A 144,179-nucleotide genomic window follows, 5' to 3' on the forward strand; every position below is an offset into this window, starting at 1 on the left:
AATGGTATGTTCCGAGCTGTCAGAGGAGAGATGGCGTGGGAGGACATCAGTAGACGAATAAGTTTGAGTGGTGTCTTTAAAAGTAGGAAAGATCACAATATGAAGATAAAGTTGGAATTCAAGAGGACAAATTGCGGCAAATATTCGTTTATGGGAAGGGGAGTTAGGGATTGGAATAACTTACCAAGGGAAATGTTCAATAATTTTCCAATTTCTTTGAAATCATTTAAGAAAAGGCTTGGAAAACAACAGATAGGGAATCTGCCACCTGGGCAACTGCCCTAAATGCAGATCAGTAATGATTGATTGATTGATTGATTGATTGATTGATTGATTGATTGATTGATTGATTGATTGATTGATTGATTGATTGATTGATTGATTGATTGATTGATTGATTGATTGATTGATTGATTGATTGATTGATTGATTGATTGATTGATTGATTGATTGATTGATTGATTGATTGATTGATTGATTGATTGATTGATTGATTGATTGATTGATTGATTGATTGATTGATTGATTGATTGATTGATTGATTGATTGATTTATCAAAACCGGTGACAGTATGATATACATGAACGCTGCGTTCCATTGCTTGCACGGTTTCAGAGAGTGCATTCGTTTAAGAGAGCTTAAGAAGTCACCTCGCGTAGAGATAGAAGCAGATAGATCACTCTGCGAAGCTGGCGTCAGTCCCCAGGCCCCTGATCGTTGTTTAGCAGATTCCACGAGTATCTCGAGAGAATACGTAGCTTCGGCTGGTACGAACTGCACAATCTGGAACTCTCTCCAGACCTACAGTGTTATGCAGTACAGGTCGTATTGAAACAGAAAATGCTATTTATTTCCAAGACAGCACGTATATAATAGATCATTTGAAAACAGACATGGGAATGCTCTATTCATTGCTCACGTTCCTCCCTCGTGATATGTGATGAACAGATTTACACAAGGAACATACCCTGGTCTCGCTTCGGCCTATCCTCATGAAAAGATAATCATTGGAGAAATAAAGGACGGTGCAGGTTTATTTTTATGATAATTAAGTATTCACATTTGTTTGAGTTCATTGAAAGTTTTTCAAAGAATGTAGAATAAAACAATGGCAGAATTGCAAATAGTCATTTCAGTCATAGAAAGATTCAAATAATAATAATAATAATAATAATAATAATAATAATAATAATAATAATAATAATAATAATAATAATAATAATTGTTACCGTGTTTTAGCGGTAGTTATGCGTAAAAGAAGGTGCGGGTGTGAATGGGTTTCAAGCTACGAAATTATAGTGCATGTAAAATTAATTTAAAATTTAACAAAGTTATATTTTCTTTTCCAAAAACAAAGCAATAACAGACATGGCAGGTACAATGTAGCAAAACAAGGGGAGTTACAATATTTACAGGTTTTGGGCTTCACGCCCTGACTTCAGCGATCAGCTCAGTTTTACCACAAACACAAGTTTTAACAGAGGGGCAGAAAACCCCATTCATCCCTAGGAGCCCCTGGCTCCGAATTACACAGAAAAGCCTCCACGAGGCATATGACACTCCATTTTCAAAAGAGCGATCCGCTCTCAAAATTTAAGCCTCCCAAAGGCCACACCAAACTCTACCTTCAAGCTGTCCTCTAAGGACGTATTCACAGGGGTAAAATACCCAACCTACTGAGGTCTATTACATGAAAAGAAGGTTGATTACATGACCTCTAAAATAACAATTTGAGAGGAGGCTAACCGCACTCCTGATACACTTTGTTTAAGACCTACTTGGCACTAGGCCGTTAATACAAGGGCTAATCCCATACTACTGAGGTGACTTAAGAAAATAACAATTTACATTACATCACGGAAGAATGGGTTTGAGAAAATAAGTTCACCTCAAAACAATATGAGTGGGAACTCGAGAGGGTTAGCACTCTCTATCCCAGTATGTAGTTTAGAAGATAGGATAGGTACCAGTAGTCTTTACATTTTAAAGGAAGGTTACATGGTGGAAGGCCTAGAACCCGCCCCGAAGGTTAAACTGCTGAGCAAGCAAAGAAAGAAGTTATTACTTGGCCATTACCTTGTTGTAGACGCCGCCGAAGAAAGAGGCGCTTCCCGCCTCCTGCTATGTACTTAATACACTGAAAGATGGAACAGAAGTGGCCCGGAGACCCTAAAATCAGCAGTTTATATCCTCTCGCGGAAGATTCTAGGCGTTAGGGGAAAGAAAACACCCTCCCACAAAATTTTTATTGGCTAGGGAAAAGAAACCCCTACATAGAGGAAGAAGAAACACATTATTGGTGGAAAAATTAATTAAAGAAATTCGGGATTGGCTAGATCCAAAATAAGGGGAAAAAGAGGGGTATACAGCCAACTTAAACAATAACAGAAAGAAATTTAACAAAGAACGAACTCCTGAAATAAAAATTTCTCCAACAAAATAGTTCTTTGACTCCGCACTAGGTCGCACTATTGTTGATCTTCAGTAGTGTCCTCTAGAAGAGAAAGTTCACACTTCTTACTTCAAGCGAAACAAAAACACATCAAAAGTGACACAGTTCAAAAACTCAAAAATTTCCAGGTGGTGACATCTTCTGAGAAAGTAGAGAATTAATAGAATAGATAAAGTTCAACCTTCCTCCAGAAGAGGAGTTTCAACTGGCGCAACTTTTAAATAAACGGTGTAGAGGTGTACCGCCCGGTACAGACCTCCCCCCCCCCCCAAAAAGTTCCTCCAGGGGTGACACATGAAATCAGTTTGAAACAAGTTCCAAGTTATCAGGTGAATATGAAAATAGATTACAAGATTCTCAGAATGTTGTGTGATTCAGTTTCACAATTTGTTGTTGCAGGTGAAGCAAAGTCTTTCAGTTTGTAGAAGTTGAATTTTTGAAGATAAACTTTTAATACTTGAAAGTGATGAAAAATTTGGCAATGTCCACCAAATATTGTTGTTGAATTCCCAAGTGTAATCATTACTTATAGTAACTGTTCATGTAGTTGATGTCGATGAAGTGAGGTGGCCAGACCGGCCGTTGCAGCTTGCGTCCAAAGGAGGCCGCTCGGACCCCTCAAGTACCCTGAGATACCGCTCGCCCGCACTATGAGGGGAGCAGAGGAGTTGAAACACACCGCGCCCGCGGTGAACATATACAGGCTGCGGGCAAGTAGCAGGTCGTGCGCCGCACATCAGCCTTGGCCGGGAGGAGAGCTCCGGCTCGCCGGGCACATGTCGTCTTCGCTGGAGAGGAGGGGGCCCATCCCCCTCCCCAGTTGCTGCACGGCGCTGCGTGGCTGCGGGGGCACTGAAACATTAAAGCTAGGCGGCAGAATTGTGTTGGACCATCATGTTTCTTTGAGGGCACAGGCTTGTAGAGAGATTGAGGGGCCAGCGGCGTGCAGATATTCATGGTATTCATTAAGCCACTGTGTAGAGTGGAGCAGGAGACGGGAGCGTGGTAATGGCCGTGGCAAAGACAGGATATCAGTTTAATGGGTCGGGGCAGGTTTCACAAACATGCTTACATAAGAAACAAAATCCTATAGAAGGGGCAGAATGCCTAGAATTTGGAAACTCAAAAAAAAAAAAATATAACCTTCATATTCCTTTCAAAATAATATGAAGCAAGTTAACACGTAAATTACACCGGTTTCACCTGTGACAGGTGAACCCTAAATATCCTCTCGGTGGCTGGATTGCTAACTAACAACGTAACTGGCGTAAGAAAATCGAGAATGATACAAGGCCCATGAAATCTGGGGGCAAGCTTGCCCGCGGGAACAAAATTCTTGACCATTACTTGGTCGCCTACCTTCAAAGGGGTGGGTCTCCGTCCACGATCATACCTTTCCCTAACCTTTTCATGAGACACTTTAAGATTGGCTTTAGCCTTCTTCCAAAGATTTTTAATGCTGTCCGGATCTATTGTCTCGGGTAGAATGTCATTCAGAGACCAGAGGTTAGAGAGCGGCGAGTTGGGAACAAACTTGAACATCAAGGAAGCTGGAGTAAACTTGTGAGATTCATGAACCGCCGAATTCAAAGCAAAAGCTATCCAATGCAGGGACGTGTCCCACCTGGAAGGATCTTCATGATGATAGGCAATGAGTGCGGACCTGAGATTACGGTTAACCCGTTCAGCCAGAGATGGTTGAGGATAATAAGCAGATGTAGTTACATGAGAGATGGACATGTCAAAACAGAATTTACGAAATAAATTAGATGTAAAAGCCTTAGCATTATCAGATACAATATATTGACACGGACCAAAAGAAGCAAAAATAGAATTTAAGCAAGTAATTGTAGACTGAGCGGTAGCCAGCTTAGTCGGGAATAACCACGAAAATCTTGTAAAACCATCTACACATACAAAGATGAATTTGTTGGCATTCCCCTTTGACTGGGGGAAGGGTCCTACATAATCAATATACAGGCGTTCCATGGGGCGCGATGCTTGATGCGAAGACAAGAGGCCTACCTTGGTGGACATGGTTGGTTTACTGAGCAAACAAGATTTACAAGCTTTTACAAGTTCACGGATTTCACCGTCCATACCTTTCCAGATGAACATTTCACGAATCTTTTCACGAGTTTTAAAGATACCCAGATGCCCTCCTAATGGGGTCTCATGATAATACTTGAAGATCATAGGTACAAGAACCGCTGGAACAACAACTTTCATCAACTTATCATGCCTCGAAGGGCAACATAGAACACCATTCCTCAGAACATAAGGGACAGCATGTTCCCCAGAAGAAAGGGTTTCCATTATAGGAGCCAGCGTCGGATCTTCACGTTGGTATTTCTCAATATCCCTAAAAAGCATGGGAGCATCTGTTAGGATGGCATTAACCTCGGATAGTATGGACTCGGAAGGTGATGAACTGTCGGCCGGTTCCTGGGTCTCGACGTCGTTAGAAAACATACGGCTGAGTCCATCAGCCACAACATTTTCAGTACCTCTGATATGCCGTACATCGAATTGGAAAGCAGAAATACGGATGGCCCAACGGGCTATACGACCTGTACGACGCGGCCTACCTAAGACCCAGCTTAAGGCTTGATTATCTGTCTCCAGATCGAATTTGACGTGTTCCAGATAGAGACGGAACTTTTCTAAGGCGAATAAGACTGCCAAACCTTCAAGCTCATATATGGAGTACTTTGCTTCTTGAGCTGACAATGTCCTAGACGCATAGGCGATGGGTCGCCTCCCTCGTTCAGTCTCTTGAAGAAGGACTGCAGCTACCGCCGACGACGACGCGTCGGTTTGGACGATGAATTTCTTCGAGAAATCGGGCATAGCAAGTACAGGGGCATTACAGAGAGCTAATTTAAGGTCTTCAAAAGCGGCTTGTTGAGAAGGTCCCCACTCAAATTTGATGCCTTTCCTACGTAGAAGGTTTAAGGGCGCCGCTCTATTAGCAAAATTAGGAATGAACTTCCTGAAGAAATTCACCATACCGATGAACCTGGCGATACCTTTAATGTCCTTGGGAGGTTTAAAATCACGGATGGCCTGTGTTCTAGAATGATCGACTGCTACTCCATCGGGTGACACAATATGCCCTAGGAATGACATAGAGGGCTTAGCAAAGGCAACCTTGGACAACTTAACAGTTAACCCAGCCTTACGAAGGCGATCGAGAACTTCTCGCAGATGATCTAGATGTTCTTCAAAAGTCTCTGAAAATACGACGACATCATCTAAGTAGTGATATAAGTACTCGAATTTGATGTCGGAGAAGACCCTATCTAGCAGCCTAGTGAGTACAGCTGCTCCCGTAGGGAGCCCGAAAGGCACGCGGTTGTATTCATATAAATTCCAGTCCGTGGCAAACGCTGTAAGATGTTTAGACTCCTCGGCAAGGGGAATTTGATTATAGGCCTGATTCAAGTCCAAGATGGTGAAGAACTTGGCCTTACGAAACCATGAAAAGCAAGAATGAAGGTCGGGAAGGGGCACAGATTGCAACACCACCTTCCGATTGAGAGCCCTGTAATCAATGACAGGCCTGAAGCCTCCTTGGGGTTTCGGGACTAGAAAAATAGGCGAAGAATACGCTGACTTAGAGGGCCTAATAATACCATCCTTCAACATCTGATCGATGATTTCTTTCAGAGCCTTCATTTTAGGTGGAGATAGCCTATACGGTGGAAAACGGACAGGAATCGAGTCCGTGACCTCAATTTTGTATTCAATAAGGTCAGTAACACCAAGAGTATCAGAGAACACCTCGGGAAACGACTGACACAGTTTGCGAATACTATCAGCCTGCTCCTCAGGTAGATGTCTAAGGTCTAACAACATCTCATCCTGGGTAGGCGAAATAGATGAACATGATACAGAATTACACTTTAACAAGGGAATTCTACAATTGGACGCAAATTTGAATGTGCACGACCTACTCTGGAGATCGAGCACAAGACCAGTGTGAGAAATAAAGTCAGCTCCCAATATAATGGGGCAAGACAATTGCTTGGCCACAAACAATTTAACTTTCCATGTAAACTTAAAAACACGAATTTTGACCAGTAAGGAACCTAGAATTTCTAATGGAGATGAATTAGCCGAAACGTATTGAACAGGAGAAGAGACATAGTCAGGGAGTTTACAAACAGATTTCAATTTAGAATACCAATCAGCCGAAATAATGGAACAAACACTGCCTGAATCTAAGAGAGCTGTTATAGGCTCGTTATTTAACTCAATCTTAAGAAAAGGAACAGGTGCGGGGGTATCCGCCGCAATCCTAAGACACTCTTTAGGGCATTCAAAAGATGAATTTGAAGGCTGGTCGTTCTCTGCATTTACAACCTGTTTACTAGGGGCTGAGTCTCGGGAAGATGGATTAGTCGGCTCAGCCGACGCCACTAGTCACTTTTTATTATTGGCATAGCTGGAATTTGCACCAGAAGTTGAGCAGGAGGGGGTGCTATTTGAGTTTGGGCAATTCTTGGCGATATGTGAGAAGGCCCCACACTTAAAACAGCCTTGTGATGACCCTGCTCCATTCCTTGTCCCACTTGACTTGATCAGAGGACACTTATTCCGCAGATGGTCAGGCGACCCGCAAGCATAACATTTACGGGGATTGACTGGTCGGCGAGGTGGAGGCCGAGTGTTACTAAAGGAAGGCGGGGGTTCTTTCGCGACACGCAAAGAATCGGCGTATCTAACTCCTTCCGCTGAGACTGCCAATGCTTCAAGTTCCGAGAACGTTTGCGGGCACGCCGCGAAACACAAATATGACCTATAGGATGGTGAAATACCTTCCACAATAGCTTGTACAATTTGATCCTCAGGGAAGTGAAGAGCAAACACCCTAGTATAAAACTTAATATCTTGGATGAAGTCTGCCAGGTTTTCATCCAAGCGCTGTACCCGATAATAGTATTTCTGAATAAGGGAGGACCTGGCCCTAGCCGGGATGAAGTTAGCTAGCAAATGGGCATGGAAATCCTCAATAGAAGATTGCTCAGCGATGGCTCTAACTATTTTGTCAGATAGAACACCAATAGCATAAGGATAGATAATTTGCAAAATTTGACATGGGGAAAGAGAAAACACAAGGGCATGATCCTGAAATTCCACTAGAAATCTTAAAAATGAAATTACGTCACTGGTGGTGTTGACGGAAAACTTAGAGATACCTCTAAGCAACATTGCCAATGGATGAGGCAAGCTGCTGAACCCAGGTGACATAGTCGTTAAAGGTTTCAATGGCAAAGAAGTTAATTCAGAGCGGATGTTACTCAATGACGCACGGCGTTCAGATTCGTTGTTCGATGGGGCAGAGATAGTTTGAGCAGCAACGGTTATCCTATTGATTTCTCCCTGAGGAGGCTCTTCCTCGTTACCTACATTCACCGTGGCGGGTTGATCAGTTTTGGGAGGAGCTTCGCCGGTTAGCAATTGAGTGACCTTATTAGACAATTCAGAAATAGTTTCAAGGAGCGTATTAGCTTGCTTCCTCTGAACGTCATTCACCTTTAGAGACAATAGATCATTAACTCTATTTGCAAAGTGATACAGCCTGCCTTGCACACGCTTAATTTGATTAGGAGATGGATCGTTTTCATCAAAAAAGCTGACTACCGATGCTAGCCCAGTAATATTCTCGACAATCGTGGAAAGAGAGTCATCAATTTCTTTCTCTCCCAAATTGGGGATGGAAATGGGCAAATCAAGGGACTCTCTAAGCTTGTTAGTGTCTATTGCAACCGTGCCTCCAGATTGAACGTTTCTGATAGTTAACTCATATATCAACTCCTCTTTGCGCAAGTAGTTAAGGAGGAGAACATCGCGAGGGCCGGGCATGATGACAGAACAATTTTGAAAAACTCAAAAAATTCCAGCAACTGAGAAAATTGTTAGAGTTCGAATCAAAGCAATGTTTAGCCGTCAAAAGGGGCTAAATTGAGACCCATTCAACCACGCTCTGCTACCACTTGTTACGGATATATCCGTGGTAGGTAGAGGTGAAAGAAGGTGCGGGTGTGAATGGGTTTCAAGCTACGAAATTATAGTGCATGTAAAATTAATTTAAAATTTAACAAAGTTATATTTTCTTTTCCAAAAACAAAGCAATAACAGACATGGCAGGTACAATGTAGCAAAACAAGGGGAGTTACAATATTTACAGGTTTTGGGCTTCACGCCCTGACTTCAGCGATCAGCTCAGTTTTACCACAAACACAAGTTTTAACAGAGGGGCAGAAAACCCCATTCATCCCTAGGAGCCCCTGGCTCCGAATTACACAGAAAAGCCTCCACGAGGCATATGACACTCCATTTTCAAAAGAGCGATCCGCTCTCAAAATTTAAGCCTCCCAAAGGCCACACCAAACTCTACCTTCAAGCTGTCCTCTAAGGACGTATTCACAGGGGTAAAATACCCAACCTACTGAGGTCTATTACATGAAAAGAAGGTTGATTACATGACCTCTAAAATAACAATTTGAGAGGAGGCTAACCGCACTCCTGATACACTTTGTTTAAGACCTACTTGGCACTAGGCCGTTAATACAAGGGCTAATCCCATACTACTGAGGTGACTTAAGAAAATAACAATTTACATTACATCACGGAAGAATGGGTTTGAGAAAATAAGTTCACCTCAAAACAATATGAGTGGGAACTCGAGAGGGTTAGCACTCTCTATCCCAGTATGTAGTTTAGAAGATAGGATAGGTACCAGTAGTCTTTACATTTTAAAGGAAGGTTACATGGTGGAAGGCCTAGAACCCGCCCCGAAGGTTAAACTGCTGAGCAAGCAAAGAAAGAAGTTATTACTTGGCCATTACCTTGTTGTAGACGCCGCCGAAGAAAGAGGCGCTTCCCGCCTCCTGCTATGTACTTAATACACTGAAAGATGGAACAGAAGTGGCCCGGAGACCCTAAAATCAGCAGTTTATATCCTCTCGCGGAAGATTCTAGGCGTTAGGGGAAAGAAAACACCCTCCCACAAAATTTTTATTGGCTAGGGAAAAGAAACCCCTACATAGAGGAAGAAGAAACACATTATTGGTGGAAAAATTAATTAAAGAAATTCGGGATTGGCTAGATCCAAAATAAGGGGAAAAGAGGGGTATACAGCCAACTTAAACAATAACAGAAAGAAATTTAACAAAGAACGAACTCCTGAAATAAAAATTTCTCCAACAAAATAGTTCTTTGACTCCGCACTAGGTCGCACTATTGTTGATCTTCAGTAGTGTCCTCTAGAAGAGAAAGTTCACACTTCTTACTTCAAGCGAAACAAAAACACATCAAAAGTGACACAGTTCAAAAACTCAAAAATTTCCAGGTGGTGACATCTTCTGAGAAAGTAGAGAATTAATAGAATAGATAAAGTTCAACCTTCCTCCAGAAGAGGAGTTTCAACTGGCGCAACTTTTAAATAAACGGTGTAGAGGTGTACCGCCCGGTACAATAATAATAATAATAATAATAATAATAATAAGATTCATTGCAATAATTAATTAAGGTACAGCCCCAGGATTTGCCTGGTGTGAAAATGGGAAATCTCGGAAAACCATCTTCAGACTGCGGACACTATCTCCCGAATGCAAGGTCACAGCTGCGTGACCCTAAGCACAGGGTCAACCCGCTCCGTATCAACAAAGTTGTAGCCAAAATTATTATTATTATTATTATTATTATTATTATTATTATTTGCTATGGGCTTTACGTCGCACCGACACAGAAAGGTCTTATGGCGACGATGGGATAGGAAAGGCCTAGGAGTTGGAAGGAAGCGGCCGTGGCCTTAATTAAGGTACAGCCCCAGCATTTGCCTGGTGTGAAAATGGGAAACCACGGAAAACCATTTTCAGGGCTGCCGATAGTGGGATTCGAACCTACTATCTCCCGGATGCAAGCTCACAGCCGCGCGCCTCTACGCGCACGGCCAACTCGCCCGGTATTTTTATTATTAGGTCTATTATTTACGGTATTTACGAATAAGCTCATTAGGACTACGCAAAGTATTTAGGGGCGTGCATGTACCTTCGCTTGTCCCTACAGTTCTTTCATTCTTTTTCTGTGGGCTTCCTTTCTGACTTAGACCAAGTTGTTCCATTCTTCCTCGTTTCCTTCTTTGGTCTTTCCTCTTGGTCAGCTTGCCATTTGCAAATTTTGGACCTGAAAATTAACCGATTTTGGATAACTGCTGGCATAATTCCTGCCTGTTTCACATTGGATTTTATTTCACCAATCCATTTCATTTTTGTCCGTTATGGGTTTACTCTTCATTTTGTAGAATTCGACTATTTGTTCTGTAAGTCTGTCTAGGGACATTCTTTGGGGCATTCTTGTCATTTGTCCATATAATCTTAACCTGCTTTTCCTAATGTCACTGAGAATATTTGTGTAGTGTTTAATTTCCTGTTTGCCTCTGAGTCATTATTGTCTGTCTGCGAGGTTTGGGCGTATAGTGTATTTTATTTAATTCTAATATGAATTTGAGTTCCTTTTACTCAATGTTTTCAATTTCTGCTTTTCTGTTTCTGTTTAAAATTCGTGTTTCTGATCCATAAAGACATACTGTAACGTCTTAGATTTGTGTGCTTGGCGATCCCTTCTTGTTGTAGAGTCGTTACGCAGTTTCCATCTTTTGGCATCTACTTCCGTTGGTTTTTGTTTTGAATCCATTCTCCTGAAATATTTCACTGAAATATTTAAATTGTGATACTTGTTTAATTTTGCCATATTTTGTCTCCATGAACTTTGTTGCAGGTCATGCGTTCTGTTCTGTCTTTTCAAAAGATATCTGGAGGCCGACATTTTTGGCATTATCTTTCAAAAGATCAATCTGATTCCGATCTGTTGAAATGTCTCGAGTTAAGATTACTAGGTCGTCTGTAAATGCCAGGCAATCTATCGCTAATTTTCCTCTGCCTAAAGTGATTGGTAGGTAAATTTTGAGGACTAATTTCTGTTTTCACCAAGCCAATGCCTACCACAATAGTGCAGATATATATGCCTACTAGTTCATCAGATGATGAAGAAATCCAAAGAATATATGAAGAGATAGAAAATGCAATACAATATGTAAAAGGAGAGGAGAATCTAATTGTGATTGCAGACTAAAATACATTAGTAGGTCAAGTAAGAGGAGGTAATACAGTAGGAGAATTTGAACTGGGACAAAGTGATGAAAGAGGAAGTCGGCTGGAGGAATTCTGCACCGATTATAACTATTTAGTCCTTAATAATAGTTGCTTCAAACACTACACATGACGACTGTACATGTGGACGAGACCTAGAGACAATGGAAGGTATCAATTAGACTGCATTATGGTTAGGAAGAGATACAGAAACGAGGTATTTGATTACAAGACCTTTTCAGGAGTAGGCGTGGACCCTGATCACAACTTGGTGGTCAGGAAATGTCTTCCAAAGTTGAAGAAATTGAATAAAGGGAGGAATGCAAGGTCATGGGAAGGAACGAGTGTAACGGATTGTTTCAAGGAATATGTTGCACAAGGACTAAATGCTGAAGGAAACACAATAAATGAAGATTGGACAGTCATGAAGAATGAGATCAATAAGGCTGCTGAAATTGTTAGGAAGAAAGATAAGATCAAGTAAGAATCAGTTAATAACACGAGAAATGTTAGACCTGATTGACGAACGACGAAAATACAACTATACAAAAAGAATACAGGCAATTAAAGAATGAAGCCGGTAGAAAATTGAATATAGCTCAGAAAGAATGGCTGAAAGAGAAGTGCAAGGATGCTGAAGGTTGTATGGTGTAGGAAAGGTAGTTGCTACATACAGGAAAATCAAGGAAACCTTCGGAAAAAGGAAACTAGGTGTATGAATATTAATATTTTCACACCAAGCATATGCTGAGGCAGTACCATAATTGAGGCCACGACCGCTTCCTTACCACTCCTAGCCCTTCCCTATCTCATCGTCGTCGTAAGACCTATCTGTGTCGGTGCGACGTAAAGCAAATTGCAAAAAAAAAAAAAAAGTCATTGATGGCTTCTAGAAGAATTTTCTAGGCGATGCATGGCGAAAGGTTGTGTCCGCTGTGCGTCGTATCTTCAATTGAAAAGGATCGGATGAGGTTGACGGGTTTAGGAACTTTCCGCTGAGTGGTACACTTTCCTGCTGTATAGATTTAGCACATTTAATGATTTTTTCCGTACAGAAATAGTAATAAGAGCTCGATATAAGAATAAGTACCTCATTCAATAGTTTTCTTGCTCTCCTGAAAAATGTGTTGGTTATTTTTGACATAATAGCACCATACGATGCTATTTGAGAGATTTATAAAAACGCAAGAACTATATATCTGATCTTCGGCAGTAGATGTCGAAGTCAAGATGTTGGCAGGGTGTCTCACAAGGTACGCAGAAGAGTTTGTTTCACCGTCCTCGAAGTGCTGGTCTGACCACTTTCCACTAGCGCATTCCTTCCTAGAGGTGGGCACGGAGCGAGTAATACCGATGAGTAATCCGGTTGTAGCGGTAGAGCGCACCACACCGATCCCCTCCGCTTACAACTGCGAGTACTCGCGGAGGACCTGAGCACAGTGTAGCGCACAACACACGTACGAAAGTACCTGTATTCAATCTGTTTGTTTCGAATGTACGTATATATTTCCTACACTTGTTATGTTTTGTAGATAATGTAAAGTCTGTTAGATTATATTTGTGGTGTTAGTGTGATATTTAAGCATATTCGTAGATAGTAGTTATATTTTTAGAACATTTAAAGGAATTTAAAGAAATTTTGACAGAAGGTTGTTCCACAAATGCCACGAAAACCGTCGGATGCCTGGCAGTTTTTTGACATCACTGATAATAGGAAAGACGCAAAATGCAAATTTTGTGGCTGCACATACGCGACGGGTGGTGGCACATCAAATATAATATAATATAATATAATATAATATAATATAATATAATATAATATAATATAATATAATATAATATAATATAATATAATATAATAACTGTATTTATAGAAGCATTCTACTGATAGCTGTTTGGCATTGGGACGTGTAGTAGTATGTTGTCAGATATGTTTTGTAATCACATTTGCAAAGAAGGACATTCCAGTCAACGTTCATTTACGTAATTACTTTTGTCATCCTGTAGATGAAATTATGTCAGTGTTTTTCATTATATTCTGATAAGATTCTTTATATTCAGGTTATTCTTCTCATTAACAGTGTACCGTATCACATGAACTTACGAAATAATTGTTAATACATTACTTTTCTGTTAACTTCCAATCCCCTTGTATACAAACCCTTTCGGTAGGTATGCGCCATACTTTGTTTCACTATTCGAATGAGTTAACTATACGAGTTACTAACATTATTCCACATACTACCTCCTACTCCCTAGCAGTTACGTATATAACAATTATAGTTAATATATATGCAGTTATTTACAGTTGTTACGTTGTGAGAGAAGGGTATTAATAGGGGGATGCAATACCTTCGCAGTGCCATACCTATAACGTGTTTAAACGTCCCGCGTCAGGACATCCACTCGGTAGTTCACTCGGTACTACCGGGTGATGACGTCACAACAACTGCTCCGCTCCGTCCCCGGCACTATTCCTTCCCCCTATTCAAAGATTCATTCTCTTCATATGGAGGTGAACGTAGGTCATACTTTACCTTGACGCCGTCTGGACAAGTTATCAGAGTGATTTCTACTATTGCGTTTTTCAATCAGTGTTAAAAATCGAGATGTGTAAGTGCTATAGCATTTAGTTTAGATAAAATTTGTCGATAGTGGTACTGTAGTTTTGTCCAAGTGACGAGAAGACGACCATGGAATTTGTGAAAACGTTGAAGGGAAACCCTTGCATGATATATGATGGCTACACTTACAGGAGAATAGTGACATCGTATTGTAGTGAAGAAAAAAATAAGAATTGTTATAGAAAATTAAAAACTAAGAACAATGAACTTGTCTAATGTACTCGTATATGTGACGTGCGTTCCTGACGAGGTGGCGTTGGATGTGGAGAAATCTGTCACGAGTGCGAGGATACAGTTTCAATATCAAAGATACGAAGGAGTTCTTTGTAATGTTTTAAATAAGGAAGAACAATTCTATGTTTTGCCATAACATAAGACAAATGCTTATGGAGTACAGAAACATAAAACATCCGTTAAATTACTGAAACAAATGTCATTATTTTTTTATTTTTATTTTTTTTTTTTTGGCTAGTTGCTTTTACGTCGCACCGACACAGATAGGTCTCATGGCGACGATGGGACAAGGAAGGGCTAGGAGTGGGAAGGAAGCGGCCGTGGCCTTGATTAAGGTACAGCCCCAGCATTTGCCTGGTGTGAAAATGGGAACCACGGAAAACTATTTTCAGGGCTGCCGACAGTGGGGTTCGAACCTACTATCTCCCGAATACTGGATACTGGCCGCACTTAAGCGACTGCAGCTATCGAGCTCGGTATGTATGTTGGGTATTCAGCCCGAAGGCTGGTTTGATCCTCTGCAGCTCTGCCAATAGCTGTCATAAATAGCCTAGGCGTCACTGAAGAGGCGTACTAGGGAAATGAGGAGTGAGGTAGTTTCCCATTGCTTTCCTCACCGAGCCAGCCGTTGCTATTACATATCAGTCTGCCAAGCCCACTGAAATGCATGCACCAACCAACCCTATGAGCGATATTTTCACACCATTCATAATAGGGACTGGCTGCATAAGCAATGGTATTACTAGCATCACTCATACCTCAGTCACTTTCATATTATCAAAGCCAAGGATGAGACTGAGACAAGTCAATGAAAGTAACAAATTTGTTATAGCCCATACCAGAAGACATAGTGCATTGTAAACACTACATCTCGCTAGCAAAGGCATCGAGCTCGGTAAAATAATTAATTAAAAAATATTTGTTTATACTATAATATATAATGTTTTATGATAGTTCATTTGACATTGTTTAAAGAGTTAATACATTTACAATCTGCACTACAAAATTCTTCCTCAAATTTTATCAAAATTGCTTGTGATTTTTATTTTGAAAGCCTTGTAATAATCAAAGATAACGTGTCTTCCATTTAATTGTAAATTATCTAATACGGGGTTTGTGCGATATTTCTGCAACTTACGGCTATTGAAATGTCTCCAAAAGAAACTTATAACGTTTATCATGTCCATTACGGTAATTACAATAAAGCGGTACGTGCATTACAGCGGTCTAGGCCAGATGGGAAGAAGGGTTTTTATTTCTTTTTACATGAACAGATAACACATGTTTTTATTTTATTTGCGGATTTACAATGAGGAATTCGAATAAATTACGAATAGAAGTTATGAAATAATAACCAGATTACTTTCGTTCAATCAAGTAAAATCCTGCTTATGCGTGTATCGCAAAAAAATCGCAGGGGAAACAGCGAGAACGAAAGAAATCACAAACCTTTGATGATAAAACACTGTGCATGAGTAATGGGAAATGTTCCCTTGTGGCAGGTGTAAGGTTTGAGAAAGAAAATGCTAGTGTTTGCTAGTTCTGAAGGAAATGAGATATTGAGACAGGAATCGTTTTACACGGATGGAACTTTGAAAAGTTTGCTCATCTATATACCATTCATGTTTATTTAGGTAGCACTCATGAAGAGACAAACGTTGCACCTATTGTATTTGCTTTGCTGCCAAATAAATAAAGAAGAGAGACTTGCGTCAAAATTTTCCAAGTGATTTTAAATTAAGTTTCCGGCTTGGAAACCAGAAAAAGTAAATGTTGATTTCGAAAAAGCTGTGATTTCTGCCTTGACGGAAGTTTCCCAAACATTAAGATTCAAGGTTTGTTTGTTTTGGGGTTTTACATTATTTTTTTCATTTTTTACAAATATTATGGAGAAAAGTTCAGGAAGTTGGTCTGACTACCTTCTACAAACAAGAAAAAGAAATCAAAGTAGTAATTAGTATGTGCGCCTCATTGGCATTTCTGAAGCAAAAAGACGCGGAGGAAGGTTGGTTGTCCATACATAGCACCAGATGACATAAAACGCATCGAGTTTCTTGATTACTTTATAAATGAATGACTGGAAACTCATCAGTTCCATGGAATTGCTATAGATGCAAGCATAGAACGACTAATAGTTTTGAGGGTATTTGGAGGTTGCAGTAAGGATGTAAAGGAGAGCGTATGTAAGTTTCTGGTAAGACCCCGTCTAGAATATGGTTCCAGTATGTATGTGACCCTCACTAGGATTACTTAATTCGATAACTGGAAAAATCCACAGAAAAACAGCTCGATTTGTTCTGGGTGATTTCCTACAAAAGAATAGTGTTACGAAAATGTTACAAAGTTTGGGCTAGGAAGACTTGGAAGAAAGGAGACGAGCTGCTCGACTAAGTGGTATGTTCCGAGCTGTCAGTGGAGAGATTGCGTGGAATGCCATTAGTGGACGAATAAGTTTGAGTGGTTTATTTAAAAATAGGAAAGATCACAGTATGAAGATAAAGTTGGAATTCAAGAGGAAAAATTGGGACAAATATTCGTTTATAAAAGGAGGAGTTAGCGATTGGAATAATTTACCAAGGGTGATGTTCAATAAATTTCCAAATTCTTTATACAATTATTGAAGAAATGAAAAGGTAAACAAAAGATAGGGTATCGGCCACCTGGTCGACTTCCCTAAATGCATATCAGTGGTGACTGATTGTTCGTAAAATCGGTATTTACGGGTTTTAAGTACAGTACTGTTTGTGGTTAAATGCAAGAACAGTTGACAGTGAGATATGGATGATTAGTCGCTTGTAGCCTACATTAGCGCCATGCAGTGGTGGCGAACTTAAATTCAAAGAGATTATAGTTCTTCCAGGCGTTCTGCTACGTTCTTCATTCTTGGTCATGTAGGACTCAAATCTGATACAGTTCCCGAAACATGGTTCGAATAAATATTTAAAACGTATTTTAACATATGAAACGTCAGTGATCAGAATGGGAAGCAAAATCTACAACTTAGATTTTAAATTGCGTATGCAATAGTTCTTGTGAATATCTTTCCGACAGTTTATAGGTGTACTGTAATGCATGCATTGTTCCAGAGCTTATCTCGTACTATGAAGCATGGTTTGTTTTGTCTCCTCTTCTCTTTTTAAAGCCGTCACTACACCTGATGTATTACCCAGCCGTCGCATAAGGAAGACGGATCACTGTTCAAGTTTTGTGATGTCGCAAAGAAGAGGTTTCTAAGTTACCGCTGTATATATTCATTTCCAGACACTTTGTCGCGTTAAGCAGATAACTTTATACCCGACCACAAATCTTTCTACAGTATTCACACTTCTATCTTCAGAACTTTATTCAACAGATTTAAGATTTAACACTCTACTGTAAAAGAGAATGTGGTGATTTAGTTTGCCCTATTTAATGAAGACGGGCCATATCCTTCCTTATTTCAGAAATTAATGTTAACACACACGATTCGAGTTGATTTTGGGAATCATTTTCCGACATATATCTAATAATTTCTTATTCTATACCTCTCTTTAACGAGGAGTGATTCTAGATGCTCGCTGGTTATACAAAAATTCACTGAATTTATTGAAACTTGTAATTAGTTAAATCTACTTTAAGGACATGCGTTTTGTAAGTTAATAATGGATGATTTACTGATCTTAGTAGTGGTTGTGGTTATTTCTGAATAACCAATAAGACAGTATGCTCAGAGTACTCACAGACTACGCACTTGCAACAGACACACACTTGTTAACACACCGTGGAGCAGTTTTCGTCCTGGCAGCCAAAGATTAGTGACCAAAATTCAGACAAAAGCCACATCTAAAAGCAGATCAGTCATTTTCAAATTCTAATCCCTTATATTTCGCATCGTTAGTCATTGTAAATGCCAATAAATGCCGCATTCCTGTAAGCAATAGGGCGATATAACGATATAAAATGATCAGCAAAAAAGGCTAATTATTATTTATAATCCCATAACCCCGTACAAACTCCACACCGCCGTCAGTTTAACGAAATGTATGCCAAGCTTACGTCATGGTACACCGACAGTAAAGGTAATATCGTTAAACAAAAAAATGCCAGCGGTAGTGTGTAAAAAATGCACGACAAAACTCGCTGCACATACAGAGAATTCGAACGCTGGCAACATTTACGTTCTCCAGATCAAACACGGTGGTCGTCGTTGTGCCAGCCTGGATATTATATTTGCGAAAATGCTGTAAAAGGGGTGAGTGCGTTGCTTTCCAATATTAAAACATGACATATTTCCTTACCTGACTATCCTAGCATTCTAATGAGGTAAGATTTTCTAATTTTGATAGTATTATTTACCCTAGAGAGTTTAGATATGCCAAATGGAAGATTTACCGATTGTTGCTTTATGAGAACGATAGTGCTCGTCTTCACGACCAACGTGGTCTTACTCCTGTCTGTATCTGGCAGTACCTTGAGCAGCCTTTAGTCTACTGTACATCCTGCAAGCGAAGATAACTATTGACGTCCGAAACGGGGGAGGAGCTTACCGTCAGCTGTTTCCAATATGGCGGCGAGATAGTGACGGGATGTAAACACGACAGTGATCGGGTGTGCGTCTGTAGGATTTATTAAGTGTTCAAAATGTCTTTGGTGTCGTATGCGCAACTGTTGAGAGTTGTCGGAGATTTCATGCGTCCATTAGTGGAAGGGGAAGAAATATTCAAGCGTAATTACTTGATATGTGTAGGTAAAAATTTGAAACAGAAGATGAAACTGGTTGTGTTTACAATCATCCCACATCGATTCAAAACCGCACAAAGTTAATGTTGTCTTGAACAAGGGGGTGAAATTGTGAAGTGCAACTGTATATGTAAAGCGGGTTTGTCAGAGAAATGTTACCGGTGACGCGCTAATTCACCTTAACAGTTACGCTACTGTAATTTTCCACTATTAGAGGTTATGGAGTAATTTCTTAGCCAGGTGACGGGGGAGTTACCTGTTTTGTTAACTGTAATCTTGGGGAAGAAAGAAAATAATAATTCTACTAAGTAAATGTTGTAAAGCAAATAAATCCTAGGCTTTATACAGGCTTGTGTTGGAACAGCCCACATAAACTTAAATGTTCTTCCATTTTTACCATCAGCACAAAAGTTAGAACTTAGAACCGACAATAATAAGTATAAAAAAATTATAACTACCTACAGAATATGCAGAGCAAAGTTGGAAAATTATAATTTAAGAGTACTATAACCTTTACAGTCACAGCTGTTTGGGGTTGAAGAATACTTGGTTTGTCCAATTGTACCAAATAATTAGGTTATGGCTTCTAATTTATGATGACCGGGAGAGTTGGCCATGCGGTTAGGAGCGTGCAGCTGTGAGCTCGCATCCGGGAGATAGTGGGTTCGAACCCCACTGTCGGCAGCCCTGAGATGGTTTTCCGTGGTATCCCATTTTCTCACCAGGCAAATGCTGGGGCTGTACCTTAATTAAGGCCACGGCCGCTTCCTTCCCATTCCTAGACCTTTTCCGTCACATCGTCGCCATAAGACCTCTCTGTGTCGGTGTAACGTAAAACAAATAGCAAAAAAAGCTCATTTATGACGGCAAAATATTACATATTTTCTTTCATTGATAGAAGTATTATATAGGCAATTTAAATTCAGTGCTTAATTATTATCAGTTAAAGATATTACTCACATGTAGATAGTTAATTTACTGTCTGCTGTTACACATATGAAGAAGTTTACAAAGAGCGGATTACATTCTATGTGCGCCACAGAAGTATTAGGCTACAAGTTTATCAGTATTTTTGATGTAGCTAAATCTTTGTGAATACAAATTAGAGATAATAACTATCAATGAGTACAATAAACAGTACCGGTACCTACGCTGTGGAAAGAAGCCGTCTTCACGAGAATGCAGACTGCGCACTGTCATGTATCGCGCAACGCGTTTTCCAATTGACAGCGCGGAAACCCATCTTTCTCTCTGAACTTTTTGTGCAGGAAAGTAGTGGCCAGGTTTCGCATCCGTTTTATACGATTTCCAACCTTATACAGAGCAGTACCTCCTCAAATTTGACAATTTTCTTTCTGTTTCCATCACGACGTCAATGCTTCGCCATGTAAATATACCTCACCAGTCACTATGTTGCAGCTTCAACATTCTACCGCGTGGCTGCGCTATCCAACTTTTCTGACGTCAATAACTCTTAGCAATCTTGGCGCTATGTACAGCGCCCAAGGAAACTTCAGCCACAGCAGCGGGCTAATGCAGCAAGGAGAGTTCAGCATTAGCTGGGCCGTCTCATTGCGCATCCACACCTGTGCAATACTTTGAAGCATGGAATGTTGACAAATGGAATTTGACGAAAAACAATGCACCATTGATGAAATGTGTTAATGCGTAATAGAAATGTCCTGCTGGTAGTCGCAATATCTACAGTAGAAAGAGTGTTGTTAGTGGAGCACATGTTTTTCACGCAGGATATTACTTTATAATAATGTAGAACCTAAATGTCAAAAGCGTTTTCCAACCCCATAGGCTTAGTGAACTTCGGACCCGTATGTCTGCAGAAGTGGAGGTCTTCTTACCGAGCTCGATGGCTGCAGTCGCTTAAGTGCGGCCAGTATCCGGTATTCTGGAGGTAGTAGGTTCAAACTCCACTGTCGGCAGCCCTGAATATGTTTTTCCGTGGTTTCCCATTTTCACACCAGACAAATGCTGGGGCTGTACCTTAAGTAAGGCTATGTCCGCTTCCTTCCTATTTCTAGCCTTTTCCTATCCCATCGTCGTCATAAGACCTATCTGTGTCGGTGCGTAGTAAAGCAACTTGCAAAAAAATAGAGATCTTCTTTCTAAATTTTTCGGTTTTGTGACGTATTGAAACTACTTTCTTCCGAGTGAACCGAACAAACTTTAACTGCTTCGACTAGGCAGCTCTTTTAACGTACTTTTTAAATTCTTATTGTCATCATCATGCCATTATTAATAAGTACAATTCCTAGTCCGTAAATTGAAAACATGAAAACACTGTACCTTAAATAGGTTATATATTGTAGTGTGTTCGCTGTTTTATGGGACGGGGCTGGAAAGGGCGATTAATTGTGGCTCCGCCCCGTGTGACGAAAACCAACCTGATCGGAGAGGGCTGGCGTCCATTGGTCGAACACCGCCACAAGCGCCGTCATTGAATGCTATGTCACTGAGGCCTCGAGGAGTACGGAAACGACTAGGCCCCCAAGCCGAGAGCTTTCTATATCTGGAGGCTTCCACGAGCTTCGAGAGGCTGATGTATCTCGAAGAGACGGCCCCATTATATAAGGGGACGGACAAGTGCGGGGTTGGCTAGTCAGTGACTGGATGCAGCGAGTTAGCGAAGAGTTCAGTTTGAGCTCAGTCTGATAGCGATATACTGTTCAGTCCTGCGAGTGGCAGCCAGCGCTGTGGAGTACTGAACGCTGATGTAAGTGATACTGACGGCGGACGCGAGTAGTTCAGCTTAGCGGTGAGGGACAACGCAGCAGTGGAGCGACGTGGGACCATGAAGAACAAAGACTATTCTGTGTGTGAATGTAAGACTGTGTTTATGAGCGCGCGAACTGTGTAGTGTGCGGTCGCTTTTGGAATAGAGTGTACAGTGAACTGCCCTAGGGTACAAGTGCGGGTGTACGTAAGAGGACGGGGTAGGACGGGCCTACCCCAAATATGTTTTTAAAAAGGGAGACATGAGAGAGGCGGGGTAGGGGAGGAGAGCGGCTTCAGCCTGACGTGGCCGGCCGCAATGGAATAGTGAGAGAACCGCATTATCATATGGTAAGGTTGTTGGGGTCTTCTTTTGGGTTCCACGGATAGAGCTGGTTGTGTCATTATTGGGAGGGAGGCTTTCTTCTCACCAGGGGTGATGACACGGCCGGACAGTAGTAGTAGATTGTTAACTTATCCTTCTTTGATTGTTATCAATATTATTTCTTGCTTTTATATAAGTACCTCTTTTTATTTCTTAATATCAAGTGGAGACGATGAACGTGGCATGGAGGGACTGAATATGACTGCTGTGGTGACCCTCTCTTGGGAGTGTCACGTTTTCGGGGTATCTGATGGACCTCATGGGATGCCCAAGGAGTCTCGTGTTTTTTCTTTTGTTGTTAGTTGTTCGTACATGGAAAGGGGTCTTGTGAACATGTATAGGGACTAAATCGCCTGTTATGTTCAATGAATAAATACTAAATATAAGTTCGGGTGTACGTGAACTGTGCAACGTAGCTGTTCAGCCTGTAAGAATAGTCTGTAGAACTAGTGCGAGTGAACAGAGAGAATAAGAGAGACCGATAACCACTTCCACAAGTGCACAGTATATACTTGTGGAAGTGGTTATTATTAGAATTAATAAATCTAATAAAGCTATCAGTCGAATATCTATTTATCTACTTGTTACAATATATACTACGTTGATCTTTCATTGTATGTAGACCTACTACCAATGGTACAATGCTGCAGGCAAGTGAGCCTGTCGTTATCATCACAAATCCGTAACAAGCACTTTACATTGGAAACAACGTTTGGGGACCTCTCCATGCTGTTTCTCGGATAACGCTAAGAGATATGCTATTTTAAAACAATCTTATTTACTGCATGTACAGTATTTACTTCAGTATTCGTATACAATGCAGAATACCGTAGCGAAGCACGGGTACATTTGCTAGTAATAACTACGAGACTTCCCCCTCTCAAATTACGCGTACCGCCTGTTCTCGGGGTATCAGAGGCAAAATAGTACAACAATCAGGTGACCAGTAATCTTCTAATCTAAATGAAACATCTCCGTGCGAAATCCGATGGTGGGATCTTCAGTAATCGATAAATATATTTCTTAAATATCCTCACCCTTCATGGAAATCCCCTTGTCAAATGAGTGTGAAGAGATAAGCCTCATGGCCCCAGTAATTTTCTGTTGTTACATAACCAACTATTCCTTCTTGTAGCAGTAGATTATTACTAAAAAGGACATCACACACCCTAAATAAATTCTCCAATTACGACTAGAACTTTTGGATCAATTTGCAATGCAGTAATATCAGTTTCATTAATACTTTTATCATAGAGGATCACTTTGGTCATGCTGATTTAAAGATGGCTCCCATATTTCGGTGCGATAAAGTTTACCTCTCCCACTCGGCAAAAACATGAGATGGGGGTAACTTCTCCTAATATTCAGCTTGGTGATTCCCTGGCTTGACCACGCCCAAGGCGTCCCAAGCTTCGAGTTCCCGCGAGCTCGCTGCCAGACAAAGAAATGCTTGCCCAACTTGATCATTATAAAGAGAGATTTGGGATAAATTATATAGGATTGTGTTATCTCTTGCCAGGATGTTGAGAATTATGTATTTAAGTTTGTGTTCCTAAATAGCGGTGCTTCTGTGACTTAGACGATTAAACTTGACCATTATTCCTCGGTTCATGCCGCTGGTGGGTACAGTATGTATGTATGTATGTATGTATGTATGTATGTATGTATGTATGTATGTATGTATGTATGTATGTATGTATGTATGTATGTATGTATGTATGTATGTATGTATTGCGCCCTGGTGGGGGTGTGATAGGCGTCATGAAATTATTATTCATTATTGAGGAATATACATTTCATTTCCAGAAGAAAGAATATCTTACTTTACATATAGTAAGTGCAGGCCAGGCCGAGATGCAGACTGTTGTCTCCACTAAGATTAAGGAATACAATGGACAACAGAATTAAAATTCTCAGAAATTGTGACGAGGGGGAAGAAACAGGCAAGAATTATTTCCGAGTCAATGGAAGGTTTCAGGCCCACGGGCGACATTATAGTGCGACACACTGGATGGAGCCGTGTGAAAAATTCCTAGAAAAGATGTCAAGGGAGCTCCAAGTTACTAGAAGGAGCTGAGCGCAAGGTTGGCACTTGAAGAAAAAAATATGAAACTTCTCTGTCCCGCGCTAGCTTGGACCAATCGTAAAATTCATAGACCAGTAGTAGGTACGACAACTTCGTATTGTAAGAAGTACTATCAACCTTGAATCCATGGATTAAATTTATAGAAGGAAGTGATTAATAAATTCGGAATAAGGAGGAATTTAGAAGCCTAACCATATGATAAAAGTTATTAAAAGTTATTAACTGAGGGAGATTGGTTGGCGTAATTCTTAGAAATCGTAGATGCTATCCGTTGATTGGCTGCAGGCAGGAGACGCTACAATATGGCGCGAAATCCCAGGCCGAGATACAAGAGCTAAATTCGCAATTATATCAATTACCAGCGAACGATATTAATTGAGAATTAGCATGGAGCCTTTGAGAACATAATTACATCATTGGACCCCATATTTAAGCCACTGGCAGAGCCGCAAATAGTCGTATGAGGATATCGGAGCTGCGCGTCGTAAGATGACCTTTCGTGAACTCGGAGGAGAGGGGAGACGAATATAAATATAGGGTCGTGGAGACGGACTTACTTACTTCTGATAAGATGTTCGAGCTGTTACCACGCCAGGGGTGCGTAACTTACTTCTGATAATGTGTTCGAGCTGTTACCACGCCAGGGGTGCGTAACTTACTTGTGAATATTCCGTGCCGTTACTACGCCAGGGAGCATGTGTGTATTTACTCGTGGAGTAGTGTTCGAAGTGTTAGAATGTTACGTAGCACAGTGATTCGTGACGTTAAGTAGTTCATATTACAGTCTTGAACAGTATACTAGCAGTAAGAGTTCCAATATTTACAGAACACATTAAATTAAAACCTACGGATAGGAGTGTGAAATTCTACAATAAGAATTTAGGAAGTACGTGGCGTGAGAACGATCACGGGTGTTCGACGTATTTCACCCAGTAAACAGTCAATCATCAACTGATACCTGGTCAGCTGCGTGAATACGCGACGGGAATTCGAGTGCACGCCCGGGCCGTTGTAAAAGATGATCCCAAGGTTCATAGCGTCCGGGAAAGGAACGAAGAATGTATATTTACATTAAGTGGGCTAGATAAAGGGCCAGACATGTAAAGTTTCAGTTCAATATTAGTGTGTGTAAATTTGTTCATATGTTAAAATTTTAAAACTTGAAAATTAATATGTGTAAATCTGAAAAGTGCATTGGATTACCTCTTCAAGCTGGCATGAAAACCAGTAGGATGCAGGGCTAGACTGGACGGGGCCTGTGCTCCGCGTCCAGTTTAGCAAACTACAAGGCTGAGATGAGTACCCATTAATATACATTTGTAGAATGCTATCGTTAGCGGGAGGAAATCATATTCTTTCATTATGGTAACTTAATTGTGAAACGAACCGTTTCCGGATCGTATAAATTCAAAGATAGATAGACAAAGGGACAAATTAATATGTACATAATTAGATCAAGCACTCATCATAATTTTGATTATTTAATAGAGTAGAGTAGGGTTGATTTGTTTATTCAAGTGCTTGAATTGTTTGAAATTATATGGAACACGTTTCACGTAAAGATAAGATTAATATTCATTTTATAAGTGCCCAAATGTGTTTTCCGTTATCGGAAACTTTATAGATATTAAGGCATGTTGTAAGAGTATCCAGAGGTAGAGGGTTGCCGAGTGATTTTTGTTCTTGTGGGACGGAATGAAGTCCATTGAATTGTCTGTAAATACCTATGATTATTCGTGCAGCGAAGTTCGCCAGTGGACAAAAACATAATAATCAGTAGAAGTATCGAAGTGATAAATGAACATGGGTAATGTGTAAATGCGTGCTTATTGCAATGCTTTGTGAATTATGGCAAGGGCCTAAGTTAATGGAATGATTGCAAGCTAAAGTAATTTCAATGTGGAGATAACATGTGACGTGAATATTTTGATTCGGGCAGTAAATTTGATTTTTACCTTAATTGTTGATTTAATGTTTTGGACTCCATGATAATCATAAATATTTGTTTAAAAGCTATAGAGGCACTTGTATATAATGGTCACGCTATGTTGAAAACCAGAGTGGTTTGAGCCAAATTTTGATGTCGGAAGTCGTGTGGGACAAAAATCCGGCATGAGATGAAAATGAACCGTACTGATGTTGATAAAGAAATAGATGGATCTTGGAGCCTACGTCGATATAATATGCCGATTCGGTGTCATGAGTGGCAGGAGTCCACGCACCGAAGATTAATTGTTCCAGTGGAATAAATGAAATTCAAAATTAAATGAAAGGAATAATTTAGCACTTGCAGAGATTGGATGTATTTGCCCAACTGCGAGGTGCCATGGGATTTGAGATTTGTCTTGGGAGGACATGGTGTTCCCATAATTTAACGACAGTACGAAAATAAGGTTGCGGGTTCGAATACGGTTATTATATCCCAACCGATATGAAATCGGATCTTGGTGGCTCATATTGGGAGTTAACATATGTGACTAAATTCTAAAGATTGAAATAAAAATATAAATTTTCGAAATAGTAATAATATTTTTATTATTATTTCGGATGATGATGATGAATGACTAGGGAAGTCAGCTGGCGAAATAACGTAATAATGTCAAGTTGTTGTAAATAATTTAAGTAAAAATTTGTAATATGAAGGCAAATCCCTACATCTGGACCATTAAGTTAGAGTCCCGTTGTCGTTTCCTTCAGTTAACGATTAGCATATCTTGGTTAGGAACCCAGGGAGAGTTTGTAGTTTCCCGGGTCGGTCTCATCTCAATAAAAGTGGAGGCGATGACATGGGTCATGTGATCGCGCCCACTTGGCCAACAGGTAATTGGTCCATGATCATAAATGGTCATTGTGTTAACTAGGGTAAATCTGATACCTTCAGATATCAACGGTTCCGCCACCCAAATGGATGGGTGGTCAAAAGTGTCAAATATTGTGTAAAAATTTTAGGAATAATTTGCCAATCCTGGCAAATTAAGGATCAGCAGATTTTGGTTGTGTGTAAAAAAAACTTTATTTTGTTTACTTTAATAAAATGCTCCTTTAGCATTTGCAAGGAAACAGTTCCAGGTTCTTGTTCTCGTAGAATAGTAAACCCTTGGTGACCGTTTAAATATCCGTCCCCATTCCTAGGACGGAGCCTTCATATTTTTCCTTGTGATCTGATTTAATATATTTTTGTGTTTTATGATGGGCCTTAAAGTTAATGATTATAGAGTGTCCCGTTCAACCCTGTAGTACTGATTGGATGGCGCCCATACATTTAGCTTGAGATCGTATATCTCTATATTAAATATTATTTATTAGTTGCGACAGATTCGGACCGTAACACTTCCTGAGATAAATGCTGGTTGGGACTCAGGCTTTGAGCGGGTACAGTATGTATGTATGTATGTATGTATGTATGTATATATGTATGTATGTATGTATGTATGTATGTATGTATGTATGTATGTATGTATGTATGTATGTATGTATGTATGTATGTATGTATGTATGTATGTATGTATTACCAGGTGCTTAAGATACATACTCTGCAGTAAGCTAGGTTGGCGGACAGATCACTATATCTATTAATATTGTTACGTTTCATCACAACAATGATGATAAAAATAACCCGCTCCCTGTTAAACACACATACAGGAAAAGAAAAACATAGTCTTACCAGCATTGTGAAGCAGATGATAACAAATATTATGTAAAACCAAGGAGTTACTCGTTATCAATTTAACACACAAAGTTATGCTAATCATGTTTCAGGCACAAATTATGCGATAAAACATTTTGTGAAAAATCACTGTCTAATCAGTTTATTAGTTGACGTGTATTATTCAAGCACAAATTTCACAGTAAAACATGTGATATTTTTTATGCTTGCTTGTTGTTTGATATTTTTATCGAAGAAATCCAGCATAGCCGTTAATGTCAGGAAAGCCATCCATACGGCCATAAAACTGGCCCAATCCACATGTGCGACACAGATCACGCCCCCTCCCCCCGACTTCTCTGGAATACGGTAAAAGTGGTCGGAGAAGAAGAAGAGGAATAAGAATAATAAGAAGAATACCATGAAATAAAAACAAAAAAGAATCAGTAGTGAAATAACATTTTTCAGTAAGAGATAAGAAAACAAAGTTAGTGTTTAGGCTACTGAGGATCCATTCAAAACTTCCTGACCGAGCTCGATAGCTGCAGTCGCTTAAGTGCGGCCGGTATCCAGTATTCGGGACATAGTAGGTTCGAACCCCCACTGTCGGCAGCCCTGAAAATGGTTTTCCGTGGTTTCGCATTTTCACACCAGGCAAATGTTGGGGCTGTACCTTAATTAAGGCCACGGCCACTTCCCTCCCACTCCTAGCCCTTCCCTGTCCCATCGTCGTCGCCATAAGACCTATCTGTGTCGGTGCGACGTAAAGCAACTAGCAAGAAACAAAATGTCCTGGCAGGCTAATGTTTGGTTTCCGAGGCTAGAGTTGGTCACCGCTGACTTACAATGAGTGCTTAGAGGTACTATTAATGTATCTATTTTCCCCTTAACCCTCAAACACACGCGTATGGGGTGGGATCCACCCCAGGTCATTTTATTTCCTAGTGAAATGTACAAATAACTTTCCTGTGCTCTCCCCGCTCTTATATCTTTCTGGCCGGATCCCCGCAGAAAGAGTCATTCTTACATAATCTATCTTAAAATCTCAAATTAATACAGTAATTCGTATTTTACAATGCAATGATATGTGGGGTGGAAAGCACCCCAACGCGTGTGTCTGCGTTCTAAGATTTGGCGCGTGTGCTTGAGGGTTAAAATAACCACCACCCCTGCAACTATACATATGGTACACAGAGACCAGGTTTTTCAGACACATACTCAGTAGTGAATCGGGTAGTCTACCTGGTGGGCTGTAGGAGGTTTCAAGGTATTGTTTAACCGACTACCCTTAATAACAAGAGATTGGCAAATGGCGCAGGGGCTACTTGGGAAGTCAATTCGTTGAAATATCGCATGAGGACCCTGTGCATTATTCAGGTTACAAGGAGAAGAGTAATTGAGGCGCTGACGTGGGAAAAGTACAAAGTGAATAATAATAATAATAATAATAATAATAATAATAATAATAATAATAATAATAACAATAATAATATAATACAAATTTCGTTTCTGCATGGAGAAAATCTGAGGGCCATTCAAAAAGAAATGAGCCGGTGGATATAACAAGAAAACCGCTGAAAGGATCTTAATGCAATTGCCTTCGGAAGAAGGTGTGTTCCTTATAAGAGGTAGTGGTGGTGGTGGTGGTGGTGGTGGTGGTGGTGGTGGTGGTGGTGGTGGTGATTATTGTTTTAAAAGAAAGTACAAGTAGGCAACCATCCTCTATATAACACTAATGAGAGAGAAAAAACGGAAGGGGTCCGACACTTGGAAAAATGAAGGTATCGGCCAAAGGAAGACAAGGGCCACGAATGGCATGTAAATGAAAGACTCCCTAGGCCTCCATACGTAATACCGTTGGGTTCTGAAAAGAATAAGAGTTGATTAAGGGAGGTCTCCATTGGAAGCATTCAGGGTCACTACGACCCAAAAAGGTGAGCTAAAGAAGGCTTTGAAAGGCAAACTATTTGCCTCGGTCGAGGACGTCAAGCAGTACGTTCGGAAATGGTTCACAACGCAGCCCCGGGAATTTTACAAGACGACCATTCACCGCCTTGTGTCGCAGTGGTACAAGTGCCTTAAGAGTGCTGGGCAATAGTTTTGAAATAACAGTTCAGTTGCCAGAATGCCTCCGAAATCTGTTCCATTCAAAATATTAAGTCGTTATTGCCAGCATCTTCACATGACGTTCGTACTAGTTCGTTGTTTGTATAAATAAGTATTAAGTGTGTCCAACAATGGTCCCAGCAGAAGAAGTTGCGGAAATGATCAGAGAAGCAAAACATTTTCAACCATTTCATGTAATCATGATGTCGCCTGGGAATTTTTGTGGCTTCGCCATGGAGAGCAAGAGATATTTAAATACTCAACACCTTAAGATTAGCACTGTGAGCTGGATAAAGACTTCCAGAGCTGAAATCCCATCAATCAAGACATTCAAAAACAATCGAGGAAGGAACACAACATCCTCAAAAGAGGGCGGCCCTATTAAGCGATCAACAACGTACAGTTCTTGTAACCACTTGGAAGGAGACCAACCATCAGCGAACCTAAAGAAAAGTGCTTGCTGGGCATGCTGGATTTCTTCGATGAAAAATATCATGTGTTTTACCGTGAAATTTGTGCTTGAATCATACACGCCAAATGACAAACTGATTAGACAGTGATTTTTCACAGCGTTCTTTATTGCACATTTTGTGTCTGAAACATAATTAGCATAAGTTTATGTATTAAACTGATAAATGGATAACTCCTTGATTTTACATTATATTTGTTCAATATCATCAGCTTCACAATGCTGGCAAGACTATGTGTTTCTTATTATTCTTGATCTGTTTACCCTCCTGGGTCGGTTTTTCCCTCGGACTCAGCGAGGGATCCCACCTCTACCGCCTCAAGGGCAGTGTCCTGGAGCTTCAGACTCTGGGTCGGGGTAGAACTGGGGAGGATGGCAGTACCTCGCCCAGGCAGCCTCACCTGCTGTGCTGAACAGGGGCCTTGCGGGGGCATGGGAAGATTGGAAGGGATAGACAAGGAACAGGGAAGAAACCGGCCGTGGCCTTAAGTTAGGTACCATCCCGGAATTTGCTTAGAGAAGTGGGAAACCACGGAAAACCACTTCCAGGATGGCTGAGGTGGGAATCGAACCCACCTCTACTCAGTTGACCTCTCGAGGCTGAGTGGACCCTGTTCGAGATCTCACACCACTTTTCAAATTTCGTGGCAGAGCCGGGAATCGAACCCGGGCCTCCGGGGGTGGCAGCTTATCACACTAACCACTACACCACAGAGGCGGACCTATGTTTTTCTTCTCCTGTAAAATTCACTTTTCATGACTTACTACCATTTCCATGTCAATGTCTCAAATGTGTGTGTGTGTGTGTGTGTGTGTGTGTGTGTGTGTGTGTGTGTGTGTGTGTGTGTGTGTGTGTGTGTGTGTGTGTGTGTGTGTGTGTGTGTGTGTGTGTGTGTGTGTGTGTGTGTGTGTGACAGAGAGGGGGTTATTTTGATCATCATTGTTGTGATGAAACATGTAACAATATTAATACATATTGTGATCTGTCTGCCAACCCAACTTACTGCAGTAATATATACATCAGGGCATGGTATCTGAATGACATCATTAACCCTTTATAAGGCAGTACTCAATAAAACACTTTCTTTTCTAACTAATTTTATTTGCAGGCTCTATAAATGCTAAATAATACAACTTGACAGAAAAAAACAATCTGGTGCTCAGGAGGTCAGTAATAAGATGGGAATATACTTTCCATCGCCTGCTGTGTGCTGCCATTCAGAAGTGGGAACATATTTCCCATGGTCCACCTACGGACACAATTTCAGTTCAGTTACTTCACTTTTTATTCAGCAAAAATATTTCGGACACCTATGTGGGCTACGAGAAGCATATTCCCAAACACAATGTGAAAGAAATGTATATCTCAGAACTCTTCAATTGGTAAAAAGAAGTAAATAATCTCAGAATGAGAAAAATGCACAATAAACAAAGAAAATTCATGTAAATAGTATATCGACTTATAAAATGTTCATTTCTTACCCTATTTTCATTTCATAAACCTTGTTCACAACAGGCGTTGCACTGGCACATTATCGCTCTTCAGATGTTTTCCAAAGAAGCTAAAGATTCCAAGGAGATCAGAATAGTTCCACAGATATTCCCAAGAGTGCAGCACACATCAATACATGGGAAATAAACACCCAGTGCCCAGAAATTAAAAAAACCGAGGTGGGAAAATAATTCCCACCGCCTTATAAAGGGTTAATCGTTATTCATCAAGGCGGCCCAGGCTCGAAACTCAAAATATAAATGAAATAAAATGCCGCGTCCGTGCAGTTAGGATTCATTCGAAAAAGCTAGAGGTCTTCTTTGAATGACCACAAAATTCACTATAATTTTAATAATAATCGTATATCCTCAGCTACCGTGTGCAGACATTTCAATCTGACACCATCTGGCTGTCTGTTCGTCAATTTAGACGTTCCGTTTTACTCTAGGCCCACTAGATGGCAGACGGAGTAACCCGAATTTCTCCTGGCTTTTAATGAATTTTGTCGGGTAAACGTCAAATGTGTCACCAGAGACATATCCACATCGTACGACATGGAGTGTTGTATGGACATTTTCCACCCTTCAAAAATCTGACTACCTCTGCCGGGCTTGAACCCACTATCTTAGGCCCCGGAGGCCGACAGTCTACCACGGATCCACACAGGCAGCTTACAAAATGTACAGTCATTCATGATTTATAGTTTTACATTTCAGGACAGAGCCTGTGCAAGCCTGAAGTGACAGTGAAAACGTTGAAGAAAAGCTCCTCAAAAAGGGCCATTGAAATTAATTGTATTGCTGTTTAGAATCATCCAACTTTGACTTCTGAGACGCCGAAGACTGTCGAAGTAGTTTGTTTAAGACGTGCACTGAATTAGAAATCCGTCGTGATTCTACGAACATTCGCGTGGCAAGGCTGACGTATTATTTATGAAACTTCACTCCTCACTTTGACAGAGACTGAAGTGAACTAGATTCAGCTTCATAAAATAGTGCCAGGAGCATAGTATTTCCCCTTTAAAAAACTAGAGTGGAGACTTGCTTAGAATCTAGAACTTGCTTCCATGTAGTTTTATTTCGTTTCGCTTGAGCGAGGGACGAGATTAGCTCATGCACACTCCTGGCCTGATGTAACTGGTGCACTCGCTACAACTGGGAAATCAGAACTGCACCGCTGCCAGAGATCAAATGAGTATTATCTGTGATCTGGAAAACTGGTCCCCACACAGCGGAATGACTTACGTGTGAGACTTTCAGGGACTACGCAGACACGCAAACTTCTTTAAAAGGAAAATTTGAAGAAGAAAAATTAAAAGAAATACAAAGAAAGTAAAAATATTTACATACAAATATTCTCCCGTCCTGGCGTTGAACTCTATAATATGTTAAATACAGTTGGGGACCTTTGACTTTTCTGTTCTCAATTCAGTCACAGCTTACAAATACTCTTTCACTCGGTTTGACAGAGACCGAATGAGTTTCCTCATATCGCTGACCGTGACGTTAAATTTATTGTACTTTTTTCCAACAGCATATCTGTGCGGGTGTTCCTAAGAAATAAGTACTGAAATAAGCTAAATTTGGAGCCGAGCCTCCTATTGACATTTTCTCCTGAACAAATGGTGCAAGTTTAGGTTTACGCAAAGAAGAGGTGGGTGTATGGAGACGTAATTTAGAATCACCAATTTGTTTACTCTCTCTCTCCGTACCTTGTTCCATTTATTAATCCTTACCTAGCCATTTCCGCGACTAGTCTTGCCTAAAGCTGGTGATGACGATAACTGTTGTTTTAGAGCCCTAACATCTAGGTCATCCACTCCAGTCATAAACCGAACTTCATTTCGAAGTTTTGGTGGGGCAATAAATAAATAGGTCCGTTCCTTCATATAAGCTTGTTCTATGGCATTGCCGTCGTCATTAAAAATAACAAGAAAAAAGGAAAAAAGGAAAGCAAAGCGGTACATCTGAGGATGTCGTCATGCTCACCACTTGGAATTCAAGAACTGTATTTGCAGGCCACCTGGTTGAGCAACAATCGAAGGCAATTAGCAAAAAAAAGTTTCGCGATGCGAACGTACGACATAATTTACGTAATTACGTGGCGCGTCGCGACCGATCCGTAATTCATACAGCACTATAGCTCAATTACAGTTTTCTACTGACAATTCTTATGAGAAATTACACAATTTTTTCACTCCCGTTTATATCCACATTTTCTACACAAAGACAAAGGGAATTCCGGCCACAGAACGGCCGTGCGGTTGCCTCATAGACTCTGTCGACTAACTAGCCACCCTCAGAAGTGCAAGCATATATGATCTCACATGGGGTGGGGGGTGATAAGAAATGCTGTCCCCACTCCAAATTTGAGATCTCAAGATCCATTAAGTCTATGGAAATCAGCGATGCGTCAGATTGTGTGGCCCGCTAATCACTAATACTTGATGTAGTGCGAAACGCAAAACGATCAGTAGTATAATAATATTTCGGCCGTCTAAATCAAGGGTCCAACGGGGAATCCCTATTGGCTGTCTGCTTCGTAGCTCGCGTTATGACGCTCCGGCAGCTTACGTAATTCTTTTGAAGCGTAATTTCATAAATATTATATTGTTTTGTTTTATAATTTTGTCAATGACCAAATATTCTTACTGTTACCTCGACGTGTGCTTCATGTTTAATTTAAGCGTTATTTTGCCAAAAGTACTTCCAAAATCACCTTCTCACGTTGGCTCTACTGTGAGTCGGCATTTGTGTTAGGGGCGGAGTCAGCTAAATATATTCTTCCTCCTTGTCTTCCCTCATCATGCGCTCTCACTTTGGGGGTTTTATCAGCTACAATCCGCGTTAGTTTGGCGTCCTGCTGGCGAGGATGTAGTGAAATATGAGGAAACTGAGCTCCCGTCCTGACAAAGAAGCTCCAAGCATATACACTCCCCACATTTTAATTTCGTAATAAATAATCATAGTGACGATACGGTCACAATACACCCATCCGTATAGAACTGGCGCAGGAAGGGCATCCATCCGTAAAACTGTACCAAATCTGTATCCATTGACGACCTCAATAAATACCGTGCCCACGTATGATACGCAGATCGCACCCGCGACCGCACTTCGGTGTAAGAAAAGCCGCAGAGAAAGAACGAAAGAAAGATAGAAGAAAGAAAAGGAAATAATATTGTAATTATTATTTATAATAGAGTATTTGATGATGATCATCATCATGATCATCATCATTATTATTATTATTATCAACTCAACTGCGAATAAACTTCATATTAACGGCCTGGGCCTGCCAAGATGACTACTGCCCAGATAGATGTCTTGCAGTTACTGGAATGCCACATGAACATTCTGACGACATACTCAGCGGTATCGACTTTCCTGACCGGCCCCACTGCGACTCGTATTGTTCCACGAGGGTGAGTTAACCAAGTATCAGCCCTCAGTCCAGAATTTAAATCACAGGACTGCTCGGGAATAGAAACCAGGGCCCATGGGTAAGAGAAGTTCACGCTATTATTATTTATTTATTTATTTATTTATTTATTTATTTATTTATTTATTTATTTATTTATTTATTTATTTATTTATTTATTTATTTATTTATTTATTTATTTATTATTTTTCTCCTTTCTTCGTTATGCCCAATTAGGGTGCGCGATTGAACTTATTTAGCCTATGTCGTTGCCTTTTTCTTCTCCGAAAATATCTTCATCTTCTCGCTGTGGCTTTTCTTGTGATCCTCTGACCAAGTTTTGTTGGTGGTAGTTCTTGGATGTTGTTTAAAGCGGTGATTGTCGACTAATTTTCTGAACTTAGATCTGTCTAACGCAGTGTCATCTGTGATGCCTATTTCCTGAAGATCTTTTCCAACTTCGAGCAGCCAATTAATTGCTTTTTACTTTCATTGATAGGAAAAGGTTCGGAATTATTTTGGTCAATCTCTCATTACTCATTCTGAGAAAATGCCCATAAAATTTCAAACGTATTTTCCTAAATGTGTCTGAGATTTTCTCTGAGTGTTGGCACAGGTCTTGAGATTTCCTTATCATCCAAATTCTCCCTGTACAGACGGGTCCAAAAATTGTCCTTAAGATTTTTCTTGCTTTTCTACATCATTAATCAATGATCTACCCCCAATGATCAGTGTTTCAGAGTGTTATAATGTCTTAATTTTGCATTTCGGCATATAGATTTGTTATTATATCTGCTCCAAGTGAGTCTGTATGCTCTTTGTGGTTTAGAGACCCTTTCTATGTTTGCTTCACGATTGAGTCCTGAAGGTTGGATGATTTCTCCCAGGTATTTGAATTTAGGCACTTGGGATATTTTACCATGTTGGCTTTTCATTGGCTGTCCATCTAGGTACCGAAGAGATCCTTCCATGTAGCGAGTTTTCTGATATGAGATCTGGAGTCCTGTTCTGGATGCAATTTCGTGGAGTTTTTCATTGGATTCAATCGCTTCCTGCCTGTTATTGGAAAACACTGCTAAGTCATCCACGAAGAGCAAATTAATTTTCTTTTCACGTAATATGCCAAGGGTTATTCCTTTAACTGCTTTTTCTCAAGACGTAATCACTTTTCCCAAAACAGGATTAAACAATAAAGGAGACAACCTATATCCTTGTCGGACTCCTGTTTTAACATCAAATGGTTCAGACAATTACCCTAAGCATTTAAACTTGGAAGTAGTGCCTGTTAGTGTGTTCGCATGATTAATTCTCTTGTTTTCTTGTCTACTTTGAATTCTTCCAGTACACGAAAAAGTGTCGGTCTATCTACAGAGTCATATGCCTTCGTGAAGGCCACAAATGTAATCACCGTTTGCCCGCTTTTACGAATTTGTAGGATGGTCTTGAGGTTCAGGATCTGTTCTGCACACGACCTGACTTTCCTGAACCCTGCCTGATATTATCCAATCAAATTATCTGTATGTATTTAAAGTGTCTTGAGTAGGAGTTTTGAAAGAATTGTGTAGGTGACTAAATAGTAGGAAAATACTTCTCTAGTTATTTATGTCAGTTTTATCCCCTTTCCTATGTAATGGGTGAATTATTGTACACTCCCAGTGTTTAGGAATTGTTTCACTGGTCCAGACATCTTTAAGAATTTTATGGATTTTCTGAGCGACATTTCTGCCACCTAGTTTCCATACTTCGGCAATTATACCATTTCTTCTGGAGCTGTTTTGTTTTTTAACTCGTGTATTATCTGTTCAACTTCTTCTATTGCTGGAGGCTCTGAGTATGGATTTGGTTCTGATGTTTCAAAAGTGTGTTGATCAATATGAGGTTCGCAATTTAGAAGGTCGTTGAAATGATCTGCCAAACGTTTACAGAGAGTGCGTGCCCTATAACTCGTCAGTTCTTCTTTAAAGGTTCTGTAAAAGTCCTAGTATTGTTTTTCTTGAACTCTAGCTCGATTTCTGCCAGTCTAATCTGACCATGGTGTCGTTTTCGGAATCTTATAATCTTTGATGTCTCCATCTGGATTTTAATAAAGGCATGCCACTTTTCTGTGTTTTTCTGTGAATTCCAGTCTTGCCATGCTTTCATGCGTTCTAATGCTTTAACGCAGCTATCGTTCCACCACTTATGTTTACGTTTCCCCGGTAGAATTTTAGTGAAATTGGCTGCTTTTACAAGTTGCTATTTAAGTTCTGACTAACTAGTAGCATTTTGCTAGGAGATATTATTATTATTATTATTATTATTATTATTATTATTATTATTATTATTATTATTATTATTATTATTATTATTATTATTATTATTATTATTATTATTATTATTATTATTATTGTACCTAGAGGTACGCCTCAACGCCGCGCATTCAAAATTAGTGCCTAATGAACTCCTCTATCAATCAAAACTGAAACTACACCAACTTGGAACTTTAATCAGAAGATGTCACCACCGAAATATTGAGTAATTTTGTTATTGTGAAGTTTCCTAAACTGACTGAATTTCTACTAGTTTTGTTTGCTATACATCAAGAAGTTTGGACATTCTTCCACAGATAACACTACTAAAAACTATGATAATGCACCCTGGTGCAAGGTGTAAGAAGTCAAAATTTAAAGAAGTTTTGTATTTTCAGGTTTTTGTAACTGATTGATGTCCGTCTCTGTGGTGTAGTGGTTAGCGTGATTAGCTGCCACCCCCAGAGGCCCGGGTTCGATTCCCGGCTCTGCCACGAAATTTGAAAAGTGGTACGAGGGCTGGAACGGGGTCCACTCAGCCTCGGGAGGTCAACTGAGTAGAGGTGGGTTCGATTCCCACCTCAGCCATCCTCGAAGTGGTTTTCCGTGGTTTCCCACTTCTCCTCCAGGCAAATGCCGGGATGGTACCTAACTTAAGGCCACGGCCGCTTCCTTCCCTCTTCCTTGCCTATCCCTTCCATTCTTCCCATCCCTCCACAAGGCCCCTGTTCAGCATAGCAGGTGAGGCCGCCTGGGCGAGGTACTGGTCATACTCCCCAGTTGTATCCCCCGACCAAGAGTCTGAAGCTCCAGGACACTGCCCTTGAGGCGGTAGAGGTGGGATCCCTCGCTAAGTCCGAGGGAAAAACCGAACCTGGAGGGTAAACAGATGATGATGATGATGATGTAACTGATTGATGTTCGTTTATTTTTGGGTTGGCAATATTTCCTTTTCCTTTCCACCAGTTTTGAATCTGGCCAATGAAAAATTTATGTAATTAATTTTCAACCTATCACAGGCTTCTTGTTCGATTCTGAGTGTTACTTTTGAACTCAACCAATAAAATTGAGAAGGTGTGGCTAGTTTAGTCTTGAATGATCTCGAACCTTCCCTGAGGGTTTATAAACTGCGGCTTTTCACGTTTCTTGGCCAATTGATCGTCGTCTATCTGAGTGTGTGTGTGTGTGCGTGTGTGTGCTTAAGCAGGAGGCGGGCGGCCTCTTTCGTCGGCAGCTAGAACATCTGCGAGGTAATGGTCACATAACTTTATTCTTTCTTGCTACCTCCGCAGTTTAATCCGAGGGAAAGGTCCGAATCTTTAACTATGTAACCTACTTTTCTAAAATGTAAATCATATTTCGGCTAATGTAAACATTTCGTAAAATCTTTAACTGTAAATAGGAGATAGAGAGTGAATTACCCTCCCGAGCTCCCCTTCATCTTGGTTTGATGTGACTACGTTTTGTAACTTTTTTTTTCTTCTGTAAGATGTTAAATTAATTTCTATACGAGTCACCTCAGTAGTTGTCCACCTCCGTAGCGTAACGGTTAGTGTTATTAGCTGCCGTCCTCGGGGGCTCGGGTTCGATTCCCGGTACTGCCAGAAATTCAAGAATGGCAGGAGGGCTGGTATGTGGTTGAAATGGTACATGCAGCTCACCTCCAATGGGGGTGTTCCTAAAAAGAGCTGCACCACCTCAGGATGAGGACACGAGTTTACTTTACCTCATTAGTTTGGGAATAGCCCCTGTTCCATCGGCCTAGAGCCCTTTAGGTTTTTTAGTATTCATATCTAGGAGTGGAAGTATCATTTTGTGTCCACGCCATTAGTTTAACCTGTTATTCTCATTCCACGAAGGCCCAGTAGGTTGAGTATTTAATACCCCTGTAAAAATAAATTCCATTTGTAAATGGTGGTCTGATAGACCAGAGATTGATGTAATGTTGCCTTGAGTAGGCAGTAAGATACTGAGAGCCTGTTCGCTCTTTTTCAAAGTTTTTGTAAGATTAATGAATGCCTCTGGTAGGCTTGAGATTGTGATTTATGGATCAAGTGCTCTTGAATTAGGGGATTTCTGCCCTTAACTAAGTAATACCTCTTCCATTTTAAAAATTGTAAAACTACGGGCTTGAACCCCAAAATTGTTAAGGTTCTAAATTTTGGATTTTCCTTGTCTTGTTTCAAGATTGCCATTGTACCTGATGTTTCAAAGATATGAAAAATTGTTAAGTTTGAAGTCCTAAAAGAAATATAACATTTGTTAAAGTTTTAAATCAATTCTTGATATCGTAGTTAGACCCACTCAAGCCCGCACCTTCCTTAACCTCTTTCTGCTCTACGGGTATCCCCGTAACAATAATACTAATTATTATTATTATTATTATTATTATTATTATTATTATTATTATTATTATTACTAGCAAGATACCCGTGCTTCGCTACGGTATTATACTGAAATTTATAATTGAATGCTTATTGTTTTAGATATATAATCCGCTGAAATTCGCGATCTGACTCGTTTTCTGCGAGAATCTTCTTGTTCTTCTTGCTAGGGGCTTTACGTCGCACCGACACAGATAGGTCTTATGGCGACGATGGGATAGGAAAGGCCTAGGAGTTGGAAGGAAGCGGCCGTGGCCTTAATTAAGTTACAGCCCCAGCATTTGCCTGGTGTGAAAATGGGAAACCACGGAAAACCATCTTCAGGGCTGCCGATAGTGGGATGCGAGAATCTACCAAAATTCCCGATCTGACTCGTTTTCTATTAGATTACGGCACGTTTCCTCCCATTTTTCAATCTTCCTTTCCAGCAATCGATTTCGTCATCGAAACCGACTTTCAACCTATTAGGTCGTGTTACGTACATTTAGTACGTCTTGAAGAGATGTTAAGTACAGAACAAAAATGGCCAACCAGACACCAGTGGGATCCGAACCCAAAACCTCCCGATTTCGCGTCGGTTGCTCTACCAATTGAGCTATGGTGGCCCGGCCATCTTTGTTCTGTTGGAAAGGATCTGAACTACAGGTCTGGTACTACTACCATAACACTGTAGAGTGCGTTTAAGTTGCCCGTTGAGGGCAAAGTCAATGAATATTGAATTTTCACGACCGCAGATCCTTTCCAACAGAACAAAGATGGCCGGGCCACCATAGCTCAATTGATAGAGAAACCGACGCGAAATCGGGAGGTTGTGGGTTCGGATCCCACTGGTGTCTGGTTGGCCTTTTTTGTTCTGTACTTAACATCTCTTCAAGACGTACTAAATGTACGTAACACGACCTAATAGGTTGAAAGTCGGTTTCGATTACAATGCGGTCGTGAAAATTCAATATTAATCGATTTCGTACTTCCCGGGTTAGGCTCAGGTATTCCTCCCGGTCAGTTGGGTCCGTAAATCTTTGCCATATTTTCCTATAATCATTTTTATCATCATCATCATCTGTTTACCCTCCAGGTTCGGTTTTTCCCTCGGACTCAGCGAGGGATCCCACCTCTACCGCCTCAAGGGCAGTGTCCTGGAGCTTCAGACTCTTGGTCGGGGGATACAACTGGGGAGAATGACCAGTAACTCGCCCAGGCGGCCTCACCTGCTATGCTGAACAGGGGCCTTGTGGGGGATGGGGAAGATTGGAAGGGATAGACAAGGAAGAGGGAAGGAAGCGGCCGTGGCCTTAAGGTAGGTACCATCCCGGCATTTGCCTGGAGGAGAAGTGGGAAACCACGGAAAACCACTTCCAGGATGGCTGAGGAGGGAATCGAACCCACCTCTACTCAGTTGACCTCCCGAGGCTGAGTGGACCCCGTTCCAGCCCTCGTACCACTTTTCAAATTTCGTGGCAGAGCCGGGAATCGAACCCGGACCTCCGGGGGTGGCAGCTAATCACGCTAACCACTACACCACAGAGGCGGACATAATCATTTTTAATATGGATAAAATCCTTCAGAAGATACGGCGTGGTGTCATATTGGGTGCCTTGGCGGCACTGAACCCGCGTCCGGACTGCATTCTTAGTCATTACCTGTCCAGGAGCCGTTTCCAGCGCGGTCAGCACATTTGACGACGGTCCGGAACATTATTATTAGTATTATTATTATTATTACTATTATGTGTTTCTGGAATTAATGATGACAGGGAAAACCGGAGTATCCGGAGGAAAACCTGTCCCGCCTCCGTTTTGTCCAGCACGAATGTCACATGGAGTGACCGGGATTTGAACCACGGAACCCTGCTGTGAGAGGCCAGCGCGCTGCCGCCTGAGCAACGGAGGATCCTTATAAGTACATTAAGAACAGTAAAATCAATTGGTCTCACCTCCTTTTACAACCCACCGCCCTTAAGTTTATTTACCGCCAACATCCCCCCCCCCCCGAAAAAAATTAAAAGAAGGCGTGTTTCTTTAAGTTTAAAGGAGATTACAAACACCAATGTTCACGTCTATTACCTTCAGTTTTGAAATATATGTATCCCCATAAAAATAATTCATTTTTTCACTTCATTTCCAACTCCTCCCCCCCCCCCCCCATAAGTGAACTCTCCCGCAAAAATACTTGTTTCTTTAATACTAAAGGATCTTCTAAATTCAATTATCACGACTCTAACTTCTTCAGTTTTTGATTTATGTGTCCACACGAAAGGAATTCAGCTCCTTTACACTCCCGCCCCCCAAGATAGTTTCCCCCAAAACGCGTTTTTCTTTGTTTTTAAAGGAGATCCAAATACGAATTTTCACGTCTGTAACAACTTTAGTTTTTATTAGATGTATGTATTCTCATACAATTAAGTCGATTAATTTTTCAATTCTTTCACCCCCCCCCCCCCCCCCTTCATTGGATTTTCCGAGAATACGTGTTTCTTTACTTTTAAAGCAGATTGCAAATATCAAATTTCACGTCTGTAACATCTTCATTTTTGAGATATCAGTAGCCTAATTAAAAGAATTCACCATTTTCAGTCACTTTTACCCCTCCCCCCCTTCCACCCAAGTGGTATTTCCGACAACTAAAAATACACGTTTCTTTATGTTTAATAGAGATAAAAAATACCAGTTTTCACTTCTGTAACATGTTAAGTTTTTTTAGATATACCGTAAAAATTCTCATTTTAAAATTTCACACCTTTTGAGTTCTCCTTAAGTGGAGTTTCCAAAAACAAATCACCTGTGTTTCTTTACATTTACAGGAGATTCCAAACATCCATTTTTTACGTCTGTTACATTTTACGTTTCCAAGATATTCTGTAGATATAGTCTTTCAAAAAATTCACCCCAATTTATCACTCCTGTTTAACCGCCATTAATTGGATTTTCCAAAAACTAAAAAATACGTGTTTCTTTATTTTTAAAGGATACCCCTTATACAAATTTTCAGTTCTTTAATATCTACCGTTTCTGAGATATATGTATCCTCATTAAAGGCATTCAACCCATTTTTCACCCTTTTACACCCCTCCTATTGGGATTTACAGGAAACAAAAAAATACGCGTTCCTTTATTTTTAGAGGAGATTCTAACTACCAATTTTTACATCTGTAAATTTTAAGGTTTTAAGATGTAGACACACTCATTTTAAAAATCTCACCCCCCCTTTTCACCCCCCAATATTTGGATTTTCCAAAAACGAAAAATGTGTGTTGCTTTACTTTTAAAGTAGATCCCAAATACCAATTTTCAGGTCTATAATATCTTCAGGTTCTGAAATATAAGTAGCCTCATTAAAGGCATTCAACCCATTATTCACCCTTTTACACCCTTCCTATTGGGATTTTCCGAAAACAAAAGAATACGTGTTTCTTTATTTTTAAAGGAGACTCTAAATACCAATTTTTACATCTATAAACATTAAAAGTTTTGAGTTATAGATACAATCATTTTAAAAAATCACCCCCTTTTCACCCCCCCCCCCATTAATTGGATTTTCCAAAAACAAAAAATACGTGTTTCTTTATTTTTAAAGAAGATTCTAAATACCAATTTTCATATCTATAACATTTAAAAGTTTTGAGATATAGATACACTCATTTTAAAATATTACCCCCTCCCCCTTAATTGGATTTTCCGGAAACAAAAAAATACGTGTTTCTTTATTTTTAAGGGAGATCCTAAACACCAGTTTTCAGGTCTGTAATATCTTCAGTTTCTGAGATATAAGTAGCCTCATTAAAGGCATTCAACCCCTTTATCACCCCTATTCACCCCTCCTATTGCGATTTTCCGAAAACAAAAAAATACGTGTTTCTTTATTTTTAAAGAAGATTCTAAATACCAATTTTTACATCTACAAACTTTAAAAGTTTGGAGATAAAGATTCACTCATTTTAAAAATTCACCCCCTTTTCACCCTCCCATTAATTGGATTTTCCAAAAACAAAAAAATACGTGTTTCTTTATTTTTAAATGAGATCAAAAGTACCAATTTTCAGGTCTGTAATATCTTCAGTTTCTGAGATATAAGTATCCTGATTAAAGGCATTCAACCCAATTTTCACCCCTTTCCCCCGCCCCTCCTATTGGGATTTTCCGAAAACAAAAAATACGTGGTTCTTCACTTTTAATGAAGATTCTAAATACCAATTTTTACATCTGTAAACTTTAAAAGTTTTGAGATATAGATGCACTCATTTTAAAAATTCACACCCCCTTTTCACCCCCCATTAGTTGGATTTTCCAAAAACAAAAAAATACGTGTTTCTTTATTTTTAAAAGAGATCAAAAGTACCAATTTTCAGGTCTGTAATATCTTCAGTTTCTGTATATAAGAACCGGTATCCTGATTAAAGGCATTCAACCCCTTTTTCACTGTTTTTTACCCCTCCTATTTGGACTTTCTGAAAATAAAAGAATACGTGTTCCCTTATTTTTAAAGAAAATTCTAAATACCAATTTTTACATCTGTAAACTTTTAAAGTTCTGAGATATTGATACACTCATTTTAAAATTTCAACCCCGTTTTCAGCCCCTTAGAGAAGGAATATCCAAAAATCCTCTCTTAGCGAGCACCTACATCTTAATATGAATCTATGTCCAAAATTTCATTTGTTTATGTCCAGTAGTTTTGGCTCGGCGATGATGAATCTGTCAGTCAGTCAGTCAGGATAAGTTATTTTATATATATATAGATTATATAATTCGCTGGGGCCATCAAGGACCACGTTAAGTCTTGTTACATTTGACACTGAACTTGGCCTTCTTTAGAGCCCAAATTTCCCTCATTCTTTGTGAGTGGGCCTGCTTACGCTCCTCTGTCCAAGGGGCACCGTGTCTTCTCTTCGGTTGCTCGTCTCGGTTTAGCCCGTTCTTCAATATTTTCTTGCGGAAGAGATCTCTGTTAAGGGCGTCTTCAGCTGAGATATGTAGCATTTGCAGGTCTTCTTTGGTATTTCTAAACTAGGGAATTGTAGTTTTGGGGTTTGAATCAAAAAAGTGAAAGATTTCTTTAGTTAAATTTCTTCCGTCCATTCTTTTCAGATGACCGTAAAATCGTGCCCGTCTTTTTCTAATTGTGTCGGTAATTTCCTCTATTTTGCTGTAGACTTCCTGTTGGATCTCTTTTGATGGATTCCATTTCTGTACTTTGATCCCAAGATTCCTCTCACAATTTTGCGTTCTTTTTTCTTCAAGGAGTCCTTTGTTGGCATTTAGAGACAGGGTTTCGGCTGCATATAGAACTACTGGTTTCAGAACTGTTTCATAGCGACGTATCTTGGTGTTTTGGGAAAGGCATTTTTTGTTGTAGATTGTGCGGGATGTTTGGTAGGCTATTTCCAGTTTGCGTACTCGCTCCTGAAGTGCTTCTTTGTCCAGTCCATTTTTCATGATGATCTCACCAAGGTATTTTAATTTGTCTACTCGGGTGATGTCCCGTATTTTGTACGGAGTTTTGGTGGAGCCTCTTTGATGTTAGTCATTACTTCTGTTTTCTCAAACGATATCTGCAAACCAGTTTGTTCGGCAATTTCCTTTAAAATTTCAACTTGAGCTTTAGCGGTTTCTATGTCGTTTGAGAGAACAGCAATATCATCAGCAAATGCTAAGCAGTCTGTTGCGATCCCCTTGGATTTGGTTCCTATTCTCAATGGACTCTAGTTAGTTTCCTGTAATCTCACCCGCCAGGTTCTGATGATCTTTTCAAGAACACAGTTGAAGAGTATCGGGGATAACCCATCACCTTGTCGGACTCCTGTTTTGATGTCAAAGGAATGCGAGAGACATCCGTGGAACTTCACCTTGGATTTTGTATCGGTCAGGGTGGCTCTAATTAATACCAGCAGTTTCAAATCGATTCCAAATTCATTTAAGATGTTTAGCAGGACTTCCCGGTCAATGGAGTCGTACGCTTTCTTGAAGTCCACAAAGACAGACACATACTGCTTGGACCTTAGTGTACAATATCTGATGATCGTTTTGAGATTTTGGATCTGTTCAGCTGTTGAGCGACCTTTTCTGAACCCTCCTTGGTATTCACCTATTTGATGTTCGACTTGTGCTTCCAAACGCTCCAGAATGGCAAGTGATAGAATTTTGTAAGTCACGGGTAGCAGAGATATTCCTCTGTAGTTGTTGATGTTCTTCATGCTGCTTTTTTTGTGTAATGGATGGATCAAAGCTATTTTCCAATCTTCGGGTAGGGTCTCCTTGTTCCAAATTTCTTCTATTTGCTTTTGCAAGATATCAAGTGATTCCTCTGGGGCATATTTCCATAGTTCTGCTACGACTGAGTCTTCCCCCGGCTCTTTGTTATTTTTGAGACAGGCAATGTGGCGCTTGATTTCATCTCTGTCGGGTGGTCTAGAATCTGGGTACCTGAGTAAGGGTTCCTTGGTCTCAATGGCGCTTTGCGGTTTAGAGCAATTAAGTAAATTCTTGAAGTAATCTGCCATAATGTTCCAATTTTCTTCATTTGACGTCGCCAGTGTGCCGTCCTTTCGCTCAAAGCATAGAGATGGTGGTTTGTAGCCAGTGAGTTTGCGTTTGAAGACTCTGTAGTACTCTCTGCTTTCATTCTTCCTAAAGTTTTGTTATATCTTTTCAATGAGAGATTTTTCGTATTTACGTTTCTCAGTTCTGAACACCCTAGCTGCTTGGGCACGTTGGGTTTTGTAGGTTTCCCAATCATTTTCTGATTTCGTAGAGTAGTACTGTTTCCACGCATTGAGTCTTTCTTGGAGGACTGATTCGCAGGTACTATTCCACCAGACATGCTTTTTGCTTCTCTTGATTTCTGCAACATCTTTGGCGGCTACAACAAGGAGACTTTTGGCGTTGTTAAAGTCACAGTCATTTGGTCTAGCCTTCTCCTGGAACTCCTCGACCCTTTGCCGAAGTTTATCATTGTCGAAGCGTGTGATCTGTTTGGTTGTCTTCCTTGTGTTTGCGGGAATTGGTTTGAATTTCGTAAGAGACTTACAATGATCTGAGGCCACATTGATGCCTTTCTTTACCTTGACATTCATAATCTCAGGGCTGTTTCTCCTGGAGATTGCAACATGATCAATTTGGAACTCTCCGAGAGCTTGGACGGGAGAACGCCAAGTCATTTGCTTTCTCAGTAGATGGCGAAAGTGGGTCGACATGACCTGCAGGTTGTGATTTTCGTAAATGGACACCAGTCTTTTGCCGTTGGGATTGGTTCTATTGTGAGCAGGGTAATTTCCTATAACTTTCTTGTACTTCTGTTCACGACCTAGTTGGGCATTGAAGTCACCCAAAAGAAGCTTGACATGGTGTTTGGGGATTTTGTTTAATTTTTCATCCATTAGGTCCCAGAAATTATCAACTTCGTCTGGATCAGACTTGGTCTTATCGTTTGTAGGAGCATGTACGTTAACTAGGGCGTATGTTTTGTTCGCGCATTTAATTGTGAGTATAGACAATCTGTCATTCACAGGTTCGAAACTTGCAACCGATTTAAGGATCTTGGTTCTAACAGCAAACGCGGTTCCAAGCATCACAGCTCCATTGAGGATTCCTCTTTGCGCGTTGCTCTTGAAAAATCGGTAGCCTTCGGATTCAAAAATCTCTTCATCTGGGTACCTTGTTTCCTGTAGGGCCATTATGGATATCTGATTTACGTGAAGAGCTTTGGTGAGGGTTTTCAGCTTGCCAGTTTGCGTAAGTGAATTTATGTTGAAAGTTGCTAGCAATGTTTTAGATTTTGGCCTGAGTTTTTGACTCTTCGGGGTACACCGAGACGCTCCGACTCGTCTCTTGCATGATGTCGAGTCTCCCCCAGAATTCGAACGAGACTCGTGCGCCGTGGCGTTCCCGACGAGGGATTTATCCGAAGATTTACCCCCTGGGGTATGTTTCTTGAAATGTTGTGCCATCATTATTTTTGACTTGACTTTGCTTTGGACGGGTACCCATACTTTTACAACTAGGGTTGTTAGCCCTAGAGGTTGCCTCAAGATGTTTTCTGGCTTCTAGTAATTTACCAGTCTTCGCCGTAACCCTGGCAAGGGACCTTTTTTTTTTTTTTCACGTTGGAATTTTATTCCCCTACTACCCTCTGACTCTGCTGGCGGCAGAAACAGCGAGCTTCCCCAATTCCAATGGGACGCGCCCGATGGAGGTAACCGGTAAATCCCCACACGGGTTGTTATTATTATTATTATTATTATTATTATTATTATTATTATTATTATTATTATTATTATTATTTGCCGAGCGGAGTGAGATCCATACTTTAAAACTGAGAGCTACGTGTATGTGTCTATACGTATGCGAATATTACAATAGAGTTGCCGTAAATATAGTAGGATAGTTTACAAATTTGCTACACATAACGTGTGTGAACAAAATTAACTGCATCGTATTAAGCGATTGCTGGTGTACCAGTTTTTGGATACAATTTTCATTCCACCTTGTAATTCTTCAATTTGTCGTGGTAAATTGATGGAGTCCGCCTCTGTGGTGTAGTGTTTAGTGTGATTAGCTGCCACCCCTGGAGACCCGGGTTCGATTCCCGGCTCTGCCAAGAAATTTGAAAAAGTGGTACGAGGGCTGGAACGGGCTCCAGTCAGCCTCGGGAGGTCAAATAAGTAGAGGTGGGTTCGATTCCCACCTCAGCCAACCTGGAAGTGGTTTTCCGTGGTTTCCTACTTCTCCTCCAGGCAAATGCCGGGACGGTACCTATCTTAGAGCCACGGCCTCTTCCTTCCATCTTCGTTGTCTATCCCTTCCAATCTCCCCATCCCTCAGCAGGGTCCTGTTCAGCATAGCAGGTGAAGCCGCCTGGGCGAGGTACTGGTCATCCTCCCCAGTTGTATCCCCGGCCCAATGTCTCACGCTCCACGACACTGCCGTTGAGGCGGTAGAGGTGGGATCCCTCGCTGAGTCCGAAGGAAAAACCATCCCAAGAGGGTAAGCATATTAAGAAAGAATATTATTATTATTATTATTATTATTATTATTATTATTATTATTATTATTATTATTATTATTATTATTATTATTATTATTATTATTCGTTATCTGTTTACTCTCCAGAGTCAATTTTCCCCTCGGACTCAGCGAGGATCCCACCTCTACCGCCTCAAGGGCTGTGTCCTGGAGATTCAGACTCTGGGTCGGGGATACAACTGAGGAAGATGACCAGTACTCGCCCAGGCGGCCTCACCTGCTATGCTGAACAGGGGCTATGCGGGGGATGGGAATATTGAAAGGGATAGACAAGAAAGATAGAATTGAGGTGCCGTGGCCTTAAGTTAGGTACCATCCCGGCATTTGCCTGGAGGAGAAGTGGGAAACCACGGAAAACCACTTCCAGGATGGTTGAGGTGGGAATCGAACCCACCTCTACTCAGTTGACCTCCCAAGGCTGAGTGGACCCCGTTCCAACCCGAGTACCACTTTCCGAATTTCGTGGCAGAGCCAGGAATGGACCGGGTAGCAGCTAATTACACTAACCACTATACCACAGAGGCGGACATTATTATTATTATTATTATTATTATTATTATTATTATTATTATTATTATTATTATTATGAAGATGCCGATATACCGCGTGCTACAGCTGCCCCTATTTTTTCCCGAATTATATGTCTCTTAGTCCTATCTTACGCAACATATTACAGCAATTTTAAGTACAATTAGCCTGATATAGACTTCCGCGCACAGTGCAAAAACGGAGCAAGGGGCAGTAAGTGAGGACCATCTCAAAAGCACTGTACCACCTTTTTGTAGAGCGGAGTCCAATACTGTAGTCATTTTTTACGAAATGTTAGTGTACTGTACAAATCATAGCCACTCCTACTGTTTTCGTAGAGAATTGAGCATCTGATTGGTTCAAGAGGCCATTTTCTTTTGATATAAAAGGGTGGTCACGGTATCATAGAAAACTTGATAGGTTAGTACCAATTACAGACATGTCAATCCACCGCCATTTTGTATAGTCTCATCACATCGAAATTGATAAAAACGTGTTTTTTCACAGTATTTCAACACCTGTGGCACGCCAATTCTGTACAGCAGATGTGATAGCTTACGCCATGTTATTACTATCGTTACAGCGTTCAATAAAGTCATAAAAATGGACTATAAAGCTGTAACACATCAGTAAATTCACGAAACGAGAACTTTCGCTGTCCGCATGAATACAGAGTTGTAGGAGCTGCATGTTCACGCAGGAAGTAGTTGCGCAATATTAGGCATGTTAGATGTACGTGGATAAGCTGCATGGAGCAGTAAGGGTTCGAAACCTCATTGAGCCATACTTTTTGTAATTTTCTAGGCATGCTTTGCGAAGACTTGACTTTTCTGAAGACTCAGATATTCTTCTAATGAAGTTATAATAAACAGATATAATAATTATCGCCACGTAAGCACCGACTACGGACAACTTCATTGTGAATACCGCCTGAAACATTATGCTGGACTCATTTCTTTTTCTTCTCCTTTTATCGGTCCACCCTCCAGGGTCGGTTTTCCCATCGGACTCAGCGAGGGATCCCACCTCTACCGCCTCAAGGTCAGTGTCCTGGAGCGTGAGAAATTGGGTCTGGGGATACAACTTGGCGGCCTCACCTGCTGTGCGGAACAGGAGCCTTCTGGGTGGTTGGAAAGATTGGAAGGGATATGCAAGGAAGAGGGAAGGAAGCGATCGTGGCCTTAAGTTAGGTATCATCCCGGCATTTGCCTGGAGGAGAAGTGGGAAACCACGGAAAACCACTTTCAGTTGACCTCGCGAGGCTGAGTGGACCCCGTTCGTGTTGGACGAAGTGCGTCGGCAGTGCAACGGGTGTGTACAGTATGGTTCACGGAAGGCCGTAGAACACGACGAGATGGGTCTGGTAGCATCACCATCCCTCCACAAGGCCCCTGTTCAGCATAGCAGGTGAGGCCGCCTGGGCGAGGTACTGGTCATACTCCCCAGTTGTATCCCCGACCAAGAGTCTGAAGCTCCAGGACACTGCCCTTGAGGCGGTAGAGGTGGAATCCCTCGCTAAGTCCGAGGGAAAAACCGAACTGGAGGGTAAACAGATGATGATGATGATGATGATGATGATGACAATTTAAACACATGCGACCTTCTTAATCCACCTTTCACTGCGTTGTGCGAGTTACATGAGAGCTGTCTATCAAGCCCACGGTGAAACGGCGTTTGCCGGGAAAATATTAATTTATAAGAAGAGGAATTAGGGAATGGAATAATTAATTAAGGGAAATGTTCGATAAATTACCATGTTCCTTGAAATCATTTATAGAGTATCTGCTACCTGAGTGACAGTCCTAAATGCAGATTGATTGATTGATTGATTGATTGATTGATTGATTGATTGATTGATTGATTGATTGATTGATTGATTGATTGATTGATTGATTGATTGATTGATTGATTGATAGCTGAGTTTTTCGTACCCGGCGGAAAGTATGTAACGTAAGCCAAAAAGTATACAATAAACGACATCGTATTTAATGTGAATGTCTGTGAAACAGAATTGTGGTGCAAAATACTGGGAACTAAAGGATTAGCTCATAGTTTGTCTTCTTCTTCTTCTTCTTCTTCTTCTTCTTAATATGTTTATTGTCCAGGGTTGGCTTTTCCCTCGGACTTAGCGAGGGATCCCACCTCTACCGCCTCAAGGGCAGTGTCCTGGAGCTTCAGACATCGGATCGGGGTATACAACTGGGGAGAATGACCAGCACCTCGCCCGGGCGGCCTCACCTGCTATACTGAACAGAGGCCTTGGTGGGGGATGGGAAGATTGGAAGGGATAGACAAGGAAGAGGGAAGGAAGCGACCGTGGCCTTAAGTTAGGTACCATCCCGGCATTTGCCTGGAGGAGAAGTGGGAAACCACGATAAACCACTTCCAGGATGGCTGAGGTGGGAATCGAACCCACCTCTACTCAGTTGACCTCCCGAGGCTGAGTGGACCCCGTTCCAGCCCTCGCACCACTTTTCAAATTTCGTGGCAGAGCCGGGAATCGAACCCGGGCCTTCGGGGGTGGCAGCTAATCACACTAACCACAACACCACAGAGGCTGACTCATAGTTTGTCTCGCAATAAAATCCGCATGACATGGCTAAAATTTCACGTTGAAATGTGAAATATTTTCATATTTCTTGAGGCCCATGTTCTTGTTTATCTAAACCTCCATATATCTTCATACGGAATAGCACGTAACGAATTATTAGCTAAAACTGGACTCATGATATAAGAAACTACGGCGACTTTCTTTAAAAGACACTGTATTTTAATCAAAGCAGGTGTGCACATGTATTTAGAAATATCTGTGGTCAGTTTATTTGTTGATTGTTTTGTGAGTTAAGTAATTCGATTATGCTGTGAGGATTAATGTTTATCATGTCAAAGGGCGCGAGCATGCCTGGCCACGTTAGTAATTCAATTTTGGCGGAGGTATTTAGCATTACAAAGCTTCATTTTACTGACCGCTCTGTTAGCGAAAAGCACGTGCTTGGCATCGCAAGACAAGAAACAAGACGTGATCACTGGTATTAGCGACACAGTGCCCTGGACCCCCTCTGGGAGACTTTCTACAACACTGAATATACTGAAAGTCAAAACGTGCTTCATTCAGAGTAAGCACGTTCTGCACCACACCTGCTATTGAGTGAATTAGTATTTAGTTGTAAACAAGTAGTGAAAGAATGGACATCGATGTTTGTGAAAGCAACCAGAGGCCAACGTGGCATACAAGTGAATGAACGGCTACATGTCCGCCCTCAGGTTCAAGATCCACATCGATATTTCAGCGCACCAGCGTGCCTGTGGCTGTCGTTGTCGCTATAAACCGAAGACAATGGATCAGTGTGACTTGAGCAGACGTGCAAGATGCCTCGCAGACGTATGCGAGAACCGTACCGTCAAGTGAGTGTGTTTGAAAGAGGTCGCATTCTTGGCATGAGAGAACGTGATGCACACATCCGGGAAATTGCTGCTCGTGTTGGACGAAGTGCGTCGGCAGTGCAACGGGTGTGTACAGTATGGTTCACGGAAGGCCGTAGAACACGACGAGATGGGTCTGGTAGCATCTCAAGACACCCAAGAAGATCGACACCTCATCCGAATGACATTGCAGGACAGATCTGCGTCCTCCTCGGTTCTGGCGCAACAGTGGACCAGTCTACACATCGTACACTATCAGAAGTGACAGTCCATACAGCTGGGAGCGGAGCGAGTAACACCCATGAGTAATCCGGTTGTAGCGGTAGAGCCACCACCGATCGCCTCCGCTTACAACTGCAAGTACTCGCGGAGGACCAGAGCAGAGTGTAGCGCACGCCACGTGTTTAACAAGGGGGACCACGACGTTCGGGCCACGGATTATCTTCAAACTTTGTACACTTTTGGTAGTCCATTAGGACAGGATAATGTTCAAATAGCAAGGCGTACTACTTAGGCGTTTTTGAGAAAATCGCAAGAGAATTTTCGCGTCGAATATGTACGTATACCGGTCCGTTGCGATCACCAGCGTGAGATGTCGACGGTCGAGTGATTAGCGTTCAAGCACCGTAATCGCTGGATAAGTGGATCGAGTCCCGGTCATTGGTTTTTTTTTAACACCGGCCATATTCTTTCTTGTATATTGCAGGTCAGGGCGTCCAGGTGCAAAGCAGTTCCGGGTACCTTACCCGATTTCACTGTCAGGTATGAGGGATTTTGCAAATCACGACAGGCATACATTTTCAGGAACTCTTTATGAATTTGTTTTAACTTGTTGATAATTATAAATAATATATATTTTTTGTAGTCCGCCTCAGTGGTGGAGTGGTTAGTGTGATTAGCTGCCACCCCCTGAGGTCCGGGGTCGATTCCCGGCTGGGCTGGAACGGGGGCCACTCAGCCTTGGAAGGTCAACTGAATAGGAAGGGGGGGGTTCGATTCCCTCCTCAGCCATCCTGGAAGTGGTTTTCCGTGGTTTTCCACTTCTCCTCCAGGCAAATGCCGGGATGGTACCTAACTTAAGGCCACGGCCGCTTCCTTCCCTCTTCCTTCTCTATCCCTTCCAATCTTCCCATCCCCCCGCAAGACCCCTGTTCAGCATAGCAGGTGAGGCCGCCTGGACGAGGTACTGGTCATCCTCCCTAGTTGTATCTCCCGACCCAGAGTCTGAAGTTCCAGGACACTGCCCTTGAGGCGGTAGAGGTGGGATCCCTCGCTGAATCCGAGGGATAAACCAACCCTGGAGGATAAACAGATTAAGAAGAAGAAGACGAAGATATAGCCAAATGACGTATGAAATCCAATAAGAGTTCATGCAAATAAACCTTTCTTTCCATTATATTACCTTCTTCTTCTTCTTTATCTGTTAAATATCCAGGGTCGGTTTTTCCCTCGGACTCAAGGAGGGAACTCACCTCTACCGCCTCAAGGGCAGTGTCCTGGAGCTTCGGACTCTGGATTGGGTGGATACAACTGGAGAGGATGACCAGTACCTCGCCCAGACGGCCTCATCCAATATCCTGAATAGGGGACTTGCGAGTGGGATGGGAAGACTGGAAAGGATGGACAAGGAAGAGGGAAAGAAGCGGCCGTGGCCTTAAGTTAGGTACCATCCCGGCATATTACCTTTGAATTGTAACATATATGACAGAAAGAAGAAAAAAGAAGAAACGACAAGCGGGACTCGATCCAACGAACCACAGAGTACGATAACCAATTGACCACCGCCGATTCGTGCTCGTGATCGCAGCGCACTGGTACATATTCGACGCGAAAACTTCTCTGCGATTTTCCTGTGAACGCCTTAGTAGTACAACTTACTATTTGCACATTATCTTGTCCTAATGGACTACTAAATGTGTACAATGTTTGAAGATGCTCCGTGATCCGAACGTCGTGGCCTCCCCGTGTAAGGCATTGCACCTGTATTCAGTCTGTGCTTCTTAATTTGCGTCTATATTTACTCCGCTTGTTGTGTTTTGTATATAATGCAAAGTATATTAGATAATAATTGTGGCATTCGTTTGATATTTAATCCCATTTTACATGGTATTCATGTTTTAGAATATTGAAGGGACTGAATAAGTTTTTACAGACATTTGTACCACAAGTGCCACGAAAACCGTCTGGTGCACGGCAGTTCTTTGAAATTACTGATGATAAAAATCAGAAAAATGCAAATTTTGTGGCCGCATTTACACGACGTGTGGTGGCGTATCAAATTCGTGGAATCATATCAAGGGGCATCACAAGGATGAAGTGAGTAGGTCGGCTTCTCCAGCAGAAAACAACATTGCTGTATTCAGCAAAACAGTTATGTTGTGAGAAAAGGGTAATGAACTTACGTTGCCATACCAATAACGTATTTAAACGTGCCGCCACATTACATTCCCTCGGTACAATCGGGTGATGACGTCACAACAACTCCTCCTCTCCGTCCCCAATATTATCAGTCCGTCGCCGTTTATTACGGTCAGGGTTACCGGCGCGTCGTTCACTTCTCCGCCTACCTTTGACTAATGTGCATAAACATGCTAGACTGCAATGGTGTATGGGAAGATGTCACTGGGGACAGGATTGTCAGCAGATAGTGCTTTAGGACGAATCTACGTTCTGTTCGTTTGAAAATGATGGTCTCATTTTGGTTCGCCGCCGACAGGGGAAGAGGCATCACATTGACTGCATTCGCACAAGACATACAGCGCCAACTCAAGGCCTTTATGGTATGGGATACTATTGGGTATAACCACAAATCACAGTTGGTGCGTGTCCAGGGCACTGTGATCAGTTTGACCTACGTGAATTACATCCTCCAACCCGTAGCCACACCCTTTCTGCACGACATTCCAGACGCCATATTTCAGCAGGACAATGTGCGACCACATGTTGCTGCACGAACACGTGCCTTCTTGTTGGCACAGGATGTCAGGCTGTTGCCCTGGCCCAACCGATCACCGGACTTGTCGCCAATTGAAAATGTGTGGGATATGTTAAAACGATGGTGTAGTGGTTAGCGTGATTAGCTGCCACCCCCGGAGGCCCGGGTTCGATTCCCGGCTCTGCCACGAAATTTGAAAAGTGGTACGAGGGCTGGAACGGGGTCCACTCAGCCTCGGGAGGTCAACTGAGTAGAGGTGGGTTCGATTCCCACCTCAACCATCCTGGAAGTGGTTTTCCGTGGTTTCCCACTTCTCCTCCAGGCGAATGCCGGGATGGTACCTAACTTAAGGCCACGGCCGCTTCCTTCCCTCTTCCTTGCCTATCCCTTCCAATCTCCCCATCCCTCCACAAGGCCCCTGTTCAGCATAGCAGGTGAGGCCGCCTGGGCGAGGTACTGGTCATACTCCCCAGTTGTATCCCCCGACCAAGAGTCTGAAGCTCCAGGACACTGCCCTTGAGGCGGTAGAGGTGGGATCCCTCGCTAAGTCCGAGGGAAAAACCGAACCTGGAGGGTAAACAGATGATGATGATGATGATGATGATGTTAAAACGATGGGTGCGACGTTGTGACCAAAAGCCAACCACCAAAGATGAACTGTGGAACCAGATGAACACAGCATAGATGGCTATACCCCAGGACGCCAATTGCGCCTTATACCCGTCGATGCCATCACGCATGGAACAAGTTATGTAGGACTTTTTCCCGCACAAATCGCAAATGCACTCGTCCGTTGCCCCGTGGAACAACTTCAGACTGCAAATTCGGTGGTGGAAACTATGCGTTGCCAAACGTGTCACTAAGTGCCTCAGCTGGTATTCTGCTTCCTTCCAGTCTTTGGTTTGTATAGCCGTGGTGGTGTAAAATTATTCGTCTATGTTATTCCTTTAAGTTTACAACTTTTGTAGGAGTTCCGTGTATTCATCTGTAGCTGGCAAGAGCAATTGTAGTCTCAGGTTCTCTACTAGAAATGTTTCCCTCACCATTACATACGTGTAGCGAGACCACGTGCATTTTGAGAGACCTAGCATCTTTTTCAAGTATCTCGCTTTTATATTTTCAACCTCCCTTAATTGTTTCTTCGGTAGGTGTTCCCACATTAATTCAAGTCCATAAGTAAGCACGGGAATAACTTTCACTTCAAATAATTTCATTACCGTGGTTACCGACATTCTCGATATATGTCTGATGTCGCTTATGCTTTCTATAGCAGCAGCTAATCTTTCCCTTATATGAATTGTAAAGGCTGATTCGATTACTTGGCTAGTGATGCCCAGGTACTTAAAGTGATTTCTTGGAGTCAGCACTTGTCCTCTGCATGTTATAGCTTCTCTTCTGTGTAGTCTACCTCCTTTTCTAAAAGCTTCATTTGTCACCTAGTTATCCTCTTATGTCCACTCTGTAACAAGGTAGCTCCTTGCATAAATGTAGATGCATGTGTTCGGTGCGCCTTCCTTGACTCTGGTGAGTACTTCGCTCGTGTAGATATTAAACAATACTGGACTGAGCGGGTCACCCTGTAGCACACCAACCGTTTGACTTATCCAATTTGATTTTGTTAGACCATCCCTCAGCTGTATTTGATTTTCCGCCGGTACATTTGGAATTAGTCGTGTCAGCTCTACTAGGTTCACCAGTTTTTCCATAAGCGCACTCCTGTTCACTGTGTTAATGCTCTGCTAAGATCTATGAAGATGGCAAACATCCTCATAGGGTCCTTACATTTCTCTTGAATCTCTTTGAATAGATTTCCAACGGCCATCAAGGTGGATCGACCATGTCTAAAGACATTTTTTTCTTCTGGTAAAAGTGGGTCCACTATAGTACTCAGCCTTTGAATCAGCAGTCTTGTTACCAGTTTAAAGGGCTCTGATTCTAGTGCTATTCCTCTATAGGAGCGCGGTTCGCTTGTCACTTCTCCCCTTGTACAGTAACTTGATGATCGATTTGCGCCAGTCAAGTGGAATACGACCGCTTTTAACACAATCATTAAAGAGTTCTGTTCAGGTATTTTCCAGATAGGACAATGATAGCTTTAAGTGTTCCCGTTTAGACCTGGTGCCCTGTGCGGTTTATATTGCCTTCCTTACTTCCACCCAAGAAGATCGACACGTATGGGACGACAAATCAAGCGTCATCCAATACCAGCATTACTCGTAGTTGATTTGACTGACCAAGTGCAACAGGCGTGGAACTCCATCCCACAACATGACATACGGCACCTGCACGACATAGTGCATGCTTGCATTCAAAATCGTGGCGAATACTGTTTTCATTAATGTACCACCATGTTGCATGTCCTCTAGCACATACTTGAACCTGTGACCTAGGCAATTGCTTAGCCTAAATTGCATTTCCCTAAACTAACGTCTTCTTGGTGTTGGGATTTCATTTTCCGCCAGTGTAATAGAATTCCATTAAACATTTTACCTTGCCTAGAATAACTCACGTGTCCTGTACTGTAATTGCTCACGGCTTGCTGAAATGTGAACTTTGCACTGATATCTACAAACTCAATAAATGCTGACTGCCACGTATAAGCCACCGTTCGCGCACTGTACAGGTGATGATTGCCAGTGAGTTGAAACAGAAAGACAACAAGCACCACTGAATATACATGTAAGAAGATAACCTATTTGGATATATCTGTACGAGGTTATGTTTACGTATGCCCCCTTTTTTAGAAAAATAAGTATTTTGTCGCTTTCCCCTTTTATCTGTATGATTAACCATTTTTCTGTGACCTTGCATTCGGGAGATTGTGGGTTCGAACCCCACTATCGGCAGCCCTGAAGATGGTTTCCCGTGGTTTCCCATTTTCACACCAGGCAAATGCTGCGGCTTTACCTTAATTAAGGCCACGGTTACTTCCTTCCGACCCCTAGCCCACTCCTATCCCATCGTCGGCATAAGACCTATCTGTGTCATGCAATGTAAAGCATTTGTAAAAAAATCTCTATTCTCTCTGTTCCTCTGTATTCTCTATTATGTGTGGGTGTAATTTCATCAGACAAGTGTGTTATGACTAGATTTCTTTTGCTAATGGCTTTACGTCGCACCGACACAGATAGGTCTTATGGCGACGATAGGATAGGAAAGGGCTAGGAGTTGGAAGGAAGCGGCCGTGGCCTTAATTATGGTACTACCCCAGCATTTGCCTGGTGTGAAATTGGGAAACCACGGAAAACCATCTTCAGGGCTGCCGACAGTGTGATTCGAACCCACTATCTCCCGGATGCGAGCTCACAGCAGCGCGCCCCCAACCGCACGGCCAACTCGCCTGGTGTTATGTCTAGAAATTAATCAGATTTGTATGCAAATGCATATTTTGTTTGCCGATATGTAGACCTCCAAAACTGACAAGGAAGTGCGTTTGAAGATGAAATTGGACGAATGATTAAGTTTAATAGTGCATATGAATGCATATTTGCATATTTTTTAGATTAATGCATACATTTCAAATTGCTGATTTATTGTGTTTGTTTTCGACATTTATTATGCATGTTTCAACGTGTTTTACAAGAATTCTACAACAAAATCTAAAGTAATTAATGCCGAAAACCCTGTCGCCAATGAATCAGTTCAGAGGAAACTGCCAATATCAAGACACACTTGCAAATCCTACCAGAATCAATCGAGCAGCTAGAAACACGTGGATTGCATCTTGGTAATTCGTTGGACATCGCGGAGAACGCGAAATGGTACCTCGGACTCCGTCTGCAAACAAAATATTCGTGATGTACTTAAACGAAATCCGGGCTACGACATCGTGGTAGCTATGAACAAATATTTGACTGGTACTGATAATGTGGATCTGTCAGAATGTTTGACACCTACACTCGTTCCCGAATTCAAGTACTGTCCTGTAACATCCCTAGTTGTAGGGAAATCATTCTCAGCATTGAAACAGTTTTAACAGACAAACGTCACAGATTTAAACCAAAAAACTTGGAGAAGAATGTTGACGTGTACTGCAAAGTAAATTGTGGACAGGAAAAGTATGCCGGGCTGAGTGGCTCAGACGGTTGAGGCGCTGGCCTTCTGAGCCCAACTTGGCAGGTTCGATCCTGGCTCAGTCCGGTGGTATTTGAAGGTGCTCAAATACGTCAGCCTCGTGTCGGTAGATTTACTGGCACGTAAAGGAACTCCTGCGGAACAAAATTCCGGCACCTCGGCGTCTCCGAAAACCGTAAAAGTAGTTAGTGAGACGTAAAGCAAATAGTATTATTATTATTATTAGGAAAAGTAGGGTATACAGTGCAAACTGAAAGACGGATGTGTATTCAAGTTTGTTTCTTTAGGTTTGTGGTTTTTTACATGGTTTTCTCAAAACCTTACTAATTCAGTTCGGTGACAGTTATAGTAAAGGGACGAATAAGCAATAGAGTGCTAAACTGCCAAGTGCCCTGTTCTGGAACTGTCTCCGTGTTCTATAATCAAATAAAGTAATGTGCTGAGTGGAAAAGTGCCTCATATTTTCTTTTTCTTTTTTATCCAAGGCTGCATATTAAGCAAATTTAAGACTATCCTGAGACAAAGTCATAGCCATCCTGTCATGAAAGTGTCATTTAAAAGAGAGGATGACTTCTTAACTCGCAAGTACGAATTAGAGCAAAATCGAATTGAAAGAAATGAAGGGCATATTAGCTGACTCGGCTGTCTAGACTGTGCACCCTCCCACTCGCTCGCTGTAACGTAATTTTATAGCGACACTGTCTCGGTGCTTAGTCTGTCGGATTTATTCTCTCAGAGATATGAATATCTGTGGAACTGCTCGCAGCCGTGTAATACATCATAACACGCCGAAGTGCAACGCTGTATTCTGATCATATTGATTCCGAGCCTAGGGAGCTGTCAATGAATACAAAATACCTATTCGCCCTTTCGACTGTGGAACACGACAGGTAGAGCAAGATCCATATATAATTCTCATAGGGAGAACTTTCTGAACAATTTCTAGACTAATCTGAGCATGTATGCTCCGACCCTTACCCTTTTCTCTACGTGGTCGAGTATAAAGTGTGATTAATATTCGTAGCGAGGTTTTTACGACTGGATGCCCTTCCTGACATTAATCTCTACATAGAATGAGATGAAATAATAATAATAATAATAATAATAATAATAATAATAATAATAATAATAATACTGAGCTCGATAGCTGCAGTCGCTTAAGTGCGGCCAGTATCCAGTATTCGGGAGATAGTAAGTTCGAACCCCACTGTCGGCAGCCCTGAAAATGGTTTTCCGTGGTTTCCCATTTTCACACCAGGCAAATGCTGGGGCTGTACCTTAATTAAGGCCACGGCCGTTTCCTTCCCACTCCCAGCCCTCTCCTCTCCCATCATCGCCATAAGACCTCTCTGTGTCGGTGCGACGTAAAGCAAATAGCAAATAATAATAATAATAATAATAATAATAATAATATTGTTTTGATGACCCACTAACTACTTTTGACGTTTTTCTGGGAGAGGAGGTGCCGCCGCAGGAGTTCTTTTACGTGCCAGTAAATTTACTGACACGAGGCTGACGTATTTAAGCACCTTCAAATTCCACTGGCCTAAGCTAGGATCGAACCTGCCAAGTTGGGGTCAGAAGGCCAGCCCCTCAACCACTCAGCCCGGCAATGAGATGAAATAAATAACGTGATATATGGTACTTGGAAGGGAGAGGGTGAAACCCGATGCCGGCACATAGCTTAAGTTACTCCTGTCGAATAAAACCAAGGAGTCTGCTCAAGGCTTAACGTCTCCATACGACAGATGAATTATAATCAACAGCGTCATATGCCCTCACTCCATATGAACACTGCGGAGAGGTCTGGAATTGAATTGAATTTGACACGCAATCCAGTGAAATTCTATACCACCACCTCCCCTACATTCCCGGCCAACATTCTGATGGTGAACATTTTTTCGATCAACGGGACTCGAACCGTCTAACCACGGTGTTAGACCATATAGATTTCACGCCTTAACGATAATAGCCACAAGGATAAGTATTTAATATAAAAGGACGGAACGTGGGATACAGATCTCTGCACATGGTTATGAGGGTATTTAGGGGTTGTAGTAAGGATGTAGAGGAGAGGGCATATAAGTCTCTGGTAAGACCCCAACTAGAGTATAGTTCCAGTGTATGGGAACCTCGCCAGGATTACTTGATTTAAGAACTGGAAAAAATCCAAAGAAAAGCAGCTCGATTTGTTCTGGGTGATTTCCGACCAAAGAGTAGCGTTACAAAAATGTTGCAAAATTTGGGTTGGGAAGACTTGCGAGAAAGGAGAAGAGCTACTCGACTAAGTGGTACGTTCCGAGCTGTCAGTGGAGAGATGGCGTGGAATGATATCAGTAGACGAATAAGTTTCAGTGGTGTCTTTAAAAGTAGGAAAAATCACAATATGAAAATAAAGTTGGAATTCAAGGGGACAAATTGGGGCAAATATTCGTTTATGGGAAGGGGAGTTAGGGATTGGAATAACTTACCAAGGGAAATGTTCAATAAATTTCCGATCTCTTTGCAATCATTTAAGAAAACAACAGATAGGCAATCTGCCACCTGGGCGACTGCCCTAAATGCAGATCAGTAGTGACTAATTGATCGAGTAAGGATCAATTGCTCAAGGCCTGAGGCAGTGATAAATTTGCATGTCGACTGACTTAGTGGAAGGGTATGAATTTGTGTCCAAAGAGCTGTCACTTTTTCGGGTCTTTCACCTTAACTGTTAACCACCTTAAAGGAAGCTAAAAACCTATGTATACAATTCGACGTTTAATTTACCTTAACTTCCCAGACTGTTTAGGTTGCCGACTACGACAAAGTTTACTAATACACCTTTTAATTTAAACACTGAAACTAGTTAGGTAAGATGAGAAAACTGGAAGCAGCAGTTTAATGGGAATGGGACAATTATATGAGACAGACTACGTATTAATTCTTGAGGTTGTACAGTTGATTCCTCAGTATATGGACGGACCCCTTCAAACCGTAGAGTGGGACTTCACGACAAATTTGCGGCTGGATCCCAAGGGATTTCATAAATTCCACATCAGATCTTGGGATTATCCCACAGCTTCCAATCATCAGTCCCGCTGCACGCAATTATTTCATGTTATATGCTTCCCGAAAGTAGTGTATTGTTGGCTCACATATTTCCTTTTGCTACCGGTCAATAGCTGCCGGCTGTTTTTTCTTTATTGCTACTTGCTTTACGTCGCACGGACACAGATAGGACTTATGGCGATGATAGGATAGGGAAGGGCTAGGATGGGAAGGAAGCGGCCGTGGCCTTAATTAAGGTACAGCCCCAGCATTTGCCTGGTGTGAAAAATGGAAACCACAGAAAACCATCTTCAGGGCTGCCGACAGTGGGGTTCGAACCCACTATCTCCCGGATGAAAGCTCACAGCTGCGCGCCTCTAACCGCACGGCCAACTTTTCTGGTACCGGCCGATTTAGACTCTTTTCTAAGCGTACTGTGGGGACGATTGCAATACCTCCTCCCCCTGCCCTGTCCATTGCAATGATGTCTATTCGGGGTGTCCTTCCACATTCAGCCACGAAGCGAACCTCCTCGTGAACATCATAGCTATTGTTACCAATCACCTTCCGTATGAGATGGTGTCGATTGCTCTTCGTGATGGAAAAAAGCCAAGGAAATGGACAAGGGTTTCAGTCTCGAGTATCACTTTGGCTTCGCCTATGAAGAACCCTTACAGGAGCAACGTTGCACTGCAGTTTGAGGGTGTCTCCACAATTAGAGCTTGCAAGTCCCATTTAAGTCGCAAGCCACCCGTTGGCTGGATAATATTCTTTAAACAAAGCTGCATCAAGCTCATGGCTTTTTACTTCATTTTTGTTTCGAACTAATTGGTGACCGTAGTAGACGGATCAGGTTTTGTACAATTATAGTAATAATGCCATTTATCAGAGATGAGTGACAGTAGAAGAGACAAAGCACAAGCCAATTAACAATAGTCAGTCAGTACAGCGCTGTTGTTGAATGAAAATCATTTATTATTTCACGCAATGTAAACAATGTTGTACATATATGCGTATGATTTAAAGTGATTTGATAGGATCTGAGGATGTTCTTGTAGAACGAAACATGTCATTGTATAATAGTGTGTATTTTTTACAGGTATGTTACAGTGTTACATATTATGTTTTGAACTAAGGTGTTCGACAGATTACAAAGGTTTTAAGTTACATGTCAGGTAACATTCAAAAATAAATATGATGAGGTCAGTGCACTAAGGCAACACTTAAATGGAACTAAAGATCTGATCAGATAGACAGGTCTCTTCATACTAACATAAATTTCATGTATTCTTAAATTTAGGAGTTGGCATTTCTAACAGCACACGTATCTGTAACTGTAGGAATGGTTAATCAAAGTTAATACTAAACCCCGGCTGACAGTTAGCAATATGTTTCTAAATAGTTGATTTTCTAAACATAATGAAGTCCGAAAGTGGGACAAGAATTATGCAGTGTTATCTCGGCTCCCACTGTTAACACTGTTACAGTTCTATTTTCTCCTTTAGTATGAAGAACGCTAGGAAACTGGTTCACGTGTTTTATTTATTTATTTATTTATTTATTTATTTATTTATTTATTTATTTATTTATTTATTTATTTATTTATTTATTTATTTATTTATTTATTTCATATGTATATTTATTTATGTATTTACATAGTTACCGAGCGAGTTGGCCGTACGGTTAGGGGCGCGCAGCTTTGAGCTTACATCCAGGAGATAGTGGGTTCGAACGCCACTGTCGGCAGTCTTGAAGATGACTTTCCCGTGGTTTCCCATTTTCACACCAGGTTGTACCTTAATTAAGGCCACGGCTGCTTCCTTACCAGTCCTATCCCTTTCCTATCTTATCGGTACGACGTAAAGCAAATAGCAAGAAAAGAGTTAGTTAGTTAGTTAGTTAGTTAGTTAGTTAGTTAGTTAGTTAGTTAGTTAGTTAGTTAGTTAGTTAGTTAGTTAGTTAGTTAGTTAGTTAGTTAGTTAGTTAGTTAGTACTCTTCTGTCCCTGTCACGAATGACCACCAACTGAGAAGAGAGTATTCGTCTATTGTAATCCAAATGATTACATGGAGTTAATTTTGATAGTATTTCAAAGTACCAAAGATATTCCAATTAGTGCATTGCTACAAGAATGTTTGAAATATACGTTACATACCCAATAAATATAATACAAACTTAGAGGCATTTCATAGAAAAAATAACCATGTTATAAAGTCCAGGATACATCCTCTTGTACATTCATACTACATATGGATGGATGAATACAATGAACACAATCCCCCTCCCCACAGTTACGGATGACCGCCAGCCGGGGAAGAGAACATCCACCCATCGCAATCGTTGCAGTCACATGCAGTTAGCATTGTTAGTTTTAGAGAACATCCGCCCGTTGCAATCGTTGCAGTCACATGCAGTTAGCATTGTTAGTTTTAGAGAACATCCGCCCATTGCAATCATTGCAATCACATGCAGTTAGCATTGTTAGTTTTAGGGAACATCCGCCCATCGCAGTATTGTAATCACATGCAGTTAGTATTATTAGTTTTAGAGAACATCCGCCCATCGCAATCATTGCAGTCACATGCATTTAGCATTGTCAGTTTTAGGGAACATCCGCCCATCGCAGTATTGTAATCACATGCAGTTAGTATTATTAGTTTTAGGGAACATCCGCCCATCGCAGTATTGTAATCACATGCAGTTAGTATTATTAGTTTTAGAGAACATCCGCCCATCGCAATCATTGCAGTCACATGCAGTTAGCATTGTTAGTTTTAGGGAACATCCGCCCATCGCAGTATTGTAATCACATGCAGTTAGTATTATTAGTTTTAGGGAACATCCGCCCATCGCAGTATTGTAATCACATGCAGTTAGTATTATTAGTTTTAGAGAACATCCGCCCATCGCAATCATTGCAGTCACATGCAGTTAGTATTATTAGTTTTAGAGAACATCCGCCCATCGCAATCATTGCAGTCACATGCAGTTAGCATTGTTAGTTTTAGGGAACATCCGCCCATCGCAGTATTGTAATCACATGCAGTTAGTATTATTCGTTTTAGAGAACATCCGCCCATCGCAATCATTGCAGTCACATGCAGTTAGCATTGTTAGTTTTAGAGAACATCCGCCCATCGCAATCATTACAGTCACATGCAGTTAGTATTATTAGTTTTAGCGGACATCCGCCCATCGCAATCATTGCAATCACATGCAATTAATATTGTTAATTTTAGAGAACATCTACCCATCGCAATCATTGCAATCAATTGCAGTTAGCATTGTTAGTTTTAGCGAACATCCGCCCATCGCAATCAATGCATTCACATGCAATTAATGTTGTTAGTTTTGGAGATTATCCGCCCATCGCAATCATTGTAATCACATGCAGTTAGTATTGTTAGTTTTAGAGAACATCTGCCTATCGCAATCAATGCATTCACATGCAATTAATGTTGTTAGTTTTGGAGATTATCCGCCCATCGCAATCATTGTAATCACATGCAGTTAGCATTGTTAGTTTTAGAGAACATCCGCCCATCGCAATCATTACAATCACATGCAGTTAGCATTGTTAGTTTTAGAGAACGTACGCCCATCGCAATCACTGCAATCTGTTGCAGTTAGCACCATTAGTCTTAGAGAATATCCGCCCATCGCAATATTGTAATCACATGCAGTTAGTACTGTTAGTTTTAAAGAACATCCGCCCATCACAATCATTGCAATCAATTGCAGTTAGCATTGTTAGTTTTAGAGAACATCCGCCCATCACAATCATTGCAATCTCATGCAGTAAATATTGTTCGTTTTAGAGAACATCCGCCCATCGCAATAATTGCAATCACACTCAGTTAGCATTGTTAGTTTTAGAGAACATCCGCCCATCACAATCATTGTAATCACATGCAGTTAGCATTGTTAGTTTTAGAGAACATCCGCCTATCGCAATCATTGCAATCACATGTAGTTAGCATTGTTAATTTTTTAGAACATCCTCCCATCGCAAGCATTGCAATCATTGCAATCACATGCAATAACTATTGTTAGTTTAAGAGAACATACGCCCATCGCAATCATTGCAATCACATGCAGTTAGCATTATTAGTTTTAGAGAACATCCGCCCATCGGAATCATGGCAATCCCATACCACTAGTGTTGTTAGTGTTAAAAAGTACCACACTTATTCCAGCTAACAAACTTTTACAACGCATATTTCAAGTATAATTTACTGCTACAGTACAATTCTATAAACGTTATTTAGACGTATCTTTGGAACTTAGACAACAGTAGCCTTCTAAGGTAATTCCTGCATTTCAACTGAGTTATCTATTCCAGGTTACATTTTTCTTGTCCATGTCATTTTCTCTGTTTTGCCTTCTTTACTTTTCTTCTCCCATATTCCTCTGATAACATAGCATAATGTTGTTGTTCTTCTAGGTTTCCTCCATTCTCTGTTTAATAGCTAAGCATGTGTGCAAATTCAAGTTCATTTTCAATTTTACTTCTCTCTTTCATCGACATATTTCTCTCTGATACGGTATTTCCTGTTTCTTTACAGTCCTTGAGCAGATGTGTCATTTCCAAATGTGTATTACAAAAAACACACTTATTTGTGTTACTCTTTCTTTTAAAGCTTTATTTTTGTAAACTCCAATCAACTACAAACTTATTCCCCTCATTTTTTTGTTGAAATTCCTGTCCTCTTTTGCTATATTTTCACTTATTTTGCAATATTTTATTAGTGTACTCTAGCTGTTACATTCTATCATTATTATTTTTCTTTCTGTATCTTTCACTCTATTACTACCTTCTTACACAATCTGCTGTCATCCCTTGATGAACATTGTTATGAGGGAATTTAGGGGTTGTATTAAGGATGTAAAGGAGTAGGCATGTAAGTCTCTGGTAAGACCCCAACTAGAGTATGGTTCCAGTGTATGGGACATTCACCAGGATTACTTGATTCAAGAACTGGAAAAAATCCAAAAGAAAAGCGGCTCTTGGTGATTTTCCAAAATGCTGCAAAATTTGGGCTGGAAAGACTTGGGAGAAAGGAGACGATCTGCTCAACTAAGTGGTATGTTCCGAGCTGTCAGTGGAGAGATGGCGTGGAATGACATTAGTAGACTAATAGGTTTGAGTGGTTTCTTTAAAAGTAGGAAAGATCACAAATATGAAGATAAAGTTTGAATTCAAGAGGCCGAATTGGGGCAAATATTCGTTTACAGGAAAGGGAGTTAGGGGTTGGAATAACTTACCAAGGGAGATGGTCAATACATTTCCAATATCTTTGCAGTCATTTAGGAAAAGTCTAGGAAAACAACAGATAGGGAATGCACCACCTGGGCGATTGCCCTAAATGCAGACCAGTTGCGACTGATGAATTTCTTTCCCAGTAACACCCCATTCCTCTGTCTTCTAGCAGCTTCTTCACACCATCCACCCAGTAGCCGTAATTTTGATGTTTCATTTGGATCTGACATGCTATGCCTAGAATATCACCTCCTTCCCCCGTTTTTAATCTCAACCAATACTTGACCATTCGTTTCACAATATCCGCCCTTATACTCACCCCTTCACCCATCATTCTCACTCCACGATTTGCAGTACAGCGTGGCAGTCCTATAATTATTTTGGCAAATTTATTAGCGACTACATCTAAGGCTACAATTACATGATCTACTCCCCAAATTTCAGCTCCAAACAATATCTTTGCTTTAACTACTGAATTAAATGCGTTTTTCTGCACTTTTTATCCAATATTTGTACACTAGCCAAGGCACTTACTCCCTTCATGTTCGCTCTTTTTACCTGTAATAACCATCTACCAGTGCTGCTTATAATTGACCCTAAGTATTCATTCAAGCTTTGTTCACCCTTAGAAAGCTTGTCACCCCTTCTAAAAACCATTGCTCTGATTTTCTGTGGATTAACCTTTAGATTCCACTCTTTACAATAGTTTTCTACCTCATTAATAACATTTTTCATCTTAACAGGCGAGTAGAAGGATATCGTCAGAGAAGATAAGGGTTGGAATATCTTGATTCTCGAGACATGGAGAAACTCTTTCCTCAAAGCATTTCGATTGGAAGATATCATTAATAAACAATAAAAATAATATCGGTAACAGTTTACAACCTTGTTTAAGACCCAATATTGAAATTATCTCCCCCTTTACTACACCATCGTTTACTTTGATAGAACATTTTCATCCCGAATATGTATTTTCAATTGTTCTTATCATTTTCTCTGATACTCCGATTTGTCTCAACTTATGAAGAATTTATTACACCTATCTATTACACCTATTAGACCTACATCTATCTTCTCGTTAGCCGTATGCAAGCACTACACTTGCCCGTGGCATCGATCTATGACCGGGCGATACTGTTGCACAGTCATACCCATTCTTCTCACTCAGCACTCGCAATACAATACTGCCCGAATCAAAAGCTTTGTCTAAATCAATTGCAGCAATGTATATCTTGCTTCTTTTTTCTTAATATATTTATTCATTATTGTTTTTACTACCATTATATTATCACTTGTCCTCATTCCCTTTGTGAATCCTGATTGGAGTCTTGACAGGACCAAGCACACCTCTGCTCAACTTATTAATCTTTTTACCAATACCCCTGTATATATCTTGCTTAATGAATCTAACAATGTCATTTCTCTCAAGTCATTCCTCCTACTGATCCAGGGTTCACTTTTACACGAAGAATTGCAACTGCTGCTGCTACCATCAGAGTTGCCTGCAGCCCAATTTCTAGCGTGTCTATCTTCTCGTTAACCGTATGCACGCACTACACTTGACCGTGGCATCAATCTAGTGTTGCACAGCCATACCCATTCTTCTCACTCAGCACTCACAACACAATACCATCCCTCGCTTCGCTAGTTCTGTTACAACTGAGTTAGTTAGTGTGTGACTTAGTTCGGTTCACCAGTTCTGTAGATGATTTTTCCGGTACACATCATGTACCGCTGTGCGAGGATGTTGTCCGTGGATGTAGGTGTGATTATGTGAACTAGGAATAAGAAGGAAGTGGTCGGGACCTCAAGAAAGTTACCATATCTGCATTTTTTCCTGTAGTTGAAAAGGACGAAAAACCATTTCGAGGATTGCCGACAGAGAATTCGAGCCCATCTTTCTCCCGAGGACAGAGGATGCAGTGTCCTTAGCGACGAATTTCCATTAGAGATGGGCGGCTAATTTTGACAGTTGAGTCACAGTACCATTAGCGTATAAAGGAGTGCCGCTGCCTACTTAAGTAGCATACGATTTGAAGCTTTAATGAAGGAGAGGCTACGCGATTACAATACCTGTGCAGCACTGTGGTTGTAAAATTCGATGCAAGTGACACAAGAGATCTAAGAATAAAATGTTTATGATTCTATAAAACATAAGAAGCAAAACAATAAAAAAAATTCAATTGTTAACGCTAACCAGAACTGCGTTACCCTTTTTTCGTTAGCTACTCAATTATTTGAGGTGGACCTGTCTTAAGGATACGCACAAGGTTTGCTAGACCGTACCCCTCACGACAGGGAGTTAGAAGACCTGCAAACGCCACTACATTTGTTTCCTCTTCCTTTCGTTGACGCACAACCACATCCCTACCCCGTCTTTGTTTTGCCTTAGTCGGCTACCCCTCACATATGAGGTAAGGGTTACCTCTCTTACTTGAAATAAACTTCATAATGAACCGGACTAAACCAGAATCAAACAATATGTGCACTCCATTCTCGAGCAGGGGTTTTCCAAGGAGCTGTCACAATTAGTCAACATTCCGTCGCTAACAGGAAACTCAGGACTATGAGTGTTTATACGTAGTTCGTCGCTAATAGGACACTTAATGGTCACTTCATGATCCGTCGCTAATGGAAATCGTCGCTAATGGGAGGGCACCGTACAGAACTAGCAACCATAACCGGTCGTACTGCAACGCACTGAGTTAACCTGTCCGTATCTGTTTATTTATGTTATTAAACGGTATAACACGATCCATTCTATTGTCAATGTGATTTTATTGTAGAACTGTTTTCTTAAAACTCATTGTGATTTGTACGTGCAGCGAAGTGCACGGGTAGGCTACCATTAGTAAATGATAAAATACACTGACTGACAGAGCAAATGCAACACCAAGAAGGAGTGGTTCGAAAGGGATGAAAGTTGGGAAAAAAACAGAGACGGCACGGACGAATAATTGATGTTTATTTCAAACCGATATGCAGGTTACACAATGCGCACGGCATCGACTCAGTAGGATGTAGGACCACCGCGAGCGGCGATGCACGCAGAAACACGTCGAGGTACAGAGTCAATAAGAGTGCGGATGGTGTCCTGAGGGATGGTTCTCCATTCTCTGTCAACCTTTTGCCACAGTTGGTCGTCCGTACGACGCTGGGGCAGAGTTTGCAAACGGCGTCCAATGAGATACCACACGTGTTCGATTGGTGAGAGATCCGGAGAGTACGCTGGCCACGGAAGCATCTGTACACCTCGTAGAGCCTGTTGGGAGATGCGAGCAGTGTGTGGGCGGGCATTATCCTGCTGAAACAGAGCATTTGGCAGCCCCTGAAGGTACGGGAGTGCCACCGGCCGCAGCACATGCTGCACGTAGCGGTGGGCATTTAACGTGCCTTGAATACGCACTAGAGGTGACGTGGAATCATACGCAATAGCGCCCCAAACCATGATGCCGCGTTGTCTAGCGGTAGGGCGCTCCACAGTTACTGCCGGATTTGACCTTTCTCCACGCCGACGCCACACTCGTCTGCGGTGACTGTCACTGACAGAACAGAAGCGTGACTCATCGGAGAACACGACGTTCCGCCATTCCCTCATCCAAGTCGCTCTAGCCCGGCACCATGCCAGGCGTGCACGTCTATGCTGTGGAGTCAATGGTAGTCTTCTGAGCGGACGCCGGGAGTGCAGGCCTCCTTCAACCAATCGACGGGAAATTGTTCTGGTCGATATTGGAACAGCCAGGGTGTCTTGCACAAGCTGAAGAATGGCGGTTGACGTGGCGTGCGGGGCTGCCACCGCTTGGCGGCGGATGCGCCGATCCTCGCGTGCTGACGTCACTCGGGCTGCGCCTGGACCCCTCGCACGTGCCACATGTCCCTGCTCCAACCATCTTCGCCACATGCGCTGCACCGTGGACACATCCCTATGGGTATCGGCTGCGATTTGACGAAGCGACCAACCTGCCCTTCTCAGCCCGATCACCATACCCGTCGTAAAGTCGTCTGTCTGCTGGAAATGCCTCCGTTGACGGCGGCCTGGCATTCTTAGCTATACACGTGTCCTGTGGCACACGACAACACGTTCTACAATGACTGTCGGCTGAGAAATCACGGTACGAAGTGGGCCATTCGCCAACGCCGTGTCCCATTTATCGTTCGCTACGTGCGCAGCACAGCGGCGCATTTCACATCATGAGCATACCTCAGTGACGTCAGTCTACCCTGCAATTGGCATAAAGTTCTGACCACTCCTTCTTGGTGTTGAATTTGCTCTGTCAGTCAGTGTACTTAATCCTTTTAGTTTACCTTTATAAGTGTTTACATTTTTCTATCTTTACCTGAACACAACCGAGCTCGATAGCTGCAGTCGCTAAAGTGCGGCCAGTATCCAGTAATCGGGAGATAGTGGGTTCGAGCCCCACTGTCGACAGCCCTGAAGATGGTTTTCCGTGGTTTCCCATTTTCAAACCAGGCAAATGCCGGGGCTGTACCTTAATTAAGGCTACGGCCGCTTCCTTCCAATTCATAGGCCTTTCTTCTGTCCGCCTCTGTGGTGCAGTGGTTAGCGTGATTAGCTGCCACCCCCGGAGGCCTGGGTTCGATTCCCGGCTCTGCCACGAAATTTGAAAAGTGATACGAGGGCTGGAACGGGGTCCACTCAGCCTCGGAAGGTCAACTGCGTAGAGGTGGGTTCGATTCCCACCTCAGCCATCCTGGAAGTGGTTTTCCGTGGTTTCCCACTTCTCCTCCAGGCAAATGCCGGGATGGTACCTAACATAAGGCCACGGCCGCTTCCTTCCGTCTTCCTTGCCTATCCCTTCCAATCTTCCCATCCCTCCACAAGGCCCCTGTTCAGCATAGCAGGTGAGGCCGCCTGCGCGAGGTCCTGGTCATACTCCCCAGTTGTATCCCCCGACCAAGAGTCTGAAGCTCCAGGACACTGCCCTTGAGGCGGTAGAGGTGAGATCCCTCGCTAAGTCCGAGGGAAAAACCGAACCTGGAGGATAAACAGATGATGATGATGATGATGATGATGATGATGATGATCTAAACACAGCTTACCTGGAATAGACCAATGTAATTAATCCAAACATGATTCTAGAGCCATGCTGAATTTGAATACATTATATTACTGAATTATTACTGTGGAACTCGCAGGCTGTTGCACTATTTTCAAAGAAACTGCTGCATCATTTCAGCAGCTTGCCTTCCACACCTCTATCTCACCATTCATACATCAGAATTTATCAATTGTGTTCAAATATGAATGTTTACACAATGTGATATGACTAATGGGCCTGTTTGAGTATAATGAATACATCAACAATTTTCACCATCACTCATTAGCAGCTCGCCATCAATATTCTACTGTGTCCTCTCTACTCAAATTATTCTGTTGAAATGATGATAACAGTTTAGAATTCTAACCAATATTCTTGGATATAGATAATAATAATAATAATTCAATTTTTAACGTCCATTTAACTGCTAACGGTCTTATCAGACGCCGATGTAGAGGAAATTTGCACCGCAACAGTCCTTCCATGCGGTGGGAGTGAACGACACAGATAAATGGCGCGTAAATAACATTAAATGCTATGACAACTGGAACTAAATCCGCTATCTACGAAATAGAAGGCCGACAACTAACTGACTTCGTCACCGAGACCGGCGGTATAAATAATTAGCATAGCCAATTGCTTGAGTCAACATTTACTCTTCTGAAAGAAACGGATCACATCAGTGTTGTATGTGAGCCTATTTATGTTAGAACCTTGCGTAGAGATTCCTTATAATAGAAGATCTGTCATCAGTCCATTCGAAAAGAAGGTGGACCGGATGTGTTGTACAAAGAGCTGTTTCGAGAGCAGTATTTCTCAGTCATACCCAATGTCAGTGCATTACCATCATACTTGGTCAGGAAGAGAAATTTGAAAATTTTTTTGCGTTTAGCATTTCAAGAGTATCCAGTCTCATCATTCTTTTCCTTCCTAGACCTCGTGAGAAAAACGGCAAGTATTTGAAGCTAAATGTTGGTATTTAAGGTGTCTCGTGTACTGTTATCAAAAGGCATAACTTCACCTATTTTAACACAAGTATGAGTTATGAATGCTAGTAGCTTTACGTCGCACCGACAGAGATAGGTCTTATGGGGACGATGGGATAGGAAAGGCCAAGAAGTTGGAATGAAGCGGCCATGGCCTAAATTAAGATACAGCCCCAGCATTTGCCTGGTGTGAAAATGGGGAAACCGCGGAAAAACATCTTCAGGGCTGCCGACAGTGGGATTCGAACCCGCTATCTCCTGGATGCAAGCCCGGTAAGTATGAGTTAAGTGACAACGTGTGTTGAATATAGCGTTCATCATCTTCAAGGCAATTAGTATTATTATTTCGGCCACTTAGGGCCACAGTTAACACTTTTTAGCCGCTTTGGATTCCAAGTATTTCATCATGGTAGAGAATGCGGTTCTTCGCTCTTTAGACTACTTAACGCCAGTTCATCAACTCACTCTGTAGAAGATTCTTTATCCCGTGTACCCAGGTTCTGAACGTAATTCTTTCCTGAACCAATGCCTCAAAGGTAACGGTCAGATCCTCCTTCACTGTAGGTGCCCACATGGAGAAACATATTATTATTATTATTATTATTATTATTATTATTATTATTATTATTATTATTATTATTGTCCGGCTGAAGAGCTAAATGGTTAGCGTGCTGGCCTTTGGTCACAGGGGTCCCGGGTTCGATTCCCGGCAGGTTTGGGAATTTTAACCATCATTGGTTAATGTCGCTGGCACGGGACTGGGTTTATGTGTCGTCTTCATCAACATTTCATCCTCATCATGACGCGCAGGTCGCCTACGGGTGTCAAATCAAAAGACCTGTACCTGGCGAACCGAACATGTCCTCGGACACTCCCGGCACTAAAAGCCATACGCCATTTCATTTCATTATTGTTATTATTATTAATCATGAGAAGATCAAGAATTTTGCGTGATATTCTGGTATTGGGCATTCAAGAGAGACGACTGTAAAGAGAAAGGCTTTTGAAATTTACAATAGAGTGCACCTCTGCGTTTGACCTCATGTTATATTCTCCCTCGAAGTTTGACGAGGTCCGAGGATCCTTCGTAAGAATGTCTTCTCATTTAGATCCTTTCTATCTCACCCTAGTGAGAGAGGGCCAAGGGCATATAGGGAGTAGAGGCGGAATTTGACTACGATGAAATTATTACTATTGTTATAATTAATATTGTACCGGTAGGTACACCCGCCCCGTTAATTCAAATGAAGCGCCTTGAAGAATGTCATCTTGAATCTAAAACTTGCAACAACTAATTCAAGCAGTTTGGACATTTCTCTACAGATGCCTCTACTGTAACGTATGTTATGCCCTCTGGTGTGAAGATTGACTAGTAAAATTTTTGAAGTAATTTTGTATTCTAAGGTTTCCTAAACTGAAGTGATTATTCTTTGTTTTTGGTGTGTTATTTACAATACTTCTACCTCTTCCCGCCAACTTAAGATCTTGGCCAATAGAAAATTTTGTATATTTATTTTTCAGCCAATAAACATTGTCTTGTATCTATTTAATTATCCAATGAAAATTTGGGGTGTGTCGGCCTTAGCCCAGAGTTTTCTGGAACCTTCCTCTCGGGTGTAAAAGCTGGCACAGGTTCGGACAAGGTTGTCTTATTGATCTTTCCAGTCGACAGAGTGTGTGTAAATAAAGGAGGTGGGGGTGCCTCGTCCATCGTCGAGAAATCCATCAGCTAAAGGTAATGGCAGTCCTGGGTTAGCTAAGTGATAGTCTTTGAAAGCTAGCTCGAGGTGAAGGTTTCTAATCTTTAACAATGTAACTTGAATTTTCTAAAATGTAACTTTCAAACCTTAAATGTACATTTCTAACAAGCCAAAAGAACGCAGCCGAAATCAGGGAATAGAAAGTGAGATACCATCTCGTGCTCCCTATCAACTTGATTTTGAGGTGACTATGATTTTGTAACCGTTTTCCGTTTGTAATCACAGTAACTTAAATATTTTCTCCATCTAGTCACCTCAGTAGTACAGGCTTAGCGAGCGTAATTTCGGGCCAGAAGCCAAAGTAGGGTTTTAAGCTTTTCATTTCTAATTTCGAGGAGTGCAAGTATCCGCCTCCTCAACATTTTGATTTTGGGCTAGTAACTTGAAACTGTCGTTTTACACAAAGGCCTGGTAGGATGGGTACTCGATACCCCTGTTAAACGTTGTCATTCTTTTTATGTTATGATGTTAGACTGTTGAGCATCTAATTAAGACAGCGAAAACTGTTTGAATTGTAAAATGTAGGTTGTGCCTTTGATAGGCCTGGACATTTCTGAAAATATAGATTTTATAGAGCATGTAAAAGTTGAATGGTGCATTGGAAGGCTGTAATGTTATAAGTTTTGGAGAGTAGTCTCCTAGACAAACTTGTACAGCCAGGAGGCTCTTACTATGGGAGATCCTTCTCCTTGGTTATGGATGGAATGGAGCAGTAATGCTCAAGTCACATTTGTAATTTGGGAGCTCTAAGCTCGGATTGTTAATTGGAAATTTCTTGATCATTCTGATTTTTCCAACTTTGTACCTAAGCTAACGAGCTAGTTCTGTACCCTGAAATCTTGTGTTTGTTTTTTTTTTGTTTTTTTTTTAGCTTATCGAATTGTTTTTGTTAAAATTTAACATCTGAAAAGAAACCAAAAGATAGCAAAGAAAAGAAATATGACTAATTTTAAAGTTTTAATTAATCTTTGACTGTCTTAAATCGACCCATTACCGAGCTCGATAGCTGCAGTCGCTTAAGTGCGGCCAGTATCCAGTATTCGGGAGATAGTAGGTTCGAACCCCACTATCGGCAGCCCTGAAAATGGTTTTCCGTGGTCTCCCATTTTTACACCAGGCAAATGCTGGGGCTGTACCTTAATTAAGGCCACGGCCGCTTCCAACCCACTCCTAGCCCTTCCTTGTCCCATCGTCGCCATAAGACCTACGGTATCTGTGTCGTTGCGACGTAAAGCAACTAGAAAAAAAAAATCGACCCATTCATGTCCGCACCTTCTTTCACCTCTGTGATCCACACAAACTCGGTAACAATTATTATCATTATTATTATTATTATTATTATTATTATTATTATTATTATTATTATTATCGGGATGAGTGGCTCAGACGGTTGAGGCGCTGCGCGCTGGCCTTCTAACCCCCAACTTGGCAAGTTCAATCCTGACTCAGTCTGGGGTATTTAAAGGTGCTCAAATACGTCCGCCTCGTGTCGGTAGATTTACTGGCACGTAATAGAACTCCTGCGGCACCTCAGCGTCTCCATAAACCGTCAAAAGTAGTTAGTGGGATGAATTCTTTTTTTTTTTTTTTTTTTTTTGCTAGTTGATTTACGTCACACCGACACAGATAGGTCTTATGGCGACGATGGGATAGGAAAGGCCTACGATTTGGAAGGAAGTGGCCGTGGCCTTAGTTAAGGCACAGCCCCTAACCGCACGGCCAACTCGCCCGGTGTGGGATGAAAAGCAAATATTATTATTATTATTATTACTATTATTATTATTATTCATTCGTGGTAATTCTAGGGAGACCGAGCGAGCGCGCAGCTGTGAGCTTGCATTCGGGAGATAGTGGGGTTCGAACCCCACTGTCGGCAGCACTGAAGATGGTTTACCTTGGTTTCCCATTTTCCCACCAGGCAAATACTATAGTTGTACCCTAATTAAGGCCACAGCCTCTTTCTTCGCAGCCGGGCTGAGTAACTCAGAAGGTTGAGGGAATGGCCTTCTGACCCCAACTTGGCAGGTTCGATCCTCGCTCCGACTTAATAAGGAATGGCATTGTTCATACGTCAGCCGCTGCTGTTGTCTAAACCAATGTTGAACATCGGGGCTAAAAGTCAGGTTGTGAGTTTCACAAATAGGAAAAGTCCTCTCACTTTTAATTACTGCGTTGATGGGGTGAAAGTTCCTTTTGGGGATCATTGTAAGTATCTAGGTGTTAATATAAGGAAAGATCTTCACTGGGGTAATCACATAAATGGGATTGTAAATAAAGGGTACCGATCTCTACACATGGTTATGAGGGTGTTTAGGGTTTGTAGTAAGGATGTAAAGGAGAGTGCATATAAGTCTCTGTTAAGACCCCAACTAGAGTATGGTTCCAGTGTATGGGACCCTCACCAGGATTACCTGATTCAAGAACTGGAAAAAATCCAAAGAAAAGCAGCTCGATTTGTTCTGGGTGATTTCCGACAAAAGAGTAGCGTTACAAAAATGTTGCAATGTTTGGGTTGGGAAGAATTGAGAGAAAGAAGAAGAGCTGCTAGACTAAGTGGTATGTTCCGAGCTGTCAGTGGAGAGATGGCGTGGAATGACATTAGTAGACGAATAGGTTTGAACGGCGTTTATAAAAGTAGGAAAGATCACGATATGAAGATAAAGTTGGAATTCAAGAGGACAAACTGGGGCAAATATTCATTTATAGGAAGGGGAGTTAGGGATTGGAATAACTTACCAAGGGAGATGTTCAATAAATTTCCAATTTCTTTGAAATCATTTCGGAAAAGGCTAGGAAAGCAACAGATAGGGAATCTGCCACCTGGGCGACTGCCCTAAATGCAGATCAGTATTGATTGGTTGATACTACTAACATCTAAAACAATTTTCTATTCCTGTGCCTTTGCTGGCAGGACCTAGTGTTTACAGTACACTATGTCTTCTGGTATAGGCTAGAGCAATTTTGTTACTTTCATAGACCTGTCTCTGTCTTATCCTTGGCTTTGACAATATGAAAGTGACTGAGGTATGAGCGATGCTAGTAATGCCAATCCTTATGCAGCCAGTCCCTGCTATGAATGGTGTGAAAATGTTGCTCGTAGGGTCGGTTGATGTATGCATTTCAGTGGGCTTGGCAGACTGATATGTAATAGCGACTTCTGGCTCGGCGAGGAAAGCAACGGGAAACTACCTCACTCCTCATTTCCCTAGTACGCCTCTTCAGTGATACCTAGGCCATCTATGACAGCTGATGGCGGAACTGTTGAGGTCCAACCAGCCTTCGGGCTGAGGACTAAACATACATAGTATTATTTACTGCACAAAATCTGTATGATACACTGACAACACTGAGTCCGTGAACTTTATTTTGAGAGTTAATAATTCTTAATCCCAGGCATTGTTAATGAATTTCTATTGTCAGTGTTACAGAGTACGTGTGAGTCGAATTCTAATAAAAACATTGTTTTCAATATATGATATTCTAAATTAAGTATAACTTTTAAATAGGAATATGTTCAGGTGTCTGTTTTAAAAGGTATCTTCTTAATTAGCTCTCTTGTTTAGGGAGAGTAAACGAATTAAAGGGAATATCCCGTTTTCCTTCCAAGGATCCTCTTTAGAAAACTTCCCTGGAGTCCGTCAACAATCCCTGCTGATGGTTCTCAAAGGAAAATCTAATTTCACGTAGCCTTTGACTGATTTGACTCATTTTCAACGCTCTTTAGAAGGTAAATAAAATATTCAAAAACACCATCAGGCAGTGTAAATGGTTTCTTTGGTCCTGTAATGTGATGAAGCTCGCTTGGAGCTAGTAAGAGGAAGGAGGAAATACGGTGTTCTGTCATGAAAGGAAATGTTTTAATTGCATTATGTTACGTCAGTCAAGATTATCAAAGGAAAGAGCGCGCCATGTTGTATGGAACACAGTCGTCTCATTTAAAATGCCAGACAACACGAGTAGCAACATTACATTATCATAAAGCATTATACCGTCTAAAGAATCGGAGTTCATACGGTACGCCAAGTAGGTGCCCTTTGATCATTCAAAGACAGACTGAGAGTCGTCACAAAGGCGAACTCGACATCTAAATCAGCTGGCGAGTTCATTAGTGGATATAATAGTACGTGATCAAGTTCAACGAATGATAATGTTCCAGTATAGGAGTTTAACATGTAACTAAAGAACGAATAGTTCGAACCTCGAAGAATTTCAGGAGACGTTCTTCTAAACTACCACACCATAATGCCCTAATCGAATAAAATATAGCTTAATTTAGGGTTCTCTGCCTTGGCCACAATCCCAGTTAACTGAGATGGGCACGTGATATTGATTTGGCCCAGTTTACGGCCGGATGCCCTTCCTGACGCCAACCCTGTGTGGAGGTGTGTTCCTGTGATGGTCAGTAGTATAGTGTGTTGTGTACGTACGAAGAGAACTGTATGGAGACGAACACGAGCACCCATCCCCCGAATCAGAAGAATTAACTACATGGAGTTAAAATCGTCGGCCCGGCCAGTGATCGAACCCGGGACCCTCTGAACTGCAGATTAGCATGCTGACCATTCGGCCAATGTACAATTCCTCTTCTCTTTAATTTAAATACTGAGTTCAGTATATATGACAACCAATCGTTTTTCACGCGAAGTGTATGTTTGTATGTTTTTGTACAAGATGAAGACGAAGCATGCAGTAAAAATGTAAAAGTCACAGGCAAATACAGAAAATGTATGAATGGGTGGAATAATGTTACTGTCATTTACAACCAATACAGAAAGCTTATCGTTTTATTTTCTAAGCAAGGCTGTTTCGCCGAATGATAATCTGCATTTTGACAAATTGAAATAAAGAGCATTTGTTGGAATTGATTGTAGGGGGCAATTTCTTTCTCTCAATATCACTGTTCTGTTTCTTGTAATACTTCACCCTGCCGGCTGAGTGGCTCAGACGGTTGAGGAGCTGGCTTTCTGACCCCAGCTTGGCAGGTTCGGTCCTGGCTCAGTCCGGTGGTATTTGAAGATGAAATACGTCAGCCTCGTGTCGGCAGATTTACTGGCACGTGAAAGAACTCCTGTGGGACAAAATTCCGGCACCTCAGCGTTTCCAAAAACCGTCAAAGTAGTTAGTGGGACGTAAAAGACAATAGTATTATTATTATTATTATTATTATTATTATTATTATTATTATTAGTCTATTATTATTATTATTATTATTATTATTATTATTATTATTATTATTATTATTATTATTATTATTATTATTATTATTATTATTACTTCACCCTACAATTTTCGGCGTACCTCCTTTCCATCTTTGATGGGTTTCTTAAATGTATGTTTCCGGTAAATAAGATTTGTTTTAATTAGTGTAACATTCAAAGATTGTATTGTACTTTAAAGTTTGACGAAGTATATTACATGCATTCATATTGTGGCTACTCCAACCACTACTCTTATACCTTCATATCTTCCACACAATATAAATAACATTTGTTTGCGTGCCAGTTGCTTTTTTCAGAAAAACAACAAAATTCGGTAGAGCATACCTCTTATATCAATTATCTCAAGGCGTGAGGTGATAAACTCACATATCTGGCAATATACAGGGATATGGATCAGGACAATATTAAATTACTGTTGCATTTCCACAATTGAGGATTGTACATGGAGCTGGAATCACTTATTATAATTAAAATAAAACTGAGTTTATGACTATAATTTACGTCACAATGAACAATCATTGACGTCTTTTAATTTAACAAAAGAAATATATATATATATATAGTGAGATTTGCGGTACTAATAAAAGGAAAATTTAATCTAAACAAAAAAAGCTATTGGGATGAACTTGAAGTGAGATGTGATATCGCCGCTGATTACATTCTTCTTCATGTTATGAATGCATAACATGTCTGATGCTTTAATTACCTGATGTCTGCATACACCGCTGTTGAACTTGAAATTCTTGGGGAAACCTATGAGCTGAAGTCGGGAGCCGTCTGCTGTTATCTTCTTATATAACAAGGAGTTGGCCTACATACCATGTACGCGTGTAGGGAGCTCCAATGTAATTACGTCCACTCAATATATTATAAGTAATTGACAATATTATTGAAACATCTTGTGAAGTCCATCCTCACAAGAAGATGATGTTTCTTTATCAGCATAGTACCCGTCTCTGCTCGGATACAACCACCACTTGTAGACCTCCTCGATTATTACAAGACCTCTTGAAAACACAACTCTTAGCTCTGACCATCACTCTAAGACCACTTCTTCCATTTGATACATCTGACTGTTACATATGATCTGAACGATATGATCTGAATACCTCTCACCACCGTTGCATCGACTTTTATAACCTCGCGATGACGACTCATCTCCCTACTCTCTGTTCATCCCTTCCGCTTCAACATACAGTAGCTGGCGAATACTGAAACTTGGTCGCAATCACGTGCCCACGCACTGATGTCATCAGTCAAGTGTTGTCTAAGCGTGCCCAAGCGGATTGCAGATGACTAAGTTTCATGCGTCACCGGGAATTCTACTTGCACAAAACATTCTCAGTTAAACATAGCCTCGATTGCAAATACTATGCCAGCTCATCTAGCCAGAGTTACAAGCCACAGCATGACTATATGAAACCAACAAATCTCACTTACTAATATACAGCATAATTACAACCATATTCACTTAACCTATGATTAAATACAATAATATACGTGATACCTAATTATTACAGTCTAAATGATGAAAAACGGAATATAAAATCAAATGAATCGGGTTAATAATGATAATAATAATAAATACTGAATGGAATTTGTAACCCTGTTGTACGGTTACAATATTCAATGGCTAAAAATACCTCTATTCCAATCATATTCAGGGAAAGAAAGACCGCTCCCTCGCCAGGAATAATAATAATAACCCTTTTCAATACTAAAATACAGTAGTGTATCAAGGCATAAGTAACTACAGTATTACAAAGTGAGTCAGCTAAGATGCTTACTTAAAATAACTCATAAACTGTTAAAATATAAAAAATCAGTTTTCAATTTTCGTAATGTTGCCACGGAGCTTGTTATCGCCCTTGTAGCGTTTTACAAGACTGTCGAGTACAGATGTGTGTCTTTTCCTTTTTTAAATGTAATCCTTGTAAATTCAGCGGTGTGTCAATATCCGGCAAATAGTTCTCGAGGAAATGGAATGCCAGCAAACATGCTTTATTCGCCATTCGTGGACCGCCCTGTTCGAATACACTAACCAGGTGGTATATAGGCACATGCTACGACAGAGCCCTCTTTAGTTAACAAGTAACTACTGCAGTAATTAAACATGGCGCCGACGCTACGTATGAATCCTGAGCCCATTGACATAGGCCAAGACCATCTACAATAATATCAGACCTTAATACAGAAACAACATGGCCGACGCATCGGTTCAATGTAAACATGCCTGTGATACGTAAACATAACATTTTGATTATCGTATTGAATTGCTAAGCTGTCAATAATAACGAACAGAATACTTTACTTTGGGTAATAGACCAATGCTATCTAGAAGTACTCTATATTTTGATAAGCAATATGGGATAATTCAATATATAAATAATTTCTATGAACTACTATGGTAAAGGAAATAGGTAATATAGGGTTGCATTCTAAAATAACAATCCTGGGAGAATATTTGATGCGTTTCAATTCAGTCAATTAATTAATCAATCAATCACCGATGATCTGAATTTAGGGCTGTCGTCCAAGTGGCAGATTACGTATCAATCGTCTACGTAGTCTTTCCTTGTGATTTCAAAGAAGTTGGAAATTTATCTAATTGGTGTAGACATAGTAGGGGAACCCTTGGTAAATTATTGCAGACCATAATTCTTCTTCCTCTAAATCAATACTTGTTTTGGAAATACATTTATTTGAATGACCTTTCCATTGCCATACGTTTTTAAATATAATAGCCTATCTCGTTCAAGAAATTTGTTAGAAACATAACCTTGCCGCGAATTTCAATTCTCTTATAACAATGATTCTAATAATGATTCACCAAACTGCTACATCTGTTTCATTTCAGATAATCAATGGGAGAATCAGTTTGAAACTCTCTGGTAGCATATGCATTTTCGTATAAAGCACTTTAACACCCAAATCGTTGGCAACGTAAATAAGTACTGTAAGATATCACTTAATACCTTGACCTCTAATTTAACAAAGATAATATAATCTTCACTCACAGATAAATAAATAGCTTTATCACTTTTTATAACCTCACTTTTAAAATCCTCAAAGGGTACCGGTATAGTAATTCAGAAACGTACTAGAATTGGCACCAACACAGAATTTTGGCCTTATCCGAAAAAACCCAGTTCATCAAGTACACGGAACACATCCTCTCTTTTTTTTTTTGCTAGGGGCTTTACGTCGCACCGACACAGATAGGTCTTATGGCGACGATGGGATAGGAAAGGCCTAGGAGTTGGAAGGAAGCGGCCGTGGCCTTAATTAAGGTACAGCCCCAGCATTTGCCTGGTGTGAAATGGGAAACCACGGAAAACCATTTTCGGGGCTGCCGATAGTGGGATTCGAACCTACTATCTCCCAGATGCAAGCTCACAGCCGCGCGCCTCTACGCGCACGGCCAACTCGCCCGGTACACATCCTCTCTATTGACAAATTTATCCTCGAGTGTTTTAATGCACCCTAATAAATTACTTGTAACTTCGAAATCGTCACGATCCATTAAGTACACTTGATCTGAATGTAAGTGCATCTGCTGTAATATGATTCACACCCAAGCATACAACACGATCGACACATCCTAATATATCAAAATAGTTTTAAAAACCAAAATTTCAATAAAAGCATCACTACACTAACGTTTCCTAATCAAAACCAAACCAATAGAAATAACTAAACAGGTGCTTCGCACATGCTCATGTTTACATTTGAGCAAACCGATCGGGGCGCCATTTTAGCTAATATCGATAGCTGCATTAAGGTCTGATATAACAAGACCGACTACAATATATCAGACCGTAATATCAAAACCAAGATGGTGGACGTCGTGAGCGCAGTAGCTGCCGACTGATGAAGGTTAGGGTAGCACGCAATAACTTCATTTCGACGATAAATCAACTCACAATTTTCGGAGATGTCGGAATTTCGTCCCAAAGGAGTTATTTTACCTGCCAGTAAATTTATCGACACGAGGCTGACGTATTTGAGCACCTTCAAATACTACCGGACTGAGCCGGGATCAATCCCGCCAAGTTGGGGTCAGAAGGCCAGAGCATCAACCGCCTGAGCCACTCAGCCCGGCGTCACATTAAATTACTTGTGTTGATACCACTGAAAGAGCTACACAATATCTGGTTCAATCCACCAGAAATTAAGAAAAGATCACGTACATATTTTGCAAACGGTGGTAGGTATGAAATGAAATGTCGTATGGCTTTTAGTGCCGGGATATCCCAGGACGGGTTCGGCTTGCCAGATGCAGGTCTTTCTATTTGACACCCGTAGGTGACCTGCGCGTCGTGATGAGGATGAAATGATGATGAAGACAACACATACACCCAGCCCCCATGCCATTGGAATTAACCAATTAAGGTTAAAATCCCCGACCCGGCCGGGAATCGAACCCGGGACCCTCTGAACCGAAGGCCAGTACGCTGATGGTTCAGCCAACGAGTCGGACTGGTGGTAGGTAATTTAACATGATAAATGTAACATCATAAAGAAAATCACTGTTGCACCTATTAAAACGCTTCGCGAACAAGTACTCATCACATATGATCAACTAGAATCACGCATATTCTGCTAGAATAGATGGACAGCCCCACAGCAAAAGAGGACAACAAGCTGATTATTTCGAAATGTCACTTAGTCAAATAACGTTTTCTCTTAGATTACACTTCGCTGGATAGGTGGAAATACATTATAAAACTGTTAAAATGATATTTATAACATCATTTTGAATGTTTAAAAATAATTTAAGGTGCGAAATTCCTCGATTTATTCACTCTCATAAGAACTATGAAACATAACGTTTTGCCTTAGTTTCGAATTGGTGGACAATTTCTAATGTTCAGCACTCGATGAAAATGAAGTACGCCCGAAATGATTATGCCAGCCCAATGAACAGCCCCGGTGATGTTAAACCTTCCTTACTGGAAACTCTTATATCATATGTTGACATATGATATAGTAGCACTTCCAACCATGGTGGTAAACTTAGCAATGAAGCGTTCAGACACGAAATATATAACAGGATTTTCCCCATTGAAGAACATGAGTAAAACAACTCTATTGACTCTAAACAATGATGTCTTTAACCTACATGGACGAGCTACAATTTGGTGTAGACTGCTTGATAACAGACATCCACAGCATGAATCGGAAGGTATTGGTACAATAAAACCCCTGAGTTACAAACAAAGCTAATCCCTGAAAATCCCCCGTGTGGGTGGGGGCGGTAGAATAACACCCACGGCATCTCCTGCCTGTCGTAAGAGGCGAATAAAAGGGGCCCAGGGGATCTGAACTCTGGAGCGACCACGGGGCCCTAAGCTGAGTCCTGGCATTGCTTCCACTTACTTGTGCCAGGCTCCTCACTTTCATCTATCATATCCGGCCTCCCTTGGTCAACACTTGTTCTTTTCTGACCCCGATGGTATTACGTATGGATGCCTAGGGAGTCTTTCATTTTCATGCCCTTCGTGGCCCTTGTCTTCCTTCGGCCGATACCTTCATTTTTCGAAGTGTCGGACCCCTTCCATTCTTTCTCTGTGATTAATGTTATATAGAGGATGGTTGCCTAGTTGTATTTCCTCTTAAAACAATAATCACCACCACTACCATCCCTGCAAGTCACTATTTCTTCTGTGTAACAGTGTTCAGATAGCTCCATCTATCACACTATAAGTTTTGTCATACACCAAGATCTAGCCAAATGTTCCCGCAGGCAAGCACAGATTCTTTCAAAATACAATTGCATCTAAATCACACGACACTTTGAAGCACATAGACACTGAAGGAACATCACCATATCAATTATCAATATCTAAATGAATTGTTTTTTTTTTTTCGAAGAATACGAATAGGTCAACCATTTAGAATTAGAAAAAATAGCCTTCCCTAATCTCAGACTTACTCTCAGATGACATATGCTCACTACTGTTTTGTAGAAATATTCAGGATGTATGTTCCTAATCCACTTCTCTCTTAATGTTTTATTCCTTAGAGAACTTAAGAATAGATGTATGAGAGGCATTGCCATAGTTCGATTTAAATCCGGTTCACAACACGATCAAAACTAATATATTCTCACATGACTGCGTATAATTCCAGATCCTAGTGGCCAGTGACCCATATAAATACACTCACACCCTTATATTCTACATAGAAACTAATATTTATCGTCAACTTACATGAAATTACTCCGACTGAATGAGAGAACTAAAACGAATAGGCTCACCGTTATCGGTTGGAAAGAGATCTTCCCTAACCACAAATTTTGGTTACACACATAGCCTAGTACGATAGTTTGGTCTTTGACTTCCTAATTTTCCCGGTGGATATTCCTTATCCATTCCTCCTGTAGATATCTATCTTCATGGAATTTAAAAGCTTCAGCAACGGTATAATTAGATCTACAACCACGAACGCAGCAGGAACGACCCATTTTGTGCTATGTTACAGCACGACAATATAAACACTATTATGCATAAAAAATATCATCATATACATTTCTAACAAAGCACCATACTGAAAAACCGTTATAGATTACTATTTTACCAAACATATACTTTATACTTCAATAACTTGATCAAAACAACACTCTTTGACAGAATGTAAACACAGATATGAACCAACCACATGTCTCAAACGCTCGCCCACGAAGTCGCCATTTTCCTCCTAATCGATAGTAACATTAAGGTCTGATATTATTGTAGTCGGTCTTGTCGTTGCCTACGTTATAATACAAGGCCTGGAAATAGAGCCCGTAAAACGCTATGGAAGTGGTTACACTGAAGTTCAATGCCGGGCCGCTAGGATCGCTATCTTGCCCCCTGTCTACCAGGCTCGCGTCTTTAAACGTGTTCATTAACTGAGTTGGTTGTGAATGTATTATGTATTTGATGTTAAGCATTCGCAGTACCAGTCATGGTTTATTCACGAGAAATTAAAGGTAGTGGAATTTCGTTTCACAAGTTTCCAGTGAATGTTCAATGTTCGAAACATTATACCGAGGAAGTATTACGCATGAGATACGACTTCAAGCTGATCGAAGTAGGCCTCTGTTCCTAAGTTTTGATCCTAGTTACGTCATAAGAATCGGGCGATCCCAAAATTTGTCACTGGACTATTTTTTAACTATGCTACCGTGACCGACAATCATTTGAGAGGCATCTTCAGACTCAAGAAATCTTAAATTAGGAAACCAACGAGGAAAATAATTTGCCCAACAAATTTCACGAAAATGAATGTAGCAAGAGCTAAAAATATTGTATTTTCCCCTGAAACAAGCTCCGGTTTGTAAAGTATGGAGGTGGTTTTGTCCCGAGAACATAAAATACAGTTTAAAATAAGCCATTTGTTTTATGGAAGATTTTATTAAATTGTTCAATGCGCATAACGTCTGCAACACCTCACATGGGACATATTCAGGAACGAGAACAAACGAGCATCTTTTAACCGGTCGAGTTGGTCGTACGGCTAGGGGCGCACGGCTGTGAGCTTGCATCCGGGAGATAGTGGGTTCGAATCCCACTGTCGGCAGCCCTGAAGATGGTTTTCTGTGGTTTCCCATTTTGACACCAGGCAAATGCTGGGGCTGTACCTTAATTAAGGCCACGGCCGCTTCCTTCCAACTCCTGGGCCTTTCCTATCCCATCGTCGCCATAATACCTACTTGTGTCGGTGCGATGTAAAGTCACTAGCAAAAAAAAAGCATCTTTTAGTACTGAAGATGAACTCCTCAGTTGGGTAATTAATGATTTCCTGTCATATATTAAGAAACTTAAAATGCATTCAGAGAAAGTAAATAAGAATCATGAGAGAAATGTATCAGGCATAGATCTTGACTACCCAGTCCACTGTGGCCTGCGTAAAATACCTCATAAGTATACATCTGCATTATGCATTGATGAGGAACCTAACGAGCTATGACATCGAGCTCTTATTCAGCTACCTAAGACGCCAAGCGGAATACAATGACATTATGGTTCGTGTGGCAAAAAAAAAAAAAAAAAAAAAAAGACTGTAAAGGCTGTTTAGAACATATCTGTTCTCCAGCTACTCAAAGTCCAACATTGTGTCTTATTCGTTTTCAAGATCGAGGAGCCCTCAGATACCGAAAATCGTTTGTGGCACTTCTGCAGTGAACGACGGAATTCGTCACTTCCGCTACGCAGTACTTGTCCCGAAGAGAGTTACTAAAAGGTGTACGTTTATTTTTTTTCGAAAGACATGTTCAACAGTGAAATTAAGTGTGGAAAGTGTAAAGGCGACAAACCACCTCTTTTTCTATTATGAAAATTTCTCAGACCTCTGTTAGACACCATTACTTTGAGCCACTCAAGTAGAAGAGAGAAAGTTTTGAAACTTGATAAGAAGCCCCTCAGAAGGAAAGTTTTGAAACTTCAGTGACATATCCAAGTCAATGCAGCACCACTCTATAAATAAAGTACTGTCAATACTCGCAAAAGCATTGAGTTCTTTTTATTTAGGATATACTTTACTTATTGACATATACGGCCATGCGAATACAAGGGAGCAAGACCGCGATCCTAGTGGCTGAATGGTGAACTAGGAAGCAACCCGTTTCCACGAGTGCATTTCAAGGCCTTGTAGTATAGCGTAGGCAACGGGTCTTGTGATATAATGTAGTTGGTCTTGCATAGGTGAATAAAAAATTTTATAGCTTAGGCTGTAGTTTCTTATTCCCGGACTTTATATACTCGTAGCTATTTTCATTAAATTCTGTTTATCCATTTTCTCGTGGCTCGGCATTGATATTGACTTAGCATCAAAAATACAAATTAATGAATATCTCTGTTATCATAAGTAGGTACGGTAAAAATGTATAAGACATAAATGATCGGAAATTTAATTCTATATGACTTTAGGCCTAGTTATGTAGTATTTATCAATAGGACCGCTAATAACATAAATATTTGAGAATTAAATTGTATGCCTTCCCTTAAACTGTCCGACTCGTTGGCTGAATGGTCAGCGTACTCACCTTCCGTTCAGAGGGTACCGGGTTCGATTCCCGGCCGGGTCGGGGATTTTAACCTTCATTGGTTAATTCCAATGGCCCGGGGGCTGGGTGTTTGTGCTGTCCCCAACATCCCTGCAACTCACACACCACACATAACACTATCCTCCACCACAATAACACGCAGTTACCCACACATGGTAGATGCCGCCCCCCCTCATCGGAGGGTCTGCCTTACAAGGGCTGCACTCGGCTAGAAATAGCCACACGAAATTATTATTATTCCCTTAAACTACTATTTCACTCAGCGTGAATAAAATGATTTATAGCCAAGTGCATTTCCTTGTTACTGTGGACATGACCGCTACAGAAATACCATTATTTTTAAATTCTGAGCAATGTACGGACAAAACTCTTAATATATATAGGTAGGTTTGCTGTTGGTACCTCGTTGTACACGTCGTCGATGAGATCTGTACAATTGCAAGAGTAATGTCAGTGTATTTGATATTACTTGCTATTTTAAGTTATATGTTGTACCAGAGGGTAAAATCTGCCACCTGTAAGCAATCATTTGACACTCATGTATAATGATAATGGATTTATTGTAGTTGAAAGACCAGATGCTACATAAAAGAAAAGAAAAATATTACAATATATACCGTAGTTCACATTATACTGTTTACTGTGATGGAGATCTTTCTTTGCTGATACCAAGTTACAGTATGTGATATCTTTCACATAGTGAGTGGCATAATCTGCAAACACATGTTTCGTTTGGTACATGGAAATAAGTATACAAAGTTTATGGAATTTTGTTTAATTTTCCAGAGAATAATTCGCTAGATTGTAGCATGAATTTTATGTTCCATGTTATTCGTTGTTCAGTCTATTCGTTGGTCTATTCCTTAAGAGCTTCGGTATAAAAAATTGCGTGAACACATCAAATCCACCGAATTACATATTAGGACCAATTTTGTTTTCTTAAATCTTTGACGATCTGCCCGAGTGCTTTACGAGCCTTGGTACAAATGTTGGTACTGATAAGTGGGGGCGTGTAGATTTGTATAACGAATGAACAAACTTACTTTTGATTCTACAGATGCAGAAGAAAAACAGATAGATGGTCTCAAAATAATAAGAAGAAGAAGAAGAAGAAGAAGAAGAATATCTTTTCGTTCGACTGACTACATTTACGATTTTCACAGACACCGAGGTGGCAGTATTTTGTCCCATACGAGTTCTTTTACTTAAAGGTAAATCTACAGACACAATCTGAGACATGATGGAACCCGCCAACTTGAGGACCGAAAGCCAGCGATCTCCATCTGACCATCTCAGACCGACTATTACTAGAAATTACTAATACAGACAAAAGTGAATATTAACTTACCTAATAAGAAGCAGAATAAGAAGCAGAATAAGAATAATAACAGCTTTTCGTTCGACAAACTATACTTATTATTTTTATAATATTTTATGTTTTATTTTATTTTATTATTATTATTATTTTTATTTTATATTTGTTATTATTATTATTATTATTATTATTATTATTATTATTATTATTATTATTATTATTATTATTATTATTATTATTATTATTATTATTATTATTATAGAGCGTGATCGCCGAATGGCATGGTCACTGACTTTTGACCATGGCTGTCGTGGTTCGAACTCGGTCAATGCACGTGTGTTTTTTGAAATGTCACATAATTGTAGTTCGAATTCCACGTAAAACTTAAGGCTTTTTAAAAATGATTACATAGGTTATCAATGTATCGGAGATCTTCCTCGGTAAATTATTTCAATTCCTGTTCCTATAAACGAATATTTTGCCTCAATTTCTCCTCTTAAATTCCAACTTTGATACCGGTATGATTTTCCCTACGTTTAAAAACTCCATTCATCTACTAATGTTATTCCAGGTCATCTCTCCGCTGATAACTGGGAACATACGTTAGTCAAGCGGTTCGTCTACATACTTCCAAGTCATCCCAGTCGAAAGTTTGCAACATTTTCGTAATAATACTACTCTTTTGTCTGAAATATCCAAAACAAATCGTGCTGCTTTCCTTTGGATCTCTTCCAGTTCTTGAATCAATTCATTCTGGTGAGGGTCGTATATGCTGGAGACACTGGCGTAGCCAGGGGGGGGGAGGTGCAGGGAGGCCTCCCTGCCAAAAAAAAAATGTTTCCTGAAACTAGAGCGAGGATCAGCCGTTGTTTTACATACGGTACGAACAACTTAAAAACTTACACCGAAATATTAAATTAACGTAGCGCAAAGAATCTACTAGCAAGGCTCGATAGGGCCATACATAATTCTCCATATTTGTAGTGCTTTAATGAAAGGAAAGCACTTAGGATTGTGATGCGCGGGGATATTTCCCTGTAGAGGCCTCAGTATTGGGAATGCAACCGTGTGTTCACAAATGTCATGACATGAAGAAAGGGGCAATTAGTAAGGGATTACTCAGTAGGGGGCCGGAATGTAGCAAGACAATCGCGGATGCGTGCCTAAGTTCGATAGGTAGGCCTATAGGTAGGTTAGGGAACTGATTGGAACCTCAAATGGCACCATCAAAACAATTTTGTAATTGGCGGTCGTGATAATTCAGTTCCAATGGTTCTATCTTCTCATCAGGACGGCCCAGGCTTGAATCGCAGTCGATGCATGAAACATTTTTAAAATAGGAAGTCGCGTTCTATTGATACGGATTCTACTTAAAACGCTAGATCCCGTCCCTTACCTATCTTTACACTTTTGAGTCATAATCGCAAATGGTGGTGTATTTTTAGTATCCAACCATTCATCGGGCTTACCTTCTACCTTAAATGGCGAGTGGATGCAGTGGCATACCCACAAAATAATTTCAGTGGGTGGGGTATAAGTCCAGGCCAGTAGCCTGGACACAACGTTTCCATGAAAGGGGCTGAGAAAAGATGTTTTTAAATTTTTATTTAGAATTTGCTTTACGTGGCACCGTAGGTCTTATGGCGACGATGGGAAAGGAAAGGGCTAATAGTGGGAAGGAAGCGGCCGTGGCCTTAATTAAGGTACAGCCCCAGCATTTGCCTGGTGTGAAAATAGGTAACTACGGAAAACATATTTAGGGATGCCGACAGTGGAGTTTGAACCCACTATCTCCCGGATGCAAGCACACAGCTGTGCGCCCCTAACCGCACGGCCAACTCGCCCGGTGGATATGAAAAGAAACACGGTCCTACGGAGTGCGGTGACGGATCTTCGGTAGATATTGACGGTTTTGATTGTTAGCATGTACAATCATAGCTTCTGTACTCTTAACACAAACCGGCTGCATTATTGAAACTGTTCGTAAAATTGGTAATACCGTTCTTCGTTTGTGAGGAAGTAGAATCTTCATTTAATTTGTCTTCTCATAAAAAGGAACCACTTTGGTACTACACCCCGTGAAGGTGACTACCTTTTAGGTCGTAGATATTTCGATTACGGGAGACTCAAAGCCAATTCTACTGCACCCAAAAACAAGGCTGTATCTTCACCATACCATGCCTTTCTTAACTGTGTCAGTGCCGGGAATCGAATGCAGGATGTCTTAATTCAAATTCTAAAATAAGGAGTCCTAAAAGTAACCAGCCGGCCCCGCAGTGTAGGGGTAGCGTGCCTGCATATTACCGGAGTACCCGGGTTCGATTCCCAGCCAGGTCAGGGATTTCTCCCTGGATCTGAGGACTGGTTCGAGGTACACTCAGCCCACGTGTTTATAATTGAAGAGCTATCTGACGGTGAGATAGAGGCCCCGTGCTAGAAAGCTAAGAATAACGGCGGAGAGGATTCGTCGTGCTGACCACACGACACCTCGTAATATGCAGGCCTCCGGGCTGAACAGCGGTCGCTTGGTAGGCAATGGCCTTCGAGGCTGTTTCGCTATGGAGTTTGGTTTGGAAAAGTGAACAGAAAAGGAAGCGACACCGCTGCAAGGCTCTTTAGCTTCCAGCTAGTTCTTCTGTCCGGCCTCGTGCATTTAGGACAGTTGGAAAACGTACGCTTTAATAATTGCTTCTCATAAAACCGTTGTAAAAATACTAACTGCACATATTTATAACAATAACAACAAACGCCTCCTTTTCGTGAGGCTCAGTTGGTTGAGTCGCTGTCCTGAGTCCGAGTTCGCAGATTCAAATCCCGGCTTGGGTCTGTGGCCCTTAAAACGGTGTTGAAATGGTAATAGCTCCGTGTGGTTGGTTTCTGGCACGTTAATAAAAATTATACATACGAATATCAGCGTCACAAAATTGTGACTTTTTACTACGGTACTATATTCTCTATCCCAGGTTTACGAAGGAAAGCAATTACGGTAACAATTTGCTTTACGTCGCACCGGCACAGATAGGTCTTATGGCGACGGTGGGATAGGAATGGCCTAGGAGTAGGAAGGAAGCGGCCGTGGCCTTAATAATTAAGGTACAGCCCCAGCATTTGCTTGGTGTGAAAATGGGAAACCACGGAAAACCATTTCAGGGCTGCCAACAGTGGGGTTCGAATCCACTATCTCCCAGATACAAGCTCACAGCTGCGTGGCCCTAAACACGAGGGGAACTAATAGAACAAGGTAAACCCTACATAACATATGTTGTGACGTGTATTTTTCTTTACCACCTAACAAAATATTTATACCCAAACGCTTTACATTATTTATTTATTTATTTATTTATTTATTTATTTATTTATTTATTTATTTATTTATTTATTTATTTATTTATTTATTTATTTATTAGTGCCTTCTGTACAGTGGCGAAGTTAGGGCTCCAGGCCTCCTCGTACACTTAACCACATACTAATCAGAAAAATAAAATACTGAGATACTTGAAATAGTTAAAACTATATACATTAATAGAATTGAAAATTAAATAAATTACTAATTAAATTAATATTAAAACTAATTAATATTAACTACTCTTAAAAGTGACTAATCCTCAGGCATGCACACATTCATCCTTCAACCATTCAGTCAGCTGTCCTCAGCAGGTAGTCTCGGCAGGTGACCTTAAATCGTGATTTTAAAAATATAAATTCTCTGACCTGAACTGGCAGGGTATTCCATAATCTGGCGACAGTCACCACAAATGATCTATTAATTTTATCTGTGCGGTGCAGTGGAATAGAAAGAATGAGTCTAGAATGTGTGTTTAAATTGTGAAATGATTACAAAAATATGAATTTAGAAGAAATATACAGTGGCTGACTTTCAGCTACCACTCTAAACACTATCGTTAAAGTGTGTAGCTGCCGACGTTTATCAGACATCAGGCATGATACAGCCTGATAGTATGGGGTGACATGAACCCGATATCTATATAAATAAAGTTGTAAATAAATAGCAGGCAGGAATTCAGTGCTCGTTGAAGTTTAAGTGTTTCTTCTCTCGTCATGTCAAATAAAACAACGTCACTATAATCAAGATTAGGTAGAATTAGTGTCTGTATTAGTTCGGCCTATAGTTCAAATGGAAATACATCCCTCTGCCGTTTAAGAGGGTGAAGAACTCCAAAAATCTTTTTACGTATTTCTTTCGTGTGATCAAACAAATCAACTGTTTCATTCATCATTACGCCGAGATTTTTAACCGTTTTACTGTAGGGAATAATGTTACCATTCAGTAGAATAGGCGGGATTGCGACATGGTTTTCGGAGCTCAGTAATTTTCGTGATCCAATTATGATTGCCTGAGATTTTTTGCAGTTTGGTATAAGAGAGTTTCGTTGTGCATATACGCCTAGTCGTCGGAGGTCATTGTTAATATCTTGTCTTGCAGTGTCGATATATTTGAAGATCGTCAGCATAGAGGTGGTGTGTGTTATTTCCTGTCACAAATGGTATGTCATTGATATAAATACAGAAAAGTAAGGGCCCTGAAATACTGCCCTGTAGGGCACCACTAAGTTTCATTTTCCATTTGCAGGCCTTGTCGTTTACTGTTACACGCTGCTGATAGTTACTCAAATAAGAACTAAAAACCTTAAGCACAGCCAGGTCGAAATTTGGCAGTTCCATTTTTTTATCATAGTCGGAATTACTATAGTGTCAAAGGCGCTACTGAAGTCAAGAAGGATAAGTATAGTGAGCAGCCGTTTGTCCATAGCGTTTCCAATGTCTTCAGTAACCTTCAAAAGTGCTGTCGCGATACTGTGACCCTTCTTAAATCCAGGTTGCAAAGGGTCCAAATAGCATTTTTAATTAGGTATTCCATAACTTGCTCGTATACTAAACGGGCTTTAGAAATCGCAGGGAGTATGGACATAGGACGATAGTCATAGGGTGATTGTGTGCTAAACTCTTAGGTACCGGTATAATATTGGATGTTTTCCAGACAGAAGGGAAAGTTCCGTTTAGTAAACAGTAGTTCAGTATGTGCGTCAGGATAGGCAGAACAGCACCCATAATGTTATTTATAAAAGTAATAGCAATATCATCTACACCTGTAGTATTTTATTTAATCGAGTACAGAGCCTTTTTAACCTGATTTTCTGTGACACTGTGAAATGTGAATGGTGGATTGGCTGGAGGGGAGGGCGGTGAGTCGGTGCAGTTAATTGGGGTAGGTTGATTATTTATTCTACCGGCACTAAAGTAATCGTTCAGTTCGTCAAGTGGAATGTCAGGAGTTGTCTGTCTCTGTTGATATTTTCCTATTTCCAGAGCTCTAAGTTGGTCCCATGTGCGATTAGAATATAATTTGTTAGCTAAATTTCGGAAATATATACATTTTTTATTTCTGATTAACTGTTTTGGGCAATTTCTTAAGATGCGGTAAGATTCGAAGTCTGTGTCGTCTAGGATTTGTTCATAATGTCAAAATAACGAGTCGCGTTGGGCCTTCATTCTCTTGGCTTCATCATCTAGCCATGGACAAGAAGGGCGAAAAACCTGTATTCGACATGTGTGTGTATTTCTTTGCCGCATTATTTGTATAAAATGCCACTTCTTTATTGCTTATCACACGACCATTATTATAATAAAATTACCGAATCTACTTTAAACCAGAATATTGCATCTTTACTCAAACTGTTTATTCTTGTATTCATTTCACTTATACTCGGAATATATGAAATGCTGCAGTTATGTTGGGATGGGAGTAACAAGATTAGCCGTGGGAGGGGGGTGTTGTCGTCCCAGGAGTTTTAACTAGTGTACTTTTATTAAGCATTTTATATATAACGTATATTAATATTAGCTTCCGGAGTCGACTCACTAGCTGAATGATCAGTGTTGAGGCCTTCGGTTCAGAGAGTCCCGGGATCGATTCCCGCCCGGGTGGGGGATTTTAATCGCATCTGATTAAATCTTCTGGCTCTGGAACTGGGTGTGTGTCCCAACACTTTCCTCTTCATATTCAGACAACATACTACACTACCAACCATCAGAGAAAGACACAACAGTGATTACATCCCTCCATACAGGGTTGGCGTTGGCGTCGGGAAGGACATCCGGCCGTAAAAGAGGGCCAGATCCACATGTGTGGCACAGTTCGCACCCGCGATCCCACAGATGTGAGAAAATCGGGAGAAGAAGAAGACTACTATTAGCTTCCGGAATCCGCCACTCTTACTTGGATCCAACGACACTCATTTCCCTTTTTAGGTATTCTACACCACCTGAATTCTGGAAGTTTGGACACCTATCAAAAGAACTCTGGATGATTCCCCGCCCCCCAAATGAAATCCTGGCTACGCTACTGGCTGGAGCCATAGTCTAAGTTGGATATTACCAGTGACTTCCCTCTCCTTAACATCCGTACTATAACCTCTGAATACCTCATAATCAGATGAAGAGATCTGTAAACTTTATTTACAATTCCATTTATGGGATTACCCATGAAGATCTTCTCTTATATTAACACCCAAGTACTAACAGTGATCCCCATGAGGTATTTTCCCCTCATCAACACAGTAATTAAAACTGAGAGGACTATTCCTCTTCGTGAAACTTACAACCCGACTTTTCACCCCGTTTACCAGCCATTATGTTATCCACCTTTCAACACTGTCGTTGTATTTCTTTTTTTCAGTTGTCACAATCCTATAAGTTATTTATTATTATTTATTACTCTTCATAAGGCTATAAAATTAGCCACAAAAAGCTGTATCTGTGATTACACTTATTTACTCATATAATTTATACATGTGTAACGTCCATAAGAAAATATAAAGGTTCGGTAATAGTGTCTTGCGGAACTCACCTCGTAATGATTAAAGGATGTGATAATGGTGCACCTACCGTAAGTTTCTGAGTTCAATATCCTAGAAATGAAGCCACCAATTCAGTCACTCATTTGTCTAGTTCAACAGCCATCATTTTCATCAGTAGTCTCCCATGATCTACCCTGTCAAAAGCCTTGGATATATCAATTAGTGTTGGGAATTCACGCCATCTTTAATCTTTAATTTCCAGGCCTTGCTTCCTGTCATAATGATGTAATGATGGTTATTCCTTAATTTTCCAATGGGATCGAGGAGTAAAAACAACAAGATGGACTCAGGGCCGGATTAACGGGGGAGGGGGGGCTAAAGGGGCTGCAGCCTTTTATATTTGGTACGTTCATTTTTATTTTACCCTTTGATGGGTGCTGTTCTGTCCTTGAGCGCACGGCTGTGTGTGTGTAAATGTGTCGGGCGAGTTATTTGCCTATTTGATGTAGGTCCCTGTGCTTTGAATTTATGTGCCTTTACATTTATTCTGCGATTACATGAGTGTTCATCATTCGTGTCAGAACCTGTATAATTGGATCTGTACGGATTGTGACCTTGTACACCTCGTGTGTCTTGCTTTGCCTATTGCATGAACCTCGTGTTCGATGCTTCTCGGAATACTGTGTCCCTAATATTGAGGCAGTCTCTTTTGGTAACCCGGCTTGATGGGGAGACCGTTGTGTGTGAAATTGCCCTTTTGACGGACCGATGGCCTCGCGCCACATATTTATTATTGTGTTCGGGTGGATGGTTGTGCGTGCGTGGGTGTTGTGTGTATGAATTGGACGGAGTGGAAGCCGCACTATATGATGTATATTTTGCCCTTACTAATTCGTGTGATGTTTTTTTATATATTGCTCCCCCATTTTTGTTCGTACCGGACCGGGGCCTTGTGTCTGGCTTATTTTTGATGGCCGGCATTTTATTTCTCATTCCCGGTCTTCTTTGTCTTATTATTCTGCTTACTTGACTATTGATGTGCGCAATCTCGCGGTTTCCACCCACGGAGGTTCATAACTGATTTTCTCGGCCCCCTTTGTCCCTTTTGACGCCTGCTTTTTCTCCTTCCTGAGGGGTCATCTAATGAATGCTATAATGAACTAAGAGTAACAATATAAGTAAGTGAACATCGACCGTGTGGGCGTCTTGGGAAAAATGGAGAGAGAAGCATGATAGTACTGTGTAATTGAACGTTTTAATTTGAGCTTTATTGCTGTTCGCTATTTGGTGGGAAGCTTGGCCGAGAAAAACGTGGATGTCCTGCTCTGTGCGTATGTATTTCTTTTTTACATTTTCTATTCAATATCCTACTTGCATGTTCCATTGATTGATTTTCTCCTCTTAATTTACTCTTTCAATAAACTGTGAATTTGTATGCTAATTTGCTTTTGATTTATAGTAGCGTTAGTCCTTTAGTATTATCACTATTATTAATGGACTGATCTACAGTTCAAGGCTGATATGTGGTCGCCTTTCCTTATCGCGATCGCTGGACCTCGTGTTATTCGTGCACTCGTTTCCTCGCGTTTCCCGTATTAATTCTCTATTTTATCCTTTTTTCCGGATACGGGTGCGGGTATTGGCTCAAGCGGACCTGCTAAATCAACCCCAGTAACTTCAAACATTTTAGCATTTCGCACTCTATGTTCAGCAAGAGGTGCCGGATTCTAAATGCTTGACTGTTTGCTTCTTACATTGAAGACATTTATCCAGAACTGATAGAACAGTTAGTCTTCCAAGAAGGATTCCAAATTTTTCTCTTCACAAAGCGATATAACCAACAAATTAAACGTATGCTTTGCCTAAAAGTAGAGAAATGGGCAAAACACCAATCAGATTCAACTATAGCTGAGAGCATGGAGAAAACAACACTTTTCTTCTTGCTACGGGTAATCTCTTCTTCGTCAAATTGTACGTCTACCTTGGGCCATGTACTTGGTTGTTCTCGTAACCAGTTTAGGTCCCTCCCACCATCTTGATTCTAACAATTTCTTAGCAGTAGCGCCAAGGGACGGCAGGTCTGCAGGATTCATGGTGCCTGGAACGTGTCTCCATTCCTGTCCTTCAATCAGTTCCCTGATTTCTTTAACTAGGTTGGATATGAACACATCCCATTGATATTCTCTTGGAATCCACGCTAAGACCGTAGTTGCATCACTCCAAAATATTGTCTTAACACCAGGAATGTTGAAATCATGAACAATGTTAGAGTACACCCTAGAAGCTATTGTTGCAGCTAACAACTCCAACCTCGGGGTTGTCATTTTCTTGTTAGGCTTACTAATTGGAGGGACTCTTGCTTTAGCGAGGATGAGCTGGACGTGAACCTGATCCTGATGTTCCACATGTAGGTAAGCCACAGCTGCATACGAGAGTTGACTCGCGTCGCAGAAAATATGAAGTGTCCATTTTTTTTTTAATCTGACCCCGGTAGTCATCTGGGAATTTTTATTTCTTTTAAGTATGGCAAATCCCTCATCCAGGTCAAGAATTGTGATTTAAGGTCCTCATTCATTTCCTGATCCCAACCTATACCTAATTCCCACGTCTGCTGCAACAGAAATTTGGGAAGCAAAGGTGGCACTACAATCTACTCCAATGGGGTCAAGAATCCGGTTTGCTGCTGAGAGAATAATTTTCTTGATGATATTCTCCAGGCGAAGAGAATTTACCTTTTCTACATTTATGTATAGGGTATTTTCTGATTTATCCCACAGCAACCCTAAGACATTAGTAGGCTTTGCTGATGGCAAAGAAGCGTTTGTGAACTCCCACCCTCGAAGCACTCATGATGGAAGTTGCTTCGTCAATGAACTGCTGCAACTGGTTAATATCATCTACACTGGTCAAACAGTTGTCAACATAAAAAGTCTGAGCTAACAGTTCTACCAAATCTTGAGAATAAGATGATGTACCTTCTTTACACTGGTCTAGTCCAGTCTGCAGGTGGTACTTGATTACTGCTCCAAGAAGATATGGGCTACATGTCACCCCAAACACTACACGACAGTGTTGATCGATTTTCAAGGTACCCTGACGGTCGGTCCACAGAATCTCAAAAATGGCCATTCCCCTTTAGAGATGCTGATCTGCAGGAAAGCACGCCGGATGTCGGCCATTACTCCAATTCTCTTCAACCGGAAACGACACAATACTGAAGGAAGTAGTTCTATGAGATTCGGTCCCTTTTCAACACAAACTGTTAACACTGGGATTCTTATTTTCACATGCAGATGCATCAAACACTGGACGAACAGGCGTGGTACTATTCTGCTTCACGACGTGACGATGCGGCAAATAAAGACCGGGAGAATCCATTGTTTCTTCAGGTACCTCTTCTATTACACCTTCCTGTATCCACTCATCCAGTACAGACTGATGTGCATCATAGTAGCCTTCAGATTTTAATCTTTTAACTGTGGATAGAATTGTAAGAGTCAGCAGCCAATACGGGCTTGAAATAAACACCGCAAAGACAAAACTCATGGTTATAAGTAAGGAAAATATTTCCGGAATAAACTTGGTTATAATCAAAAGAGTATAGAAAGTGTAAAACAATATACATACCTTGGAACCATAATAAATGAAGACTGGGATTGCTCACAAGAAGTCAAGGTTCGCATTGGAAAAGCAAGAAGTGTGTTCCAGAAAATGAGTAATGTGTTTAAAAGCCACGATCTAACTTTAGGGACTAAAATCAGACTTCTGCACTGTTATGTATTTTCTGTTCTTTTATATGGTGTAGAGACATGGACCTTAAATAAAAACACAGAGAAGAAGCTGGAGGCCTTTGAAACATGGCTTTATAGGCGGATCCTGGGAATATCTTGGACCCAGAGAATTACAAACGTGGAGAGAAGGATGAACACAACACCTCAGTTGATCAAGATAGTGAAATGCCGAAAGCTGCAGTATCTGAGACATATAATGCGTAACACAGATAGATACAACCTACTCCAAAAAATACTCCAGGGGAAAATTAACAGCAAAAGAGGTCCTGGAAGGAGAAGAATATCTTGGCTTGACAATCTTAGAGGCTGGTGCAATATGTCATCAGTTGAACTGTTCCGCGCTGCCACAAACAAGACGAAAATAGCCATCATGATCGCTAACATCCGAAACGGATAGGCACCGAAAGAAGAAGAATAACTGTGGAATGAACTCTCTTTACAGCCATATTGTAGTTGTTAGGTAGTGGAGGAAGATTTTCTATCCAGGGTATGCAGCACTCATATCTACCATCCTCATTGATCCTTACTGTATCCAAGAAATGTTGATGGGCAGCCTCTTGAAGTTCTAATTTACTCTTCTTCTCAGCAGGGTCCATCCAAGGGCATCCAGAGTCCAAAAGTCTGATACACGAGCTTCTCTTGTTAGCATAGCGGTCACCACCATAGTCATACTTTCCTCATTACTATGTTCTGAAGGTATTTTGCCTATTAAAATCCATCCCAAACGAGTTACCACGGCCACTAGTCCAGTACTTAGGTACTTAGTATCTTGTGGTCTCCTGTAAACAATTAGCTTGCAACATCAGCTCCACTTAATATTTCTATTGGTCCATAAGATTAGATTTCACTCAAAACAATGCCCTGACTACATAGTTCCTCAATCCAAGGACCTTGATGTACTGAAGGTATGGCACCACAAATTCTTGTTTGGTCTAATGCTTCAAAGTGACAGTTGTAGCTAGCATCCAGACTAGAGAGATAAATAGTGTACACATAATGAAGGTATACTCCAGTGGTTGTACCTCCAAAGAGCGAGTGTTGGGTATTTTCCTTTCTGCCAGTTTGATATCCCATTTCTGTGGCTGTACTCTTCAAAATGTTGGGACGTTGCGATGTTGAATCAATTAATGTTCTTACAGTCCGCTCAACTCCATGGCCCCGAACCTTGACAACTTGTGTTTGCGTCAACACCCCACAATGGTTCGACAAACTATAGTCCATTCCATGTTAAGAAAACAGTATTGCTTTTATGACAACAGGGTTTCCATATCGAACGGCTCTGCTGAACATCACGAGAAAACGGCGGAATATAAATATGTAAAATTTAGTATTCATGTTCAACATAAAAAGCGGAAGAAACAAAACTGAAAATTATTTTTATGAACTAAAGGGGACGGGGTGTTTATAGGGGCTATTTTTGGTTTGTACAGAATTAGAGGAAAAGTACGACACAAAAAACGTCAGCATTGAAGAGTAAGGCAAATTGGGGGAGAAAATAGAAAAATAATATTTTCTATGAGCTCGAGGGGTGAGGGGTAAATTTAACTGCATTCAATAAATTTCCACAGGCAACGCGGGGTACTACTGTGCTGTCGTATCGCTCACATAAACAATAGTAAAAATTAAACGCGGTCGTAAAAAAGTGGTAACATTGAAGTGCGCTTAAGAAAGAACAGTTAAATAACAAAACCAATTTGTGAAAATTTAGATTTTATAATTCCACCTTTACAATACGGTTAATTGTCTTTATTACAAAGACTACATTAAATTACATTCGTGAAACATGTTTCGTCCTCTTCTAGGACATCTTCAGTCACAAATACAAATACATAACATTAAAAATAAGGCGAGGACACATTAAAATAAGTAAATGCAAAGTCTTTGTATCTTGTGACGTGGCGTGATAGCGTCTTGTCAATCTTCAATGTTAAAATGGTGCGGTGTGAACATGATATGAAGCATGAAGTCCAATTAAAATCATATGTTAAAACTGTTGTTCAAAACAATGAATTGTCAATTATAAAACACCGTAAGTGGCTATGTAAATAAAATGATGTGCATATTGTACATAAAACAGTGTTGTGGTGATGCCACATTATAATAGATTTCTTGATTAGGAGGTGGAGTTATACTGAAGCAAGTTGAAACTGATTGTGTGTTGACAATAGGGGCCTAAAAAAGAAAAAGAAAATATGAATGAATTGAAGAATAAAATGCCGTTAAAATGTGAACTAAGTGCCCATCCATTCACTCACCTCCTTGCCCGTCCTACATCGACCACTCCACCTCAAGTGCTAAGGCTAACTGAGTGACGACCTCGAAGGTCGTTGAGGACTGACTGTGAGGGGAGGTTGAGAGGAGTTTGACGTGAGAGAAGAGGCGTGAGGTGACGTATTACTCGCGCGCCTTCGTGAAAAGAATTTATTGATTAACTCCTCGAAAAGCATATTGATATCCTCCGATATCTCATTAAGATTATAAATCGGGTTGCATTTTTGATCAATATTTATGAAGATGTTTTCCAAAATATTCAATAGATTTCCTTTCTTACATAAATGGAGAATTTGAAGGTCTTGTTGTATGCCCGTGAATGTATGATTGGTATCGTCCATATGAGAACCGAATGCTGAGAATCTGCCGTACTTTGACGCATTAACATGTTCGTTATACCTTATGTTAAAATTGCGGCCTGTCTGTCCGATATAACTGGCGGGACACTGCTGGCACTTTCATTTGTAAACACCTGATTTTTGAAATTTGCTATTGCCGTTATTGATAGTGTGCTGATTGAAGAAAAGATGAGTGTTGTTATTGGTTGTTTTAAAAGAAACTTTCATATTAAGTTTCTTGAAAACATTCGTAATTTCGTATATTTTACTGTGACTATAAGTAAAAAGGGCGTAACTATCTTCTTTCTTTTTGGTATCTTTGTATAATGTGGAAAATTATTTTTTTCTCAATTTTGCTAATAATTTTATCTACAAATTGCCTGTTGAACCCGTTTCTTTTTGCTATAAAATAAATAGTATCCAATTCATTTTTACGATCTGCTTCTGACATGGGTATATTATAAGCTCTATAAATCATACTGTAAAAGGAGGCTCTCTTATGTGCTGCCGGGTGTACGGAATTTTGTTTAATTACGTTTGCCGTTTGAGTAGGTTTCCTAAATATTTTAAATCTAAGTTTATTAGAGTCATTAATAATTGTAATGTCAAGAAAGTTTAATGCTTTATTATTTTCACTTTCAAAAGAAAATTTAATCTGTGAATCCATATTGTTTAATTGTTCTAATACCTCCTGTCCATTAGTAATGCTATGGTCAATTATTGTAAACGTATCATCTACATATCTCAACCAGCTTATTATTCCTTTAATGTTGTTAATTTTGCTATTTTCAAGAAAATCCATATAAATTTCCGCCATAATTCCCGAAGCTGGGGCCCGCATAGGAAGACCTTCCTGTTTATATGTTTGACCATTGGAAGTAAAGTAATTATTAGCAACGACGAACTCCAAAATATTAATAAAATCAGCTATCTCTTGCCTACTCAAATTACTGTATTTAAGTAGATTATTCTCTACAAGATTTATCGTTCTTGATACTGGAATATTCGAGAACATATTTTTGACGTCGAATGAATACATCTTATGGTTTGATTGTATGTTTAAATCTTTAATACGATCGCAAAATTCTTTGGAATTCTTAATAGATCTATTACCCTCAAATCTATAATGTTTTTTAAGAAATTGTGTATAAATCTAGACGTCTTATATATAGGGCTATTTCTGAAATTAATGATGGGTCTTACAGGTATATTCTCTTTATGCACCTTCGGTAGTGCCTTAGCCGTCGGAATACACGGGTTCATATTAATAAGTTTTTGAGACTCCCTTTCATTAAGGATGAAAGAAGATTGTTTAAGAAGTTTCTTTAAGTTTCTCTGAATGATATTCGTCGGGTCTTTTTTTATAATTTTGAATTAATTCTCTGCGAAAAAGGTTTCGGTTTTCTGTATGTATGATTCTTTATTCATAATGACCGTCGCATTCCCCTGTCCGCCTTAGTCACAATCAAACCATTCTCCTTGATTTTCTGTTTCAATGAAGCTATTGTTTGGTTATGATGTGTAGAAACTCTATCTTTGTTATTATTTATTAAATTAGTTTTTACTTATAGTCACAGTAAAATATACGAAATTACGAATGTTTTCAAGAAACTTAATATGAAAGTTTCTTTTAAAACAACCAATAACAACACTCATCTTTTCTTCAGTCAGCACACTATCAATAACGGCAATAGCAAATTTCAAAAATCAGGTGTTTACAAATTAAAGTGCCAGCAGTGTCCCGCCAGTTATATCGGACAGACAGGCCGCAATTTTAACATAAGGTATAACGAACATGTTAATGCGTCAAAGTACGGCAGATTCTCAGCATTCGGTTCTCATATGGACGATACCAATCATACATTCACGGGCATACAACAAGACCTTCAAATTCTCCATTTATGTTAGAAAGGAAATCTATTGAATATTTTGGAAAACATCTTCATAAATATTGATCAAAAATGCAACCCGATTTATAATCTTAATGAGATATCGGAGGATATCAATATACTTTTCGAGGAGTTAATCAATAAATTCTTTTCACGAAGGCGCGCGAGTAATACGTCACCTCACGCCTCTTCTCTCACGTCAAACTCCTCTCAACCTCCCCTCACAGTCAGTCCTCAACGACCTTCGAGGTCGTCACTCAGTTAGCCTTAGCACTTGAGGTGGAGTGGTCGATGTAGGACGGGCAAGGAGGTGAGTGACTGGATGGGCACTTAGTTCACATTTTAACGGCATTTTTTCTTCAATTCATTCATACTTTCTTTTCTTTTTAGGCCCCCATTGTCAACACACAATCAGTTTCAACTTGCTTCAGTATAACTCCACCTCCTAATCAAGAAATCTATTATAATGTGGCATCACCACAACACTGTTTTATGTACAATATGCACATAATTTTATTTCATAGCCACTTACGGTGTTTTATAATTAACAATTCATTGTTTTGAACAACAGTTTTAATATATGATTTTAATTGGACTTCATGCTTCATATCACCGCACCATTTTAACATTGAAGATTGACAAGACGCTATCACGCCGCGTCACAAGATACAAAGACTTTGCATTTACTTATTTTAATGTGTCCTCGCCTTATTTTTAATGTTATGTATTTGTATTTATGACTGAAGATGTCCTAGAAGAGGACGAAACATGTTTCACGAATGTAATTTAATGTAGTCTTTGTAATAAAGACAATTAACAGTATTGTAAAGGTGGAATTATAAAATCTAAATTTTCACAAATTGATACTTCGACAATACGGGCTCTAATATGAAATTTATAACATGTAACAAAACCAAGCACAAATTAAACGCACGGCATTTTTATCAGTACAAGTTATGCCATGACGTACCGCTGCACACCACAACACCAAAATATTCAGTAACAACTTTTGTACAGTACGAAAATAATAGAACACACAAAAATACTATGCAATATACAACCAACTCCCACTCAACACAAGACAAGTACGGACTGATTTAAGGCCTAAAAGCACACATGCAACCAATAAATACTGTAGATGACTTCACTACAGAAGTGAGCTGCTGGCGGTTCACAGAGTGAGGGACTACACGATGTTTGTATCAGAGCAACACAGGAGAAGGAAAATGAATGAAGGGAACGCAGCGATGGCTGTGCTTCCTCCCAACGAATATATATTTGTGAAAAAGGAAATTTTATGTAGTTATTTTAATAACTCAGGGCAAAAGTGCATAATCCTTTTTATCTGTCTTTCATAATACATTACAAAGTACAGTATAATATCCCTTAATCACGAGGAACTATGGGTGTCTCAGAGGGGGTGTGTTCACTCCTTGTAGGTCCATAAGAGCAATACTGTTTTATTAACGTGGAATGAGCTATAGCTAAAGCCTCATCTTTCTGGACTTGCACAGTAGAAGCCATTTTATCTCCTGTTGAGTTCGGTCTCTCTACGGCTGAGTCTACCTGGGTTTGTGGCAACTTATGACACATAACCACAAAATATCCTCGACCGCAAATGATGCACCTGGGCCTATTTCTACATTTCTTCGCTGGGTGCCCGACCTTGAGACAAGAAAAACAGCATCTTTTAGTCTCAAGACGACGTCATCTATTGGGCCTTAATGCAGTCTTGAGACTTGTGATTAGATACACACCCTGTTGTTTCTCTATTAGATGCAGTAAGGAGACCTGCCGCTGTAGGAATGTTCTCATTGGATTAGTGGTGTAATTCAAGCTCTTTTTCTTCTTCTTTAGACCTCCCTTGACAGCTACCGAAGGCAAAACACCAAACCCTGACATAGCCCAAGTAATCTTCTGTTCCTGTTCTACTTCACTTCTAAGAAAACGCATCAAGCTGTCTAAACGATTCTTGGAATTCACACTCTGGTCACTGACACCAGCGCCCCCTGGTTCAACTGTGTTGTGTGTGTAGAATTTATTTGTATTGAGTGTTTTTGTTGTTGTTGTTCGCAAGTTCTTAGAATGTCCTCGGGCAAACATGACTCTACTAGTGGTAAAAGCATGGAATTACACTTGTCCGTTGGGATACCTAAAGTTCCCAGGGCTCGTATGTGACTCTGAAGCTTATCATAGAGGGATAATAAACACACCTTATTACGGCTCACATCATTCTGTGAGATTAAAGTTACCACTTCTACAAGCAAATCATCCTTCCCATAGCGTTCTTTGAGACTTGATATTGCTTTACAATAATTTTCTCCGGTAGCAGGAAAGCTCTCAACTAAATCTCTTGCTCTGGATCCAGAAATGGTGGCCTGTATGAGGCACTGGAATTTATCACTAGGGTCTAAAAGACGGTCCTCGTCAATGTTCTTAAATTGTGACCTGAAAGGAAGCCAATCTTTTAGTTCACCTCCGAACTTCTTCAATTCCAACAAAGGCAGTTTGTATGAACGCTTAACTCGGAGTGACGAGATAGAATTAATTGATACTGCAGTAGCTTCTTAGTTCCGATCTTCATTTCATAATTTCGTAACAACAGTCTTAACCTTATAAAATTTAAACTTATACTCGTCAGCCATACTGACTTCTTTGTCTAACTCGTCATCCCTAACCTCAACGTTCTCAATCATATTAGTGAAGATAAGAGTATCCATACCTATTAATTCATGATATTTCGTTTCTAATAGATCCATATGTGCACTAATACTTTTCGTATCTTTCTCCGGCATCTTTAGTAACGCGTCGAGCTCATTGTAGATCTTGGTCATTGATCGCCGTAATACCGCTCTTGATTTCTTTGTCACAGCTATATTCACTTCCATGCTTGAGATGCTACTTATGAAACTGTTTTTACGATCATAGAGTTAGTAAATTATACACTAGAGGTAGCATTGGCGCCACCGTCTACGAGAGAATCGCTGTAGCCAGCGGAGCATGTTGAAATCGCAGCTGTTTGGCAAAAAGCTCACTCCGCTATACTCATCAATGTAAATAGGGGACTTTTAAAACTGTGTGGATACAGATATGGTTTAAAATTCTTACATGTAAACATTCTCAGATATTACAGTATACTTGCGATGCTTCTCTCCAGTAAAAAAGAAAGCCCTAAAAGCATCAATACAGGAGAAATGCGTGATAAAAGAGCACGGTGTTCAGGTGCAGTTAAGAAACACAAAATCAATATACTGTTCATATTAAGTCTTCTAACAACATAGGTTTAGAAGGAGAGGGCGTATATTTCGCTATCTTTTGTGTAAATGACCAGGACTTTGGCATAGTTCTGCCCAACGACCGAAAATGTCCTCTCTCGTACGAAGCGGATGAGCGAGTTATTAGACCTAAAAACGTTGGTGAGATTTTGGGGTAAAGTAGACAAAATATTGTTATTGCTGGTTTAGACGCTGGCTTTCTAAACCCAAGTTGGCAGGTTCGAGCCTGCCTCAGCCCGATGATACTTGAAGATGCTCAAATATGTCAGCCTCTTGTAGATAAATTTACTGGCATATGAAAGAACTCCCGTGGGAAAAAATCTGACACCTCAGCGTCTCCGAAAACCGTGTAAGTAGGTAGTGGGACATAAAACCATTATTATTATTATTATTATTATTATTATTATTATTATTATTATTATTATTATTATTATTGTCGATGTTTTCCAAACGCGATTACAAGTGGAAATACGACACTCAGTTGTGGTTTCAGACTATTATGGAGTTTTTATTTAGCTTTTCGTGAAATTATATGATTGAAGAGAACTAAAAAAATACTTCTAATAATTATTACAATTTGTTTTACATCGCAGCGACACAGATAGGCCTTATGGCGACGATGGGATAGGAAGAGACTAGGAGTTGGAAGGAAGCGCCCGTGCGCTTAATTAAGGTACATCCCCGGTATTTACCTGGTGTGAAAATGGGAAACCACGGAAGACCATCCTCGGGGCTGCCGACAGTGGGGTTTGAACCCACTATTTCCCGAAAGCAAGCTTACAGCTGCGTGGTCCTAACCGCGCGGTAAACTCGCTTGGTCAATATTTTATTATGCTTATATTTCCATATGACATTTCAGGGAATAATATTGACGAAAGTAAAGGACTCAGATTTTCACACGGTGCAGGACATCTATAATAGTCTCTACATTTTAAAATCTGGTAAGGTATGAATGGGGACTGCTACACGTATTGTACGAAGGGAAAGTAACAAACTGTATGTACAGAAAATATATTCAATAGCTTTGAATGCTCTAAATACACACAGAAAGGGAAAAACAATTCCAAGCCATCATGCACATCTTTTCTTATTTTCTTTTTTTGTACCAATTTGCTTTATGTCGCACCGACACACGGGGACTATGGGACAGGAACGGGCTAGGAAACGACTGTGGCCTTAATTAGGGTACAGCCCCAGCATTTGCCTCGTGTAAAAATTGGAAACCATCTTCAGGGCTCCCGACAGTGGGGTTCAAACCCACTATCTCCTGAATGCAAGCTGACAGCTATGTGACCTAAAGCCTACAGCCACTCGCTCGGTATCATGCACATGATTTTTCTGGATATTCGCTTTCAGTGAAAGGTAAATGTCATCCCTTATATTTCCTATAACATTAATTTCACTCTTCAAGGAAAGATCCAAAGAATCTCATTCACGCCGACAGGGGAATCAGTCATTAAGTCAGCCCACGTAGGCCAATTCATATGACTATAAGTGTCACGCAAAGTATTATCTTATACGCACGGAAATGAATTTCAAGGAAACGTACCTGTGAAATGATACGCCACTGCCCTTTATGAACTTCTCTATGCAGCCATAAACTGCACAGGAGACTGGCATTTTCTTTCAGAGAAGTATATACTAAAATTTAGCGGGAAGCTCCAGTACTGACAGTGCCAAACAATCCAGCTTTTGCCAAACAGCGCGCTCGTTCAACTTCGCACGCGACTGCAGCGCCAATGCTACCTCTAGTGTATTATTTACTAACTCTATGTTTATGATTATATAACTGTCTAATATCCTATCACGGTCGCCAACTGTTGGGAATGCGCTTCAAAAACGATAAAAAACACGGGTGCAATTCCTCAATAATCGAACACATTTATTTTAACACACACACATGGAAGACATCTTGCGAACAACAACAACAAAAACACTAAATCCAAAGAAATTCTACACACACAACATAGTTGAAAATAATCGATATTATTCAAGTCTTAGGCTTATTCCTACAATATTATTGAAGCAGTCCGTTTGACCTCCTGAATCTAAAATATCTGCTGTATCTTGCTGGAATCCTACAAGTTGAGCCTCACTGGAATAACCTTTCCTAAACCTGAACTGTCTTCTAATAACCAGTTAGTAATTTTGTAAACATATCTAATGTAATAAGAAAAATGTTTTTCTGGAGCTTACATTCAATGCACTTCAAGGACTGGCCTGTAGTTATCCGATTTATGTTTACCAACCATCTCTCTGCGCACTGGGGCTACTATATGAATTCTCTTTTCATTTGATGCATCTCTTTCATTCTATTAGTAATCAAATAAGTACGTTAGTACAGATATAGTACTAAATCCCAACTCCATTGCCTTTAGTATATAGTACCCCGAGAAATCTTATCAATTCCACGTGCTTTTTTAGTTTTAAAATTTTGTATATTTTTTAAAAATTTTCGATGCCGTCTCACAGTTAGCCTAAACTTCAATACCTACCTGGCTAGTATTTTAGTCACCTGCTCTACCCGAACATTTTATCCTTATATTCAACAATATTTGCATACAACTGACTAAATAAAATGTCTGCCTTCTGTAAATACTCACATATACACTCCTCTAGTTCATTACGATTTGTAAATGTCCTTACTGGAACCTGTTTTTGCCTTAAAGTACCTATGCATAAACTAAAATGATGTAACTGCCAATTATGTTTGCATCATGTTATCTGTAGCTGGTAAGATCCTTCAATTTCTTCTAACTTCCACACCTATTCCTATTTCTTTCAAACCTGCTCTTCCTTCTTAATCTCCTTCTCCTATTGTAATAGATATAGTTGGTCTTTACCATTCCTAACCACCTTTAAAGATACCGTACTTATCGTCACCATAAATTTCCAAAGTCTTTGCAATTATTTAAGAAAAGACTAGATAAACAACAAATGGGGCATCTGCCACCAGGGCGACTGCTCTAAATGCAGATAAGTTGTGGTTGATCCGATTGATGAATAATTATGTCTTCATGTAAATATGAACGGGCTGCCTGGCCGAGGCTGTAAAGGCGTGCTCGGTTCACTCGGAACGACGTTGGTTCGATTCCCTGTCAGGAAGTCGAAACATTTTAGAATGAGATTTCCACTTCCCGCAGGTGTACATGGCCCTAAGATTGACTCAGCCTACACCAAAAATGGGCACCAGGTTCAATCCTAGCGGCAAAATCGGCCGGGCATAGAGCTAACCACTCAACCCCATCAGGTGCCGTGGTTACGGATAGTGGGACCTTTACCTTCCACCCATCCAAGGGCCTTCATGGACTGTATGGAGATGAATTTGCTTTGTTTTTTGCTCATATAATATGAACCACTGTTAAACCTATCTTAAGACTTGTCTGTGATGGTGCAACGTAAAGTAAATTTAAAAAAAGAAAAAACGTAGCGGTACATACCTGTTTTTACAATCCTCAACAATTGCTTTAAGCCCATCCATCCATCCATCCATCCATCCATCCATCCATTATCTAAAGGTAAGCCTTGTCGCTGCAGCCACATCCCACTGTCTTCAGCAGTTCTTTTCATCGTGACATAGGAAGCACAACTCAGCTGAGTGATTATGTTCCTAAGGTATGAGAGACGTGGTCTTCCTCTCGACTTCTCCCCTAGGACTTTTCTTTCGAAGACATTCTGGAGAAAGGTGTCATGTCGTAGGACGTGTCCAAGAAATTTAGCTTTCCTCTGCTCTATTGAATAAATTAAGGTCCGTTTCTCATTAACGACATTCAAAATTTGGATATTAGTCTTTTTTTTTCTGTCCAACTCGTCCCTGTCAGTCTTCTCCAAAACCACATTTCCGCAGATTCTAGTAATAATTGTGCTTGTTTTCCCAAAGTCCAGGTCTCACAACCGTAGGTTAGCACACTCCAAACAAAGGTTTTAACAAGTTTCTTCCTGGTTTCAATTCCTATGTGCTTATTTAACAATAGATTTTTCCTGCTTTGAAACACTTGTTTAGCCATAGCAATTCTTCTTTTGACTTCTGTCAGACACTGATAATCATTGGTAATAATACTATCCAGTCCGCCTCTGTGGTGTAGTGGTTAGTGTGATTAGCTGCCATCCCCGAAGCCCCGGGTTCGATTCCCGGCTCTGCCACGAAATTTGAAAAGTGGTACAAGGGCTGGAACGGAGTCCACTCAGCCTCGGGAGGTCAACTGAGTAGAGATGGGTTCGATTCCCACCTCAGCCATCCTGGAAGTGGTTTTTCGTGGTTTCCCACTTCTCCTCCAGGCAAATGCCGGGATGGTACCTAACCTAAGGCAACGGCCGCTTCCTTCCCTCTTCCTTGTCTATCCCTTCCTATCTTCACATCCTCCGCAAGGCTCCTGTTCAACATAGCAGGTGAGGCCGCCTGGGCGAGGTACTGGTCATCCTCCCCAGGTGAATCCCCCGACCCAGAGTCTGAAGCTCCAGGACACTGCCCTTGAAGCGGTAGAGGTGGGTTCCCTCGCTGAGTCCGAGGGAAAAACCGAGCCTGGAGGGTAAGGAGATTAAGAAAGGAAAGAGAATAACACTATCCAGATAACATTTTCTTAAAACTGATCTATTTTTAGCTTGAACATCTCTAACGTGTAATTAGTATACCGAGCATCCTAGTCATTTTGTGTTCTGAATTAGCTATCAATGCAATGTCATCTGCAAAGCGAATTCTATGAATTTGTTTGCCATTAAAATGTATCATTTTGTTTTTTCTTTTCTTTTCTTTTCTTTTCTTTCTTTCTTTCTTTCTTTCTTTCTTTCTTTCTTTCTTTATCTGCTTACCCTCCCGGGTTGGTTTTTCCCTCGGAATCAGCGGTGCCATCCCGGCATTTGCTTGGAAGAGAGGTGGGAAACTACGGAAAACCACTTCCAGGATGGCTGAGGTGAAAATCGACCCCACCTCTAATCAGTTGACCTCCCGAGGCTGAGTGGACTCCGTTCCAGCCCTCGTACCACTTTTCAAATTTCGTGGCAGAGCCGGGAATCGAACCCGGGCCTCCGGGGGTGGCAGCTAATCACACTAACCACTACACCACAGAGGCGGACGGTTTTTTTTCTTTTACTGTTCGAATAGCGAATTCTGTGAAGATATTATCAATCAAAACTGATCTGCATTTAGGGCAGTCGCCCAGGTGGCAGATTCCCTATCTGTTGCTTTCCTAGCCTTTTCCGAAATGATTTCAAAGAAATTGGAAATTTATTGAACATCTCCCTTGGTAAGTTATTCCAATCCCTAACTCCCCTTCCTATAAATGAATATTTGCCCCAGTTTGTCCTCTTGAATTCCAACTTTATCTTCATATCGTGATCTTTCCTACTTTTATAAACGCCATTCAAACTTATTCGTCTACTAATGTCATTCCACGCCATCTCTCCGCTGACAGCTCGGAACATACCACTTAGTCGAGCAGCTCTTCTTCTTTCTCTCAATTCTTCCCAACCCAAACATTGCAACATTTTTGTAACGCTACTCTTTTGTCGGAAATCACCCAGAACAAACTGAGCTCCTTTTCTTTGGATTTTTTCCAGTTCTTGAATCAGGTAATCCTGGTGAGGGTCCCATACACTGGAACCATACTCTAGTTGGGGTCTTACCAGAGACTTATATGCACTCTCCTTTACATCCTTACTACAACCCCTAAACACCCTCATAACCATGTGTAGAGATCGGTACCCTATATTTACAATCCCATTTATGTGATTACCCCAGTGAAGATCTTTCCTTATATTAACACCTAGATACTTATAATGATCCCCAAAAGGAACTTTCACCCCATCAATGCAGTAATTAAAACTGAGAGGACTTTTCCTATTTGTGAAACTCACAACCTGACTTTTAACCCCGTTTATCAACATACCATTGCCTGCTGTCCATCTCACAACATTTTCGAGGTCACGTTGCAGTTGCTCACAATCTTGTAACTTATTTATCACTCTATAGAGAATAACATCATCCACAAAAAGCCTTACCTCCGATTCCACTCCTTTACTCATATCATTTATATATATAAGAAAACATAAAGGTCCGATAACACTGCCCTGAGGAACTTCCCTCTCAACTATTAAGATACAGGATCAGACAAAGCTTCACCTAGTCTAACTCTCTGAGATCTATTTTCTAGAAATATGGCAACCCCATTCAGTCACACTTTTGTCTAGTCCAATTGCACTCATTTTTGCCAGTAGTCTCCCATGATCCACCCTATCAAATGCTATAGACATGTCAATCGCGATACAGTCCATTTGACCTCCAGAATCCAAGATATCTGCTATATCTTGCTGGAATCCTACAAGTTGAGCTTCAGTGGAATAACCTTTCCTAAAACCAAATTGCCTTCTATCGAACCAGTTATTAATTTCACAAACATGTCTAATATAATCAGAAAGAATGCCTTCCCAAAGCTTACATACAATGCATGTCAAACTTACTGGCCTGTAATTTTCAGCTTTATGTCTATCACCCTTTCCTTTATACACAGGGGCTACTATAGCAACTCTCCATTCATCTGGTATAGCTCCTTCGACCAAACAATAATCAAATAAGTACTTCAGATATGGTACTACATTCCAACCCATTGTCTTTAGTATGTCCCCAGAAATCTGATCAATTCCAGCCGCTTTTCTAGTTTTCAACTTTTGTATCTTATTGTAAATGTCATTGTGATCATATGTAAATTTTATTACTTCTTTGGCCTTAGTCTCTTCCTCTATCTCGACATTATCCTTGTAACCAACAATCTTTACATACTGCTGACTGAATACTTCTGCCTTTTGAAGATCCTCACATACACACTCCCCCTGTTCATTAATTATTCCTGGAATGTCCTTCTTGGAACCTGTTTCTGCCTTAAAATACCTATACATACCCTTCCATTTTTCACTAAAATTTGTATGACTGCCAATTATGCTTGCCATCATGTTATCCTTAGCTGCCTTCTTTGCTAGATTCAATTTTCTAGTAAGTTCCTTCAATTTCTCCTTACTTCCACAGCCATTTCTAACTCTATTTCTTTCCAGTCTGCACCTCCTTCTTAGTCTCTTTATTTCTCTATTATAATAAGGTGGGTCTTTACCATTCCTTACCACCCTTAAAGGTACAAACCTGTTTTCGCATTCCTCAACAATTTCTTTAAACCCATCCCAGAGTCTGTTTACATTTTTATTTACCGTTTTCCACCGATCATAGTTACTTTTTAGAAACTGCCTCATACCTGCTTTATCAGCCATATGGTACTGCCTAACAGTCCTACTTTTAAGATCTTCCTTTCTATCGCATTTATTTTTAACTACCACAAAAACAGCTTCATGATCACTAATACCATCTATTACTTCAGTTTCCCTATAGAGCTCATCTGGTTTTATCAGCACCACATCCAGGATATTTTTCCCTCTGGTTGGTTCCATCACTTTCTGAATCAGCTGTCCTTCCCATATTAACTTATTTGCCATTTGTTGGTCATGCTTCCTGTCGTTCGCATTTCCTTCCCAATTTACATCTGGCAAATTCAGATCTCCCGCTACAATCACATTTCTTTCCATGTCGTTTCCCACATAGCTGACTATCCTATCAAATAATTCTGAATCCGCGTCAGTGCTACCCTTTCCCGATCTGTACACTCCAAATATATCAAGTTGCCTATTATCTTTAGAAATGAGCCTTACACCTAGAATTTCATGTGTCTCATCTTTAACTTTTTCGTAGCTTACAAATTCTTCTTTCACCAGAATGAAAACTCCCCCTCCCACCTTTCCTATCCTATCTCTACAATACACACTCCAGTGCCGTGAGAAAATTTCTGCATCCATTATATCATTTCTCAGCCATGATTCAACTCCTATTACAATATCTGGTAAATATATATCTATTAAATCACTTAATTCTATTCCTTTCTTTACAATACTTCTACAGTTCAGCACTAACAATTTTATGTCATCCTTACTTGATTTTCAGTTCCCTGTTCCCTTATCACCGCTCCCTAGGCCATCCCGTTTCCCTGAATGTACCTCCCTATTACCCTTCCAAACAAATTTCCTAACTTATATGTACCACTGTGGTTTAAATGAAGGCCATCCGAGCACAGATCCCTATCTCCTACCCACCCATTAGGATCTAGAAATTTCATTCCCAGTTTCCCACATACCCACTCCATTGTCTCATTTAAATCCCCAATCACCCTCCAGTCAGTATCCCTCCTACACAGTATTCCACTAATAACAATCTCCGCTTTCTTAAACTTCACCGGTGTTGCATTTACCAGATCCCACACATCTCCAACTATGTTGGTACTTATATCAGCTTGCCTTACGTTGTTGGTACCAACGTGAAACACTACCACCTTCTGCTTCCCCTCCTCCCTCTCTTCTACTTTCCTCAACATCTGCCTCAACCTAATTCCTGGATAACATTCTACCCTGGTTCCCTTTCCTCCACACACTTTCCCCACGTGTCTAACGATGGAATCCCCCATGACCAGAGCCTCAACCCTACCCACCTCATTTGATCCCCTCCTCTCCTGGTCAGCCCTATCTTTCCTGATAGCTGCAGAAGCTACTTCCTCCTCCCTTTTCTTCCCATGACCCTGTTCCAGCTGTCTTTTCCTATCCTCTACCCTACATTTCCCTTTCCTACCTTTTCCCTTCCTCCTACTTCCATGCATCTCAGCAACAGTTCCCTGTCCCTCATCTTCCCTCTGTTGTTCTACCTGGAGTGACTCGTACCGATTTCGCACAGACACCTGTCCTGAATTCTGATCCTGAATAGAGCCCTTGGCCTGCAATCTCCTTCCCCTTAGAACATTAGACCACCTGTCTTCTACAACTCCTCCCTTTCCTTCCCCTCCCTCTTGTACACCTACTGTAACCTGTACATTGTTTGAGGGAGTCCTATCTTCCTTCCTGTCTTCTGTGAGAATCCTAATTATCTTCCTCAAACTTTCCAACTCCTCCCTCATACCCCTCAATGCCTCACCACACCCACAAACAGATAAGGTGATAAGGGACAGCCTTGCCGCACTCCTCTTCTTATTCTTGCTTCTCTTGTCATTCCATTGATGTTTATTTCTGTGCTTTGGGCTCTATACGGGTTAAAAAGCAAACATCTGTCCTTCTAATCAACACCCAACACTCTCAGAGTTTGAAATAATAACTTCCAGTCAATTTTGTCGAATGCTTTCTCTAAATCCACGGAAGTTACATAAATTTTCCTGGTAACTTTAGTCTTCTCTCCAGGATTTGACGCAGAGCTAGAATTGCTTCTCTAGTACCCTTACCTGCTCTGAAGCCATGTTGGTCGTCATCTAAATTCTGTTCAATTTTCCTGCTGATTCGACCTTTAAGTATTGTCAGTAGGATTTTAGAAGCATGGGATTGAATGGCTGAACAGTTCTTGGCATTTCCTTTCTTTGGGAGTGTTATTGTCCGGCTCTTTATGAAATCAGGTGGTATGATTCCTTCTTCATAGCAGTTTGTAATGATATCAAACAATCTCTTTCATGATGTCTCCACAGTTCCTTAGGAGCTCTGCTGAAATATTATCAACACCTACGACATTTATATACATAAAATAACTTGTCTTGACTGACTGACTGACTGACTGACTGACTGACTGACTGACTGACTGACTGACTGACTGACTGATTCATCATCGCCGAGCCAAAACTACTGGACATAAAGAAATGAAATTTTGGGGATATATTCATATTAAGATGTAGGTGCACGCTAAGAGAGGATTTTTGGATATTCCGTCGCTAAGGAAGTGAAAAGGGGAGGTGAAATTTTAAAATAAGTGTATCTATATCTCAAAACTTTAAAAGTTTACAGATGTAAAAATTGGTATTTAGAATCTTATTTAAAAATAAGGAAACGCGTATTTTTTTCTTTTCAGAAAATTCCAATAGGAGGGGTGAAAAGGGTGAAAAAGGGGTTGAATGTCTTTAATGAGGATACTTATATTCAGAAACTGAAGATATTACAGACCTGAAAATTGGTGTTTGGTATCTCCTTTAAAAACAAAGAAATACGTATTTTTTGTTTTTGGAAAATCCAACTAATGGGGGGGGGGTGAAAAGGGGGTGAATTTTTAAAATGAGTGTATCTATATCTCAAAACTTTTAAAGTTTATAGATGTAAAAATTGGTATTTAGAATCTCCTTTAAAAATAAAGAAACACATACTTTTTGTTTTCGGAAAATCCCAATAGGAAGGGTGGAAAAGGGTGAAAAAGGGGTGAATGCCTTCAAAGAGGCTACTTATATTTCAGAACCTGAAGATATTACAGACCTGACAATTGATGTTCGGGATCTCCTTTAAAAATAAAGAAACACATAATTTTTTGTTTTTGGAAAATCCAATTAATGGGGGGGGTGAGAAGGGGGTGAATTTTAAAAATGAGTGTATCTATATCTCAAAACTTTTAATGTTTATAGATGTAAAAATTGGTTGTTTAGAATCTCCCTTAAAAATAAAGAAGCACGTATTTTTTTGTTTTCAGAAAATCCCAATAGGAAGGGTGTAAAAGGGTGAATAATGGGTTGAATGCCTTTAATGAGGATACATATATCTCAGAAACTGAAGATATTACAGAACTGAAAATTTGTATATGGGATCTCCTTTAAAAATAAAGAAACACGTATTTTTTGTTTTTCGAAAATCCAATTAATGGTGGTTAAACAGGAGTGACAAATTGGGGTGAATTTTTCGAAAGACTATATCTACAGAATATCTGAGAAACGTAAAATGTTACAGACGTAAAAATTGTGTATTTGGAATTTCCTGTAAATGTAAAGAAATATAGGTGATTTGTTTTTGGAAACTCCACTTAAGGGGAACTAAAAGGGGTGAAATTTTAAAATGACAATTTCTACAGTATATCTCAAAAACTTAACATGTTATAGAAGTGAAAAAAATGGTAACGTGTATTTTTAGTTTTCGGAAATACCAGTTGGGTGGAAGGGGGGGGGGGTAAAAGTGACTGAAAATGGTGTTGAATTCTTTTAATTAGGCTACTGATATCTCAAAAATGAAGATGTTACAGACGTGGAATTTAATATTTGGAATCTGCTTTAAAAGTAAAGAAACACGTATTCTCGAAAAATCCAATGAAGGTGGGGGGGGGGGGTGAAAAAATTGAAAAATTAATTGACTTAATTGTATGAGAATACATACATCTAATAAAAACTAAAGTTGTTACAGGCGTGAAAGTTGGTTTTTGGATCTCCTTTAAAAACAAAGAAGAACGCGTTGGGGGTGGGGGGAGGGAAACAATCTTGGGGGGCGGGAGTGAAAAGGAGTTGAATTCCTTTCATGAGGACACATAAATCAGAAACAGAAGAAGTTAGAGTCGTGATAATTGGTATTTAGAAGATCCTTTACTATTAAAGAAATAAGTACTTTTTGCCGGAAAATTCACTTAGGGAGGGGGGGGGGGAGTGACAAGGAAGTGAAGAAAGTGAATTATTTTTATGGGGATACTTATATTTCAAAACTGAAGGTAATAGACGTGAACATTGGTGTTTGGAATCTCCTTTAAACATAAAGAAACACGCCTTCTTTTAATTTCTTTTTTTTGGGGGGGGGGGGGTAAATAAACTTAACAGCGGTGGGGTGTAAAAGGAGGTGAGACCAATTGATTTTACTGTTCATAATGTACTTATAAGGAGCCTCCGTTGCTCAGGCGGCAGCGCGCCTGCCTCTCACAGCTGGGTTCCGTGGTTCAAATTCCGGTCACTCCATGTGACATTCGTGCTGGACAAAACGGAGGCGGGACAGGTTTTTCTCCGGATACTCAGGTTTTCCCTGTCATTATTAATTCCAGCAACACTGTCCAATATTTCATTTCATTTCATTTGTCATTCATCGATCATTGCCCCAGAGGAGTGCTTCGGCAGCCGGCACAATTCCTATTGTCGCCGCTAGATGGGGCCTTATTCATTCCATTCCTGACCCTGTCGAATGACTGGAAACAGGCTGTAGATTTTCGATGTACTTATTCTGATCATAAATCGATCATTTTTAATCTTTCCTGGGTTCGTTTTGAAAAGCCATCTTTTCCTTCGGAGAACGTTCTTAGATTACAGTAGATACTCCTGGCATATAAATTAAAATGTAAACACATTTGAAATAAGCGATAGGAATGAGATTGACCCTCAAAGAGTACACCTCTATAATAAGGTCAATAATAAACGGAAGTATGTCATTCGTATCGCCAGAAATCCCGCACACTTGCCTACGCGCGACAATGGTGCTGGTCACATTGTCAACAATGACAATGGCAGCAGATGTAATTTACCGCCAAGTAGCGGTCTTGCATCTTGCTGTGGGGTCTAGAACATCTAATAATAATAATAATAATAATAATAATAATAATAATAATAATAATAATAATAATAATAATAATAATAATATTCTGGGCCGTCGTCAGATGTGCGGACCGCGCTGGAAACGGGTCCTGAACGGGTAATGACCAAGAATGCAGTCCGGCCGCGGGTTCAGTACCGCCAAGGCACCCAAGACGACACCACGCCGGATCTCCTGAAGGATTTGGTCCATATTAAATATGCTTATAGGAAAAGATGGCCAAGATTTAGGGACCCAACTGACCGGGTGGAATACCTGGACCTACCCCGGGAAGTACGAAATCGATTGCTGGAAAGAAGGATTGAAAAATGGGAGGAGGAAACTTGCCGTAATCTATTAGAAAACGAGTCAGATCGCGAATTTCGGCGGATTATATTTCTAAAACAATAAGCATCAATTATAAATTTCAGTATAATACCGTAGCGAAGCACGGGTATCTTGCTAGTCCTTTAATAAGTGTAGAGCCATATTAAACTCATTTTTTGTAATTGGTAGACCTTCCCTTTCTACCTCAATCAGGCTTTCATCCTCTACATAATCCCGAATGTTATCTGTTTCTATTACCGCAACTTTGCATGACAGCTATACAAGGGATATCCCTATAATCTTTAATGCAGTGGTTTCCCGTTGCCTTGTGCATCCTAATGCCATGACCAGATCAAGCCACTTCATCCGCCTTTAGGGATGATTTCTCATCCCATGGACAAGAGGGTGCCCTGGACCTCTACCTGCTCATCCCCCCTCCGGTGAGGCCGTTGGCACTTGGTAGACGGGGACCACTTATACCGGTGGTCACTCTGTAGACGCAGTTTAATGTCATGGCCGGGACCATAGGCTGTTTAAAATTAATTTACAATTTACCAGCCTGCCTGGCCGATGTCGTAAAGGCATGCTTGGTTCACCCGGAAGGACGTGGATTCGATTCCCCGTCAGGAAGACGTAAAATTTAAGAAACGAGGTTTCCGGAGGTGCACATGGCCCTGAGGTTCACTCAGCCTACACTCACGAAGTGCCGAGGTTACGGATAGTGGAAGCTCGAGCTACTTAGAGCGATGTCAAGGGAGGACTTCAAGTAAGTTATATTTTTGCCCGGGATTCAGATGGACTTGCCAAGGCTGCAGGTAATAATAATTTCGTGTGGCTATTTCTAGCCGAGTGCAGCCCTTTTAAGGCAGACCTTCCGACGAGGGTGGGCGGCATCTGTCATGTGTAGGTAACTGCGTGTTATTGTGGTGGAGGATAATGTTATGTGTGGTGTGTGAGTTGCAGGGATGTTGGGGACAGCACAAACACCCAGCCCCCGGGCCATTGGAATTAACCAATGAAGGTTAAAATCCCCAAACCGGCCGGGAATCGAACTCGGGACCCTCTGAACCGAAGGCCAGTACGCTGACCATTCAGCCAACGAGTCGGACTAGGCTGCAGGTGCGGAGTTGCCACCTCTAAGTTCTTTTATTGCTCAAGATCTGGCAGTCATTCTATTATTTCTATATTATGTATATTATTGCTGATCTTTTATGAAAATATGCACGCCGAGCTCGATAGCTCGATCGCTGCAGTCGTTTAAGTGCGGCCAGTATCCAGTAATCGGGAGATAGTGGATTCGAGCCCCACTGTCGGTAGCCCTGAAGATGGTTTTCCGTGGTTTCCCATTTTGATGATGATGATTTTGGTTTTAAGGGGCCTAACATCGAAGGCCATCGGCCCCTAATGGTACGAAATGAAATAACAAAAATTTCAAAGGCATCCACTGACCAAAATAAAAAATGTCATGAAGAATGAATGGATGGACAGGAACCCAACGAAAAAAAAAAAAACAGTGGATCAGACTCAAAACAGATCGAAAATAACATTATTACCGACCAAGGAACCGCTTATAAAGCACAATGATGCTTGGTGTCTAAAGGGGTGCAAAATCCACGTCTAAGGCCCCACAGAATGGTACATGTCGCGAGTAAAATAGAACCATGGTATGTGTCATGTTGGGGTACTAATCAGAAGTAGCGAAGACTCACGGCGTTCCACAAAAGATGGTACTACTCACAAGTATTGCAATACGTACAAGTAACGCAGACCTATGGTGTGTCTCACACAATGGCGCAACTCATAGCCAACGCAAACCGAGAAGGTTCCCCACCTAGGTGTACTAAACACGGGCGCCGGTATTCCCGTGGTGTTCCTCACATAGTGGGTACTAATCACAGGCAACGCAGACCCACGGTGCTGCTCATATAGTGGTACAACTCACAGGCTACGCCCAGACCCGCGGTGTTGCTCACATGGGTACGACGCACGGGTAGGCCTACTGGAATCCACCAGGCCAGGCTTTTACTGCGACTAATCACAAACCTCTTTCGTACCGAATTTAGTGGTACTACTCGCAAGTACAGGCAACCTATGGTGTTCCCCGCGTGATGGTACGATTCAAAATTAGTTTCATGGTTCTAATTCAGTCAGCCCTTGGTCGCCTCTTACGACAGGCAGGGGATACCGCGGGTGTATTCTACATGTGCGTCCCCCACCCGCAGGGGGTGGTTTCCCATTTTCATACCAGGCAAATGCCGGGGCTGTACCTTAATTAAGGCCACGGCCGCTTCCTTCCAATTCCTAGGCCTTTCCTATCCCATCGTCGCCATAAGACATATCTGTGTCGGTGCGAAAGCAAATAGCAAAAATATATATGCACAGTAAGAAACATTAATTTCAGTAATATATTATAGGCCTATGTGTTCTACATTTTCCTCATTATTTTATATTGAAGGAATCCCCCACTCGGGGAATTTTAGTTGGGGGGGGGGGGTGCCTTTGTGACAAAATCATCGGTGGGGGAAAACCCTCCTTCCCCCCGCGATTTCGCACCCTGCTTTTCCACCCCGACTATATTGGAGCAGTTTAGACCTAGGGAATCTTTCATTTTCACACCCTTCGTGGCCCTTCCCTTTCTTTGGCCGATACCTTCATTTTTGGAAGTGTTGACCCCTTCCATTTTTTTCCCTCTGATTAGTGATAATAGAGGATGGTTGCCCCAGTCGTACTTCCTCTTAAAACAATAATCCCCACCACCACCATATGGAAAGAATCAATCAGCTGTTGAGTTGTTGTGAATAGAGTATTTAAGTTCCCGCAATAGGTAGCGTTTGTCCAGCAGCCAGTTGCACCACCATTGACTGAGCAATAGTAATTTATATGTTACTATAAATGTTGTGAGGATAAAATTTATATTCATCTGAAAGAAGTTATCTAAGATAGTTAATCAAAAACTTTTTCATTTGTTTGTTAACTTTTCATGTGTTTCGAGTATGCTCCGTACAATTTATGAGTGAATCTTCTGTACAGTTGCTGAACCTGATTATTTCCCGCCAAGAAAGATAAACAAGACGTGTGTTTTGTGTAGTTGAATGAGAATTCGTGGTTTGGTAAAGTATTTAATATTTTCTGGAAGTTTCGTGTGGCAATATTTTATTAGGTGATTTTTCTCGTATTTAGTGTGTTTTGCTGTTAGAAATGTTGAAGTTTACTACATCAGTGATTTGAAACGAAGAAAGAATATTCCTGCGGACATCTGATATTACTTCATGGCACGGCTCTAATTATCCACTGATTATTTTTATATTGTCAGTGAGTGTTGTGCTGTTTAGTGTGATATTCTACATTCCAGTGAATACTTGTTGCGTTTAACACAAAAGCGGATTTTGTTGTTCAGTTAAACATAGGTTTGGGAGCTCGGAAAATAGCTTTACCAAATGTCATCATCTCTTCTGTTTGCTGAACTTGCTGCTACGTGCAATGCTTTAGGGTATTATGATGGCATTAAGTATTATATTGACCCTCAGTGTCAGGGTATGTATTTGAAAGCATTGATTGTTTTGTAGAACTTTGTTACTGTACTGTTAGTGCTTTCTTAAATAACATTAGCGTACTACTTTTGTAGTAATGTTCGTCCTGTACTTCTTTTCAGAAACAATTAGAGACTTAATCCGTTTCTTGAGGCACGATGATGAAAATCATGAAATTAGACGATATCTTGGAGAAGCCAAGATTTTACAGTCAGACTTACTGCCCATATTTAAACAGTATTCAGATAGACAGGATATTTTTGATGTACTACTCAGGTAAGTGCTACTCTAGGCCTACATTGATTCATTGTGGATGGTGTTACTGTGGGATTTGGTGTTATGTTTCTCTGAGATACCGAGTTTCATTCTATTGTTTGGGATACATACAATACTTTCTTCAAGGTAAATTTTACATTTTTCTATGTTGTGTTCTTGGTGTCTGGACAGTTACATAAGCAGTGACTATAGAAATAAATCTGTTGTCTGTAAAAGGATTTACATATTGATCAGGTGCAATTTAAGGGCGCCCTAAAAATACTTGAGACAGCTGCTCATTGTAAGTGTGTTGATATGTCCTGAAAGGAAGCACTGATTTTTCCATGATAATGTCCATTCACTCAATGCTAATGTTATGTTCAAATTTTAGACAACTCGTAATGAAATGTGAGGTACTCTCCAAATTTATGGTAGAACTCCAGTATGGGCTCAGCAGGGTATCTCTAGGTGTTCCACTATAGCGTGTTGCTGCTGGCCATTGGCACGATTGTATTTTGTTGCTGGTGGCTTGGTTACTTCCTACGAATTGCCGGTGACTGTCCTCTGGTACTGAAGCAGCATTTCCTTGTTGGTCTGCACATATCCTAGCTTGTGACAAAAACCCATTGGTCTAACACATCAGCGGTGCATAACATAGAATATGGCCTAACAACAAGGTCATAGTTTAGGAACTTTTACTGTTGGGCAGTTTGTAGTGAAATCTATCTATGTTGAATTCTGTTAATGACACCATTTTCCATTGAATTCAGCCGCTGGCAGTGGTATTTGCAATGGGAAGTACGGAAAATGTTGTACATTCAATGATATTAGATTATCAAAGTAAATATACTTTTAGGGCCGGTTTAGTGGTTCCCCGGGACTCTTAATGAACACATCACTTTCCTACTAGTAACTTAATACAATATAAAATTTGCACCTGTTACTTTTTGCTATAATGTCATTTATGCTGCAGAGCACTTATTGGAGTTTAAAGGGTTACGGTACACAAGCCGACCATCGTCCAATGCAAATTGAATATAGTATAGAAAGTGTTTTATTGAAACTGTTATAAAAATGTCTGACTTACCGTTTCTAGGCTGCTTGTTAACCTTACAAATCCAGTCCTGTTGCTTTATCGTGAAGAGCTACCAGCTGATAAGACGTCTCGTAACTATTATCTGCAAATCATTCAGCATCTTCAATCATACAAGGAAGCATTTGCTGATGATGCTATCTGGGCCATTCTCTGTAAGAAGCTTGGAGAAGTATTAAGACTCGTAAGTTGAATTAGTGGGTGCATTTATGTTGATGTATTGTTTAGCTCAAAAGTACATTCCGACCTCTATTATCAATTGCTGCAATTGTTCTGCAGAACAAATAGTGTGTCATTTGGTTGGTAAATTAATTACAGTTTAGCTGTTTTTCTTCATATTTTTATTTTTTGTTAATTTTGTCAAATTTATTCCTTAGAACGAGGGGAGTTTGCCACATGATTGGTTGTTGTACATTTTTCTTTGAGACACAGTATAAGAATAAATATTAATTTGAACAGCTCAGGTGTTCTTTTAGTCCTCCGTTTTGGGTTCATCTAAATTGTATATATAAAGAACCTGAGATTAGCAAATTATTTAAATTTGTGAGTTTCACAAATGGGAAAAGTTCTCTCAGTTTTGATTACTGCGGTGATGGGGTGAAAGTTCCTTTTGGGGATCATTGTAAGTACCTGAAGTACTTATTTGATTATTGTTTGGTCGGAGGAGCTATACCAGATGAATGGAGAGTTGCTATAGTAGCCCCTGTGTATAAAGGAAAGGGTGATAGACATAAAGCTGAAAGTTACAGGCCAGTAAGTTTGACATGCATTGTATGTAAGCTTTGGGAAGGCATTCTTTCTGATTATATTAGACATGTTTGTGAAATTAATAACTGGTTTGATAGAAGGCAGTTCGGTTTTAGGAAAGGTTATTCCACTGAAGCTCAACTTGTAGGATTCCAGCAAGATATAGCAGATATCTTGGATTCTGGAGGTCAAATGGACTGTATCATCCGCACACTTTATCTTGGTGCATTTACACCCTAGTGCTGAATCGGTCGACCTCGGCGATCTTCGAGATTCGTACTGGCAACCTTTGAAACACAAACTATGAATCGCTTAAGCATCGTTGTGCAACATCTGGCGTACACTTTACGTACTAGTACTGTTGTTGTTTACAGAACAAAGCCAAAGTATAGAATTCATGCTAGGAACAAGATTCGCATAGAGAAATGTTTTATAATGTTATATAATGTGTATGTGACATAGTTGTTGGCTTAAGATGATAACGGTTTAGAAATTTCATATCGATCGATCATATTCTCGATTCAATTCAGATTTCATTTTCATTCAGTTGGCAGCACCAGGCAGCACTATCGATACCGGGACAGCTCCCTCCTTACTCCTCACCCCCGTACACAAATGCACCAAGATAAAGTGTGCGGATAATATTGCGATTGACCTGTCTAAAGCATTTGATAGGGTGGATCATGGGAGACTACTGGCAAAAATGAATGCAATTGGACTAGACAAAAGAGTGACTGAATGGGTTGCTATATTTCTAGAAAATAATCTCAGAGAATTAGAGTAGTTGAAGCTTTATCTGACCCTGTAATAATTAAGAGGGGAATTCCTCAAGGCAATATTATCGGACCCTTATGTTTTCTTATATATATAAATTATATATGTAAAGGAGTGGAATCGGAGGTAAGGCTTTTTGCGGATGATGTTGTGAGATGGACAGCAGGCAATGGTATGTTGATAAACGGGGTTAAAAGTCAGGTTGTGAGTTTCACAAATAGGAAAAGTCCTCTCAGTTTTAATTACTGCGTTGATGGGGTGAAAGTTCCTTTTGGGGATCATTGTAGGTATCTGGGTGTTAATATGAGGAAAGATCTTCATTGGGGTAATCACATAAATGGGATTGTAAATAAAGGATACAGATCTCTGCACATGGTTATGAGGGTGTTTAGGGGTTGTAGTAAGGATGTAAAGGAGAGAGCATATAAGTCGCTGGTAAGACCCCAACTAGAGTATGGTTCCAGTGTATGGGACCCTCACCAGGATTACCTGATTCAAGAACTGGAAAAAATCCAAAGAAAAGCAGCTCAATTTGTTCTGGGTGATTTCCGACAAAAGAGTAGCGTTACAAAAATGTTGCAAAGTTTGGGTTGGGAAGAATTGAGAGAAAGAAGAAGAGCTGCTCGACTAAGTGGTATGTGATACAATTCCTATAGTTTTGCTAATTGCCACCTATTCAATACAATAAAAACAGTACAAACTTACATATTTATTAAGAAGTGCAAACAGGACAACAAGTAGTTCTCAAGAGGCTAAGAGTAACACCAAACAATTACCCAACAGAAAGAAAAATATACCAACGAGTCGTTATGGAATGTTCGAGAACATTTTAAATCCAATACCACATTAGAATGTGTTTTATCAACAAGTTTGTTCACGAACAATTTTACCCCATGAACAACATACAATTGTATAAATGTTACTCCAAAAACGAGAACAAGTCAATCAACCATAACATAGATATTCATCAACTGCAGAAATTAATCAACATAGTTATGAAGTTTTAATGACTATTACACAAGTTAAGCAACAAGAATCAACACAAATAGCCAGATTTCAAAAGTTTTTTATTTTATTTTTTAAATTATTTTAATTAGACATTCTAAAAGATGTTTACCAGATGAGTTTTGTCAGCGAAGTATTACATTTTAAAAATATTTTAGACAATAAATGTTAGCTCTAGACATAATTTTATTGTTGTGTGACTTTTAATGTTATAAGATTGACAATTAGTTTTATAGAAGTAATCTTGATCCAAAAGAATTGTATCATGATCTTATACAACCTTAGGTTAATGATGTTTGGCTGATGATGCTCAAAAAAGAGAGCGAAACATGTACCGTAGAAACATCTTAATAAATATGTAAGTTTGTACTATGTTTTTATTGTATTGAATAGGTGGCAATTAGCAAAACTATAGGAATTGTATCACAAGTAGATCTTCAATACGGACAAAGAAAATGAAGTTTATAACCTGCAATAAGTGGTATGTTCCGAGCTGTCAGCGGAGAGATGGCGTTGAATGATATTAGTAGACAAATAAGTTTGAGTGGCGTTTATAAAAGTAGGAAAGATCACAATATGAAGATAAAGTTGGAATTCAAGAGGACAAACTGGGGCAAATATTCATTTATAGGAAGGGGAGTTAGGGATTGGAATAACTTACCAAGGGAGACGTTCAATAAATTTCCAATTTCTTTGAAATCATTTAGGAAAAGGCTAGGAAAGCAACAGATATGGAATCTGCCACCTGGGCGACTGCCCTAAATGCAGATCATTGACAGTATTCATTGACCTAGGCGTTAATATAAGGAAAGATTTTCATTGGGGTAAACATATAATTGGGATTGTAAATACAGGGTACAGATCTCTGCACATAACTATGAGGGTGTTTAGGGGTTGTAGTAACGATGTAAAGGAGATGGCATATAGACCCCAACTAGAGTATGCTTCCAGTGTATGGGACTCTCACCAGGATTACTTGGTTCAAGAACTGGAAAAAATCCAAGACTTGAGAGAAAGGAGACGAGCTGCTCAACTAAGTGGTATGTTCCGAGCTGTCAGTGGAGAGATGGCGTGGAATGACATTAGTAGACAAATAAGTCTGAGTGGTCTCTTTAAAAGTAGGAAAGATCACAATATGAAGTTGGAATTCAAGAGGACAAATTAGGGTAAATAATCATTTGTAGAAAGGGGAGTGAGGGATTGGAATAACTTACCAAGGGAGATGTTCAATAAATTTCCAATCTTTTTGCAGTCATTTAAGAACTGTAATCATGTAACTGCCAATTATGCTTGCCATCATGTTATCTGTAGCTGACATCCTTGCTGCTAAGACCCTTCAGTTTCTTCTTCCACAAGTATTCCTGTCTCTTTCAAACCTGCTCTTCCTTCTTAATCTTCCTTCTCCTGTTGTATTAGATATAGTGGGTCTCTACCATTCCTAACCACCTTTAAATATACCGTACTTATCGTCACCATACATTTCCAAATTCTTTGCAGTTATTTAAGAAAAGGCTAGGAAAACAACAGATAGGAAATCTGCCACCTGGGCAACTGCCCTAAACGCAGATCAGTAATGAATGATCCCATCTGTAGTATGGGACCAATAGATACCCACTAGGTGTTATTGGGAAAATAGGATTGATCATCTTACTCACTATGATGCCATTTGTCTCTTTTTGTAGTTTTCATTGGCTACTTGTCAATAAAATAGTATTGATTTGACTATTAAATGGTCTCATTTCACCTGAAGTCATAGTCAAATCATGCAACATCACGAAAACTCAGTGAGACAGTCGTTTGACTTGTCTTCACCCATACATTTTCTTTCAGCGAAAATCCTATTTGTGGTTAAACAAAGTTCATATCACCATTACATTCAAACAGACTGTTATAGGGAAGTACTTTTACCTGTTCCTTACCTCTCCTGTTTGGTGGAAGTTCTGGGATTATTCTTTTCAGTCTCTGCCAGTGACTGGAAATCAGTCTGCAATCTCTGCAGGGGAGGTATGTGACAAAGTCATTATTGAGCCAGTGACAAAGTCATTTCTGATATAATATTTCCTGCTTTTTATTCTCAGAATAAATTTCTTGTTAGGGTGGTAATTTGAAAGTGACTAATTTCCAGAATGATGCAACTTCTGTTGCAGAGGTTATAAGATACTAGAGGTCAAATTGAAATTAGAGTTTTAAATCTAATTGCTCTTTTTAATTCTTACAGCAATTGTATTATGAATGTTCACTAAACTAAGTTACAAAAAATAGACTCTTAAATAGTCACATGAAAACTAGTTATCATTGACAACAAGAAAAAAAAATGAAAAATGATCCAAACAAACTCTATAGATGTAAATTTTGTGAAACAGGCATCACAGTCTTAAATTTCTTCCATTAATATGCATTAAATTTCCTTTTCAGGAATGGGAGGAAAGAGGTGAAGAGAAGGGCCTTATTATAGAAAGGATTTTAGTATTAATTCGTAATGTACTACAAGTTCCTTCTGATATGGAGGCCGAGAAGAGACTTGATAATGATGCAAATATACATGATCAGGTATGTAACTACAAATCTATACAGTTATCATACCTTTAGACATTTTCTTGAAGTTAGTATTTATTATTTGACTAGACACTATGCTTTCCAGTGTCAACTTGTTAACAATCAGAATGTGAAAAAATTAACGCGGTGATAGTTATGATTGATACGTTTGTGGGGCAACATAGTGTTTAACCTGCTGGGTTTTTTTTTTTCCAGCAGAGCATACAAGTTTACAATACAATTCTAGACACATTGTTTATAATAAGGCCTACTTGTTTGTATTTCTGATTGTGATTTTTGATGTGAATTGAGGGATCTACGGATTGGACAGTGCATGTTATTGAGTGTTACAGAGTGATTATCTTTTCTTTCAGCTCTTGACCTTTTCATTTGTATTGTATAACTAGCAGTTACCCGCAGCTTCACTCGCGTGGATTTCGTAATTGGATAAAAGTGATCGTTACTCGGTACTATACTAAGACATTATCTGAAAATCAATAAAGTACAAAAACTCACCTAAAAATTGACTTTCATTTACTCCAGAAACTCTTTGCAAACCACGTTTGTGGTAAGTTATTGCCTTTTGGGACTAAGATGACCATGCGGCATAGAACTGTACATGTGAGAAACAGCTGTTACTCAAGTCATAAAAATAACATGTTTCTTTACTTTTATAGGAGATTCCAAATACCTATTTCCAGTTCTGTACCATCTTCAGTTTTTTAGATATAAGTATCTCCATAAAAATAATTCAACCCCTTTATCAGTCCTTCCCCCACCTAAGTGGATTTTCCAAAAACAAAAAATACATGTTTCTTTATTTTTAAAGGAAATTCCAAGTACCAATTTTCACATCTGTAATGTCTTCAGCTTTTGAGTATAACTTGAGTATCCTCATTAAAAAATAACTCAACTCTTTTTCCACTTCTCTCCCCTGTTAAGTGCCTTTTCTGAAAACAAAATAATCATGGCCCTGTATTTTTAAAGGACTTTCCAAATACCAAGTTTCTTGTATGTAACATGGTAAGTTTTTGACATATACTGTAGATATATCGGTACTTAATTTAAAAATTCACCCGCTTTTTCAATTTTTTCTGCCCCATAAGTGGATTTTCTGCAAGCAAAAAAAATACGGTACGTATATTTTTAAAGGAGATTCCAAATAACAGTTTTCACATCTGTAACATTCATTTTTTGAGATATAAGTATCCTCATAGAAATAATTCGACTTCCTCTTCACTACTTTCCAATCCCCTCCCCTCCTTAATTGGACTTTCTTGAAAACATAAAATACGTGTTTCTTTTAAAGGCGATTCAACTTTCACGTCTGTAACATCTTCAGTTTTTGAGATATAAATATCCTCATAAACAGAATTCAACTCGTTCCTTGCTTATTTTCACTTATTTTCCGAAAACAAAGAAGTACGTTTCATTATTTTTAAAGGAGATTCCAAATATCAATTTTCACGTCCGTACCAATTTTGTTTCTTAATTTTTAAAAGAGATTCCAAATACCAATTTTCACGCCTGTAACATGTTACGTTACTGAGATATACTGTAGATATGATCTTTTTGAAAAGTCACCCTATTTGTCACCCCTGTTCACCCCCCCATTAATTTGATTTTCCCAAAACTGAAAAATACCCGTTTCTTTATTTTTAAAGGCGATTACAAATACCATTTTTCATGACTGTAACATCTTCATTTTTTGAGATTTAAGTACCCTCATAAAAGATATTTAACCTCTTTTTCACTTTTTTCACCCCTTTTAATATGATTTTCCGAAAACAAAAAATACGTGTTTCCTTATATTTAAAGACGATTCCAAATACCAGTTTTCACGTCTTTAAACTGTTAAGTTTTTTAGATATACGTACACCTATTTTAAAAATTCAGCCCCCTTTTCACCCCCTTAGCGACGGAATATCCAAAAATCCTCCCTAATGAGCACCTACATTGCAATGTGAACGTATCCACAAAATTGAATTTCTGTATGTCCATTAGTTTAGGCTCGGCGATGATGAATCAGTCAGTCAGTCAGATATAAATGTGCTCAACTGACCTGGAATGTATGAACAGATAACGAACCTGTTCTATTTTTCAGTCTCTAGTAACTTTGAACCAGTCAGTTATTTAGGTTTATTGCTATCCACAAATCATGGTGCTGTTCCATTCATGGATTTAACTGGTTGTTTTTTGTTGTTTTTTTGCACTTGGCTTTACTTTGCACCGACGCAGATAGGTCTTATGGCGACGATGGGACAGGAAAGGGTTAGGACTGGGAAGGAAGCGGCTGTGGCCTTAATTAAGGTACAGCCCCAGCATTTACCTGGTGTGAAAATGGGAAACCACGGAAACCATCTTGAGGGCTGCCGACAGTGGGGTTCGAACCCACTATCTCCCTAATACTGGATATTGGCCGCACTTAAGCAACTGCAGCTATCGAGCTCGGTTTAACTAGTTGTACAGATGCTGCTAATGAGTGTATAATGCATGCTGGCCACTATAATGGAAGCCATTTTTTTCAGTTGTGGGGTTTTTCAGTCTGTCAAAACTAATTCAGTACTGTATAACATAAATTCAGAAAATTTATTTTTGACAGACTGAAGAGTTATTAAAAACACCTTGTAAATACTATATTAAAATACAAAGAATTATTTATAAAGACAATAGGTACTTACCAATTGCAAGCTCTTATATACGGTAGTTATTGTATCATCATCTGGCTGAGAATTAGAATGACATTCCTTGGTAGTAATCATACTTCTTTAATTTGTCCTCTACCTACCAAGTAAATGTGGTGATGTGATCTTCTGTGAGAATAAGTGGAAAAATTTCATAGTTGGAGGATGTCATTTAATTGTTATGGCTAGTTACATAATGTTTAGTGACCATATCATATGCATTCTCAATACCAGAAATGGTAGAAATTGTGGGCCCTTAATTTCCACACATGCCATTTACCAGCTAGACAGAAGAGAAACTTTCCTCTCTTAATTTTTTCTTGCCACTTTGTGATCTAGCTAACTTGCTGACTTGAAAATCATCAGCAAGAGCACGTCACCTTTAACACACAGGTTGATTCTCTCCTAAATGTAGGCTGCTGGAATGTTTGTTTTCATGGTAGACTTGTGGAAGCTGTGATGCTCAGGTCCTAGTCATTGTACAGTATTGTTTGTCAGCTACATTGCATATGAAAAGAAAGGGTACCAGATAGTCACAGGGGATATATCTGGAAGATGGAATCATTTAGATATGAGTTTGACCCCTATACTTTTAGCCACAGAACTAATCTACAGTAGCTGTGTGGCAAATAAATTAAATAGAGTAGTGTTTCTCTTCATTAGTTTTGAATCAAAAAAGAAGGTCAGTTACAGTCAAAAGATGTAAGATATACTGTACCCCACTTTCACTATTTAAAATTTGATTTCGAGTTTGGGGTTATATTTTGATGGAGGATGGTTTATAATTCTATTATTCTCCGAGACATGAAAGTGTTTCAGGGTTTGAATTCTATGAAGTATATGGGAAATTGTGAAAAACAGTTATAATTATATTTATTTCACACACACTATTTTTAATTAATGGGAGCTAGGCTGAGTGACAGGTGGTTGAGGCACTGGCCTTCTGTCCCCAACTTGGTAAGTTCGATCTTGGCTCGGTCTTGTGGTATTTGAAAGTGTTCAAATACTTCAGCTTCGTGTCAGTAGATTTACTAGCATGTAAAAGAACTCCTGCGGGGCAAAATTCCGGCACCTCTGCATCTTCGGAAACAGTCAAAAGTAGTTAGTAGGATGTAAAACCAATAACATTAAACAATTACTATTATTATAATTAATTAATGGAAAAGGCATAAATGCAGCAATGTGCAGATATAAAAAAGGTAATTGATATTGTGAATACCATGTAATTTTATACTCTAGCAGTCTTCTCTTCATAGAAATTTGGAGACTATCATGGAATAATTATTCCTGTTTTGCACATCCATATCGAGGTTACTGTATCATGAATGTCGAAGCACTGTGTGAGGTTCTATGCCCAGAATTATCTTCTCTGCTTTTGCCCAAGTTTCCCATCTAGCTTTATTTGATCTGTATCTAAGCAGTAATAATAACCAAATTAGTATATCTAAAATTAAATCATTATTTTACTTTTACAGAAAGTAGTCAGAAATTACACAAATTCCTTCATTATTCTTTTTTTACTGTGTAGTCTTTTACTATCAGGTTTTGTATTCTCCATTTCCATTGCATAGGATATGTCATCACCACATACTTACTTGACTCTCACATATGAAGTAAATAAGATATACAGTAACTTCATGCGTTTAATATGACTGTTAATTTATATAAGACAAAATAATTTATTCTTTTCAGGTGCTGTGGTCTCTTCATTTATCTGGACTAACAGATCTTCTGTTGTACATAGCATCTTCTGAAAATGAGCATCAGTATTATTTACATGTTCTAGAAGTAAGTACAGTATACTCTTTCCAAAGGTAGTTGTGGTAACATTTTATATAGTATCTGTAGTGTGCCTGAAGTAGCAGATGTGTACATTTATTAATTATCTCTTCTGTTCAAAGTCATAAGCTCGGTGTCAGTAAGTGATAGTTTAGTACTTATTATATTGATATACAGTATAATTAATTTACCAAGTAAGTTGGCCACGCGGTTAGGGATGCGTAGCTGTGAGCTTGCATTCTGGAGATGGTGGGTTCGAATCCCACCGTTGACAATATTGAAGATGGTTTTCTGTGATTTCCCATTTTCATATCAGGCAAATGCTGGTGCTGTATCTTAATTAAGGCCACAGCCGCAATACCTTCTCATTCTTAGGCCTTTCCCATCCTTTCACCATCGAAAAACCTTTGATGTGTTGGTGCAGCGTTAAACCGCTGAAAAGAAAAATCGTAAATGAATGTGCCTTGTTAGTTTCGGTGATATGGACCTCGAAATGGTACAGGCACGAAGGAATGTGCAGAGAAGTGTATATGGGATGAATGTTTGTCATTCAAAAATTTTGTGTTGAAGTAGCTTATGTTACAAAAGTGTTCTGTAGAATCATGGTCGGAAGTGAAAATATGGATATGTGATTATTATTATTATTATTATTATTATTATTATTATTATTATTATTATTATTATTATTATTATTATTATTATTATTATTATTATTATTATTATTTCTTTGCTGGCGAGATCTAGTGTTTACAGATCTGGTATGGGCTAGAACAATTTTGTTATTTTCATTGACCTGTCACAGTTTTATCCTTGGCTTTGACACTGAAAATGACTGAGGTATGAGCGATGCTAGTAATGCCATTCCTTATACACCCAGTCCCTACTATGAATGGTGTGAAAATGTTCCTCATAGGGTTGGTTGGTACATGCATTTCAGTGGGCTTGGCAGACTGATATGCAACAGCAACTTCTGGCTCAGTGAGGAAAGCAACAGGAAACTACCTCAATTCCCTGTGGTATAGAGGTAGCGTTCTTTTGTCTTATTCCAAGGCACTGGGTTTGTTTTCTGGCCTTTTCCAAGATTGTAATTCTGGACTGAGGAGTAGAACAGGGTTCATTTGATATGCGATTTTCTCAAGCTCGTAGTTAAAGGAGGAAAGCTCCATGAGATGAGACTACTGACCTAGTGTACATAGATAAACATTGGTTGCCAGCGTTACAGTGGTGTTGGAAAATTGATTACACTAATTCCAGATGGATGCCAGCCCAAAATCATCCATTTTAAAAGTTTTTTTAAAAATATATATACTATAGCTTTGTTAAATATTTATATTGGAAACTGTGATTACTACATTACAGTAAATTATAAAATTATGAAACAACTCATTGCATCATAATCTTCAAAATATACTGACATCTGGTCTGCATAACCTGTTTCCAAGAGTGAATACAAATTATTTCTGGTGCAAACCGATTGAAAATCTGTGGAAATTCACAATCTTTTCTTCAAAACTACCTGGGAAACAGTGCTAGTTTTCCTATGAAAATTAAAGTTATATCGTTTAAAAATATGCTTGAGCCATCCACAGCTAGCTTTAAAACCCGTAATTTTTTACTCTCTTGGTATCACTATAGCTTTAAGCTGACATTTCACTTATGACTACACATCCAAACTGTCTCTTTTATGTTAGATATTCACATATCCTGCTTTCGATTTGTGGAAACTTTGTATTTTGTTTGCAAAATGCCCAGAGGTTTGTATATTCATGACAAATTTTATTTTTCCTCCAATCATGTACTATGACTTTTGTTCACATTATACTTTCTTCCTGCAGCGTGATCGCCAGTTTGCTCTGCTCCACAATAATATGGAGTTTTCTTTAGTCATAAACAACTTATAATGAGAACTCACACCACCCTCCTAAGCACTTGCTATTACCCCAACTTCTATGTGTATGTTCAGTCCTCAGCCCAAAGGCTGGTTGGATCCTCAACAGCTCCACCATTAGCTGTCATAGATGGCCTAGGCTTCACTGAAGAGGTGTACTAAGGAAATGAAGAGTGAGGTAGTTTCCCTTTGCTTTCCTCACTGAGCCAGAAGTTGTTATTGCATGTCATTCTGCCAAGCCCACTGAAATGCATCCACCAACTCACCCTACGAGCAACATTTTTACACCATTCATAGCAGAGACTGGCTGCATAAGGAATGGCATTACTAGCATCGCTCATACCTCAGTCACTCATATGCTTCTCAAATGGCAAAATATGTATGCGGCAGGCTTCTCACTTGCGGTGGGAACAGACTTGGGAGAAAAATACAAACTTTGAGATTGCTGTGTGTCAGGAGCAGTGTACCAACCTTGATACAAGTAATACCCTCACCTCAACTGTTTGCCACCAGATTTTGAAAAGAATATGCAGGGATTATTTGCATAAACATGGTACTTCATGGTTGAAGTTATGAGAGCTGAATCCACTGATCCATTGGATTTAAAATGCCTACCAACTGCATGAAGGAATGTTGAATTCTGAATTCTCTATTAATGTTAATATTATTTTCACTCAGACTTACAGCTGTACTATTTGGATATCTGAGATTCAAATCCCTGCTCTAGCAGCAAGGAGTGTGGTTTCTCTCTGCTCATTCCATGCCAATGAAGAGATAGTACATTACTTAAATTCAGTATCAAATATTAGCAGTTACATATATTATTCCAGATCCCACAACAGACACTTTAGCAACACAGGTAATCAAGCGTCTTACTCTCACTTATATGAAATAACACCAACAAGTAGTTAGATCATAAGACATTGTCAACACTCACCTGCTCATAATTACTTGGCAACAGTAGAGTAAAAGATACTGGTAGATCACAGGAATCAAACTATGGTAAATACCGTGCAGTATTTGTTTGTAAATTGGCAAATTGATAGTTGGAATGCATTATCTGCCACAGAGACTTTTCAAGGAAAGACTCATCATCATTATTATTACTATTTTTATTTTAATGCTCCCAACATAGCAGGAGCTGGAAAATGGAAATGGATGATGATGACGATGAATGTTCATGTATTTTTTGCTTCTTTTCTTAGCGCACTTCTTTTTTTCTTCTTCTTCTTTTGTAATAATGAAATTCCTTGTTTTGATACAATTCCTTGTAATATTTTGTTTTCATGTACAGTAGAACCCCGCTTAACCAAAACCCGGCCTAACTGAAATGCTCTGGCAAAATTGTAATATTTTGTTTTTACCCTCTCGTTTATAGCCGTTGATATTGGTAATTCCCTTACTATATGTGCTGAGAGCTACTAGGCAAACCCTATTTTTATATCATGACTTCAGAATACACATGTAGCATAAAACAAAACAGTTTCTTACCATCTAGTTCATTCTATCATACATGTATTCTTGAACAAGCAGTAATTACTACTACTATTATTATTATTATTATTATTATTATTATTATTATTATTATATTCGTCATGAAGATTATGTAGACTGTGGTTAACGTTGCTTCAGTTGCGGGAGTTTCATCTTGTTTACTGCTCAGACTATATTGCAGCCAGCTTCTGTTAGGAGACCAGGGAAGTCCAGCGACCCTTCTCCATTCATTTTTTTCTTCCACCCAAGGTCGTTCCACTGTCCTTGTGGTTTTATACTGTAGTTCCAATGCTTTTCTTACCCCATTGCAAAAGAAATTGTTTCATTATTTCAGATTTCTTTGTGCTTTGTGGAACAAAGCAATGAATCTACACCAGCTGGTGTATTGTTGATTAAACGGTGGTGCGACATAGCTGCACGACAGCACTGCACCAAGAAAATTCAGAAGAAAATCACTGATTTTATACAATGAGTGACATTATGTAAACATTTTAATGTTAATATACAGTATGCACCTTTGCTTAACAGAGTTTATGCATTTTTATTTCGACATTTAACTTCCGAAAATATTTACTATGTGTCATCCGAAAAAACGTGTCAACCGAATTGGCTCCGCCCCCTTTATTTAGGATAAACGGGGTTCTACTGTAGTTGTTTGTTGTATTTTGTTGTTTTTGTTACTGTATGTAATTTGTTTTTAATTCCTTTCATTGCTATACTAATGTAAGCAGACATTGCCACCAGGATATCTCCTGATTAGAATTTATTTGTTGTTATTATGAATAATAATAATAATAATAATAATAATAATAATAATAAAAATGGCGTTTGACCTCCGAAGAGGCCTGGTGTATAGGTGACCTGCGCATCTACGAGGATGGGGCTCTACTTATGATGAATCCTAATGAGGCAATTAGCACACACATCTAGTCCCCAAACCATCGCAATCAACTAACAAAGGATAAAATCCCTGACCCGTCTGGGAATCGAACCTCTGACCCATTTGACCAAAGTCCATCATACTAACCACTTAGCCGTGGAGCTGGACTATTGGTTAATAATAATGACAATAATATAATCCCCCTAGATGAACAATGTCCATTTTATTATGTTATGAATTAAAGTTATTTGGTGGGGAAAAAAGTAAGATTAACTAGAGAAATGTTGAAATCTCTTTGGCATCTAGAATTGTTGCCTTTTTAAAAGGCTTAACATTTTTCTGGCAGATGCTTGTCAGCTTTAGGAACAGTAGGGAGGAAGTTTTAGCATGAAATGCATCTGTGGATGGTGTGATGTGAAGCAGAAGGCCAAAGAGGGCTGGGGGAGAATGAGAGAAGGGAGGGAGAGAGGGAAAGTTGCCTGCTAAAATTAAATGTAAGTGAATATTAATACCATGGGGAATGGCAGTGACAGAGCTAGCAGGGAAAAAGATATGTTGATTTGCCAATTTTAACTTGGGAAGGGGAGGGAAAGCAGAAATTCAATTTTACACAGAATAAAACTTTCAGAACTAAAATATTTCACTGCCTTGCATTGCAATAGGTAATATAGGTGTGAGGGGGGGGGGGGGGGGGGAAATCCTTAAAAGGTAAATGTGTAGAAGATATATTTTTTAAGCTAGACTTGACATTGTAAAAATGGTTTTAAAATAACAGTGGGTTTCACCCATAATAAAGCAATATTGATGTGAAGAGATAAGTTTTCTCTCAGATGTTCCTTAATTCTCCAAAATCAGGTCTATCTAGAAGATGTGCTTGTTCTTTTGATTCAATTTGCATCTACAGTGTAGCAATTTTTGTACATTTTCCTATAGTGGATATTAATTTATTATACTTATTTACTTATGAAGTAATAAAAAGGAACAAACAAGTCCAGCCCTGTCTTTGTGTTTTTCCTGTTGTGTGTTCCTTTCAATGTTCCCATCTTTCTTTATATCATGCCATGTACTAAAATTGTGATTATATTAATTGATCAAACAAAAATTGATATGAATTAGCTGTAAGCATAGAGCTATATTGTATTTCAAAACTTCAGATATCTGCTGTGCTGGTATGTTAAATAATGAATTCTGAAGGCATTAACAAATTGAATTTCATATCAAACCGCTTTCTACTCTGTCGGTTTCCACTTAAATTAATTCTGCAAGTGATTATTTAATTAAATACTTTTTAATCAAGAAAAGATTTTTAATTGTTTGTATGAGCAATTTTTTCATATTAGGAAATTTTGTTTCATCACTAATTGGTAGTTGCAAAGAATACTATTTTTTTTGTTTTCATTGATCTTTATATTAATTTTGTTAATAGTTTAATTGCGCATCATTAAATGCTATTGTGGAGGTATGCTATTATTCCAAATACACAGTTGTCTATACATTTAAAGATTTTGCTGTAAGTTTCTATAAATAATTCATCAGACCTAGAGAATAATCAGTTTTAAATTTTCTCTTTCATAAATTTGTGAAGACTATTAATTGATCTTTTATTTTGGTTTCTCTATTGTGTTATTGAAAATCAATTTTTATCAGGATTCTATTTCTGTCTAACATACCCCATGACGTATTCACAATAGTTAAGTTTCTTTCCAATATTTCACTTGGTCCCCTTCTTTCCTCTTTTACAGATAGTGTCCCTTATGTTACGTGAACAGAACCCAGCTGTTTTAGCTCAGTCAGCTGCAAACCGGAGTATAACAGAGAAAGAACGTGATGAAAAGGAATTACTTTCAATCCGTCAAAAAGAGACACAGTTAAGACAAGAGAAGGTCAAGAAGTATACTGGAGCTAGGTATGTATGAGACGTCACCAAAACACTCTTCCCCCGCCCCTTTATTACTACAAGCATACATTTCTCACCTATATTGTATATTTTAGAAATCATCTTAACCTTGGCGAGGATGTGTAAAAATAACCCCATGAGGAGGCGCGCAAGGTGTTTTAGATAGGGTCAGGAAACAAATAGCACAAATTAAGTAAAAACTATTTTTAATGGTACAAAACCAGTAAATAATTGTGAACCAACTTGTAAATAATGTTCAAAGGTATTTTAACAATACAAAAATTGGATGTTAAATAGTTGGCGTCCAGTCTTCGTCATCACTTGATTCTTGACTTTCCGTACTGCACCAAACACGTTACTGCCGAGTGTTCTTTGCAGATATTTCGCTGGCATACACAACATCTAGTCTTGGATTTTCTGTGTTTTTATTTCAGTTGCAGGAGGTGCATGTTCCAAGTTCTTCTGGTTCTTGTGAAGTTGCAGAGGGCTGTTCTTCATCAGGCAATCCTAACATTTGGCAAATGTTCCTTTTCTAAGAGTCTTTTGATTTTACTTTCTCTATTTCTATCCATGATGTGTTGGACTTCAGTATATACGAAGGTACTATTTTCCATGAAAATGAAACAAATTTGACACACTCTTACTATATTAACTGAAAGAGTAATATAAAATTTAACTCATAAACACGCATGCGTCATGGGGTGCGC

Source organism: Anabrus simplex, chromosome 1, assembly GCF_040414725.1.
Source record: "Anabrus simplex isolate iqAnaSimp1 chromosome 1, ASM4041472v1, whole genome shotgun sequence".
In the NCBI taxonomy this organism is placed as follows: domain Eukaryota; kingdom Metazoa; phylum Arthropoda; class Insecta; order Orthoptera; family Tettigoniidae; genus Anabrus; species Anabrus simplex.